Consider the following 144,179-nt stretch of genomic DNA (forward strand, 5'->3'; position numbering starts at 1 on the left):
GAGGATTGCGCTAAGCGCTTGGGAGAGGCCGAAGCAACAGCACTCAGCACACAGTCTGTGCTCAATCAACAGGAATGAATGAATGAATGAATGAATGAATGAATGAAGAATGCTTGGCACATAGTAGGCGCTTATAAAAATACCATTATTATTATATTATTATTATCAAACCATGTGCGCAGAGGATTGCGCTAAGCGCTTGGGAGAGGCCGAAACCACAGCGCTCAGCACACAGTCTGTGCTCAATCAATAGGAACGAATGACTGAATGAAGAGTGCTGGGCACATAGTAGGCGCTTATAGCAATACCATTATTATTATATTATTATTATCAGGCCAGGTGTGCAGAGGATTGTGCTAAGCGCTTGGGAGAGGCCGAAACCACAGCGCTCAGCACACAGTCTGTGCTCAATCAACAGGAATGAATGAATGAATGAATGAAGAGTGCTGGGCACATAGTAGGCGCTTATAACAATGCCATCATAATTATATTATTATCATCAGACCAGGTGTGCAGAGGATTGCGCTAAGCGCTTGGGAGAGGCCGAAACCACAGCGCTCAGCACACAGTCTGTGCTCAATCAACAGGAATGAATGAATGAATGAAGAGTGCTTGGCACACAGTAGGTGCTTATTACAATACTATTATTATTATTATTATCAAATCATGTGTGCAGAGGATTGTGCTAAGCGCTTGGGAGAGGCCGAAACCACAGCGCTCAGCACACAGTCTGTGCTCAATCTATAGGAACGAATGACTGAATGAAGAGTGCTGGGCACCTAGTAGGTGCTTAACAAATCCCATAATCATTCTTATTGATTATTACATTATTATGATTAATTATTATATGACTATCACACCATGTGTGCAGAGGATTGTGTGCTAAGCGGTTGGGAGCGGCCAATCGGACAGGGCTGAACTGACTGAATGAATGATTAACTGACTGAATGAATGAATGAGTCATTGCCCCGCCCCCCGCCCCGCCCTCCGTTACCCTTGACGACGAGCTCGTCGGTGGGCGGGGCCTTGGCCTTGGCCACCAGGGTGCGCAGGATCACGTGACGCGCCGCCGCCGCCACTGCGCCTGCGCCCGTCGCCCCCGCGTCGCCCCCGGCAACGGCGCCGATGACGTCATCCCAGCGCGCGCGCGCGTCCGGCCCGGCCTCCAGCTGGGCCCCGCTGAGGCGCCGGTTGGCCAGCTGGGGGCGCTCCAGCCACAGCTCCACCGCCGCCCAGAAGCCTCGCGGGAACTGCGAGCCGGCGGCCCGCACGGCCGCGCGGCCCGCCGGCACCAGCTCCGGGAGCAGCTCCGGGCCCTGCCCCGACATCCCCGCTCACGTCACTCTGAGGCCGCCGGCGCCCGGCGATGACGTACAGAAGGGGGACGTCGCGCCTCTGCCAGGCCGGTGACGTCACTCGAACGCTGCCGGCGCCTGGAGATGACGCACAGAACGCGACCACCGCCCCCTCATCCCCGCCCAGTGACGTCACGGGATCGCGGCCTGGGCCTGAGGATGACGTCACCTGGCGCAGGCGCAGTCCCGGTGTGGGCCGCCCCCCAGCCCGGAGGAGCTCTCCTCAGGGAGAAGCCTCATTCATTCATTCATTCATTCATTCATTCATTCATTCATTCATTCATTCATTCATTCATTCATTCATTCATTCATTCATTCATTCAGTCCTATTTATTGAGCGCCTACCGTGTGCAGAGCACTGTACTAAGCGCTTGGAAAGTCCAAGTTGGCGACATCTAGAGACGGTCCCTACCCAACAGTGGGCTCACAGTCTACAAGGGGGAGACAGAGAACAAAACCAAACCTACTAACAAAATGAAATAAATAAATAAAATAAAATAAATGAACAAATAAATAAATAAATAAAATGAATAAATAAATAAAATAAATATGTAACTACGGGCTCACAGTCTAGAAGGAGGAGACAGACAACAAAACAAAGCATGTGGACAGGTGTCAAGTCGTCAGAACAAATAGAATTTAATCAATCAATCGTATTTATTGAGCGCTTACTGTGTGCAGAGCACTGTACTAAGCGCTTGGGAAGTACAAGTTGGCAACATCTAGAGACGGTCCCTACCCAACAGCGGGCTCACAGTCTAGAAGGGGGAGACAGACAACAAAACCAAACATATTAACAAAATAATATAAACAATAGATATGTTCAAGTAATAATAATAACAATAATAATGATGGCATTTGTTAAGCGCTTACTATGTGCAAAGCGCTGTTCTAAGCGCTGGGGAGGTTACAAGGTGATCAGGTTGTCCCACGTGGGGCCCACAGTCTTCATCCCCATTTTACAGATGAGGGAACTGAGGCCCAGAGAAGTGAAGTGATTTGCCCCAAATCACACAGCTGACAAGTGGCGGAGCAGGGATTTGAACCCCTGACCTCTGACTCCAAAGCCCGGGCTCTTTCCACTGAGCCACGCTGCTTCTCAATAAATCAATAAGTAGAGTAATAAATATGTACAAACATATATACAGGTGCTGTGGGGAAGGGAAGGAGGTAAGATGCACGTCATCAACAAGAATAGAATAGTAAACATGTATAAGTAAAATAGAGTGATAAATCTGTACAAACATTTTACTTGTACATATTCTATTTATTTCATTTTGTTAATTTGTTTGGTTTTGCTGTCTGTCTCCCCCTTCTAGACTGTAAGCCCGCTGTTGGGTAGGGACCCTCTCTATATGTTGCCAACTTGTACTTCCCAAGCGCTTAGTACAGTGCTCTGCACACAGTAAGGGCTCAATAAATACAATTGATTGATTGATTGTTGGGTAGGGACCGTCTCTATAGGTTGCCAACTTGTACTTCCCAAGCGCTTAGTACAGTGCTCTGCACACAGTAAGCGCTCAATAAATACGATTGAATGAATATATCCAGGTGCTGTGGGGAGGGGAAGGAGGTAAGGTGGGGGAGATGGGGAGGAGGAGAGGAAGGAGGGGGCTCAGTCTGGGAAGAAAAACTATTTCTCCTCCCTTATTGACACCCATGCCCATCACCCCCGCCAGCTCTTCCGTACATTCAACTCCCTTCTCAGGCCCCCAGTTCCTCCCCCTCCTCCTTCCCTCACCCCCAACGATCTGGCCTCCTACTTCATTAACAAAATTAAATCCATCAGGTCCGACCTCCCCAAAGTCTCTTCCCCCCCTTTCTCCAACCCCCCGGCTCTCAACACTCTCTGCTACTCTCCCATCCTTCCCAGCGGTATCCTCAGAGGAACTCTCCTCCCTCCTCTCAAGTGCTACTCCGGCCTCCTGTGCTTCTGACCCCATTCCCTCTCATCTCATGAAATCTCTCGCTCCATCCCTTCTCCCCTCCTTAACTTCCATCTTCAACCGCTCACTCTCCACTGGTTCCTTCCCCTCTGCCTTCAAACATGCCCATGTCTCTCCCATCCTAAAAAAACCCTCTCTTGACCCCACCTCACCTTCTAGTTATCGCCCCATATCCCTCCTACCATTCCTTTCCAAACTCCTTGAACAAGTTGTCTACACGCGCTGCCTAGAATTCCTCAACAACAACTCTCTCCTCGACCCCCTCCAGTCTGGCTTCCGTCCCCTTCATTCCACGGAAAGTGCGCTCTCAAAGGTCACCAATGACCTCCTGCTTGCCAAATCCAACGGCTCATACTCGGTCCTAATCCTCCTCGACCTCTCAGCTGCCTTTGACACTGTGGACCACCCCCTTCTCCTCAACACGCTATCTGACCTTGGCTTCACAGACTCCGTCCTCTCCTGGTTCTCCTCTTATCTCTCCGGTCGTTCTTTCTCAGTCTCTTTTGCAGGCTCCTCCTCCCCCTCCCATCCTCTTACTGTGGGGGTTCCCCAAGGTTCAGTGCTTGGTCCCCTTCTGTTCTCAATCTCCACTCACTCCCTTGGTGACCTCATTAGCTCCCACGGCTTCAACTATCACCTCTACGCTGATGACACCCAGATCTCCATCTCTGCCCCTGCTCTCTCCCCCTCCCTCCAGGCTCGCATCTCCTCCTGCCTTCAGGACATCTCCATCTGGATGTCCGCCCGCCACCTAAAGCTCAACATGTCGAAGACTGAGCTCCTTGTCTTCCCTCCCAAACCTTGTCCTCTCCCTGACTTTCCCATCTCTGTTGACGGCACTACCATCCTTCCCGTCTCACAAGCCCGCAACCTTGGTGTCATCCTCGACTCCGCTCTCTCGTTCACCCCTCACATCCAAGCCGTCACCAAAACCTGCCGGTCTCAGCTCCGCAACATTGCCAAGATCCGCCCTTTCCTCTCCATCCAAACCGCTACCCTGCTAATTCAAGCTCTCATCCTATCCCGTCTGGACTACTGCACCAGCCTTCTCTCTGATCTCCCATCCTCGTGTCTCTCTCCACTTCAATCCATACTTCATGCTGCTGCCCGGATTATCTTTGTCCAGAAACGCTCTGGACATATCACTCCCCTCCTCAAAAACCTCCAATGGCTACCGATCAATCTGCGCATCAGGCAGAAACTCCTCACCCTGGGCTTCAAGGCTGTCCATCCCCTCGCCCCCTCCTACCTCCCCTCCCTTCTGTCCTTCTCCAGCCCAGCCCACACCCTCCGCTCCTCCACCGCTGATCTCCTCACCATACCTCGCTCTCGCCTGTCCCGCCGTCGACCCCCGGCCCACGTCATCCCCCGGGGCCTGGAATGCCCTCCCTCTGCCCCTCCGCCAAGCTAGCTCTCTTCCTCCCTTCAAGGCCCTGCTGAGAGCTCACCTCCTCCAGGAGGCCTTCCCAGACTGAGCCCCTTCTTTCCTCTCCCCCTCGTCCCCCTCTCCATCCCCCAGTCTTACCTCCTTCCCTTCCCCACAGCACCTGTATATATGTATATATGGTTGTACATATTTATTACTCTGTTTAGTTATTTATTTATTTATTTTACTTGTACATTTCTATCCTACTTATTTTATTTTGTTGGTATGTTTGGTTCTGTTCTCTGTCTCCCCCTTTTAGACTGTGAGCCCACTGTCGGGTAGGGACTGTCTCTATGTGATGCCAATTTGTACTTCCCAAGCGCTTAGTACAGTGCTCTGCACATAGTAAGCGCTCAATAAATACGATTGATTGATTGATTGATTGATTGGGAAGGCCTCCTGGAGGAGCTGAGCTCTCAGTTGGCAACATAAAATGAGATAAAATTTAAAAATAAATTAAATAGAATAAATGTGTAACAGCGGGCTCACAGTCTCAAACAAAGCACGTAGACAGGTGTCAAAATCGTCAGAAAAAATAGAATTAAAGCTAAATGCACATCATCGACAAAATTAATAGAAGAGTGAATAGAGTAATAAATCTGTCCAAACATATACACAGGTGCTGTGGGGAGGGGAAGGGGAAATAGGGGGGCTGGGTGTGGGGATTTGAACCCATGACATCCTCATCCCCACTTTTCAGATGAGGTCACTGAGGAGTGTCATCGACAAGTCGGGTGCAAAATAGGTTAATTCGGTGTAAATCGGCCGCAGAGTTCTTGTACCCAGGGTGGTGACGCGGATAGGAAAAATGACTCGGAGACAGGAGTTCAGATAGAGCAGCAAAGAAGGAAAGTGGCTTCCGGCCCGTTCACCTCCCAGGAGAGGGACGAGTGACAAGCAACCCCGATCCCAATATCACTGCGTCTTTTATTGAGTTACAGCAACATGGGGATGGGGCATTTGGAAATTTCAGGAATTCAATTGGGACCGGCAGGGTGTTACAAATTCTCTTTGTTCTCCCTTCCTACGGCCTTGTGCAAGATGTTGTTATTTGCCCTATGGCCTTGCATAGATAGGTCTGTAAATTCTCGTTAATAGGGAGGTAAATTCTCGTTAATAGGGAGGTAAATTCTCCTTAATAGGGAGGTAAATTCTCGTCATCTTCGGATGGGTGTTCCTTGATGGCCTTGAAGGCATCTGTTGCCGACTTGTTCTCTCAGCCTGCACAAATCAATCAATCCATCATATTTATTGAGCGCTTACTGTGTGCAGAGCACTGTACTGTTTGGGAAGTACAAGTTGGCAACATATAGAGACGGTCCCTACCCACCAGTGGGAAATGGAGGGTTACTGTCAGAATACACAAAATGGAGTCAGTCATGTCAAGTCCACTAGTAAACATTCATTCATTCATTCAATCGTATTTATTGAGCGCTTACTGTGTGCAGGGCACTGTACTAAGCGCTTGGGAAGTACAAGTTGGCAACATATAGAGAGGGCACCTACCCAACAATGGGCTCACAGTCTAGAAGAGGGAGACAGACAACAATAGGAAGGGGAAAAAAGGGGGCTGGGTGTGGGGATTTGAACCCATGACGTCCTCATCCCCACTTTTCAGATGAGGTCACTGAGGAGGCCCCGAGAAAAGCAGTGACTCGGCCAGCGTCTGCGGCGGGTAATTAGGAATGAATTGGAAGTGAATTTGCCATGTTCTCCCAGCCTAGGAACAACCGGAGGGGTGGTGATTTAATCATCGTATCTGAAATCCTACTGCCTTAAATTTCACTAACTTAGTAAACGGTAAAAGCAAATCAAATACAAAAGTCATCGTGATATATTTGAAATGATAAATGAATCTGACTGGGCAAATCTGTGCAGATAATCCCAATGAGGGCTGCCCACTAACTTTTTGGTAGAGGCTTGGAGATCCTCCAAGACCTAGACCCTTCTCTTTTGCGGACATCACGCCCGGGAGAGGGGGGAATGACGACACATCACCCTGTGAAACTGCTTGGCCTGCTCGTCACCTAACGTGTTAAATATCAGAACACGCAAAGTCCAGATTTAATTGCTGAATGTTGCAAATTATATGTATTAGAACTGGGGTCTGTTCGTCTTCGCTTGTTAAATTGGTTCAGGTGGTCTTTAATATAAAATCTCCATTTTACAGGGTTGACGATGCAAGTTCTGCATGCTGTCTCTGCTATAGCCTAGCTAAGGGGCAAAAAGCAGTTGTATGTCATTCGGTATCATAGATATGTACAGATCTGGATAATCAATCGTATTTATTGAGCGCTTACTATGTGCAGAGCACTGTACTAAGTGCTTACTTTGATGGGCAAAAAGCAGTTGTATGTTATTTGGTACATACATATATTTGGTACATTCGGTACATACTCTCCCCCTCTCCCCCTCTTCCTCCCCCTCTCCCTCCTCTCCCCCTCATCCCCCTCTCCATCCCCCCCATCTTACCTCTTTCCCTTCCCCACAGCACCTGTATATATGTATATATATATATTTGTACATATTTATTACTCTATTTATTTTTTTATTTATTTTACTTGTACATATCTATCCTATTTACTTTATTTTGTTAGTGTGTTTTGTTTTGTTCTCTGTCTCCCCCTTCTAGACTGTGAGCCCACTGTTGGGTAGGGACTGTCTCTGTATGTTGCCAATTTGTACTTCCCAAGCGCTTAGTACAGTGCTCTGCACATAGTAAGCGCTCAATAAAAACGATTGATTGATTGATTCGGTATCATACATATGTACAGATCCGGATGTCTACTTTGCCTTTGTGATTGTTTCCTTTTGAGGGACTGGAAAGGTTAAGTCATCATAGCCCAAGGATTTGGAAAGCAACGGAAGAAGAATTGGAAAATTTGTTAAAATTGTTAGTAGTTTTTAAGAATGAGTTAAGAATAATCGTTTAATGGTATTAGGAGAAAGCTAGTATTTCAAACTTTATCGATCGTATCTGGCTGTTTGATGCTCCTGGGTACTTCTCTGCCTCCCAATTCTATGGTCAGGATTGCCTGACTTCCAGACAGGCCCAGCAAAGGAATCATTACTGAACTGCCTCCCAGAGAGCCTGTCTTCAGTCTTGGCCATGGTGTGACATAATAATAATAATAATAATGATAATAATAATAATAATAATAATGGCATCTATTAAGCGCTTACTATGTGCAAAGCACTGTTCTAAGCGCTGGAAGGGAAGGGAATCATCAGGGAAGGGAACCTATTTCTACCAGGAGACCTGTTCCTGTTTCAACGTGACCGGTTCTTCTCACCCCCTCATTCCAGTGACTCCGAACAATTGGACACGATGATCTCTGGCGGTGTACCATGCAGCTAAGGAGGAGTCCACACCACCAGAGGAGTTTTGTACTGGTTCTATGGACTCTTTAGACTTGAGGAGGGAAGCTCACTATTCCAGGGGTTGCTGCTCCTGGCGATGGGCTTAGTGGGAGGATGGTGGTTACTAAATTGCCATTGCTTGGCCCTTTTCACACAGGTGCGACAGACACACAGTCGCCCCCAGCTCTTGCCTCTGTGCGCTATCTTAAGACCGTTGTGCTAGTAAGGGAAGGGGTTGTTATCTGTCCCACTGCTCTTTCTGTGGGTAGCGACCACTTCAACCATCCCTGGCCCCTTTCCTCAGTGCAGTGCCTCAAAACCATGGTGGGCCACCGACCCACCTCCGTACCTCTTACTCGCACGCCTTGAGGGCGGGGAGCCGCCTTCTGTTGCCCCCGGCCATGGGATAGGAAACGTCCTCTGCCCCAACCCGTGGATCTACTTTTCTGGTTCCCGTGGCAAGCCAGGGAGGTTATCAGCCCATGCGGTCAGGCCCGGCTTCCAGTGCAACCCCACCGCTATGCGACCTGGAGGGGATGCAGGAAGAGATGGGGTTAGGTGGGCATGGATGGCGAGGGCCAAAGGGTGGTATGTCCCGAGGTGACCCTTGGGTACCGGCCATCTCAAGGTCAAAAGCTATCTCGTGACCGCCTGAGCCAGTAGGCGGAACTCGGAAGTGAGGGTGGGATACGGCCCCCACGACCAAATCTGCTCGATTGACAGCCCAAGCTGGGAATACGGAAGGTGTCCCTCGCCCCCGTGCCAATCAAATTAGGTATGGAGGAGGGGGGAGGGCGGAGATTGGATAGACTGAGGCTGGAAGCTGGAATGGCCTAGGGCCACAGGCAATAAATAAGCACTTAGTACAGTGCTCTGCACATAGTAAGCGCTCAATAAATACGATTGATGATGATAAATACCTGTCGCCTCTGACCTTCTGGGTCAGAACAGCAGGACACGCAGCAGCAGGAGCAGCCGCCCACCTGTCTCTCCCTGCCCAGAAGGCCAGATGCCCGCTCTACAACCGGAACCAACACACTGAGGCAAGGGCCGCGGGATGGGTGAGTGTCTCGTGGGTGGGACTCAGGTACCCCGCCGCCGATGGGAGTTATGAGTGGCCCACTGTTGGGTAGGGACCGTCTCTCTATGTTGCCAACTTGTACTTCCCAAGCGCTTAGTACAGTGCTCTGCACACAGTAAGCGCTCAATAAATACGATTGATGATGATGATGATGATTCCTCCCATGTAGGGAGAGCACATTGTGAGAGCTAGCCGCCCATCATGTGCGCGGGTAATGTAATGAATTCTTCCCATGTGGGAAAGTAAGTGGATTCTTCCCGAGTGGGAAGTGCACATGGGTGAGAGTTAACCAACTCACCCACGCGCGATTAACGGATGACTGTGTTCCTCCCGTGTAGGGAAGCTCTAATATTGCTCATTGATTATATTCCTCCCGAAAGGGAAGCTCAATCCATTGCGCCTAAACAATTACATAAATTCACCTCGCGGAATAAATTTTATATAAAACTTAGGCTTTCCGTCCCCGGCCTCCTCTCTCTCTCTCGCCTCGCCGATCACTGAACGAACCCGTCCCCGGATGACAATCCCCTCGCCCCCTCCTACCTCACCTCCCTTCTCTCCTTCTCCAGCTCAGCCCGCATACTCCGCTTCTCTGCTACTAATCTCCTCACCATTAAGCCTCGTTCTCGCCTGTCCCGCCGTCGATCCCTGGCCCACGTCCTCCCCCTGGCCTGGAATGCCCTCCCTCTGCCCATCCGCCAAGCTAGCTCTCTTCCTCCATTCAAAGACTGTGAGCCCACTGTTGGGTAGGGACTGTCTCTAGATGTTGTCAATTTGTACTTCCCAAGCGCTTAGTACAGTGCTCTGCACACAGTAAAAGCTCAATAAATACGATTAATGATGATTCAAAGCCCTACTGAAAGCTCACCTCCTCCAGGAGGCCTTCCCACACTGAGCCCCCACCTTCCTCTCCCCCTCCCCATCCCCTTGCCCTACCTCCTTCCCCTCCCCACAGCACCTGTATATATGTTTGAACGTATTTAGTACTCTACTTATTTATTTATTGTATTTGTGCATATTTATTCTATTTATTTTATTTTGTTAATATGTTTTGTTTGGTTCTCTGTCTCCCCCTTGTAGACTGTGAGCCCTCTGTTGGGTAGGGCCCCTCTCTATATGTTGCCAACTTGGACTTCCCAAGCGCTTAGTACAGTACTCTGCACATAGTAGGCGCTCAATAAATACGATTGAATGAATGAATGAATGAATGAATGAACACGTGACCTGGGCCCTGGGCAATGGGCTTCACAGGCAGCAGGCGCCGGGTGATGACGTCAGGGGCGGGGAGCGCCCCCCTGCGGTGCGCGGTGGTGACGTCGCGCGGCGAGGGGCGGGCCACGGCGCGCTATGGTGACGTCGAGCGGTGAGGTGACAGTCCGCGGCGCGCGTCGGTGACGTCACGGGGCGGGGGGCGGTGCCGTCGCGCCCCCTGGCGGGCGTTGGGGGAGGCGGCAGGTTCATGGGCAGCTGGAGCAGGCCAGAGCTACCGGTAAGAGCGCGCTTACGGGTCCGCTGCTCACCTGTCAATCATCAATCAATCAATCAATCAATCGTATTTATTGAGCGCTTACCGTGTGCAGAGCACTGTACTAAGCGCTTGGGAAGTCCAAGTCGGGAACATATAGAGACGGTCCCTACCCAACAGTGGGCTCACAGTCTAGAAGGGGGAGACAGAGAACAAAACCAAACACACTAACAAAATAAATAGAATAGATATGTACAAGTAAAATAAATAGAGTAATAAATATCAGGCCTGAAATGCAGATACCACTGCCTGTTCATTTATTCATTCATTCTGTTGTATTTAGTGAGCGCTTACTGTGTGCAGAGCACTGGACTGAGCGCTTGGGAAGTCCAAGTTGGCAACATCTAGAGACAGTCCCTACCCAACAATGGGCTCACAGTCTAGAAGGGGGAGACAGAGAACAAAACCAAACACACTAACAAAATAAAATAAATAGAATAGATACGTACAAGTAAAATAAATAGAGTAATAAATATCAGGCCTGAAATGCAGATACCACTGCCTGTTCATTTATTCATTCATTCTGTTGTATTTAGTGAGCGCTTACTGTGTGCAGAGCACTGGACTGAGCGCTTGGGAAGTCCAAGTTGGCAACATGTAGACACGGTCCCTACCCAACAACCGGCTCACAGTCTAGAAGGGGGAGACAGGCAACAAAGCAAAACATACTAGAATAGTGGCTCTCTTTCCACTGAGCCACGCTGCTTTGTATCATCATCATCATCAATCGTATTTATTGAGCGCTCACTGTGTGCAGAGCACTGTACTAAGCGCTTGGGAAGTACAAGTTGGCAACATATAGAGACGGTCCCTACCCAACAGTAGGCTCACAGTCTAAAAAGTGGGCTCACAGTCTTGTATCCACCCCAGCCCACATAGTAAGCGCTTAAGAGAAGCAGCGTGGCTCAGTGGAAAGAGCCCGGGCTTCGGAGTCAGTGGTCGTGGGTTCAAATCCCGTCTCCGCCACTTGTCAGCTGTGTGACCTTGGGCAATTCACTTAACTTCTCTGGGCCTCAGTTCCCTCATCTGTAAAATGGGGATTAAGACTGTGAGCCCCCCGTGGGACAACCTGATCACCTTGTATCCCCCCAGCGCTTAGAACAGTGCTTTGCACATAGTAAGTGCTTAATAAATGCCATCATCATTATTATTATTATTAACAAATGCCATCGTTATTAATCCCAGCACCGCCACTCGTCTGCTGCGTGACCTTGGGCCAGCCACTTCGCTTCCTCTCTGCCTCAGTTCCCTCCTCTGTTTAATGGGGATTAAAACTGTGAGACCCGTGTGGGACAGGGACTGTGTCCCTCCTGATTTGCTTGTATCCACCCCAGTGTCTAATCAATCAATCAATCAATCAGTCGTATTTATTGAGCGCTTACGGTGTGCAGAGCACTGGACTAAACGCTTGGGAAGTACAAGTTGGCAACATCTAGAGACGGTCCCTACCCAACAGTGGGCTCACAGTCTAGAAGGGGGAGACAGACAACAAAACAAAACATATTGACAAAATAAAATAAATAGAATAGATATGGACAAGTAAAATAAATAAATAGAGTAATAAATACGTACCAACATATATACATATATACAGGACTTTTAGACTGTGAGCCCACTGTTGGGTAGGGACCGTCTCTATATGTTGCCAACTTGGACTTCCCAAGCGCTTAGTACAGTGCTGTGCACACAGTAAGCGCTCAATAAATACGATTGATACACAGGTGCTGTGGGGAGGGGAAGGAGGTAAGACGGGGGGATAGAGAGGGCAGCGTGGCTCAGTGGAAAGAGCCCGGGCTTTGGAGTCAGAGGTCACGGGTTCAAATCCCGGCTCCTCCACTTGTCGGCTGTGTGACTTTGGGCAAGTCACCTGACTTCTCTGGGCCTCAGTTCCCTCATCTGTAAAATGGGGATGGAGACTGTGAGCCCCCCGTGGGACAACCTGATCACCTCGTAACCTCCCCAGCGCTTCGAACAGGGCTTTGCACGTAGTAAGCGCTTAATAAATGCCACATAAGGGACGCTTAGCAAACACCAGAAAAGGAAAATAACAAAAACATGTTTTTCCCATTGGGAAATTGGAAAGGCCTGAACTTTGGCTCTTGTAACCCAGGGGTAGCAGAACTAAGGTCAGATGAAAAACTCCAGCCGGGGTTCCCCCCGCCTTACCTCCTTCCCCTCCCCACAGCGCCTGTATATATGTTTGTACGGATTTATTACTCTATTTATTCATTTATTTTGTTTGTACATGTTTATTCTATTTTATTTTGCTAATATGTCTTGTTCTGTTGTCTGTCTCCCCCTTCTAGACTGTGAGCCCGCTGGGTAGGGACCGTCTCTATCTGTTACCACCTTGTACTAACCAAGCGCTTAGTACAGTGCTCTGCACACAGTAAGCGCTCAATAAATACGACTGAATGAATGAATGAACAGATGTTGCCAACCTGGACTTCCCAAGCGCTTAGTACAGTGGTCTGCACACAGTAAGCGCGCAATAAATACGAATGAATGAATGAACAGATGTTGCCAACTTGTACTTCCCAAGCGCTTAGCACAGTGCTCTGCACACAGTAAGCGCTCCGTAAGTACGATTGAATGAATGAATGAATGAACAGATGTTGCCAACTTGTACTTCCCAAGTGCTCTGCACACAGTAAGCGCTCAATAAGTACGATTGAATGAATGAATGATTGAACAGATGTTTCCAACTTGTACTTCCCAAGCGCTTAGTACAGTGCTGTGCACACAGTAAGCGCTCAATAAATACGATTGAATGAATGAATGAATGAGCAGATGTTGCCAACTTGTACTTCCCAAGTGCTTAGTACAGTGGTCTGCACACAGTAAGCGCTCAATAAATACGAATGAATGAATGAACAGATGTTGCCAACTTGTACTTCCCAAGTGCTCTGCACAGTGCTCTGCACACAGTAAGCGCTCAATAAGTATGAATGAATGAATGAACAGATGTTGCCAACTTGTACTTCCCAAGTGCTCTGCGCAGTGCTCTGCACACAGTAAGCGCTCAATAAGTACGATTGAATGAATGAATGAATGAACAGATGTTGCCAACTTGTACTTCCCAAGTGCTCTGCACAGTGCTCTGCACACAGTAAGCGCTCAATAAGTACGATTGAATGAATGAATGATTGAACAGATGTTGCCAACTTGTACTTCCCAAGCGCTTAGTACAGTGCTGTGCACACAGTAAGCGCTCAATAAATACGATTGAATGAATGAATGAAAGAGCAGATGTTGCCAACTTGTACTTCCCAAGCGCATAGTACAGTGCTTTGTACACAGTAAGGGCTCAATAAATACGATTGAATGAATGAATGATTGAACAGATGTTGCCAACTTGTACTTCCCAAGCGCTTAGTACAGTGCTGTGCACACAGTAAGCGCTCAATAAATACGATTGAATGAATGAATGAAAGAGCAGATGTTGCCAACTTGTACTTCCCAAGCGCATAGTACAGTGCTTTGTACACAGTAAGGGCTCAATAAATACGATTGAATGAATGAATGAATGAACAGATGTTGCCTACTTGTACTTCCCAAGCGCTTAGTACAGTGCTGTGCACACAGTAAGCGCTCAATAAATACGATTGAATGAATGAATGAATGAGCAGATGTTGCCAACTTGTACTTCCCAAGCGCGTAGTACAGTGCTTTGTACACAGTAAGGGCTCAATAAATACAATTGAATGAATGAATGAATGAACAGATGTTGCCTACTTGTACTTCCCAAGCGCTTAGTACAGTGCTCTGCACACAGGAAGTGCTTAATAAATACGATCGAATGAACAGATGTTACCAACTTGTACTTCCCAAGCGCTTAGTACAGTGCTCTGCACACAGTAAGCGCTTAATAAATACGATTGAATGAATGAATGAATGAACAAATGTTGCCAGCTTGTGCTTCCCAAACTCTTAATCCAGTGCTCTGCGCACAGTAAGCGCTCAATAAATATGACTGAATGAATGAATGAATGGCTTTTCCGCCGGCTGAAACCCTGCCACGGAGCGCGTGCTTCGTGAACTTTGCCTCGTGAACTTGGGCATCGCGGTTCAACGCCTCTGCTATTTGATTTGGATTTGGCTGATTTCATTGATTTCATCAAATCGATTGTGCCCAAATCACCTTGACCGGGATTCCCACTGTTGGGTAGGGACCGTCTCTCTACGTTGCCAACCTGTACTTCCCAAGCGCTTAGTACAGTGCTCTGCACACAGTAAGCGCTCAATAAATACGATTGATTGAAAAGAAGCATGGGACGGAAGATTTAGCGGCGAGTATTGCACATATTCCAAAACCGTCTTTGAAGGAGTCCAAAGGACCGCGGTTTAGGAGATAGAAGGAAGAATTCACATTCATTCATTCATTCAGTCGTATTTATTGAGCGCTTACTGTGTGCAGAGCACTGTACTAAGCGCTTGGGAAGTACAAGTCGGCAACACATAGAGACGGTCCCTACCCAACAACGGGCTCACAGTCTAGAAGGGGGAGACGGACAACAAAACAAAACATATTGACAAAATAAAATAAATCGAATTCACATTCTTCCTCAAGGTGAGGAGGCAAGTGAACTTCAAGAGTTTTATCGTTCAAACTGATCTTTAGTGCTTAGAACAGTGCTTGGCACATAATAATAGTAATGGTGGTATTTGGTAAGCGCTTACTATGTGCGAAGCGCTGTTCTGAGTACGGGGGGGGGGCATACAAAGTGATCAGGTTGTCCCACTTGGGGCTCACAGTCTTCATCCCCGTTTTACAGATGAGGGAACTGAGGCACAGAGAAGTGAAGCGGCTTGCCCAAGGTCACACAGCCGACAAGTGGCGGAACAGGGATTGGAACCCATGATCTCCGACTCCCAAGCCTGGGCTCTTTCCACTGAGCCATGCATTATTTATGTTATTATTGTTATCATTTATATTATTGTATTATCTTATAATAATAATAATGATGGTATTTGTTAAGCGCTTACTATGTGCCAAGCCCCGTTCTAAGTGCCGAGCACTGTTTTAAGGACTTAATGTATAGAACTCGGGCCCGAGAGTCAGAGGTTGTGGGTTCTAATCCCCCTTCAGCCACTTGTCAGCTGTGTGACTTTGGGCAAGTCACTTGACTTCTCTGGGCCTATCTACATATCTATTAGACATATCTATCTACACATCTATTTACATATATATTCTATTTATTTTATTTTGTTAGTATGTTTGGTGTTGTTCTCTGTCTCCCCCTTTTAGACTGTGAGCCCACTGTTGGGTAGGGACTGTCTCTGTATGTTGCCAATTTGTATTTCCCAAGCGCTTAGTACAGTGCTCTGCACACAGTAAGCGCTCAATAAATACGATTGATGATGATGCTCTGCACACAGTAAGTGACTGTGAGTCCACCTTCTAGACTGTGAGCCCACTGTTGGGTAGGGACCGTCTCTATATGTTGCCAACAGTAAGCGCTTAACAAATGCCATCGTTAACTAACAACCTCCATTATTATTATTATTATTAGAAATGGATAACTATATGCTGCCAACCTGTACTTCCTAAGCGCTTAGTACAGTGCTCCGTGAGCCCACCTTCTAGACTGTGAGCCTGCTGTTGGGTAGGGACTGTCTCTATATGTTGCCAACAGTAAGCGCTTAACAAATGCCATCATTGACTAATTAACAACCCCCATTATTATTATTATTATTATTAGAAATGGATAACTATATGTTGCCAACCTGTACTTCCCAAGCGCTTAGTACAGTGCTCTGTGAGCCCACCTCTCTACTGTGAGCCCACTGTTGGGTAGGGACCGTCTCTATACGTTGCCAACAGTAAGCGCTTAACAAATGCTGTCATTAATTAACAACCCCCATTATTATTATTATTATTATTATTATTAGAAATGGATAACTATACGTTGCCAACCTGTACTTCCCAAGTGCTTAGTACAGTGCTGTGCACACAGTAAGTGGCTGTGAGCCCACCTCCTAGACTGTGAGCCCGCTGTTGGGTAGGGACCGTCTCTATACGTTGCCAGCAGTAAGCGCTTAACAAATGCCATTGTTAACTAATTAACAACCCGCATTATTAGAAATGGATAACTATATGTTGCCAACCTGTACTTCCCAAGCGCTTAGTACAGTGCTCTGTGAGCCCACCTTCTAGACTGTGAGCCCAGTGTTGGGTAGGGACCGTCTCTATACGTTGCCAACAGTAAGCGCTTAACAAATGCCACCATTAACTAATTAACAACCCTTATTATCATTATTATTATTATTATTATTATTATTATTATTATTATTATTATAAATGGATAACTGTATGTTGCCAAGCTGTACTTCCCAAGCGCTTAGTACAGTGCTCTGTGAGCCCACCTTCTAGACTGTGAGCCCACTGTTGGGTAGGGACCGTCTCTATATGTTGCCAATAGTAAGTGCTTAACAAATGCCATCATTAACTAATCAACAACCCCTATTATTATTATTATTATTATTATTATTATTATTATTAGAAATGGAGTACTATATGTTGCCAACCTGTACTTCCCAAGTGCTTAGTACAGTGCTCTATGAGCCCACTGTTGGGTAGGCTCGCATCTCCTCCTGCCTTCAGGACATCTCCATCTGGATGTCCGCCCGCCACCTAAAGCTCAACATGTCGAAGACTGAGCTCCTTGTCTTCCCTCCCAAACCTTGTCCTCTCCCTGACTTTCCCATCTCTGTTGACGGCGCTATCATCCTTCCCGTCTCACAAGCCCGCAACCTTGGTGTCATCCTCGACTCCGCTCTCTCATTCACCCCTCACATCCAAGCCGTCACCAAAACCTGCCGGTCGGTCTCAGCTCCGCAACATTGCCAAGATCCGCCCTTTCCTCTCCATCCAAACCGCTACCCTGCTCGTTCAAGCTCTCATCCTATCCCGTCTGGACTACTGCACCAACCTTCTCTCTGATCTCCCATCCTCCTGTCTCTCTCCACTTCAATCCATACTTCATGCTGCTGCCCGGATTATCTTTGTCCAGAAACGCTCTGGACATATTACTCCCCTCCTCAAAAACCTCCAATGGCTACCGATCAATCTGTGCATCAGGCAGAAACTCCTCACCCTGGGCTTCCAGGCTGTCCATCCCCTCGCCCCCTCCTACCTCCCCTCCCTTCTGTCCTTCTCCAGCCCAGCCCACACCCTCCGCTCCTCCACCGCTGATCTCCTCACCATACCTCGCTCTCGCCTGTCCCGCCATCGACCCCCGGCCCACGTCATCCCCCTGGCCTGGAATGCCCTCCCTCCCTCCCCACATCCACCAAGGTAGCTCTCTTCCTCCCTTCAAGGCCCTGCTGAGAGCTCACCTCCTCCAGGAGGCCTTCCCAGACTGAGCCCCTTCTTTCCTCTCCCCCTCGTCCCCCTCTCCATCCCCCCGTCTTACCTCCTTCCCTTCCCCACAGCACCTGTATATATGTATATATGGTTGTACATATTTATTACTCTATTTATTTATTTATTTATTTTACTTGTACATTTCTATCCTACTTATTTTATTTTGTTGGTATGTTTGGTTCTGTTCTCAGTCTCCCCCTTTTAGACTGTGAGCCCACTGTTGGGTAGGGACTGTCTCTATGTGATGCCAATTTGTACTTCCCAAGCGCTTAGTACAGTGCTCTGCACATAGTAAGCGCTCAATAAATACGATTGATTGATTGATTGATTGATTGACCATCTCTATACGTTGCCAACTCGGACTTCCCAAGCGCTCTGCACACAGTAAGCGCTCAGTAAATACGATTGATTGATTGCTCAATAACTATGATTGAATTTTTAGACTGCGAGCCCACTGTTGGGTAGGGACCGTCTCTATGTGTTGCCAACTTGTACTTCCCAAGCGCTTAGTCCAGTGCTCTGCACACAGTAAGCGCTCAATAAATACGATTGACGATGATGATTGAATGAATGAATGAATGAATATAGGCTGGTTTTTTTTCATTTTCTTCGGTTTTCCCGTCCCTTCTAGACGCCAGCATGGCCCCCGCGAGCCAGCCCGAGGCGGGCCGCCAAGGTCCCAGCGTGGAGGGCCCCGTGCTGTTGCTGCTGCCCGATTTCCCCCCCGGCGCCCTGGACGACTACCGGCGGCGGGCCTCCTTCCCCTGGCGAGAAATGGCCCTCTTCTTAGAAGACGACGACATCCTCCGCTTTAAGGTCAGCGTCTTCGGACCCAATTACCGCCGCATCCCTCCTTAGCAAGAATAATAATCGTAAGGGCGGCATTTGTGAAGCGCTTTACTGTGTGCCAAGCATTCATTCAGCAATCGTATTTACTGAGCACTTACCGTGTGCAGAGCACCGGACTAAGCGCTTGGGAGGTACAAGTTGGCGACATACAGAGACGGTCCCTACCCGACAGCGGGCTCACAGCCTGAGCACTGTTCTAACGATAAATCAATCAATCGTATTTATTGAGCGCTTACCGTGTGCAGAGCACTGGACTAAGCGCTTGGGAAGTCCAAGTTGGCGACATACAGAGACGGTCCCCACCCGACAGCGGGCTCACAGCCTGAGCACTGTTCTAACGATAAATCAATCAATCGTATTTATTGAGCGCTTACCGTGTGCAGAGCACTGGACTAAGCGCTTGGGAGGTACAAGTTGGCGACATACAGAGACGGTCCCTACCCGACAGCGGGCTCACAGCCTGAGCACTGTTCTAACGATAAATCAATCAGTCGTATTTATTGAGCGCTTACCGTGTGCAGAGCACTGGACTAAGCGCTTGGGAAGTACAAGTTGGCGACATACAGAGACGGTCCCCAGCTGACAGCGGGCTCACAGCCTAAGCACTGTTCTAACGATAAATCAATCAATTGTATTTATTGAGCGCTTACTGTGTGCAGAGCACTGTACTAAGCGCTTTATTATTATACATCATTATGTATATATGTTCCCTTCCCCACAGTAACTGTATATATGTATATGTGTTTGTACATATTTATTACTCTATTTATTTTACTTGTACATATCTATTCTATTTATTTTATTTTGTTAGTGTGTTTGGTTTTGTTCTCAGTCTCCCCCTTCTAGACTGTGAGCCCACTGTTGGGTAGGGACCGTCTCTAGATGTTGCCAACTTGGACTTCCCAAGCGCTTAGTACAGTGCTCTGCACACAGTAAGCACTCAATAAATATGATTGATCAATTGATATGTTAATGTGTATATATAGAGAAGCAGTGTGGCTCAGTGGAAAGAGCCCAGGCTTTGGAGTCAGATGTCACAGGTTCGAATCCCGACTCCACCAATTGTCAGCTGAGTGACTTTGGGCAAGTCACTTCACTTCTCTGGGCCTCAGTTCCCTCATCTGGAAAATGGGGATGAAGACTGGGAGCCCCCCGTGGGACAACCTGATCACTTTGTAACCTCCCCAGCACTTAGAACAGTGCTTTGCACATAGTAAGCGCTTAATAGATGCCATCGTCATTATTATTATTATATGTTTGTGCATATTCATTACTCTACTTATTTATTTTACTTGTACATGTTTGTTCTATTTATTTTATTTTGTTAATACGTTTTGTCTTGTTGTCTGTCTCCCCCTCCTAGACTGTGAGCCCGCTGTTGGGTAGGGACTGTCTCTGTATTCAGTTCAATTCAATTCAATATCAATATCAATTCAGTAGTAAGCGCTCAATAAATACGATTGATGATGATGAATATCGTATTTATTGAGCGCTTACTGTGTGCAGAGCACTGTACTAAGCGCTTGGGAAGTACAAGTTGGCAACACATAGAGACGGTCCCTCCTCAACAGTGGGCTCACAGTCTAAGCACTGTTCTAACGATAAATGCCATCGTTATGCATATATGTTTGTACATATTCATTACTCTATCTATTTTACTTGTACATATTTGTTCTATTTATTTTATTTTGTTAATATGTTTTGTTTTGTTCTCTGTCTCCCCCTCCTAGACTGTGAGCCTGCTGTTGGGTAGGGACCGTCTCTATATTCAGTTCAATTCAATTCAATATTGTATTTATTGAGCGCTTACTGTGTGCAGAGCACTGCACTAAGCGCTTGGGAAGTACAGGTCGGCAACATATTCATTCAGTCGTATTTATTGAGCGCTTACTGTGTGCAGAGCTCTGTACCAAGCGCTTGGGAAGTACAAGTTGGCAACATATAGAGACGGTCCCTACCCAACAGCGGGTTCATAGTTTAGAAGGGGGAGACAGACAACAAAACAAAACATATTAAAAAAATAAAATCAATAGATAAATATGTACAAGTGAAATAAATAGAGTAATAAATACGTACAAACACGTTGCCAACTTTTACTTCCCAAATGTTTAGTCCAGTGTTCTGCACACAGTAAGTGCTCAATAAATACGATTGAATGAATGAATGAATATTAACAAAATAAAATAAATAGAATAAATCTGTATAAATAATGTTGCCAACTTGTACTTCCCAAGTGCTTAATACAGTGCTCTGCAAACAGTAAGTGCTCGATAAATACTATTGAATGAAGGAATGAATATTAACAAAATCAAATAGAATAAATATGTATAAATAATGTTGCCAACGTGTACTTCCCAAGTGCTTAGTACAGTGCTCTGCACTCAGTAAGCGTTCAATAAATGCGATTGAATTCTAAGCACTGGGGGGGGGAATACAAGGTGATCAGGTTGTCCCACAGGTGCGCTCACAGTCTTCATCCCCAGTTTACCCATGAGGGAACTGAGGCTCAGATGATAATAATAATAATAATAATAATAATAATAATAATAATAATAATGGCATTTGTTAAGCGTTTACTATGTGCAAAGCACTGTTCTAAGCACTGGGGGGGATACACAGTGATCAGGTTGTCCCTCGGGGGGCTCACGGTCTTCATCCCCAGTTTACAGTTGAGGGAACTGAGGCCCGGAGAAGTGAAGTGACTTACCCAAAGTCACACAGCTGACAATTGGATTGCCCTCTCCCAAGCGCTGAGCACTGTACCATCATCATTATTCTTCTTCTCTGTGCCTCAGTGCCCTCATCTGTCAAATGGGGATCAAGACTGTGAGCCCCACGGGGGACAACCTGGTTACTTTGTATCCCGGACTGAGCCCCCTCCTTCCTCCCCCCTCCTCCCCCTCCCCATCCCCCCCGCCTTCCCTCCTTTCCTTCCCCACAGCACCTGGATATATGGATATATGTTTGTACGGATTTATTACTCTATTTATTGATTTTATTTTACTGGTACATATCTATTCTATTTATTTTATTTTGTTAATATGTTTTGTCTTGTCTGTCTCCCCCTTCTAGACTGTGAGCCCGTTGTTGGGTAGGGACCGTCTCTATATGTTGCCAACTTATACTTCCCAAGCGCTTAGTACAGGGCTCTGCACACAGTAAGCGCTCAATAAATACGATTGAATGAATGAATGAACCCCCCAAGCACTTAGAAGAGTGCTTTGCACATAGTAAGCACTTAACCAATACCATCATTATTATTACAGTATAACTGAGTTGGTGGGCACGTTGGGTGCCCACGAGGAGCTTCCAGTCCAGAGGGTGTGAAGCCCCTCTGCTTGAACCTTTTAGGTGTTTGACTGCTCTGCCCTCACCCTCTTCTTGCCCCCCGAGATTTTTGGTTGCCTTTCCCTGACCTTCTTCTTGCCCCCTTAGATTTTGGACTGCTTTTCCCTCGCCCTCTGCTTGCCCCCCAAAATTTTGGCTGTTTTTCCCTCTCCCTCTGCTTGCCCACCAAAATTTTTGTCTGCTTTTCCCTCCCTCTCTGTTGCTGCTTTTCCCTCACCCTCTTCTTGCCCTCTTAGATTTTTGACTGCTTTTCCCTCACCCTCTTCTTGCCACCCCCCCCCGCCCAGACTTTTGGCTGATTTCCCCTCGCTCTGCTTGACCCCCTCAATTTTTGGCGGAGCTGAGATTCGAACCCATGACCTGTGACTCCAAAGCCCGGGCTCTTTGTGCCTGACGCGTCCGTCCGTCCATCCCACGTAGCAAAGAGTCTTCGGCGCCATGGAGACGGATCCCCTCTTCGCTCGCCACCCCTCGGGGGGCGACTTGGCGTTGGAGGAGGACCGGGAGCTGACCTTCCTGCGCTGTAAGAGACTCTTCGAATACGACTTTCTGAGCGCCCCGCAGCTGCTGGCCAATCCCCTGAAGTTCCTCACCTTCATCAGTTGCCTGGGGATGTACGACTGGTCTCTGGCCACCAAGTACTTCCTCAATGCCTTCGTAAGTCTGCGGCGCCTTCTGTCATCCCTGTGGTCGTATTTATTGAGCGCTTACTGGGTGCAGAGCACCGTACTAAGCGCTTGGGGGGGGGCAAATCAGGCTGCTTAGCTTTTTTTAATAATCACAATCGTCTCTATATGTTGCCAACTTGTACTTCCCAAGCTCTTAGTACAGTGCTCTGCACACAGTAAGCGCTCAATAAATACAATTGAATGAATGAATGAATAATAATAATAATAATAATGGGAGTTGTTAAGCGCTTATTATATGCCAGGCACTGGACTAAGCGCTGGGGTGGATGCAAGCAGATGAGGTGCATTCATTCATTCAATCATATTTATTCATTCAATTCATCCAATCATATTTATTGAGCGCTTACTGGGTGCAGAGCACTGTACTAAGCACTTGGGGGGGCAAATCAGGCTGCTTAGCTTTTTTTAATAAGCATAATAATAATAATAACGGGAGTTGTTAAGTGCTTATTATGTGCCAGGCACTGGACTAAGCGGTGGGGTTGATGCAAGCAGATCAGGTTCATTCATTCATTCAATCGTATTTATTCATTCAGTTCAATCGTATTTATTGAGCGCGTACTGGGTGCAGAGCACTGTACTGAGCACTTGGGGGGCAAATCAGGCTGCTTAGCTTTTTTTAATAATCATAATAATCATAATAATAACGGGAGTTGTTAAGCGCTTATTATGTGCCAGGCACTGGACTAAGCGCTGGGGTGGATGAAAGCAGTTGAGGTTCATTCATTCATTCATTCAAGTGTATTTATTCATTCAGTTCATTCAATCGTATTTATTGAGCACTTACTGGGTGCAGAGCACTGTACGAAGCACTTGGGGGGCAAATCAGGCTCCTTAGCTTTTTAAAATAATAATAATAATAAATAATAATAATAATAATAATAATAATAACGGGAGTTGCTAAGTGCTTATTATGTGCCAGGCACTGGACTAGGCACTGGAGTGGATGCAAGCAGATCAGGTTCATTCATTCATTCAATCGTATTTATTCATTCAATTCATCCAATCATATTTATTGAGCTCTTACTGGGTGCAGAGCACTGTACTAAGCACTTTGGGGGGCAAATCAGGCTCCTTAGCCTTTTAAAATAATAATAATAATCATAATCATAATAATCATAATAGTAATAATAATGGGAGTTGTTAAGCGCTTATTATGTGCCAGGAACTGGACTAAGCGCCGGGGTGGATGCAAGCAGATCAGGTTCATTCATTCATTCAATCGTATATATTCATTCAGTTCATTCAATTGCATTTATTGAGCGCTTACTGGGTGCAGAGCACTGTACTAAGTGCTTGGGGAGCAAATCAGGCTACTTAGGGTTTTTTAAATAATAACAATAATAATGATAATAACAGGATTTGTTAAGTGCTTATCATGTGCCAGGCACTGTACTAAGCACTGGGGTGGATACAAGAAGATCAGGTTCATTCATTCATTCATTCAATTGTATTTATTGAGCGCTTACTGGGTGCAGAGCACTGTACTAAGCGCTTGGGAAGTACAAGTTGGCAACATATAGAGACAGTCCCTACCCGAGAAAAGCATGAGAAAAGCAGCGTGGCTCAGTGGAAAGAGCCCGGGCTTTGGAGTCAGAGGTCATGGGTTCAAATCCCGGCTCCGTCAGTTGTCAGCTGGGTGACTTTAGGCAAGTCACTTCACTTCTCTGGGCCTCGTTCCGTCATCTGTAAAATGGGGATTAAGACTGTGAGCCCCCCAACCTGATCACCTTGTAACCTGCCCAGCACTTTGAATGGTGCTTTGCACATAGTAAGCGCTTAATAAATGCCATCATTATGATTATTATTAAAGTGCAGTTTGGCAAAACGCTAGGGTTATCACGATTGATGAACAGTCGGCATTTCCAGAGCCACGAATATGTATATATGTTTGTACATATTTATTACTCTATTATTTATTTATTTATTTTACTTGTACATATCTATTCTATTTATTTTATTTTGTTAGTATGTTTGGTTTTGTTCTCTGTCTCCCCCTTCTAGACTGTGAGCCCACTGTTGGGTAGGGATCGTCTCTAGATGTTGCCAACTTGTACTTCCCAAGCGCTTAGTCCAGTGCTCTGCACACAGTAAGCGCTCAATAAATACGATTGATGATGACGATGATGATGGTGATTGTGGTATTCGCTCAGCACATGCCGTGTACCAAACACTACGCTCAGTGCTGGTGGAGATGGAAGAATATCGGTGATATTTGTTACGGGCTTTCTATGTGCCAAGCACTGTACTGAGTGCTGGGGTCCATGCAACACAATCAGGACGCACACGGTCCCTGTCCCACTTTGCGGTCATATTTATCGAGCGCTTACTGTGTGCGGCGCACTGTAATAATAATAATAATAATAATAATAATAATAATAATAATAATAATGGCATTTATTAAGCGCTTACTATGTGCAAAGCACTGTTGTAAGTGCTGAGGAGGTTACAGGGTGATCAGGTTGTCCCCCGAGGGGCTCACAGCCTTCATCCCCGTTTGACAGCTGAGGCAACTGAGGCCCAGAGAAGGGAAGTGCTTGCCCCAAGTCACACAGCTGGACTGGTGGAGCCGGAATAATAATAATAGTAATGATGGCATTTGTTAAGCGCTTACTATGTGCCAAGCACTGTTCTAAGCGCTGGGGGAGATACAAGGTAATCAGGTTGTCCCACGTGGGGCTCACAGGCTTCATCCCCATTTGACAAAACTGAGGCCCAGAGAAGTGAAGTGACTTGTCCAAGGTCATGCAGCTGACAGGTGGCAGAATCAATCAATCAATCAATCAATCAATCGTATTTATTGAGCGCTTACTGTGTGCAGAGCACTGTACTAAGCGCTTGGGAAGTACAAGTTGGCAACCTATAGAGACGGTCCCTACCCAGCAGCAGGCTCACAGTCTAAAAGGGGGAGACAGAACAAAACCAAACATACTAACAAAATAAATAGAATAGATATGTACAGGTAAAATAAATAGAGTAATAAATATGTACAAACATATATACATATATACAGAAGCAGGATTAGAACCCACAACCTGTGACTCCCAATCCATGGCTCTTGCCACTGAACCCCGCTGCTTCTCTAACAGAACCTGGGCTTTGGAGTCCGAGGTCGTGGGTTCAAATCCCGGCTCCACCAATGGTCAGCTGTGTGACTTTGGGCAAGCCGCTTCACTTCGCTGGGCCTCAGTTCCCTCATCTGGAAAATGGGGATGAAGACTGGGAGCCCCCCGTGGGGCAACCTGATCACCTTGTAACCTCCCCAGCGCTTAGAACAGTGCTTCGCACAAGGTAAGCGCTTAATAAATGCCATTATTATTATTATTACTGTACTAAGCGCTTGGGAGAGGACAGTACAACAATAAGCAGACACGTTCCCATCCCCTGCCCCACAACGAGCGCACAGCCACGGAGGCCCAGAGACGGCCAGTGACACGTCCAAGGTCACACAGCAGGCAAGCGGGGGAGGCGGGATTAGAACCCGGGTCCCGGGACTCCGGACTCTGTGACCAGCGGGCCGGTTTCTTCCCGCAGGTGTTTGGTTTGGCCGTGCAGAACTTTGGCTCGGAGAGGCATTTGGAGTTGATTCAGAAAATCTTAACCATGGAGGTGAGTGGAAATATTATCCGCCGTTGACTTAGCAGTGGGTTCAGTTCAGTCGTATTTATGGAGCGCTTACTCCAGCGCTTAGAACAGTGCTTTGCACATAATAAATGCTTAAAAAATGGCATCGTCATTATTATTAGACTGTTAAGCACTATTATTATTCTAGACCGTGAGCCCGCTGTTGGGTAGGGACTGTCTCTATATGTTGCCAACTTCCCAAGCGCTTAGTACAGTGCTCTGCACACAGTAAGCGCTCAATAAGTACGATTGATTGATTAGTACAGTGCTCTGCACACAGTAAGCGCTCAATAAATGTGATTGAATGAATGAATGAATATTAGTATTACTGTGTGTGGAGCAAGCAATCAATCAGTCGTATTTATTGAGCGCTTACTGTGTGCAGAGCACTGGACTAAGCTCTTGGGAAGTCCAAGTTGGCAACGTATAGAGACGGTCCCTACCCAACAGTGGGCTCACAGCCTAAAAGGGGGAGACAGAGAACAAAACCAAACATACTCACAAAATAAAATCAATAGATATGTACAAGTACAATAAATAAATAAATAAATAGAGTAATAAATATGTACAAACATATATACATATATACAGGTGCTGTGGGGAAGGGAAGGAGGTAAGATGGGGGTGTTGCCAACTTGTACTTCCCAAGCGCTTAGTACAGTGCTCTGCACACAGTAAGCGCTCAGTAAATCCGATTGATTGATTGATTAGTACAGTGCTCTGCACACAGTAAGCGCTCAATAAATGCGATTGAATGAATGAATGAATATTATTATTACTGTGTGTGGAGCAATCAGTCCATCAATCAATCGTATTGAGCGCTTACTGTGTGCAGAGCACTGTACTAAGCGCTTGGGAAGGACAAGTTGGCAACATCTAGAGACGGTCCCTACCCAACAGTGGGCTCACAGTCTAGAAGGGGGAGACAGAGAACAAAACCAAACATATTAACAAAATAAAATAATAGAATAGGTATGTACAAGTAAAATAAATAAATAAATAGAGTAATAAATATGTACTAAGCGCTCGGGAGAGTAACATAGAGGATATAATAATCATCATCATCATCATCATCATCATCAATCATATTTATTGAGCACTTACTATGTGCAGAGCACTGTACTAAGCGCTTGGGAAGTACAAGTTGGCAACATATAGAGACAGTCCCTACCCAGCAGTGGGCTCACAGTCTAGAAGGGGGAGACAGACAACAAAACCAAACATACTAACAAAATAAAATAAATAGAATAGATATGTACAAGTAAAATAAATAAATAGAGTAATAAATATGTACAAACATATATACATATATACAGGTATATAATAGAGAAGCAGCGTGGCCCAGTGGAAAGAGCCCGGGCTTGGGAGTCAGAGGGCGTGGGTTCTAATCCCGGCTCCGCCACTTGTCAGCTGGGTGACTTTGGGCAAGTCACTTCACTTCTCTGGGCCTCAGTTACCTCATCTGTAAAATGGGGATTAATAAGAACAATAATAATAGTAATAATAATAAATGGCATTTGTTAAGCACTTACTATGTGCACTGTTCTAGGCGCTGGGGAGGATACAGGGTGATCAGGTTGTCCCACAGGGGTCAGATTCTTTATCTCGATTTTACAGATGAGGGAACTGAGGCACAGAGAAGTGAAGTGACTCGCCCAAGGTCACACAGCCGACAATTGGCGGAGTTGGGATTTGAACCCATGACCTCTGACTCCAAAGCCCGGGCTGTTTCCACTGTGAGCCTCACGTGGGACAACCTGATTACCTTGTATCTACCCAAGTGCTTGGCACATCGTAAGCGCTTAACAAATGTTATTATTATGATCAGCGCTTAGAACAGTGCTTGGCACTTAGTAAGTGCTTAACCGTGGCTCAGTGGAAAGAGCTCGGGGTTGGGAGTCAGAGGTCATGGGTTCAAATCCCGGCTCCGCCAATCCATTCATTCATTCAATCGTATTTATTGAGCGCTTACTGTGTGCAGAGCACTGTACCAAGTCCTTGGGAAAGAACATCAGTTGTAGTTATTGGGCGCTTACCGTGTGCAGAGCACTGTACTAATTGTCAGCCTGTTGTCAGCTGTGTGACTTCGGGCAAGTCACTTCACTTCTCTGTACCTCAGTTCCCTCATCTGTCAAATGGGGATGAAGACTGTGAGCCCCACGTGGGACAACCTGATCAATCAATCAATCAATCGTATTTATTGAGCGCTTACTGTGTGCAGAGCACTGTACTAAGCGCTTGGGAAGTACAAGCTGGCAACATATAGAGACAGTCCCTACCCAGCAGTGGGCTCGCAGTCTAAAAGGGGGAGACAGAGAACAAAACCAAACATACTAACAAAATAAAATAAATAGAATAGATGTGTACAAGTATGATCACCTTGTATCCTCTCCAGCGCTTAGAACAGTGCTTCGCACATAGCGCTTAACAAATATCATTATTATTATTATTATTATTATTATTATTATTATTATTGTTATTATTAACAAATGCCGTTATTATTATATACATGTGTGCTGTGGGGCTGGGAGACGGGAGGGATAAAAGGAGCAAGTCAGAGCGGCGGAGAAGGGGAGAGGATGGCGTAAATCAGGGAAGGCCTCATGGAGGAGGTGATGGGCTTTCTGTCTACTAAGTCTCCTAAGAGCCCGGTTAGAGACAGGATCGTGGGATTATTCCCGGTCTCGGGCCCACACGGGGCTCCCGGTCCTCTAAGCTGGAAGCTCCTTGTGGGTTCTAGTCTACTCTCCCAACTCCTTAGCCCCCTCTCATTCATTGTCAGTCAGTCAGTCATATTTATTGAGCGCTTACTGTGTGCGAAGCACTGGACTAAGCGCTTGGGAAGTACAAATCGGCAGCAGATAGAGACGGTCCCTACCCCACAACGGGCTCCCAGTCTAGAAGGGGGAGACATCCCCCAAGCGCTTAGAACAGTGCTTTGCACATAGTAAGCGCTTAACCAATACCATCATCATTATTATTATTACAGTATAACTGAGTTGGTAGACACATCGGGTGCCCACAAGGAGCTTCCAGTCTAGAGGGTGTGAAGCCCCTCTGCTTGAACCTTATAGGTGTTTGACTGCCCTGCCCTCACCCTCTTCTTGCCCCCTGAGATTTTTGGTTGCTTTTCCCTGACCACCTTCTTGCCCCCCTAGATTTTTGACTGCTTTTCCCTCGCCCTCTGCTTGCCCACCAAAATTTTGGCTGTTTTTCCCTCGCCCTCTGCTTGCCCCCCTGAGATTATTGGCTGCTTTTCCCTCGCCCTCTGCTTGCCCCCCTGAGATTATTGGCTGCTTTTCCCTCCCCCTTTGCTTACCCCCCAAATATTTGGCTGTTTTTCTCTCACCCTCTGCATGCCCCCCCAAATTTTTGACTGGTTTTCCCTCAGCCTCTTCTTGCCCCCCTGATTTTTGGCAGCTTTTCCCTCCCCCTCTGCTTGCCCCCCAAGATTTTTGGCCGCTTTTCTCTCACCCTCTGCTTGCCCCCTCAAAATTTTTGACTGCTTTTCCCTCAGCCTCTTCTTGCCCCCCCAAAATTTTTGACTGCTTTTCCCTCAGCCTCTTCTTGCCCCCCTGATTTTTGGCTGCTTTTCCCTCCACCTCTGCTTGCCCCCCCAGATTTTTGGCTGCTTTTCTCTCCCTCTCTACTTGCCCCCTCAAATTTTTGGATGCTTTTCCCTCCCCCTCTGCTTGCCCCCCAAATTTTTGGCTGCTTTTCTCTCACCCTCTGCATGCGCCCCCCAAAGTTTTGGACTGCTTTTCCCTCCCCCTCTGCTTGCCCCCCCCGCCCCCCAAGATTTTTGGCTGCTTTTCTCTCACCCTCTGCTTGTTCTCTCAAAATTTTTGACTCTTTTTCCCTCACCCTCTTCTTGCTCCCCTGATTTTTGGCTTCTTTTCCTTCACCCTCTGCTTGCCCCCTCAAACTTTTTGACTGCTTTTCCCTCACCCTCTTCTTGCCCCCCTGATTTTTGGCTGCTTTTCCCTCCCCCTCTGCTTGCTTCACCCAATTTTTGGCAGCTTTTCCCTCCCCCTCTGCTTGCCCCCCTCCCCCCCCCCCCCGAGATTTTTGGCTGCTTTTCTCTCACCCTCTGCTTGCCCTCTCAAAATTTTTGACTCTTTTTCCCTCACCCTTTTCTTGCCCCCCTGATTTTTGGCTGCTTTTCCTTCACCCTCTGCTTGCCCCCTCAAAATTTTTGACTGCTTTTCACTCTCCCTCTTCTTGCCCCCCTGATTTTTGGCTGCTTTTCCCTCCCCCTCTGCTTGCCTCCCCCAATTTTTGGCTGCTTTTCTCTCAACTTCTGCTTGCCCCCTCCAAATTTTTGACTGCTTTTCATTCACCCTCTACTTGCCCCCCTGATTTTTGACTGCTTTTCATTCACCCTCTCCTTGCTCCCCTGATTTTTGGCTGCTTTTCCCTCCCCCTCTGCTTGCCTCCCCCTATTTTTGGCTGCGTTTCTCTCACCTTCTGCTTGCCCCCCGCCCAAATTTTTGACTGCTTTTTCCCTCACCCTCTTCTTGCCCCCCTGATTTTTGGCTGTTTTTCCCTCACCCTCTTCTTGCTCCCTTCCCCAATTTTTGGCTGCATTTCCCTCCCCCTCTGCTTGTCCCCCCAGACTTTTGGCTACTTTTCCTTCACCCTCTGCTTCCCCCCACAAAGTTTTGGCTGCTTTTCCCTCCCCTTCTTCTTGCCCCCGGAGATTTTTGACTACTTTTCCCACCCCCTCTTCTTGCCTCTCCCCAACTTTTTGTCTGCTTTTCCCTCCCCCTCTGCTTTGCCCCCTCAATTTTTATCTACTTTTCTCTCCCCCACTGCTTGTTCCTCCCAGTTTTTGACTGCTTTTCCCTGACCTAGACTGTCTAGACTAGTCTAGAAGACTAGTCTTCTAGACTGTGAGCCCACTGTTGGGTAGGGACCGTCTCTATATGGTGCCAACTTGTACTTCCCAAGCGCTTAGTCCAGTGCTCTTCACGCAGTAAGCGCTCAATAAATACGATTGATTGATTGATTGATTGATTGACCTTCCTCTTGCCCACTTAGATTTGTGACTGCTTTCCCCTCCCTCTCTGCTCATCCCCCTAGATTTTTGAGCGCTTTTCTCTCCCTCTCTGCTTACCGCCCCCCCCATAAATTTTTGGCTGCCTTTCCTTCTCCTCCTTCTTGCCCTCCTAGATTTTCGACTGATTTTCCCTCACGTTCGGGCTTGCCCTCCAGATTTTTAACTGATTTTCCCTCACCCTCTTCCTTCCCCGCTGATTTTTGGCTGCTTTTCCCTGACCTTCTGCTTGCCCCCCTAGATTTTTGGTTGCCTTTCCCTCATCTTCTTCTTGCCCTCCTAGATTTTGGACTGCTTTTCCCTCACCTTCGGGCTTGCCCCCCAGATATTTAACCGATTTTCCCTCACCCTCTTCTTGCCCCCCTGATTTTTGGCTGCTTATACCTCACCTTCTGCTTTCCCCCCACCCCGATTTTTGGCTGCCTTTTCTCGACCCTGTGTTTGCCCCCCTAGATATTTGGGTGCTTTGCCCTGACGGAGCTGAGCCACGGGAGCAACACGAAGGCCATCAGAACGACCGCCACGTATGCCCCCGACCGGCAGGTGAGTGGGCCGGGACCGCCCCCGGAGCCACCCGGCTCTAATCACTCCGCCGCCACATCTCAGCCCGTTGTGGGCGGGGAATGGGTCTGATCCCGGTTGGATTGCCCTCTCCCAAGCGCTGAGCACTCTACCATCATCATTATTCTTCTTCTCCATGCCTCAGTTCCCTCATCTGTCAAATGGGATTAAGACCGTGAGCCCCACGTGGGACAACGTGGTTACTTTGTATCCCCCAAGCGCTTAGAACAGTGCACATAGTAAGCAGTTAACCAATACCATAATTATTATTACAGTATAACAGAGTTGGTGGACACGTCCGGTGCCCACGAGGAGCTTCCAGTCCAGAGGGTCTGAAGCCCCTCTGCTTGAACCTTTTAGGTGTTTGACTGCTCTGCTGTCACCCTCCTCTTGCCCCCCAAGATTTTTGGTTGCTTTTCCCTGACCTTCTCCTTGCCCCCTTAGATTTTTGACTGCTTTTCCTTCACCCTCTGCTTGCCGACCAAAATTTTGGCTGTTTTTCCCTCGCCCTCTGTTTGCCTCCCTGAGATTTTTGGCTGCTTTTCTCTCCCCCTCTGCTTATCCCCCCAAATTTTTGTCTGCTTTTCCCTCCCTCTCTGGTTGCACCCCCCAAATTTTTGGCTGCTTTTCCCTCACCCTCTCCTTGCCCTCTTAGATTTTTGACTGCTTTTCCCTCTCCTTCTTCTTGCCCCCCCCCCTAGATTTTTGGCTGATTTCCCCTCTCCCTCTGCTTGCCCCCCCAAATTTTTGGCTTGTTTTTCCCTCCCCTGCTTCTTTCTCGCTTAGATTTTGGGCTGCTTTTCCCTCACCCTCTTCTTGCCCCCCTGATTTTTGACTGCTTTTCCCCCACCCTCTGCTTACCCCCCACCAAATTTTTGGCTGCTTTTCTCTCACCCTCTGCTTGCCCCCCCTGCAAATTAGTACAGTGCTCGGCGCCCAATAAATATGGCTGAATGAACGAATAAATCCTGGAGCGGTGAGGCCTAATTGGTAGAGCACGAGCCTGGAATCAGAAGAATAATAATAATTGTGATATTTGCTAAGCGCTTACTGTGTTCCAGGCGCTGTACTAAGCGCTGGGGTGGCTCTAAGCAAATTGGGATAGTCCCCGTCCCGTGTGGGGCTTGCAGTCTCAGTCCCCATTTTCCAGATGAGGGAACTGCGGCCCAGAGAAGTGAAGTGACTTGCCCAAGGCGACAGAGCGGACAGGTGGCAGAGCCGGGATTAGAACCCGTGACCTCCCGACTCCCAGCCCCATGCTCTGGGTCATTCCGGCTCCGCCACTTGCCCGCTGTGTGACCTTGGGCAAGTCACTTCACGGCTGTGATCAACCTGATTATCACTCTATTTATTTTACTTGTACTTACTTACTATTCTATTTTATTTTGTTAATATGTTTTGTTTTGTTGTTTGTCTTCCCCTTCTAGACTGTGAGCCCACTGTTGGGTAGGGACCGTCTCTAGATGTTGCCAACTTGTACTTCCCAAGCGCTTAGTACAGTGCTCTGCACACAGTAAGTGCTCAATACATGCGATTGAATGAATGAATGAATCTCTGTGCCTCAGTTCCCTCATCTGGAAAATGGGGATGTTTGCTGTGAGCCCCATGTGGGACAGGGACTGCGTCCAACCTCATTTACTTATAACCACCCTAGTGCTTAGTCCAGTGCTTGGCACATAGCACTTAGCAAATACCCAACGCACACAAAAAAAGTCTTAATTCCCATTTTACAGATGAAGTCATTGAGGCCCAGCAAAGCAAAATAATAATAATAATGATGATGGCGTTTATTAAGCGCTTACTATTTGCAAAGCACTGTTCTAAGCGCTGGGGAGGTTACAAAGTGATCAGGTTGTCCCACGGGGGGCTCACAGTCTTCATCCCCATTTTACAGATGAGGGAACCGAGGCACAGAGAAGTGAAGTGACTTGCCCAAAGTCATACAGCTGACAATTGGCGGAGCCAGGATTTGAACCCATGACCTCCGACTCCAAAGCCCGGGCTCTTTCCACTGAGCCACGTTGCTTCTGTTCTTTCTGTTCTGCTCCCCCTCGTCCCCCTCTCCATCCCCCCCATCTTACCTCCTTCCCTTCCCCACAGCACCTGTATATATGCATATATGTTTGTACATATTTATTACTCTATTTACTTATTTATTTATTTTACTTGTACATATCTATTCTATTCATTTTATTTTGTTAGTATGTTTTGTTTTGTTGTCTGTCTCCCCCTTTTAGACTGTGAGCCCACTGTTGGGTAGGGACCGTCTCTATATGTTGCCAACTTGGATTTCCCAAGTGCTTAGTACAGTGCTCTGCACACCGTAAGCGCTCAATAAATACGATTGATTGACTGATTGCTTTTGCTTAAGGTCACACAGCAGGCATGTGGCGGGACTGGGAATCGAACCCAAGTCCTTCTGTGTGCTCTGCACGCAGTAAGCGCTCAATAAATACGATTGAATGAATGAATGAATGAATGGCTCCTAGGCCCGGGCCCTATCCACTAGGCTACGCTGCTTCTCACCAGACAGCCCGGGAAAATATCCCTCCCTTTCAATTCCCTTTCCTGTTGTGGTGGATTCTTCGCATTTACTCTGAGCTCGTTGTGGACAGAGACCGGCGCTGGTTACTGTTGTATTGTCCTCCCCCAAGCGCTTAGTACAGTGCTCCGCACGCAGTAAGTGCTCAATCATCATCATCAATCGTATTTATTGAGCGCTTACTGTGTGCAGAGCACTGTACTAAGCGCTTGGGAAGTACAATGACCTACAGACCGGCTGCCCACAACGGCTTACAACCAGAGCACTGTGCTGAGCGCTTAGGAGACTATAATAGAACGGACACATTCCCTGCCCACAGTGAGCGTCCAGTCTACAGGGGGAGGCAGACATTAATAGAAGTAAAGAAGTTGCAGATAGGGCCATAAGTGGTGTGGGATTGGGAGGAAGGAAGAATAAAGGGAGCAATTCAAGGCGACGCCGAAGGGAGTGGAAGAAGAGGAAGCCTGGCTCAGTGGAAAGAGCCCGGGCTTGGGCATTAGAGGTCATGGGTTCGAATCCCAGCTCTGCCACCTGTCAGCTGTGTGACCTTGGGTAAATCACTTAACTTCTCTGTGCCGCAGTTCCCTCATCTGTAAAATGGGGATTAAGACCGTGAGCCCCACGTGGGACAACCTGCTCACCTTGTATCCTCCCCCAGCGCTTAGAACAGTGCTTTGCACATAGTAAGCGCTTAACAGGTATCCTCATTATTAAGGGAAGCAGGGAAGCAGGGAAGAGAAGCAGTGTGGCTCAGTGGAAAAGAGCCCGAGCTTTGGAGTCAGAGGTCATGGGTTCAAATCCCGGCTCCACCAATTGTCAGCTATGTGACTTTGGGCAAGTCACTTCACTTCTCTGGGCCTCAGTTCCCTCATCTGGAAAATGGGGATGAAGACCGTGAGCCCCCGTGGGACAACCTGATCACCCTGTAACTTCCCCAGCGCTTAGAACAGTGCTTTGCACATAGTAAGCGCTTAATAAATGCCATCATTATCATTATTATTATTATTATTATTACCCACCTCGAAGCCCTGGGTTCTAATTCCAGCTCTATCACGTATCTGCTGTGTGATGCTAATGCTTCTCTTGTATCCACCCCCGTGCTTAGTCCTCTGCCTTGCACATAGTAAACACTTAACAAATACCGTTATTATTATCATTATTGATAATGATATATATATATATATATCTATATGTTTGTACATATTTAGTACTCTATTTTACTTGTACATATCTATTCTATTTTATTTTGTTAGTATGTTTGGTTTTGTTCTCTGTCTCCCCCTTTTAAACTGTGAGCCCACTGTTGGGTAGGGTCTGTCTCTATATGTTGCCTACTTGTACTTCCCAAGCGCTTAGTACAGTGCTCTGCACACAGTAAGCGCTCAATAAATATGATTGATGATGATGATGATGATAAGCAGTGTGGGACTTTGGGGATAGATTGCAGGTCTGGGAGTCGGAAGGGTCTGGGTTCTAATCCCGGCTCCACCGCTTGTCTGCTGCGTCATCTTGGGTAAGTCACTTCACTTCTCTGGGCCTCAGTGACCTCATCTGTAAATTGGGGATTGAGATTGTGAGCCCCCCGTGAGACAGGGACTGTGTCCAACCTGATTAACTCGTATCTACTCCAGCTCTTAGAACGGTGCTTGGCACGTAGTAGGCATTTTATAAATACCAAAATTATTATTATTATTACCCCAGCAGTTAGTAAATGCCTGGGGCAAAGTAAGTACTTAGCAAATACCCCCCAAAAAAACCCAAAATCTGTTATATTGTACTCTCCCAAGCACTTATTACGGTAAGCACTCAATAAATACAATCGATGGATTGATTGATTGATTCATTGTCGTATTTATTGAGCGCTTATTTTATAAATACCAAAATTATTATTATTATTACCCCAGCAGTTAGTAAATGCCTGGGGCAAAGTAAGTACTTAGCAAATACCCCCCAAAAAAACCCAAAATCTGTTATATTGTACTCTCCCAAGCACTTATTACGGTAAGCACTCAATAAATACAATCGATGGATTGATTGATTGATTCATTGTCGTATTTATTGAGCACTTACTGTGTGCAGTCTGTTGTCATGTCCTTTCCCAAGCACTTATTACAGTGCCCTGCACAGAGTAAGCATTCAATAAACACGACTGATGGATAATTAAGTGCTTACTATGTGCCAAGCACTGTTCTAAGCGCTGGGGGAGATACAAGGTAATCAAGGTTGTCCCACGGGGGGCTCACAGTCTTCATCCCCATTTTCCAGATGAGGGAACTGAGGCCCGGAGTAGTGAAGCGACTTGCCCAAAGTCACACAGCTGACGAGTGGCGGAGTCGGGATTAGAACCCACGACCTCTGACTCCCAATCCCGGGCTCTTTCCATTGAGCCACACTGCTTGGATAGACTGATTCATTCATCCAGTGGTATTTATTGAGCACGTACCCTGTGCAGAGCACTGTACAAAGCGCCTGGGAGGATTATCAGTCGAGCTTTGTGCAGCGAGAAGGATGGGTGGATAAATAGTTCATTCATTCATTCAATCGTATGTATTGAGCGCTTCCTGTGTGCAGAGCACTGTACTAAGCGCTTGGAAAGTACAAGTCAGCAACATATAGAGATGGTCCCTACCCAACAACGGGCACACAGTCAAGAAGGGGGAGACAGACAACAAAACAAAACATGTGGACAAGTGTCAAAATCATCAGAACAAATAGAATTAAAGCTATATAATAGTAATGACAATGATGGCATTTATTAAGTACTTACTATGTGCAATGCCCTCTTCTAAGCGCTGAGGAGCTTACAAGGTGATCAGGTTGTCCCACGGGGGCTCACAGTCTTCATCCCCATTTTCCAGATGAGGTAACTGAGGCACAGAGAAGTGAAGTGACTTGCCCAAAGTCACACGGCTGAGAAGTGGAGCACCATTAACAAAATAAATAGAATAGTAAATATGTACAAGTAAAATAAATTGAGTAATAAATCTGTACACACATATATACATTGAAATATATATATACGCATATATATATGCATGTATGTGTGCATATATATGCATGTATGTGTACATATATATATATATATATGTATGTGCGTATATATATACATATATATATGTATGTGTATATATGTATGTGTGTGTATATATATGCATATACATATATATGTATTTGTATGTATATATATATACGTACACACACATATACACACATACATATATGTGTGTATACGTATATACATACAAATACATATATGTGTATATGTATATAATAATATGTATATGCATATGTGTATATATGTGTGTGTGTATATATATATACATACACATAGATACATATATATGCATGTGTTTGTATATATATATATATATATATATATATATTGTGGCTCAGTGGAAAGAGCCCGGGCTTTGGAGTCAGAGGTCATGGGTCAAATCCGGGTTCCACCAATTGTCAGCTGTGTGACTTTGGGCAAGTCACTTCACTTCTCTGTGCCTCAGTTGCCTCATCTGTAAAATGGGGATTAAGACTGAGAGCCCGCCGTGGGAACAGCCTGATCACCTTGTAACCTCCCCAGCGCTTAGAACATCCGTAAAACGGGGATTAAGACTGTGAGCCCCCCGTGGGACAACCCGATCGCCTCGTATCCCCCCAGTGCTTAGAACAGTGCTTGGCACATAGTAAGCGCTTAACAAATACCATCATCATCATTATTATTATTACTACTATTATTATTATTATTATTATTATTATCATTATATATAAAGAGTGGGTCCCTCTTCCTGAACGTTCCCTCCGTCCGTCTGTCGTTGATCTAGGAATTCATCATCAATACCCCCAGTTTTGAGGCTGCCAAGGTCTGGGTGGGCAACATGGGGAAGACGGCCACGCACGCGGTGGTGTTTGCCCAGCTGTTCACCGCCGACGGGCAGTGCCACGGGCTCCACGCTTTCGTCGTCCAGGTAGGAACGCGCTCTTCGACCTTCCTTGCCTCGCCCCGACTCGTCCACCGTTAAGGCGTCCCGCCTCGGGCCCCGAAAGCCTGCCCTCCCTCCCTCCCCTAATAATAATAATAATAATAATAGTAATAGTAATAATAATAATGTTGGTATTTTTTAAGTGCTTACTATGTGCCAAGCACTGTTCTAAGCGCTGGGGAGGTTACAAGGTGATCAGGTTGTCCCACGGGGGGCTCACAGGCTTCATCCCCGTTTTCCAGATGAGGTCACTGAGGCCCAGAGAAGGATAATAATAATGATGGCATTTATTAAGCGCTTACTATGTGCCAAGCACTGTTCTAAGCGCTGGGGAGGTTACACGGCGATCAGGTTGTCCCATGGGGGGCTCACAGTCTTCATCCCCATTTTCCAGATGAGGTCACTGAGGCCCAGAGAAGGGTAATAACAATGATGGCATTTATTAAGTGCTTACTATGTGCCAAGCACTGTTCTAAGCGCTGGGGAGGTTGCAAGGTGATCACGTTGTCCCACGGGGGGCTCACAGTCTTCATCCCCGTTTTCCAGATGAGGGAACTGAGGCCTGGAGAAGTGAAGTGACTTGCCCAGGGTCACACAGCTGACAATTGGCAGAGCCGGGATTTGAACCCATGACCACCGACTCCAAAGCCCGGGCTCTTTCCACTGAGCCACACTGCTTCCTTAATCCCCCAGACAATGATTCTCCCCCACCTTCAAAGACTGTGAGCCCACTGTTGGGTAGGGACTGTCTCTATATGTTGCCGAACTGTAATACTACTAATAATAATGATGGTACTTGTTAAGCGCTTACTATGTGCAAAGCACCGTTCAAAGCGCTAGGGAGGTCACAGGGTGATCAGGTTGTCCCTCGGGGGGCTCCCAGTCTTAATCCCCATTTTCCAGATGAGGGAACCGAGGCCCAGAGAAGTGTAGTGACTTGCCCAAGCCAGGATTAGAACCCACGACCCCTGACTCTCTTCACCGAGCCACGCTGCTCCTCACTGTATCGACACTGTTGTCAGGTCAGGGGTAGATTCAAGTCCCCGATCCCTGGCGCGTTCCCCTTCGCCTCGAACTCTCCTCCGAGGTTCCCGTTTGGGTTTTCCCGCTGCCACAGATTCGCGATCCCAAGACGCTTCTTGCCATGCCGGGCGTCATGGTCGGGGACATGGGACGGAAACTGGGCCAGAACGGTTTGGACAACGGGTGAGTCTCCGGGCCCCAAACAGCCCCCCGCTCCTCGCCGTCTCTCCCTCTCTCTGTCCCTCCGTCTCCCTCTCTCACTGAGCCCACTGTTGGGTGGGGACCGTCTCTATATGTTGCCAACTTGTACTTCCCAAGCGCTTAGTACAGTGCTCTGCACACAGTAAGCGCTCAATAAATACGATTGATTGATTGATTGCCATTCATTCAGCCGTATTTATCGAGCGCTCACTGCGTGCAGAGCACTGGACTAAGCGCTCGGGTGCATCCCGGCTCCGCCAATTGTCCGCTGTGTGACTTTGGGCAAGTCACTTAATAATAATAATGGCATTTATTAAGCGCTTACTATGTGCAAAGCACTGTTCCGAGCGCTGGGGAGGTTACAAGGTGATCAGGTTGTCCCACGGGGGGCTCACCGGCTTCCTCCCCATTTTACAGATGAGGGAACTGAGGCCCAGAGAATCAGTCAATCAATCGTATTTATTGAGCGCTTACCGTGTGCAGAGCACTGTACTAAGCACTTGGGAAGTACAAGTCGGCAGCATATACAGTCCCTACCCAACAGTGGGCTCACAGTCTAAAAGAGAAGTGAAGTGACGTGCCCAACGTCACACAGCTGACACCTGGCGGAGCGGGGATTTGAACCCATGACCTCTGACTCCAAAGCCCGGGCTCTTTCCCCTGAGCCACGCTGCTTCTCTAACTTCTCGACTTCTCTGTGCCTCAGTTCCCTCATCTGTAAAATGGGAGTTGAGACTGTGAGCCCCCCGTGGGACAACCTGATCACCTTGTAACCTCCCCAGCGCTTAGAACAGCGCTTTGCACATAGTATGCGCTTAATAAACACCATTATTATTATTATTATTATACAATGCAACCATAAAGAGACACATTCCCCACTCACAACACTTCCAAGCCATCAGGGGTGTCTGTCAAGCATCTCACCATGAAGAGCACAGGGCGAGAAGCCTTGGGTTTCATTTATTCAGTCATATTTATGGAGCGCTTACTATGTGCCGAGCACTGGACTAAGCGCTTGTGAGCGTACGATCCAACCACATGGCCAACTTGTACTTCCCAAGCGCTTAGTACAGTGCTCTGCACACAGTAAGCGCTCAATAAATACGATTCATGATGATGATGATGATGGTTTGGACATGTGCTTAATAAATGCCATCAGAAAAAGAAATTACAATTCAGCAATAAAGAGAGACAATCCCTATCCAACAACGGGCTCACAGTCTAGAAGGGGAAGACAGACAACGAAATCAATCAATCAATCAATCAATCGTATTTATTGAGCGCTTACTATGTGCAGAGCACTGTACTAAGCGCTTGGGAAGTACAAATTGGCATCACATAGAGACAGTCCCTACCCAACAGTGGGCTCACAGTCTAAAAGGGGGAGACAGAGAACAGAACCAAACATACCAACAAAATAAAATAAGTAGGATAGAAATGTACAAGTAAAATAAATAAATAAATAAATAAATAGAGTAATAAATATGTACAACCATATATACATATATACAGGTGCTGTGGGGAAGGGAAGGAGGTAAGACGGGGGGCATGGAGAGGGGGACGGAGGGGGAGAGGAAGGAAGGGGCTCAGTCTGGGAAGGCCTCCTGGAGGAGGTGAGCTCTCAGCAGGGCCTTGAAGGGAGGAAGAGAGCTAGCTTGGCGGATGGGCAGAGGGAGGGAGGGCATTCCAGGCCCGGGGGATGACGTGGGCCGGGGGTCGATGGCGGGACAGGCGAGAGCGAGGCACGGCGAGGAGATTAGTGGTGGAGGAGCGGAGGGTGCGGGCTGCGCTGGAGAAGGAGAGAAGGGAGGGGAGGTAGGAGGGGGCGAGGGGATGGACAGCCTTGAAGCCCAGGGTGAGGAGTTTCTGCCTGATGCGCAGATTGATCGGTAGCCATTGGAGGTTTTTGAGGAGGGGAGTAATATGTCCAGAGCGTTTCTGGACAGAGATAATCCGGGCAGCAGCATGAAGTATGGACTGAAGTGGAGAGAGACACGAGGATGGGAGATCAGAGAGAAGGCTGGTGCAGTAGTCCAGACGGGATAGGATGAGAGCTTGAATGAGCAGGGTAGCGGTTTGGATGGAGAGGTAAGGGCGGATCTTGGCAATGTTGCGGAGCTGAGACCGGCAGGTTTTGGTGACGGCTTGGATGTGAACAAGTAAAGAGGTGTCAATATAAATAAATAGAATAGCAATAATAATAATGATGGCATTTGTTAAGCGCTTACTATGTGCCAAGCAGTGTTCTAAGCGCTGGGGAGGGATACAAGGTAAACAGGTTGTCCCATGTGGGGCTCACAGTCTCCATCCCCATTTTACAGATGAGAGAACTGAGGCACAGAGAAGTGAAGTGACTTGCCCAAAGTCACCCAGCAGGCGAGTGGCGGAGCCGGGATTAGAACCCATGACCTCTGACTCCCAAGCCCGGGCTCTTTCCACTGAGCCACGCTGCTTCTCTATAATAGATATGTGCACATCAAAACAAGTAAATAGGCGTCAATATAAATAAGTGGAATTACAGATATGTCTATCTATCTGTCTATCTCTATAGATCTTTCTATATCAATCGTATTGAGCGCTTACTGTGTGCAGAGCACTGTACTAAGCACTTGGGAAGTACAAGCTGACAACATATAGAGACAGTCCCTACCCAACAGTGGACTCACAGTCTAGAAGATCTAGAAGATCTATCTATCTATATAGATATAGATATCTACAGCTATATAGATAGATCGATCTATATAGTTATAGACAGATATTGAGCACTTACCATCTGCAGAGCACTGGACTAAGCGCTTGGGAAGTACAAGTTGGCAACATATAGAGACGGTCCCTACCCAACAACGGGTTCACGGTCTAGAAGGGGGAGACAGACAACAAAACAAAACATGTGGGCAGGTGTCAAAACCGTTAGAATAAATAGAATTAAAGCTATGTGCACATCATCAACAAAATAGAGTAAATATGTACAAAGAAAATAGTGTAATAAATCTGTACAAATATCCACAACTACTGTGGGGGAGGGGAAGGGGGTAGAGCAGAGGGAGGGAGTCGGGGTGATGGGGCGGGGAGGAGGAGCAGAGGACAAGGGGGGGCCGTACTTCATGTCTCTGGGCCTCAGTTTCCTCATCTGTAGAATGGGGATTGTGACTGTGAGCCCCACATGGGACAGGACTACTGTGTCCAACCCAATTTGATTGTATCCACCACAGCATCTAGTACAGTGCCTGGCCCTCGTAAGCGCTTAACAAATACCATTGTCATTATTAATATGTACCCTAATTATTATTAATTATTATTATTGTTATTGAGTGTTTGGGAGAGGCCACCCAACAGAACTGGAAACACATCCCCTGCCATGAGGGGCTTCCAGTCTCGGGGGCTTAACACTGAGATTTTCTTTTCCTTATAGATATCTACATCTATATAGATGGATCTATCTGAATCTATCTAGATCTATCTATCTGTCTAGATCTATCTATATAGATCTATCTATCTATCTAGATATAGATATATACATCTATATAGACAGACAGATAGATCTACCTATCTATATAGATATAGATATCTACATCTAGATAGATAGATCTATCTATATAGATCTATCTATCTATCTAGATATAGATATATACATCTATATAGACAGACAGATCAACCTATCTATATAGATATCTACATCTATATAGATAGATCTATCTATAGATGTAGATATCTATATCTAGATAGATAGATTAGATAGATAGATAGATAGATAGATAGATAGATAGATAGATAGATAGATGCATAGGTGCTGTGGGGTGGGGAGAAGGGGGAAGAGCAAAGTTGAGGCGATGTGGAGGGGAGGGGGAGCTGAGGAAAAGAGCGACTTAGAACTTGCTATCCCAACAGCACGGCCTATTAATAATAATAATGATGATATTTATTAAGCGCTTACTATGTGCTGAGCACCGTTCAAAGCCCTGAGGTAGATACAAGGCGCTCAGGTTGTCCCACGGGGGGCTCACAGTCTTCATCCCCATTTCCCAGATGAGGTCACTGAGGCCCAGAGAAGTGAAGTGACTTGCCCAAAGTCACACAGCCAAAAAGTGGCAGAGCCAGAATTAGAACCCATGACCCCCAACTCCCAAGCCCGGGTTCTTTCCGCTGAGCCACTCTGGCCTAGGGTAGAGAGCCCGGGCCTGGGAATCATAAGGTAATAATTCTGGTAGCATTAATAATTCTTATGTCATTAACCGCTTACTGAGTGCCAGGTACTATACTTCTCTGTTGCCTCAGTTACCTCATCTGTAAAATGGGGATGAATAATAATAATAATAATGATAATGATGGCATTTATTAAGCACTTACTATGTGCAAAGCACTGTTCTAAGCGCTGGGGAGGTCACAAGGTGAACAGGTTGTCCCACGTGGGGCTCACAGTCTCAATCCCCATTTTACAGATGAGGCAACTGAGGCACAGGGAAGTTAAGTGACTTGCCCAAAGTCACACAGCTGACAATTGGTGGAGCCGGGGTTTGAACCCATGACCTCCGACTCCAAAGCCCGTGCTCTTCTCCACTGGGCCACGCTGCTTGGAGCCTCCCATGGGGCAACCTGATCACCTTGTAACCTCCCCAGCGCTTAGAACAGTGCTTTGCACATAGTAAGCGCTTAATAAATGCCATCATTATTATTATTACACTAAGCGCTGGGGCGGATCCAAACAAATCAGTTTGGGCACAGTCGCTGTCCCCCGTGGGACTCACGGGCTCAGTCCCCATTTTCCAGATGAGGGAGCTGAGGCCCAGAGAAGTGAGTTGACTTGGCCAAGGTCACACAGCAGACAAGTGGCTGAGTCGGGATTAGAACTCATGACCTTCTAAATCCCAGGCCCGGGCTCAGGCCACTATGCCCTGCTGCTTCTTCCATGTTGCCGGTTTGTACTTCCCAAGCACTTAGTGCAGTGCTCTGCACACTGTAAGCGCTCAATAAATACGATTGAATGAATGAATGTTTTTCTGTTAAGCGCTCACTATGCCTTTCTATTTATTCTGACGATTTTGACACCTGTCTCCATGTTTCGTTTTGTTGCCTGTCTCCCCCTTCTAGACTGTGAGCCCGTCATTGGGTAGGGACCGTCTCTATATGTTACCAACTTGTACTTCCCAAGCGCTTAGTACAGTGCTCTTCACACAGTAAGCGCTCAATAAATACGATTGAATGGATGAATGAATATGTGCCAAATCCTGTTCTCAGTACTGGGATAGAGATAAGCTAATCAAATTGGAAACCGGCCCTGTCCCACATGGGGCTCACAGCCTCAATCTCCATTTTGACAGATGAGGAATCAATCAATCAATCAATCAATCAATCGTATTTATTGAGTGCTTACTATGTGCAGAGCACTGTACTAAGCGCTTGGGAAGTACAAATCGGCAACATATAGAGACAGTCCCTACCCAACAGTGGGCTCACAGTCTGAAAGGGGGAGACGAGGAAACTGAGGCCCATACATTCATTTGCATTTAGTGAGCGCTCACTGGGTGGCGAGCACTGTAGTAATCTGCACACAGTAAGCGCTCAATAAATACGATTGAATGAATTAATGAATAGTAAGCGCATGGGAGAGTACGATATAACAGTAAGCAGACACATTTCCTGCACACTGTGAGCTTACGGTCTAGATGCCCAGACAAGTGAAGTGACTTTCCCAGGGTCACATGAGATTTTTCCCTGTTAAAAACAAAAAAAAATGATGGTATTTGTTAAGCGCTTACTCTGTGCCAAGCACTGTTCTAAGCGCTGGGGGAGATACAAGGTGATCAGGCTGTCCCACGGGGGGCTCACAGTCTTAATCCCCATAGTAATAATGGCATTTAATAAGCGCTTACTATGTGCAGAGCACTGTTCTAAGCGCTGGGGAGGTACAAGGTGATCAAGTTGTCCCACGTGGGGCTCACAGTCATAATCCCCATTTTACAGATGAGGTAACTGAGAAGTGAAGTGACTTGCCCAAAGTCACACAGCTGGCAATTGGTGGAGCCGGGATTTGAACCCACGACCTCTGACTCCAAAGCCCGGGCTCTTTCCACTGAGCCACTGAGCCACGCTGCTTCCCATTTTCCAGATGGGGTAACTGAGGCACAGAGAAGTGAAGGGACTTGCCCAAGTGGCAAACTGGGATTAGAACCCACGACCTCTGATTCGTTCATTCAGTCGTATTTATTGAGCGCTTACTGTGTGCAGAGCACCGTATTAAGCGCTAGAGACGTGCAGATCGGCAACATATGGAGACGGTCCCTACCGAACAACGGGCTCACAGTCTAGAAGGGGGAGACAGACAACAAAACCAAACAAGTAGACAGGTGTCAATACAATCAAAATAAATAGAATTATGGCTATATAGACCTGTCGCGATCCCTACTGAGAGCTCACCTCCTCCAGGAGGCCTTCCCAGGCTGAGCCCCCTTTTTCCTCTCCTCCCCGCCACCTCCTTCCCCTCCCCACAGCACCTGTATATATGTTTGTACAGATTTATTACTCTATTTTACTTGTACATATTTACTACTGTATTTATTTTGTTAATGCTGTGCATAGAGTTATAATTCAATTTATTCCGACGGTTTTGACACCTGTCTCCATGTTCTGTTTTGTTGTCTGTCTCCGCCTTCTAGACTGTGAGCCCGTTGTTGGGTAGGGACCGTCTCTTTATGTTGCCGACTTGTACTTCCCAAGCGCTTAGTCCAGTGCTCTGCACACAGGAAGCGCTCAATAAATACGATTGAATGAATATTTGTACATATCTATTACTCTATTGATTTTATTAATGATGCGCTTATAGCAATAATTCTAGCTATTCTGATAGTGTTGACACCTGTGTACATGTTTTGTCTTGTCGTCCGTCTCCCCCTTCTAGACTGTGAGCCCATTGTTGGGTAGGGACCGTCTCTAGAGGTTGCCGACTTGTACGTCCCAAGCGCTTAGTACAGTGCTCTGCACACAGTAAGTGCTCAATCAGCGCTTCCCCCTCCCCATCCCCCGCCCTACTTCCTTCCCCTCCCCACAGCACCTGTATATATGTATATATGTTTGTACGTATTTATTACTCTATTTTACTTGTACATATTTATTCTATTTATTTTATTTGGTTAATATATTTTGTTATGTTCTCTGTCTCCTCCTTCTAGACTGTGAGCCCGCTGTTGGGTAGGGACCATCTCTATATGTTGCCGACTTGGACTTCCCAAACGCTTAGTACAGTGCTCTGCACACAGTAAGCGCTCAGTAGAGAAGCAACGTGGCTCAGTGGAAAGAGCCCAGGCTTTGGAGTCAGAGGTCATGGATTCAAATCCCGGCTCCACCAATTGTCAGCTGTGTGACTTTGGGCAAGTCACTTCACTTCTCTGGGCCTCAGTTCCCTCATCTGTAAAATGGGGATGAAGACTGTGAGCCCCCGTGGGACAACCTGATCACCTTGTAACCTCCCCAGCGCTTAGAACAGTGCTTCGCACATAGTAAGTGCTTAATAAATGCCATTATTATTATTATTATTATTATTATTATTATTATAGAAGGGGGAGACAGACAACAAAACAAAACGTGTGGACAGGTGTCAGGTTGTCAGAACAAATGGAATTAATGGAATTATGATTATTAATAAGTATGAATGAATGAATGAATGACTGTGAGCCCGTTCTATCTGTTGCCGACTCGTTCATTCATTCATTCATTCATTCAATCATATGTATTGAGCATATGTATTGATTGTATCAATCAATCAATCGATCGTATTTATTGAGCGCTTACTGTGTGCAGAGCACTGTACTAAGCGCTTGGGAAGTCCAAGTTGGCAACATCTAGAGACGGTCCCTACCCAACAGTGGGCTCACAGTCTAAAAGGGGGAGACAGAGAACAAAACCAAACATACTAACAAAATAAAATAAATAGAATAGATATGTACAAGTAGAATAAATAAATAAATAAATAGAGTAATAAATATGCACAAACATATATACATATATACAGGTGCTGTGGGGAAGGGAAGGAGGTAAGATGGGGGGATGGAGAGGGGGACGAGGGGGAGAGTGCAGAGCACTGTACTAAGCGCTTGGGAAGTACAAGCGCTTTGGAAGACTCGTCCTTCCCATGTGCTTAGTCCAGTGCTCTGCACACAGTAAGCGCTCCATCAGTCCGATGGAATGACTCTATAGACACATCATTGGTAGAATAAATCGCGTCATAAATATGTCCAAATAGACGGGATAGACGGAAAATCCCGAGGGCGGATTTTCCCCGTGGCCGCGCTGACGTGTCGCGTGGGCCGGCTCTCTCCGGACAGGTTCGCCGTGTTTCACCGGGTCAGGATCCCGCGCTCCCAGCTGCTCAACCGAACCGGAGACGTCTCCCCCGACGGAGTCTACCGCACTCCCTTTAAGGTCCTCGCGTCGTCTTCGACAGAACCGGCAGCGCGGCGGGCGTCTCTTAGCCTTCCGGGAGGCGGAAGGTCGTGGGTTCTAATCCCGGCTCCGCCACTTGCCTGCGGGGATGTCGCTCCGTTCATTCATTCGATCAGTCGTATTTATTGAGCGCTTACTGTGTGCAGAGCGCTGGACCAAGCGCTTGGGAAGTCCAAGTTGGCAACAGATAGAGACGGTCCCTACCCAACAGTGGGCTCACAAAACAAAACATGGAGACAGGTGTGAAGCAGCGTGGCTCAGCGGAAAGAGCCCGGGCTTTGGAGTCAGAGGTCATGGGTTCGAATCCCGGCTCCCCCACATGTCTGCTGTGTGACCTTGGGCAAGTCACTTAACTTCTCTAAGCCTCATCTGTAAAATGGGGATTAAGACTGTGAGCCCCACGTGGGACAACCTGATCAACTTGTATCCCCCCCAGTGCTTAGAACAGTTCTTTGCACATAGTAAGCGCTTAACAAATGCCATTATTATTATTATTATTATTATTATTATTATTATTATTATTATTATTAAAACCATCAGAATAAGTAGAATTAAAGCTATTCATTCATTGAATCGTATTTATTGAGTACTTACCGTATGCAGAGCACTGGACTAAGCACTTGGGAAGTACAAGTTGGCAGCACATAGAGACGGTCCCTACCCAACAACGGGCTCACGGTCTAGAAGGGGGAGACCGACAACAAAACAAAACATGGAGACAGGTGTCAAAACCATCAGAATAAGTAGAATTAAAGCTATTCATTCATTCATTCAGTCGTATTTATTGAGCACTTACCGTGTGCAGAGCACTGGACTAAGCGCTCGGGAAGTGCAAGTTGGCAACCTATAGGGACGGTCCCTACCCAACAACGGGCTCACGGTCTAGAAGGGGGGAGACAGACAACAAAACAAAACGTGTGGACAGGTGTCAAAACCATTAGAATAAATAGAATTAAAGCTATGTGCACATCATCCACAAAATAGAGTAAATATGTACAAAGAAAATAGAGTAATAAATCTGTACAAATATCCACAACTACTGTGGGGAGGGGAAGGGGGTAGAGCAGAGCGAGGGAGTCGGGGTGATGGGGAGGGGAGGAGGAGGAGAGGACAAGGGGGGGGCTACACTTCACTTCTCTGGGCCTCAGTTTCCTCATCTGTAAAATGGGGATTGAGACTGTGAGCCCCACGTGGGACAGGACTACTGTGTCCAACCGAATTTGATTGTATCCACCACAGCATTTAGTACAGTGCCTGGCCCTAGTAAGCGCTTAACAAATACCATTATCATTGTTAATACGTACCCTAATTATCATTAATTATTATTATTGTTATTAAGTGTTTGGGAGAGGCCGCCCAACAGAATTGGAATCACATCCCCTGCCATGAGGGGCATCCAGTTTCGGAGGCTTAACACTCAGATTTTCTTTTCCTTCTCTCCCGGAAAGGGCAGAATTCCCACCATGGCTGGTGGCCTGGTCCCGGAGCCGGCAATGACATAATAATAATAATAATAATAATAATAATAATAATAATAATAATAATAATAATAATAATAATAATAATGTATTAATAACAACAACAATAATAATGGTATCTATTAAGTGCTTACTTAGTGTCAGGCTCTGTACTGAGCACTGGAGTAGATATGTTTGTTCATATTTATTTCTTTTGTACATATTGATTACTCTATTTTATTTGTACATATTGATTACTCTTTTATTTGTACATATTTATTAGTCTATTTTATTAACGATGTGTATATAGCTATAATTCTATTTATTCTGACAGTATTGTCACCTGTCTACTTGTTTTGTTGTCCGTCTCCGCCTTCTAGACTGTGAGCCCATTGTTGGGTAGGGACCATCCCTATACTATTCTATTTATTTTGTTGATGATGTGCACCTAGCTTTACTTCTATTTATTCTGATGACTTGACACCTATCCACATGGTTTGATTTGTTGTCCTTCTCCCCCTTCTAATAATAATAACAATAATAATAATAATAATAATTTGCATTTGTTAAGCGCTTACTATGTGCAAAGCACTGTTCTAAGCACTGGGGAGGATACAGCGTGAACAGGTTGTCCCCCATGGGGCTCACAGTCTTCACCCCCATTTTACAGATGAGGTAACTGAGGCCCAGAGAAGTGAAGTGACTTGCCCAAGATCACACAGCAGAATGTGGCGGAGTTGGGATTTGAACCCATGACCTCTGACTCCAAAGCCCAGGCTCTTTCCACTGAGCCACGCTGCTTCTCTGAAGCCATGCTGCCCGTTGTTGGATAGGGACCGTCTCTATCTGTTGCCGACTTGTCCTTCCCAAGCGCTTAGTCCAGTGCTCTGCACACAGTAAGCGCTCCATAAATACGATTGAATGAATGAATGAGAAGCAGCGTGGCTCAGTGGAAAGAGCCCGGGCTTTGGAGTCAGAGGTCATGGGTTCAAATTCTGGCCCTGCTAATTGTCAGCTGTGTGACTCTGGGCAAGTCACTTCACTTCTCTGGGCCTCAGTTCCCTCATCTGTAAAATGGGGATGAAGACTGTGAGCCCCCGTGGGACAACCTGATTACCATATATACCCCCCAGTGCTTAGAACAGTGCTTTGCACGTAGTAAGCGCTTAATAAATGCCATCATCATCATTATATGTTGCCGACGTGTACTTCCCACATGCTTAGTCCAGTGCTCTGCACACAGTAAGTGCTCAATAAATACGATTGAATGATAATAATAATAGCATTTATTAAGTGCTTACCATGTGCACAGCACTGTGCTAAGCGCTGGGGAGGTTACAAGGTGATCAGGTTGTCCCACTTGGGGATCACAGTCCTAATCTTTCCATTTTCCAGATGAGGTAACTGAGGCCCAGAGAAGCTAAGCGACGTGCCCAAAGTCACCCAGGTGACCGTCGGCGGAGCCGGGATTCGAACCCATGACCTCTGCCTCCAAAGCCGGGGCGCTTTCCTCCGAGCCAATGAACGAATGAATTATTCTTAATTGTTGTTCGTTGGGCAGGACGCGAGGCAACGTTTCGGGGCCTCTCTGGGAGCCCTGTCGGCCGCCAGGGTGGCCATCATAGGGATGTCCGTGGTCAACCTGAAGCTGGCCGTCTCGGTGGCCGTCCGCTTCTCGGCCACCCGCCGCCAATTCGGGCCCGCCGCCACCGCCGACCAGAACAAGGAGGAGGGAGAGGAGGAGGAGGAGGAGGAGGAGGAAGAAATCCCTGTGCTGGAGTATCAGTTGCAGGTAGGGGGGAATATTAGTAATAATAATAATAATATAATATAATAATAATAATGGCATTTATTAAGCGCTTACTATGTGCAAAGCACTGTCCTAAGCGCTGGGGAGATGACAAGGCAATCAGGTTGTCCCACGGGGGGCTCACAGTCTTCATCCCCATTTTGAGTCTTCATACTCATTTTTTTATTTATTCTATTTGTACATATCTATTCTACTTATTTTATTTTGTTAGTACGTTTGGTTTTGTTCTCTGTCTCCCCCTTTTAGACTGTGAGCCCACTGTTGGGTAGGGACCGTCTCTATGTGTTGCCAATTTGTACTTCCCAAGCGCTTAGTACAGTGCTCTGCACATAGTAAGCGCTCAATAAGTACGATTGATGATGATGATCCCCATTTTACAGATGAGGTAACTGAGGCCCAGAGAAGTGAAGTGACTTGCCCCAAGTCACCCAGCTGACAACCGGCAGAGCCGGGATTTGAGCCCATGAACTCTGACTCCAAAGCCCGGGCTCTTTCCAGTGAGCCAGGCTGCTAATCATAATAATAATAATAATAATAATAATAATAATGATGGCATTTATATCTAGACTGTGAGCCCGCTGTTGGGTAGGGGCCATCTCTTTATGTTGCCAACTTGTACTTCCCAAGCGATTAGTCCAGTGCTCTGCACACAGGAAGCGCTCAATAAATGCGATTGAATGAATGAATGAATGAATTAAGCGCTTACTATGTGCAAAGCACTGTTCTAAGCGCTGGGGAGGTTTCAAGGTGATCAGGTTGTCCCACGGGGGACCACAGTCTTAAACCCCTTTTTACAGATGAGGGAACTGAGGCACAGAGAAGTGAAGTGACTTGTTCAAAGTCACTCAGCTGACCGTTGGCGGAGCCGGGGTTTGAACCCGTCACCTCTGACTCCAAAGCCCGGGCTCTTAATAATAATAATGATGGTATTTATTAAGCGCTTACTATGTGCAAAGCACTGTTCTAAGCGCTGGGGAGGTTTCAAGGTGATCAGGTTGTCCCACGGGGGACCACAGTCTTAAACCCCTTTTTACAGATGAGGGAACTGAGGCACAGAGAAGTGAAGTGACTTGTTCAAAGTCACTCAGCTGACCGTTGGCGGAGCCGGGGTTTGAACCCGTCACCTCTGACTCCAAAGCCCGGGCTCTTAATAATAATAATGATGGTATTTATTAAGCGCTTACTATGTGCAAAGCACTGTTCTAAGCGCTGGGGAGGTTTCAAGGTGATCAGGTTGTCCCACGGGGGACCACAGTCTTAAACCCCTTTTTACAGATGAGGGAACTGAGGCACAGAGAAGTGAAGTGACTTGTTCAAAGTCACTCAGCTGACCGTTGGCGGAGCCGGGGGTTTGAACCCGTCACCTCTGACTCCAAAGCCCGGGCTCTTAATAATAATAATGATGGTATTTATTAAGCGTTTACTATGTGCAAAGCACTGTTCTAAGCGCTGGGGAGGTTTCAAGGTGATCAGGTTGTCCCACGGGGGACCACAGTCTTAAACCCCTTTTTACAGATGAGGGAACTGAGGCACAGAGAAGTGAAGTGACTTGTTCAAAGTCACTCAGCTGACCGTTGGCAGAGCCGGGGTTTGAACCCGTCACCTCTGACTCCAAAGCCCGGGCTCTTAATAATAATAATGATGGTATTTATTAAGCGCTTACTATGTGCAAAGCACTGTTCTAAGCGCTGGGGAGGTTTCAAGGTGATCAGGTTGTCCCACGGGGGACCACAGTCTTAAACCCCTTTTTACAGATGAGGGAACTGAGGCACAGAGAAGTGAAGTGACTTGTTCAAAGTCACTCAGCTGACCGTTGGCGGAGCCGGGGTTTGAACCCGTCACCTCTGACTCCAAAGCCTGGGCTCTTAATAATAATAATGATGGTATTTATTAAGCGCTTACTACGTGCAAAGCACTGTTCTAAGCGCTGGGGAGGTTTCAAGGTGATCAGGTTGTCCCACGGGGGGTCACAGTCTTAAACCCCTTTTTACAGATGTGGGAACTGAAGCACAGAGAAGTGAAGTGACTTGCCCAAAGTCACACAGCTGACAGTTGGCGGAGCCGGGGTTTGAACCCATGACCTCTGACTCCAAAGCCCGGCCTCTTAATAATAATTATGATGGTATTTATTAAGCGCTTACTATGTGCAAAGCACTGTTCTAAGCGCTGGGGAGGTTCCAAGACGATCAGGTTGTCCCACGGTGGGGCTCACGGTCTTCATCCCCATTTTACAGATGAGGTCACTGAGGCCCAGAGAAGCGAAGTGACTTGCCCAAAGTCACACAGCTGACAGTTGGCGGGGCCGGGATTTGAACCCATGACCTCTGACTCCAAGGCCCGGGCTCTTGCATGAAGGGAGTGAGTCAGGGTGACGCAGAAGGGAGTGAGAGAAGAGGAGAAGAGGGCGCAGTCAGGGAAGGCTTCTTGGAGGAGGAGATGGGCTTTCAGTAAGGCTTGGAAGTTGGGGGAGATGAAAAATCACTACCTTCCATTCATTCATTCATCCAATCGTATTTATTGAGCGCTTACTGTGTGCAGAGCACTGTACTAAGCGCTTGGGAAGTACAAGTCGGCAACATATAGAAATGGTCCCTACCCAACAATGTGCTCACAGTCTAGAAGGGGGAGATGGGCAACAAAACAAGTAGACAGGTGACAATACTGTCAGAATAAATAGAATTATCGCTATATATAGACAACAAAACAAGTAGACAGGTGACAGTACTGTCGGAATAAATAGAATTATAGCTATATACAGACAGCAAAACAAGTAGACAGGTGACAATACTGTTAGAATAAATAGAATTATAGCTATATATAGGCAAGAAAACAAGTAGACAGGTGACAATACTGTTAGAATAAATAGAATTATAGCTATATATAGACAAGAAAACAAGTAGACAGGTGACAATACTGTCAGAATAAATAGAATTATCGCTATATACAGACAACAAAACAAGTAGACAGGTGACAATACTGTCAGAATAAATAGAATTATAGCTATATACTGACAACAAAACAAGTAGACAGGTGACAATACTGTCAGAATAAATAGAATTATCGCTATATACAGACAACAAAACAAGTAGACAGGTGACAATACTGTCAGAATAAATAGAATTATCGCTATATACAGACAACAAAATGTAGACAGGTGACAATACTGTCAGAATAAATAGAATTATCGCTATATACAGACAACAAAACAAGTAGACAGGTGACAATACTGTCAGAATAAATAGAATTATCGCTATATACAGACAACAAAACAAGTAGACAGGTGACAATACTGTCAGAATAAATAGAATTATCGCTATATACAGACAACAAAACAAGTAGACAGGTGACAATACTGTCAGAATAAATAGAATTATCGCTATATACAGACAACAAAACAAGTAGACAGGTGGCAATACTGTTAGAATAAATAGAATTATAGCTATATACAGACAACAAAACAAGTAGACAGGTGACAGTACTGTCAGAATAAATAGAATTATAGCTATATACAGACAACAAAACAAGTAGACAGGTGACAATACTGTGAGAATAAATAGAATTATCGCTATATACAGACAACAAAACAGTAGACAGGTGACAATACTGTTAGAATAAATAGAATTATAGCTATATACAGACAACAAAACAAGTAGACAGGTGACAATACTGTTAGAATGAATAGAGTTATAGCTATATACAGGCAGCAAAACATGTAGACAGGTGGCAATACTGTCAGAATGAATAGAATTATAGCTATATACAGACAACAAAACAAGTAGACAGGTGACAATAGTTAGAATAAATAGAATTATAGCTATATACAGACAACAAAACAAGTAGACAGGTGACAATACTGTCAGAATAAATAGAATTATAGCTATATACAGGCAGCAAAACAAGTAGACAGGTGGCAATACTGTCAGAATGAATAGAATTATAGCTATATACAGACAACAAAACAAGTAGACAGGTGACAATACTGTCAGAATAAATAGAACTATAGCTATATACAGACAACAAAACAAGTAGACGGGTGACAGTACTGTCAGAATAAATAGAATTATGGCTATATACAGACAACAAAACAAGTAGACAGGTGACAATACTGTTAGAATAAATAGAATTATAGCTATATACAGACAACAAAACAAGTAGACAGGTGACAATACTGTCAGAATAAATAGAATTATAGCTATATGCACATCATTAATAAAATAGAGTAATAAATATGTACGCCCGCCTCAGAACTTGGCAGTGTCCCAGCTCTTAGGACAGTGCCTGGCACATAGAATAGTAATGGTGGTATTTGTTAAGCGCTTACTATGTGCCAAGCACTGTTCTAAGCGCTGGGGGGGATACATGGTGATCAGGGTTGTCCCACGTGGGGCTCACAGTCTTAGTCCCCATTTTATAGATGAGGGAACTGAGAGAAGTTAAGTGACTTGGCCAAGGTCACACGTGCAATAAATACCAGGCTTATTACGGTTATTTTCATCACGCTGGGCAGAGGTAAGCCGTGCGGAAGGGCGGCTCTGCATGTATATATGTTTGTACATATTTTTTACTCTATTTATTTATTTATTTTATTTGTACATATCTATTCTATTTATTTTATTTTGTTAGTATGTTTGGTTTTGTTCTCTGTCTCCCCCTTCTAGACTGTGAGCCCACTGTTGGGTAGGGACCGTCTCTATATGTTGCCAATTTGTACTTCCCAAGCACTTAGTCCAGTGCTCTGCACACAGTAAGCGCTCAATAAATACAACAGAATGAATGAATAAATGAACAGGCAGTGGTATCTGTATTTCAGGCCTGATATTTATTACTCTATTTATTTTACTTGTCCATATCTATCCTATTTATTTTATTTTGTTAGTATGTTTGGTTTTGTTCTCTGTCTCCCCCTTCTAGACTGTGAGCCCACTGTTGGGTAGGGACCGTCTCTATATGTTGCCAACTTGTACTTCCCAAGCGCTCAGTACAGTGCTCTGCACATAGTAAGCGCTCAATAAATACGATTGATAGTAAGCGTTCAGTAAGTACGACGGAAGGAACGAATGCCGTTCCCTCACCGCTCGGTCCCCGTTTGCTTTCTCCGCAGCAGTGGCGTCTGCTTCCCTACCTGGCGGCGACGTACGCTTTAGATCATTTCAGCCGAACTCTGTTCCTGGATCTAGTGAGGTTTCAGGCGGATCAGATGGTGAAGAGTCAGAAACACCACCAGGTCAGTTGGCGAGAAGCAGCGTGGCTCAGTGGGTAGAGCCCCCGGGCCTGGGGATCAGCGGTCGTGGGTTTTCTTTTTTTTTTTAATGGCATTTATTAAGCGCTTACTATGTGCAGAGCACTGTTCTAAGCGCTGGGGTGGATACAAGGCGATCAGGTTGTCCCACATGGGGCTCACAGTCTTAACCCCATTTTACAGATGAGGGAACTGAGGCTCAGAGAAGTTAAGTGACTTGCCCAAGGTCACACAGCAGACTTGTGGCGGAGCCGGGATTCGAACCTATGACCTCTGACTGCAAAGCCCGGGCTCTTTCAACTGAGCCATGCTGCCTCCCTAAGGTGATCAGGTTGTCCCACGGGGGGCTCACGGTCTTCATCCCCATTTTACAGATGAGGGAACTGAGGCCCAGAGAAGTGAAGTCTTTTAGACTGTGAGCCCACTGTTGGGTAGGGACTGTCTCTATATGTTGCCAATTTGGACTTCCCAAGCGCTTAGTACAGTGCTCTGCACATAGTGAGCGCTCAATAAATACGATTGATGATGATGAAGTGACTTGCCCAAAGTCACACAGCTGACAAGTGGCTATTACTCTGTTTATTTATTTGTTATTACTCTATTTATTTATTTATTTTACTTGCACATATCTATTCTATTTATTTTATTTTGTTAGTGTGTTTGGTTTTGTTCTCTGTCTCCCCCTTTTAGACTGTGAGCCCACTGTTGGGGTAGGGACTGTCTCTATATGTTGCCAATTTGGACTTCCCAAGCGCTTAGTACAGTGCTCTGCACATAGTAAGCGCTCAATAAATACGATTGATGATGATGATGATGAAGTGACTTGCCCAAAGTCACACAGCTGACAAGTGGCTATTACTCTATTTATTTATTATTACTCTGTTTATTTATTTATTTTACTTGTACATATCTATTCTATTTATTTTGTTTTGTTAGTATGTTTGGTTTTGTTCTCTGTCTCCCCCTTTTAGACTGTGAGCCCACTGTTGGGTAGGGACTGACTCTATATGTTGCCAACTTGTACTTCCCAAGCGCTTAGTACAGTGCTCTGCACATAGTAAGCGCTCAATAAATACGATTGATGATGATGATGATGAAGTGACTTGCCCAAAGTCACACAGCTGACAAGTGGCTATTACTCTATTTGTTATTACTGGCTATTACTCTATTTATTTATTATTACTCTATCTGTTTATTTATTTATTTTACTTGTACATATCTATTCTATTTATTTTATTTTGTTAGTGTGTTTGGTTTTGTTCTCTGTCTCCCCCTTTTAGACTGTGAGCCCACTGTTGGGGTAGGGACTGTCTCTATATGTTGCCAATTTGGACTTCCCAAGCGCTTAGTACAGTGCTCTGCACATAGTAAGCGCTCAATAAATACGATTGATGATGATGATGATGAAGTGACTTGCCCAAAGTCACACAGCTGACAAGTGGCTATTACTCTATTTATTTATTTATTATTACTCCATTTGTTTATTTATTTATTTTACTTGTACATATCTATTCTATTTATTTTATTTTGTTAGTATGTTTGGTTTTGTTCTCTGTCTCCCCCTTTCAGACTGTGAGCCCACTGTTGGGTAGGGACTGTCTCTAGATGTTGCCAATTTGTACTTCCCAAGCGCTTAGTACAGTGCTCTGCACATAGTAAGCGCTCAATAAATGATGATGAAGTGGCGGAGCTGGGATTTGAACCCACGACTTCTGACTCCAAAGCCCGGGCTCTTTTCCAGTGAGCCACGCTGCTTCTAATCCCAGCTCCGCCCCGGTCTCCTGTGTGGCTTGGGCAAATCACTTCACTTCTCTGAGCCTCAGTTCCCTCATCTGGAAAATGGGGGTGAAGACTGTGAGCCCCCCCCATGGGACCACCCGATTACCCTGTATCGTGGCTCAGTGGAAAGAGCCCGGGCTTTGGAGTCAGACGTCATGGGTTCAAATCCCACTCCACCACTTGTCAGCTGTGTGACTTTGGGCGAGTCACTTCACTTCTCTGGGCCTCAGTTCCCTCATCTGGGAAATGGGGATTAAGACCGTGAGCCCGCCGTGGGACAACCTGATCACCTTGTAGTCATTCATTCAATCGTATTGATTGAGCACTTACTGTGTGCAGAGCGCTGTACTAAGCAGTTGGGAAGTCCAAGTTGGCAACATCTAGAGACGGTCCCGACCCAACAATGGGCTCACAGTCTAGAAGGGGGAGACAGACAACAAAACAAAATATGTGGACGGGTGTCAAGTCATCAGTAAGCACTCAACAGATACGATTGAATGGATGAATGGGCGACGACGCAGAAGGGAGCAGGAGAAGAGGAAAGGAGGGGCTTAGTCAGGGAAGGCCTCTGAGATGAGTCTGAATGAATGTATTTTGCTTGTATTCATTCATTCATTCATTCAATCGTATTTATTGAGCGCTTACTGTGTGCAGAGCACCGTACTAAGCGCTTGGGAAGTCCAAGTTGGCAACATCTAGAGACGGTCCCTACCCAGCAGTGGGCTCACAGTCTAGAAGGGGGAGACAGAGAACAAACCAAAACATATTAACAGAATAAAATAAATAGAGTAAATATGTACAAATAAAATAAATCAATAAATAGAGTAATAAATCCGGACAAACATATATAGATATATACAGGTGCTGTGGGGAAGGGAAGGAGGTAACACGGTGGGGATGGAGAGGGGCAGGAGGGAGGAAGGAGCGCTATATCCATGCCAGCGCTTAGAACAGTGCATGGCACATAGTAAGCGCTGAATAAAAACCACTGATATGCCCTGAAGAGAAGCAGCGTGGCTCAGTGGAAAGAGCCCTGGCTTTGGAGTCAGGGGGCATGGGTTCAAATCCCGGCTCCGCCAACTGTCAGCCGTGTGATTTGGGGCGAGTCACTTCTCTGGGCTTCAGTTACCGCAACTGTAAAATTCATTCATTCATTCATTCATTCAGTCGTATTTGTTGAGCGCTTACTATGTGCAGAGCACTGTACTAAGCGCTTGGTAAGTACAAAGTTGGCAACGTATAGAGACGGTCCCTACCCAACAACGGGCTCACAGTCTAGAAGGGGGAGACAGACAACAAAACAAAACGTGGACAGGAATCGAGTCAGAATGAATTTTACATTTACATTGTACATTGAATTTTACATTGTACATTTTAAATGTAAAATGGGGATGAAGACTGTGAGCCCCCTGTGGGAAAACCGCAGCGTGGCTCAGTGGAAAGAGCCTGGGCTTGGGAGTCAGAGGTCATGGGTTCGAATCCCTGCTCCACCACATGTCTGCTGTGTGACCTTGGGCAAGTCATTTGACTTCTCGGAGCCTCAGTGACCTCATCTGTAAAATGGGGAGGAAGACTGTGAGCCCCCCGTGGGACAACCCTGATCACCTTGTATCCCCCCCAGTGCTTAGAACAGTGCTTTGCACACAATAAATGCTTAATAAATGCCATTATTATTATTCTTGTAACCTCCCCAGTGCTTAGAACAGTGCTCTGCACACAGTAAGTGCTCAATAAATACGATTGAATTAATGAACAGTGCTTGCACATAGTACGTGCTTAGAGAAGAAGCATGGCTCAGTGGAAAGAGCCCGGGCTTGGGAGTCAGAGGTTATGGGTTCAAATCTCCTCCCTGCCGCTTGTCAGCTTTGTGACTTTGGGCAAGTTACTTCACTTCTCTGGGCCTCAGTTCCCTCATTTGTAAAATGGGGATTAAGATTGTGAGCCCCCCGTGGGACAACCTGATCACCTTGTAATGATAATAATAATAATAATAACAATGGCATTTATTAAGCGCTTACTATGTGCAAAGCACTGTTCTAAGCGCTGGGGAGGTTACAAAGTGATCAGGTTGTCCCATGGGGGACTCACAGTCTTAATTCCCATTTTTACAGATGAGGGAACTGAGGCACAGAGAAATCAAGTGACTTGCCCAAAGTCACACAGCTGACAATCAATCAATCAATCAATCAATCGTATTTATTGAGCGCTTACTATGTGCAGAGCACTGTACTAAGCGCTTGGGAAGTACAAATTGGCAACATATAGAGACAGTCCCTACCCAACAGTGGGCTCACAGTCTAGAAGGGGGAGACAGAGAACAAAACCAAACATACTGACAAAATAAAATAAATAGAATAGATATATACAAGTAAAATAAATAAATAAATAGAGTAATAAATATGTACAAACATATATACATAGTGGCGGAGCTGGGATTTGAACCCATGACCTCTGACTCCAAAGCCCGGGCTCTTTTCCACTGAGCCACGCTGCCTCCCCAGCGCTTAAAACGGTGCTTTAAACATTGTAAGTGCTTAATAAAGGCCATTATTATGATGATGATGATGATGATGATGATGATGATGATAATGATGACGGCATTTGTTTAGTGCTTGCCAGACACTGTCCTCAGCGCTGGGGTTGATAAATGGATAAGTGGTGCTTAGTCAGGGAAGGCCTCTTGGAGGAGATGGGCTTTCAGTAAGTAGCAAGCGTTTAATAAATGCCATCATCATTATTAAAATGGGGATTAAGATTGTGAGCCTCACTTGGGACAACCTGATCACCTTGTATCCTCCCCAGCGCTTAGAACAGTGCTTGGCACATAGTAAGCGCTTAACAAATACCAAAATTATTATTAATATTAAATGCCATTATTATTATTATTATTATTATTATTATTATTATTATTATTATTATTTTGCGGCCCGCACTTCCTCCGGAATGGTTTCCGACCCCAGGCGGAGCTGGGCCGGGAGATTCACGCGTTGGCCTGTGCGGGCAAGGCCCTGGCTTCGTGGACGGCCCAGCACGCGGCTCAGGAATGCCGGGAAGCCTGCGGTGGCCACGGCTACCTGGAAGGTACGGAGCCTCCGCGGGGGCCGGGCGCTTCCCCCCTCCCATCCCATTCTCCTTCCCTCCCTCCCTTCCGTCCTTCCGTCCTACTTATTGAGCGCTTACTGTCTGCAGAGCGCCGTGCCAAAGCGCTCGGGGACGTCCAGTACGTCGGAGACTCCGTCCAGCCGCCGGTGAGCCTTCTAGACTGTGAGCCCACTGTTGGGTAGGGACCGTCTCTCTGTGTTGCCAACTTGGACTTCCCAAGCGCTTAGTACAGTGCTCTGCACACGGTAAGCGCTCAATAAATATGATTGAATGAATGAGTGACTGAAGACCAGTCATTCGTTCACTCAGTCGTACTTATTGAGCGCTTACCGTGCGCCGAGCGCCGTACTAAGCGCTGGGAAAGTACGATTAGGCATGGGGCTTGGCACATAGTAAGTGCTTAAGAGAAGCAGTGTAGCTCAGTGGAAAGAGCCCGGGCTTTGGAGTCAGAGGTCAGGGGTTCAAATCCTGGCTCCGCCAATTGTCAGCTGTGTGACTTTGGGCAAGTCACTTCACTTCTCTGGGCCTCAGTTCCCTCATCTGTAAAATGGGGATTAAGACTGTGAGCCCCACGGGGGACAACCTGATCACCTTAGAGAAGCGGTGTGGCTCAGTGGAAAGAGCACGGGCTTTGGAGTCAGAGGTCATAGGTTCGAATCCCGGCTCCGCCACATGTCTGCTGTGTGACCTTGGGCAAGTCACTTAACTTCTCTGTGCCTCAGTTCCCTCATCTGTAAAATGGGGATGAAGACTGTGAGCCCCACGGGGGACAACCTGATCACCTTAGAGAAGCGGCGTGGCTCAGTGGAAAGAGCACGGGCTTTGGAGTCAGAGGTCATAGGTTCGAATCCCGGCTCCACCACATGTCTGCTGTGTGACCTTGGGCAAGTCACTTCACTTCTCTGAGCCTCAGTTCCCTCATCTGTAAAATGGGGATGAAGACTGTGAGCCCCACGTGGGACAACCTGATCACCTTAGAGAAGCAGTGTGGCTCAGTGGAAAGAGCACGGGCTTTGGAGTCAGAGGTCATAGGTTTGAATCCCGGCTCCACCACAAGTCTGCTGTGTGACCTTGGGCAAGTCACTTAACTTCTCTGAGCCTCAGTTACCTCATCTGTAAAATGGGGTTAAGACTGTGAGCCCCATGTGGGACAACCTGATCACCTTGTATCCCCCCCCAGTGCTTAGAACAGTGCTTTGCACATAGTAAGCGCTTAACAAATGCCATTATTATTATTATTAGTAGTAGTAGTAGTAGTAGTAGTAGTAGTAGTAGTAGTAGTAATAGTAGTAGTAATGGATCAATCAATTGACCGTTTTTATTGAGCGTTTAATTAATAAGTAATAGTGGTATTAAGCGCTCACTGGGCGCCAGGCACTGTACTAAGCGCTGGGGTGAATTCAAGCATATTGGGTTGGACGCTGTCTTTGCCCTGCATACAATTCACAGTCTCAATCCCTGACAAGTGATAACGTCCAGACCAGAGGCAGGACATGGGTGAGAGGTCGGTGCGAGATATGTCGGCCACAGAGAAGCAGCGTGGCTCAGTGGAAAGATCCCGAGCTTTGGAGTCAGAAGTCATGGGTTCGAATCCCGGCTCCGCCAACCATCAGCTGTGTGACTTTGGGCAAGTCACTTCACTTCTCTGTGCCTCAGTTCCCTCATCTGTAAAATGGGGATTAGGACTGTGAGCCCCCCGTGGGACAACCTGATCACCTTGTAACCTCCCCAGCGCTAAGAACAGTGCTATAGTAAGCGCTTAACAAATACCACCATTGTTATTATTACTATTATATGCCCAACCCAGTGGCCTTGTATCCACCCCAGCACTTACTACAGTGCCTGGCACACAGTAAGCGCCTAACAAAAGCCACAATTATCATTATTGTTAATATCATTATTATGCTGTACCTCACAATGTGCAGTCCCCCCCGACGCCCAGGCCCCGGCCTTTTCCACTCATCAGTCAACCGTATTTAGTGAGCGCTTCTGTGTGCAGAGCGATCCCGGCTCTGCCAGTTGTCATTCACTCACTCAATCGTATTGATTGAGCGCTTACTGTGTGCAGAGCACTGTACTGAGCGCTTGGGAAGTACAAGTTGGCAACATATCAATCATCAATCGTATTTATTGAGCGCTTACTGTGTGCTGAGCACTGTACTAAGCGCATATAGAGACGGTCCCTCCCCAGCAGCGGGCTCACAGTCTAGAAGGGGGAGACAGAGAACCTAAACAAAACGTATTAACACAATAAAATAAATAGAATAGTCAGTATGTCCAATTAAAATAAATCAAATAATAAATCAGTACAAACATATAGACAGGTGCTGTGGGGAGGGGAAGGAGGTAGGGTGGGATGATCCCTGTCCACAGGAGAAGAGAAGCAGCGTGGCCTAGAGGATAGAGCATGGGCTTGCGAGTCTGAAGGACCTGGGTTCTAATTCTGGCTCAGCAACTTGTCATTCATTCATTCAATAGTATTTATTGAGCGCTTACTGTATGCAGAGCACTGTACTAAGCGCTTGGGAAGTCCAAGTCGGCAACATATAGAGACGGTCCCTACTCAACAGCGGGCTCACAGTCTAGAAGGGGGAGACAGACGACAAAACAAAACATGTGGATGGGTGTCAAGTCATCAGAATAAATAGAATTAAAGCTATATGCACATCATTAACAAAATAAATAGAATAGTAAATATGTACAAGTAAAATAGAGTAATAAATCTGTACAAACATATACAGGTGCTGTGGGGAGGGGAAGGAGGTAGGTGGATACAAGGTCATCAGGTTGTCCCACATGGGGCTCACAGTCTTAGTCTTTGTGACCTTGGGCAAGCCACTTAGCATCTCTGGGCCTCAGCTACCTCATCTGTAAAATGGGGATTAAGACTGTGAGCCTCATGTGGGATAGAGAAGCAGCGTGGCTCCGTGGAAAGAGCCCGGGCTCGGGAGTCAGAGGTCATGGGTTCACATCCCGGCTCCGCCACTTGTCAGCTGGGTGACTTTGGACAAGCGTCCCAAGGTGACCCTGGGGTCCCGGCCATCTTCTAGACTGTGAGCCCCCTGTTGGGTAGGGACCGTCTCTATCTGTTGCCAACTTGTACTTCCCAAGCGCTTAGTACAGTGCTCTGCACGCAGTAAGCGCTCAATAAATGCAATTGATGATGATGATGATGATATGTTGCCAACTTGTACTTCCCAAGCGCTTAGTACAGTGCTCTGCACACAGTAAGCGCTCAATAAATACGATTGATTGATTGATCTCCAGGTCAAATGCTATCTCGTGACCACCTGAGCCTGCAGGCGGAACTCGGAAGTCAGCTGTGTGACTTTGGGCAGGTCGCTTCACTTCTCTGGGCCTCTGTTCCCTCATCTGGAAAATGGGGATGAAGACTGTGAGCCCCCCGTGGGACAACCTGATTACCCTGCGTCTGCCCCAGCGCTTAGAACAGTGCTTGGCATATAGTAAGCGCTTAATAAATGCCATTATTATTATTATTATTGTTATTATTATTATTATTATTATTATTATTACTAAGCGCCGGGGGGAGGACGCTACAATAATAAATAACCCCATTCCCTAAGCTGCCGTGAGTCCCCCTGTGCCCGGACGGCAGGAGATGGGGGGCTGGGCTTCCCCGGCCCACCACAGCCGGGAGGAGGGCAAGAGCCCGGTGCGGGGGCGATGCCCACACCTCCGGGCCGTATATATGTTTGTACGTATTTATTACTCTATTTATTGATTTATTTTACTTGTACGTATCCATTCTATTTATTTTATTTTGTTAATATGTTTGGTTTTGTTCTCTGTCTCCCCCTTCTAGACTGTGAGCCCACTGTTGGGTAGGGACCGTCTCTAGATGTTGCCAACTTGGACTTCCCAAGCGCTTAGTACAGTGCTCTGCACACAGTAAGCGCTCAATAAATGCTTGATTGATTGATTGATTGATTGATCGATGCCGGCTGGATTCCTCCCTCCGCAGTGAATCGTCTGGGCACCATCAGAAACGACAACGACCCGAACTGCACGTATGAAGGAGACAACAACGTCCTGCTGCAGCAAACCAGCAATTACCTCCTCAGCTGGCTCACCTCCGGCCCGCGAGGTCAGTGGCCCCCCCAAAGCCCCCAGGACAGCGGAAAGAGCCCGGGCTTGGGAGTCCGAGGTCGTGGGTTCTAATCCCGCCTTCGCCACCTGTCAGCTGGGTGACTTTGGGCCAGCCACTTCACTTCTCTGGGCCTCAGTTACCTCATCTGTCAAATGGGGATTCATTCACTCATTCCATCGTATTTATTGAGCGCTTACTGTGTGCAGAGCACTGTACGAAGCGCTTGGGAAGTGCAAGTTGGCAACATAGAGAGATGGTCCCTACCCAACAGCGGGCTCACCGTCTAGAAGGGGGAGACAGAGAACAAAACAAAACATATTAACACAATAAAATAAATAGAATAAATATGTACAAATGAAATAGAGTAATAAATCCGTACAAACATCTATCCATATATACAGGTGCTGTGGGGAGGGGAAGGAGGTAAGGCGGGGGGGATGGAGAGAGGGAGGAGGGGGAATCGTCTGGGGAGGAGGAGGAGGGGGATTACGTCTGTGAGCCCCACATGGGACAACCTGATCACCTTGTATCCTCCCCAGTGCTTAGAACAGTGTTTTGCACATAGTAAGCATGCTGTGTGACTTTGGGCAAGTCACTTCTTTGGGCCTCAGTTCCCTCATCTGGAAAATGAGGATTAAGTCTGTGAGCCCCACATGGGACAACCTGATCACCTTATATCCTCCCCAGTGCTTAGAACAGTGCTTGGCACATAGTAAGCGCTGCTGTGTGACTTTGGGCAAGTCACTTAACTTCTCTGGGCCTCAGTTCCCTCATCTGGAAAATGGGGATTAAGTCTGTAAGCCCCACATGGGACAACCTGATCACCTTATATCTACCCTACTGAGAGCTCACCTCCTCCAGGAGGCCTTCCCAGACTGAGCCCCCCTTTTTCTCTCCTCCTCCCCATCCCCCCCGCCCTAACTCCTTCCCCTCCCCACAGCACCTGTCCATATGTTTGTACAGATTTATTACCCTATTTATTTTACTTGTACATATTTACTATTCTATTTATTTTATTTTGCTAATACGTTTTGTTTTGTTGTCTGTCTCCCCCTTCTAGACTGTGAGCCCGTTGTTGGGTAGGGACCGTCTCTAGATGTTGCCAACTTGTACTTCCCAAGCGCTTAGTACAGTGCTCTGCACACAGTAAGCGCTCAATAAATACAATTCAATGAACGAATGAATATCCCAGTGCTTAGAACAGTGCTTGGCACATTGTAAGCGCTTAACAAATACCGTCATCATTATCATCTTGGTCAGTGCCGTCTAGCGGCTAGAGCCCCGGCCCCGGGGTCCCAAGGACCTGGGTTCTAATCCCGGCTCCGTCATCTGTTGGCTGGGTCACCCTGGGCAACTCACGTCTCATAATAATAATAATAATAATAATAATAATAATAATAATAATAATAATGTTGGTATTTGTTAAGCACTGGTAGATATAAGGTCATCAGACTGTCCCTTAATGGGACTCTCAGTCTTCATCCTGCTGTACTAAGCGGTTTGGGAGAGTACAATGCAACAATAAACTGTCACATTCCCTGCCCACAACAAGTTTACAGCCTAGGAAGGGAGACTGTGAGCCCGCTGTGGGCAGCGATTGTCTCTATCTGTTGCCGATTTGTACTTCCCAGGCACTTAGTACAGTGCATCCCCATTTTACGGCCGAGGGAAAAAAAAATAATGGTGCTTGTTATTATAATAATAATAATAATGGCATTTATTAAGTGCTTACTATGTGCAAAGCACTGTTCTAAGTGCTGGGAAGGTTACAAGGTGATCAGGTTGTTCCACGGGGGGCTCACAGTCTTAATCCCCATTTTACAGATGAGGTAACTGAGACTGAGGCACAGAGAAGTTAAGTGATTTGCCCCAAGTCACCCAGCTGACAATTGGCGGAGCCGGGATTTGAACCCATGACCTATGACACCAAAGCCCGGGCTCTTTTCCACTGAGCCACGCTGCTTCTCTAAGTGTTCAGCACTTACTAGGTGCCAAGCACTGTTCTAAGCACTGGAGTCGATCCAAGCTAATCAGGTTGTCCCTCGTGGGGCTCCCAGTCTTTCTCCCCATTTTACAGATGAGGGAACTGAGGCCCCGAGAAGTGAAGTGAACCTGCCCGAGGTCACCCAGCAGACAAATGGTGGAGCCGGGATTAGAGCCTGCGCCTCTTTGGACTCCCAAGCGGCTAAGCCACCCTCTTTCCCACGAGCCTGTCGGTTCAGTCAGTCAGTCATAGTTATTGAGCGCTTACTGTGTGCAGACCACTATACTAAGTGCTTGGGAAAGTATATTATTATTATTATTATTATTATTATTATTATTATTATTATTGTTATTGTTATTATCATCATCATCATCATCATTATTATTATTATTATTATTATTATTATTATCATGGGCGGGGAACATATTGGCCAATTCTGCCAGATAGTACTCTCCTAAGCGCTTAGAACAGTGCTCTGCACGTAGTAGGTGCTCAATAAATGCCATTGATTGCTCGGTGGAATGAACCCAGGGCGCTCCCCGCCCCTCACTCCCCCCTGCTTCCTCCTCAATATTCATTCAGTCCTATTTATTCAGCGCTTACTGGATGCAGAGCACTGTACTGAGCGCTTGGGAGAGGACAAAACGGGAATAACCAGCCACATCCCCCCTCTCCATCCTCCCGCCTTACCTCCTTCCCCTCCCCACAGCACCTGTATATATGTATGTATGTTTGTACGGATTTATTACTCTATTTTATTTGCTCATATTTATTCTATTTATTTTATTTTGTTAATATGTTTGGTTTCGTTGTCTGTCCCCCCCTTCTAGACTGTGAGCCCGCTGTTGGGTAGGGACCGTCTCTAGATGTTGCCAACTTGGACTTCCCAAGCGCTTAGTACAGTGCTCTGCACACCGTAAGCGCTCAATAAATACGATTGAACGAACGAACGAACGAACAACAGGCAGACACATTCCCTGCCCACGACGAGCTGACAGTCCGGAGGGGGAGCTGGACATTAATAGAAAGAAAGAAATGCCAGATATGGACGTAATTAGACTGTGAGCCCACTGTTGGGTAGGGACTGTCTCTATATGTTGCCAATTTGTACTTCCCAAGCGCTTAGTACAGTGCTCTGCACATAGTAAGCGCTCAATAAATACGATTGATGATGATGATGAGGGAATGAAGGGAGGATTGACGCCTGTCTACTTGTTCTTGTTGTACATATCTATTCTATTTTGTACATATCTGTTCTATTTCTTTTATTTTGTTACTATGTTTGGTTTTGTTCTCTGTCTCCCCCTTTTAGACTGTGAGCCCACTGTTGGGTAGGGACCGTCTCTAGATGTTGCCAATTTGTACTTCCCAAGCGCTTAGTACAGTGCTCTGCACATAGTAAGCGCTCAATAAATACGATTGATGATGATGATGATGAGGGAATGAAGGGAGGATTGACGCCTGTCTACTTGTTCTTGTTGTACATATCTATTCTATTTTGTACATATCTATTCTATTTCTTTTATTTTGTTAGTATGTTTGGTTTTGTTCTCTGTCTCCCCCTTTCAGACTGTGAGCCCACTGTTGGGTAGGGACTGTCTCTATATGTTGCCAATTTGTACTTCCCAAGCGCTTAGTACAGTGCTCTGCACATAGTAAGTGCTCAATAAATACGATTGATGATGATGATGAGGGAATGAAGGGAGGATTGACGCCTGTCTACTTGTTCTTGTTGTACATATCTATTCTATTTTGTACATATCTATTCTATTTATTTTATTTTGTTAGTATGTTTGGTTTTGTTCTCTGTCTCCCCCTTTTAGACTGTGAGCCCACTGTTGGGTAGGGACCGTCTCTAGATGTTGCCAATTTGTACTTCCCAAGCGCTTAGTACGGTGCTCTGCACACAGTAAGCGCTCAATAAATGTGAATGAATGAATGAATGAATCAGGGTATAGCCGTGTGTGTGTGTGTGTGTATCAGTTATATTTGATAATTTAATATATCTGATAATTGATAATACCCCAAAATTACTGTTGGGGTAATCCCAGGGTGGAAAACGGGCTTCCTCAAATACCTGGAATGTCCTCTCTTTCACCCCAGTGCCTTTTTAATTTGTATTTCCCGTTTCATTTACTTGCCAGAGAAAAAGCGCATCAAAACCCCCCTGGAATCAGTCAATTTCCTGGAAGACATTGATGCTATCCTTGGCCAGAAATGCCGGGCGTCTACAGTTGAAGACTGGCTGGAGTCTTCAGGTAACCATTTCGTATTCTCTTTCCACACGGCCCGAGTTGGGTAAATTCAGTCGTATTTATTGAGCGCTTACCGTGTGCGGAGCAGTGTACTAAGCGCTTGAATCCCGGCCTCTTCCCCTACTTACCCAAAACGAACAGCGGGACCAAGTTGGTGTCACAAATTCCCGGGCCTCCGAGCCACATTTGGCCGAAACAGACAAACTCTTCCCTGCATAGAGTAGCAGTTTTGCCTAGTGGCTAGAGCCTGGGCCTGGGAGTTGGAAGGACCTGAGTTCTAATCCTGCCTTGGCCACTTGTCTGCGGTGTGACCTAGGGCAAGTCACTTCCCTTCTCTGGGCCTTAGTTCCCTCATCTGAAAAATGGGGGTAAGAGTGTGAGCCCCACATGGGACAGGGACTGTGTCCAACCCGATAACATTGTGTGTGTATATATCCTGTATATATGTATATCCTGTATATATATATATATATATATATATATATATATATATATATATATATATATATATATGTTTGTACATATTTATTACTCTATTTATTTCACTTGTACATATCTATTCTATTTATTTTATTTTGTTAGTATGCTTGGTTTTGTTCTCTGTCTCCCCCTTTTAGACTGTGAGCCCACTGTTGGGTAGGGACTGTCTCTATATGTTGCCAATTTGTACTTCCCAAGCGCTTAGTACAGTGCTCTGCACACAGTAAGTGCTCAATAAATACGATTGATGATGATGATGATGATGATGATTTATTTATTTATTTATTTTACTTGTACATATCTATTCTATTTATTTTATTTTGCTAGTATGTTTGGTTTTGTTCTCTGTCTCCCCCCTTTTAGACTGTGAGCCCACTGTTGGGTAGGGACCGTCTCTATATGTTGCCAACTTGTACTTCCCAAGTGCTTAGTACAGTGCTCTGCACACAGTAAGCGCTCAATAAATACGATTGATTGATTGATTGATTGTACCCATCCCGGCACCTAGTAATGATAGTTAAGATATTTGTTAAGTGCTTACTATGTGCCAGGCACTGTATTAAGCGCTGGGGGGGGGATACAGGCAAATCGGGTTGGACACAGTCCCTGTCCCACGTGGGGCTCACAGTCTTAATCCCCATTTACAAATGAGGGAACTGAGGCACGTAGAATTGAAGTGACTTGCCCGGGGTCACCCAGCAGACAAGTGTGGAGCCGGGATTAGAACCCATGACCTTCTGACTCTGAGGCCTGTGCTCTATCCACTACGCCATTGCCTGGCACGTAGTAAGCACTTAACAAATACCATAATGATTATTTGATTATTACTATTATTATTACTATTATTATTATTATTTGTGCCATTCATTCATTCATTCAATCAATCAATCAATCGTATTTATTGAGCACTTACTGTGTGCAGAGCACTGTACTAAGTGCTTGGGAAGTACAAGCTGGCAACATATAGAGACAGTCCCTACCCAACAGTGGGCTCACAGTCTAGAAGGGGGAGACAGACAACAAAACCAAACATACTAACAAAATAAAATAAATAGAATAGGTGGGTACAAGTGAAATAAATCATATTCATTCATTCATTCAACCTTATTTATTGAGCACTTACTGTGTGCAGAGCACTGTGCTAAGTGCTTGGGAAGTACAAGTCAGCAACATATAGAGACGGTCCTTACTCAGCAACGGGCTCACAGTCTACGGGGGGAGACAGACAACAATACAAAGCATGTAGACGGGTGTCAAAATCGTCAGAACAAGTAGAATTAAAGCTTAGTGCTCATCATTAACAAGATAAATAGAATAGTAGATGGGTACAAGTAAAATAAAGAGAGTAATAAATCTGTACAAATATATCCAAGTGCTGTGGGGAGGGGAAGGAGGTAGGGCAGAAGGGGGGGAGGGGGAGGAGGAGGTTCATTCATTCATTCATTCATTCATTCAATCGTATTTATTCATTCAGTCAGTCAGTCAGTCATATTTATTGAGCGCTTACTGTGTGCAGAGCACTGTACTAAGCACTTGGGAAGTCCAAGTTGGCAACATATAGACTGTGAGCCCACTGTTGGGTAGGGACCGTCTCTATATGTCGCCGACTTGGACTTCCCAAGCGCTTAGTACAGTGCTCTGCACACAGTAAGCGCTCAATAAATACGATTGAATCATCATCATCATCATCAATCGTATTTATTGAGTGCTTCTTGTATGCACAGCACCGTACTAAGCGCTTGGGAAGTCCAAGTTGGCAACATATAGAGACGGCCCCTACCCAACAGCGGGCTCACAGTCTAGAAGGGGGAGACAGAGAACAAAACCAAATATACTAACAAAATAAAATAAATAGAATAGCTATGTACAAGTAAAATAAATAAATAAATAGAGTAATAAATATGTACAAACATCTATACATATATACAGGTGCTGTGGGGAAGGGAAGGAGGTAAGATGGGGGGATGGAGAGGGGGACGAGGGGGAGAGGAAGGAAGGGGCTCAGTCTGATGATTGATGATCATCATCATCAATCGTATTTATTGAGCGCTTACTATGTGCAGAGCACCGTACTAAGCGCTTGGGAAGTCCAAGTTGGCAACATATAGAGACGGCCCCTACCCAACAGTGGGCTCACAGTCTAGAAGGGGGAGACAGACAAGAAAACCAAACATATTAATAAAATACGATAAATAGAGGGTTCCCCGCTCCCTCGGCCTCACGGCAGGGACAGACGAATCTGTAATTCCTGTGATGCCTCTCTCCCCCTCTGGACCGTGAGCTCCTTGTGGGCAGGGAACGTGTCTACAAACCCTGTCGTATCGGACTCTCCCTAGGGCTTGGTACGGCGCTCAATAAATACGATGGATCGATTCACTGCCGCGGGGGTGGAGAAAGAAAGAACAAAACTGTGTTTGTTAAGCGCTTACTATGTGCCAAGCACTGAACTAAGCGCTGGGACAGATAGAAGGTGATCGGGTTGTCCCGCGTGGCGCTCACAGTCTTCATCCCCAGTTTACAGATGAGGGAACTGAGGCCCAGAAAAGCGAAGCCCACTGTTGGGTAGGGACCATCTCTATATGTTGCCAACTTGTACTTCCCAAGCGCTTAGTACAGTGCTCTGCACACAGTAAGCGCTCAATAAATACGATTGATTGATTGTGCTTCCCAAGCGCTTACTACAGTGCTGTGCACACAGTAAGCGCTCAATAAATACGATTGAATAATAATAATAATAATGGCATTTGTTAAGTGCTTACTATGTGCAAAGCACTGTTCTAAGCGCTGGGGGGTTACAAGGTGATCAAGTTGCCCCACGTGGGGCTCACAGTCTTAATCCCCATTTTACAGATGAGGGAACTGAGGCTCAGAGAAATTAAGTGACTTGCCCAAGGTCACACAGCAGACATGTGGCAGAGTCGGGATTTGAACCCATGACCTGTGTTTTCAAAGCCCGTGCTCTTTCCACTGAGCCATGAATGAATGAAGTGACTTGCCTAAGATCACACAGCTGATAAGTGGTGGTGTCGGCATTAGAACTCACGACGTGTGACCTGGCCCAAGCCCGGGCTCTTGCCACTGAGCCTCGCCGCTTCTCTAATAATAATAATAATAATGATGGCATTTGTTAAGCGCTTACTATGTGCAAAGCACTGTTCTAAGCGCTGGGGAGGATACAAGGTGATCAGGTTGTCCCACGTGGGGCTCACAGTCTTCATCCCCATTTTACAGATGAGGCCCAGAGAAGTGAAGTGACTTGCCCAAAGTCACACAGCTGACAATTGGCGGAGCCGGGATTTGAACCCATGACCTGTGGCTTCAAAGCCCGTGCTCTTTCCACTGAGCCATGAATGAATGAAGTGACTTGCCTAAGGTCACACAGCTGATAAGTGATGGTGTCAGGATTAGAACTCATGACGTATGACCTGTCCCAAGCCCGGGCTCTTGCCACTGAGCCTCACCGCTTCTCTAATAATAATAATAATGGCATTTGGTAAGTGCTTACTATGTGCAAAGCACTGTTCTAAGCGCTGGGGAGGATACAAGGTGATCAGGTTGTCCCACGGGGGGCTCACAGTCTTCATCCCCATTTTCCAGATGAGGTCACTGAGGCCCAGAGAAGTGAAGTATATATCTGTATATATGTATATATGTTTGTACATATTTATTACTCTATTTATTTATTTATTTATTTTACTTGTACATATCTATTCTATTTATTTTATTTTGTTAGTATGTTTGGTTTTGTTCTCTGTCTCCCCCTTCTAGACTGTGAGCCCACTGTTGGGTAGGGACTGTCTCTATATGTTGCCAATTTGTACTTCCCGAGCGCTTAGTACAGTGCTCTGCACATAGTAAGTGCTCAATAAATACGATTGATGATGATGATGATGATGATGATGTATATATGTTTGTACATATTTAATACTCTATTTATTTATTTATTTATTTTACTTGTACATATGTATTCTATTTATTTTATTTTGTTAGTATGTTTGGTTTTGTTCTCTGTCTCCCCCTTTTAGACTGTGAGCCCACTGTTGGGTAGGGACCGTCTCTATATGTTGCCAATTTGTACTTCCCAAGCGCTTAGTGCAGCGCTCTGCACATAGTAAGCGCTCAATAAATACGATTGATGATGATGATGATGATGTACATGTGTTTGTACATATTTATTACTCTATTTATTTATTTTACTTGTACATATCTATTCTATTTATTTTATTTTGTTAGTACGTTTGGTTTTGTTCTCTGTCTCCCCCTTTTAGACTGTGAGCCCACTGTTGGGTAGGGACCGTCTCTATATGTTGCCAACTTGTACTTCCCAAGCACTTAGTACAGTGCTCTGCACACAGTAAGCGCTCAATAAATACGATTGATGATGATGATGATGAAGCGACTTGCCCAAAGTGACACAGCTGACGATTGGCAGAGCCGGGATTTGAACCCATGACCTCTGACTCCCAAGCCCGGGCTCCTTCCAATGAGCCAGGCTGCTTCTCTAGTCTACTCTCTTCTCTAATGTCGCGGGGAGGACGGTGCTCTGCACACAGTGAGCGCTCAGTAAATACAACCGAAGGAATGAGTAGACTGTGAGCCCACTGTTGGGTAGGGACTGTCTCTATGTGATGCCAATTTGTGCTTCCCAAGCGCTTAGTACAGTGCTCTGCACATAGTAAGCGCTCAATAAATACGATTGATTGATCGATTGATTGAAACGTGCCATCTTTTTTCCCGTTGGAAGCTTGTTTGGCCGCCTACAAGTGGTTGGTGTGTTACCTGCTTCGGGAGAGCCAGCAGAAACTCCGGCAGGAGAGGGAGGCTGGAAGAGACGACTTTGAGGCCAGAAACAACAGCCAGGTGAGGACGTATTAAAAATAATTATAATAATTATAATAATAAATTATGGTATTCATTAAGCACTTACTATGGGCTACAGAGAAGCAGCGTGGCTCAGTGGAAAGAGCCCGGGCTTTGGAGTCAGAGGTCATGGGTTCAAATCCCAGCTCCGCCGCATGTCTGCTGGGTGACCTTGGGCAAGTCATTTAACCCGTATATATGTATATATGTTTGTACATATTTATTACTCTATTTATTTATTTATTTATTTATTTTATTTGTACATAGCTATTCTATTTATTTTATTTTGTTAGTATGTTTGGTTTTGTTCTCTGTCTCCCCGTTTTAGACTGTGAGCCCACTGTTGGGTAGGGACTGTCTCTATATGTTGCCAATTTGTACTTCCCAAGCGCTTAGTACAGTGCTCTGCACATAGTAAGCGCTCAATAAATACGATTGATGATGATGTCTCCCCCTTTTAGACTGTGAGCCCACTGTTGGGTAGGGACTGTCTCTATGTGTTGCCAATTTGTACTTCCCAAGCGCTTAGTACGGTGCTGTGCACATAGTAAGCGCTCAATAAATACGATTGATGATGATGATGTTGATGTATATGTGTTTGTACATATTTATTACTCTATTTTACTTGTACATATCTATTCTATTTATTTTATTTTGTTAGTATGTTTGGTTTTGTTCTCTGTCTCCCCCTTTTAGACTGTGAGCCCACTGTTGGGTAGGGACTGTCTCTAGATGTTGCCAATTTGTACTTCCCAAGCGCTTAGTACGGTGCTCTGCACACAGTAAGCGCTCAATAAATACGATTGATGATGATGATGATGATTTAACTTCTCTGTGCCTCAATTACCTCAGCTGTAAAATGGGGGTTAATACTGTGAGCCCCCCGCGGGACAACCTGATCACCTTGTATCCTCCCCAGCGCTTAGAACAGTGCTTTGCACATAGTAAGCGCTTAATAAATGCCATTATTATTATTATTATTATTATTATTTAACTTCTCTGAGCCTCAGTTACCTCATCTGTAAAATGGACATTAAAACTGTGAGCCCCACGTGGGACAGCCTGATCACCTTGTATCCCCCCCAGCGCTTAGAACAGTGCTTTGCACATAGTAAGCGCTTAACAAATACCATCATTATTATTATTATGGGCCAGGCACTGTACTAAGCGTTGGGGTCGATGCAAGGTGATCAGGTTGTCCCAAATGGGGCTCACGGTCCCCATCCCCATTTTTACTGATGAGGTCACTGAGGCCCAGAGAAGTGAAGGGACGTACCCAAGGTCGCACAGCCGACATGAGAAGCAGCGTGGCTGAGCGGAAAGAGCCCGGGGTTAAGAGTCAGAGGTCGTGGGTTCGAGTCCCGGCTCCGTCGCTTGTCAGCTGGGTGACTTTGGGCAAGTCACTTCACTTCTCTGAGCCTCGGTTCCCTCATCTGGAAAACGGGGATGAAGACCGTGAGCCCCGCGGGGGCCAACCTGATCGCGTTGTACCCGCCCCAGCGCTTAGAACAGTGCTTGGCACACGGTAAGCGCTCAACAAATCCCAACCGTCATCCCGGTCCCGGCGCTGCTTGTGTCAGCCGTGTGACTTTGGGCAAGTCACTTCTCCGGGCCTCAGTTCCCTCCTCTGTAAAATGAGGATGAAGACCGTGAGCCCCCCGTGGGACAACCTGATCACCTTGTAACCTCCCCAGCGCTTAGAACAGTGCTTGGCACATAGTAAGCGCTTAACGGATGCCGTCATTATTGTTATCATTGTGTCTCCGCTGTGTCTGCAGGTGTTTCAGTGCCGGCCACTGGCGCTGGCGTTCGCAGAGCACAGCGTCCTGCAGCGCTTCGTGGAGCTGTACAGGCCGCCCCGCACCCCGGCCTCGCTCCGCCCGGTGCTCGCCCGCCTCGCCGCCCTCTACGGCCTCTGGGCGCTCACCGGCCACACCGCCCTCCTCTACCAAGGTCAGACCCCAGACTCCGGCTGCCCGCCCGCGGAGGGGATCAATCAATCAATCAATCAATCAATCAATCGTATTTATTGAGCGCTTACTATGTGCAGAGCACTGTACTAAGCGCTTGGGAAGTACAAATTGGCAACACATAGAGACAGTCCCTACCCAACAGTGGGCTCACAGTCTAAAAGGGGGAGACAGAGAACAAAACCAAACATACCAACAAAATAAAATAAATAGGATAGAAATGTACGAGTAAAATAAATAGAGTAATAAATATGTACAAACATATATCCATATATACACGTGCTGTGGGGAAGGGAAGGAGGTAAGATGGGGGGATGGAGAGGGGGACGAGGGGGAGAGGAAGGAAGAGGCTCAGTCTGGGAAGGCCTCCTGGAGGAGGTGAGCTCTCAGCAGGGCCTTGAAGGGAGGAAGAGAGCTAGCTTGGCAGATGGGCAGAGGGACTGGGGGCATTCCAGGCCCGGGGGAGGACGTGGGCCGGGGGTCGATGGCGGGACAGGCGAGACCGAGGTACAGTGATGAGATTAGCGGCCGTTAATCCATTAGAGGGATGGAGCCCAGAAGTCAATCAATCAATCAATCAATCAATCGTATTTATTGAGCGCTTACTGTGTGCAGAGCACTGGACTAAGCGGTTGGGAAGTCCAAGTTGGCAACATAGAGAGACGGTCCCTACCCAACGGTGGGCTCACAGTCTAAAAGGTGGGCTCACAGTCTAAAAGATCGTCATCATCATCATCAATCGTATTTATTGAGCGCTTACTGTGTGCAGAGCACTGGACTAAGCGCTTGGGAAGTCCAAGTTGGCAACATAGAGAGACGGTCCCTACCCAACGGTGGGCTCACAGTCTAAAAGGTGGGCTCACAGTCTAAAAGATCGTCATCATCATCATCAATCGTATTTATTGAGCGCTTACTGTGTGCAGAACACTGGACTAAGCGCTTGGGAAGTCCAAGTTGGCAACACATAGAGACGGTCCCTACCCAACAGCAGGCTCACAGTCTAAAAGATCGTGGGCTCTAATCCCAGCCCCGCCGCTTAGAATAATAATAAGAATGATGGTGTTTGTTCATGCAGTCTTTCAGTCGTATTTATTGAGTGCTTACTGTGTGCAGAGCACTGTACTAAACGCTTGGGAAGTACAAGTCGGTAACATAGACAGTCCCTACCCAATGACGGTATACATACCTATATATATGTTTGTACATATTTACTACTCTATTTATTTATTTTACTTGTACATATCTATTCTATTTATTTTATTTTGTTAATATGTTTGGTTTTGTTCTCTGTCTCCCCCCTCTAGACTGTGAGCCCACTGTTGGGTAGGGACCGTCTCTGTATGTTGCCAACTTGGACTTCCCAAGCGCTTAGTACAGTGCTCTGCACACAGTAAGTGCTCAATAAGTACGATTGATTGATTGATTGACGGGCTCACAGTCTAGGAGGGGGAGACAGACAACAAAACATGTAGGTGTGTGTCAAAATCGTCAGAACAATAAGCGCTTACTATGTGCCAAGCACTGTTCTAAGCGCTGGGGTAGATAATAATAATAATAATGATGACATTTATTAAGCGCTTACTCTGTGCAAAGCACCGTTCTCAGCCCTGGGGAGGTTACAGAGTGATCAGGTTGTCCCACAGCGGGCTCACAGTCTTCATAATAATAATAATGATGGCATTTATTAAGCACTTACTATGTGCAAAGCACTGTTCTAAGCGCTGGAGAGGGTACAAGGTGATCAGGTTGTCCCACAGGGGACTCACAGTCTTAATCCCCACTTTACAGATGAGGTAACTGAGGCCCAGAGAAGTTAAGTGACTTGCCCAAAAGTCACACAGCTGACAGATGAGGTCACTGAGGCCCAGAGAAGTGAAGTGACTTGCCCAGAGTCACAAGATACAAGGTCTTCAGGTTGTCCCGCTTGGGGCTCACAGTCTTCATCCCCCATTTCACAGATGAGGGAACTGAGGCACAGAGAAGTTAAGCGGCTCACCCAAGGTCACCCAGCAGACAAGTGGCGGAGCCGGGATTAGAACCCACATCCTCTGACTCCCAAGCCTGGGCTCTTTCCACTGAGCCACGCTGATTCTCTGCCGCGTGACTTTGGGCGGCTCACTTCCCTTCTCTGGGCCTCAGTTCCATCATCTGGGGATGGAGACTGCGAGCCCCACAGAGGAACAGGCCCGATTTGCTTGTATCCACCCCAGCGCTTAGTACAGTGGCTGGGCCCACAGTAAGCGCTTAACAAACACCACAATTATTATTATTATCATCATTATTTATTGAGCACTGACTGTGTGCAGAGCACTGGACCAAATGCTTGGGTGAGGACAGTAGAACAATAAACGGACATATTCCCTGTCTACAACGAGCTTACAGTCTAGAGCGGGGGAGACTGACTTTCATAGAAATAAATAAATGACAGATGTGGACCTGAGTGGGGTGGGGTGGGGACAGCAATATAAATGAATAAAATGAGAGATAAGCGCCATGGGGCGGGGATGGGGGGAAAGAGCAAAGGAAGGGAGTTAGGGCAACGCGGAAGGGAGGGGGAGATGAGGAAAAGGGGGGCTTAGTCAGGGAAGGCCTACAGGAGGAGATGGGACTTCAGTAATAATAATAATAATAATGATGGCATTTATTAAGCGCTTACTATGTACAAAGCACTGTTGTAAGCGCTGGAGAGGATATAGGGTGATCAGGTTGTCCCGCAGGGGACTCGCAGTCTTCATCCCCATTTTACAGATGAGGGACTGAGGCACAGAGAAGTTAAGTGACTTGCCCAGAGTCATACAGCTGACAAGTGGCAGAGCCAGGATTTGAACACATGACCTCGGACTCCAGATAATAATAATAATGATAATAATAATAATGACATTTATTAAGCGCTTACTATGTGCAAAGCACTGTTCTAAGCGCTGGGGAGGTTACAAGGTGATCAGGTTGTCCCACCGGGGGGGTTCACAGTCTTAATCCCCATATTACAGATGAGGTAACTGAGGCACAGAGAAGCGAAGTGACTTGCCCAAAGTCCCACAGCTGACAGTTGGCAGAGCCCGGGATTTGAACCCATGACCTCGGAGTCCAAAGCCCGGGCTCTTTCCATTGAGCCACGCTGCTTCTCTAAGGCTTTGAAGGTGGGTGGGGGGAGTCATCATCTGTGGGCTATGAGGAGGCCGGGGGCGAGATAGACGAGTGCTCTGCCCACAGTAAGAGCTTAATAAATACCTCCTACCTATTGAGTGACCTCCTCCCAGAAGCCTTCCCCAACTCGCCTCTCCCCTCCCCACCCTATTGACCCTCCCTTCTGAATCCCCTCTGAACTTGGGTCGGTACCTACTGAGCACTTTGCCGTTCACTCTGCCCCGGCCCCACGCCACTCTGCTCATTCATTCACTCAATCGTATTTATTGAGCGCTCACTGTGTGCAGAGCACTGGACTAAGCGCTTGGGAAGTACACGCTCCTTGGCCTTCCACTCTCTAATTCCCTTTTCTCGCCGGTTACGCCCTCCAGACGCTAGGCTCCCTGTCGGGGAGGAATGTGTCGCACAGCCTTAGTTCATGTACAGAAATAGCGTTCAGTACATAGCCTCGCCGGCTTGATTCTCGCCACCTGGCCCTTCACTTCCAGGCGGATACTTCTCGGGAGATCAAGTTGGCAAGAACGTCCAGAAGGCCATTTTGGAGCTCTGTTCAAAGGTGAGTCTCTTGCCGTTTATGACGCTACTTTCATAACTGGTGTATTTCATTCATTCATTCCATCCTATTCATTCTGTCGCATTTATTGAGCGCTCACTGTGTGCAGAGCACTGTACTAAGCGCTTGGGAAGTCCAAGTTGGCCACATATAGAGGCGGTCCCTACCCAGCAGTGGGTTCGCAGTCTAGAAGAGTGGGCTCACAGTCTGTTGAGCGCTTAGTGTGTGCAGAGCTCTGTACTAAACGCTTGGGAAGTACAAGTCGTCTACATATAGGGACGGTCCCCACCCAAAAACGGGCTCACAGTCTAGAAGGGGGAGACGGACAACAAAACGAAACGTGGAGACGGGTGAAGCGTTCGCTCTGTGCCAAATTCATTCATCCAGTCCTACTTATTGAGTACTTAAATACCACTGAATAATAAAAATAATAATGATGGCATTTATTAAGCGCTTATTATGTGCAAAGCACTGTTCTAAGCGCTGGGGAGGTTACAAGGTGATCAGGTTGTCCCACGTGGGGCTCACAGTCTTAATCCCCATTTTACAGATGACGTAACTGAGGCACAGAGAAGTTAAGCGACTTGCCCAAAGTCACACAGCTGACAGTTGGCGGAGCCGGGATTTGAATCCATGACCTGTGACTCCAAAGCCCGGGCTCTTTCCACTGAGCCACGCTGCTTCCCCTAATGAATGAATGAATGGCACCACCATCCTTCCTGTCTCCCAAGCCCATAACCCTGGCAGTTTTCTTAACTCCTCTCTCTCACGAGAAGCAGCGTGGCTCAGTGGAAAGAGCCCGGGCTTGGGTGTCAGGGGTCGTGGGTTCAAATCCCGGCTCCGCCACTTATCAGCTGTGTGACTTTGGGCGAGTCACTTATCTTCTCTGGGCCTCAGTGACCTCATCTGTCAAATGGGGCTGAAGACTGTGAGCCCCCCCGTGGGACAACCTGATCACCTTGTAACCTTCCCAGCGCTTAGAACCGTGCTTTGCACATAGTAAGCGGTTAATAAATGCCATCATCATCATCATAGAAGCGGTCCCTACCCAACAGTGGGCTCACAGTCTATATGTTGCCAACTTGTACTTCCCAAGCGCTTAGTACAGTGCTCTGCACACAGTAAGCGCTCAATAAATACAATTGATTGATTGAAATACAATTGATTATATCTCCCCAGCACTTAGAACAGTGCTTGGTTTACTATGCAGGAATACCAGAATTATTATTATCATTGCTCTTATTATCACTATTCATTCATTCATTCAGTCGTATTTATTGAGCACTTACTATGTGCAGAGCACCATACTAAGCGCTTGGGAAGTCCAAGTCGGCAACATATAGAGACGGTCCCTACCCAACAGTGGGCTCACAGTCTATATGTTGCCAACTTGTACTTCCCAAGTGCTTAGTATGGTGCTCTGCACACAGTAAGCGCTCATTAAATGCCATTGATTGATTGAAATACGATTGATTATATCTCCCCAGCACTTAGAACAGTGCTTGGTTTACTATGCACGAATACCAGAATTATTATTATCATTGCTCTTATTATCACTATTCATTCATTCATTCAGTCGTATTTATTGAGCACTTACTATGTGCAGAGCACCATACTAAGCGCTTGGGAAGTCCAAGTCGGCAACATATAGAGACGGTCCCTACCCAACAGTGGGCTCACAGTCTATATGTTGCCAACTTGTACTTCCCAAGCGCTTAGTACGGTGCTCTGCACACAGTAAGCGCTCATTAAATGCCATTGATTGATTGAAATACGATTGATTATATCTCCCCAGCGCTTAGAACAGTGCTTGGCCCATAGTAAGTGCTTAACAAATGCCATCATCATCATTATTATTATTATTATACCAAATACGATCGCATGGGCCAACCAGCTCAGTTCCATTGTACTGTCAATCAATCAATCAATCAATCAATCGTATTTATTGAGCGCTTACTGTGTGCAGAGCACCGTGCTAAGCGCTTGGGAAGGAGCACTCAGTAAATACCATCGATAGCTTGATTTCTGAATCTCCCACTTCCCAATGGACCGCCTCCCTGCAGAAAGTCTCTTTAAGGGGGTAATTCTGAGCATAAGGTGGGCGTCAGTGATGGGTGCTCAATAATGGCGGCGGAGGTGGAGAGAGAGAGAGATGTCCGCCACGTCTGGTGGCGTGTCCTGTCCCGACAGCTGAAGGAGGACGCGGTGGCTTTGGTGGACGTCATGGCCCCCCCGGACTTCATCCTGAACTCGCCCATCGGCCGGGCGGACGGCCAGGTACCCGGGGTCCCCTCGCCCGCTCCGGCCCCCCGAGGGATGACCAGGGCCGGGGGTGGGCGGGGTGGGAGGGGAGCACCGGGGGTCGGGGCCCCGGCGATTCGGCGAGGATGCTGTGAGGGACCCCTCCCGTCGTCTCCCGCCTCTGGGGATGACGTGGGAAGCGTTCTGGAATGTGCCCGGGGCCTCAGTTCCCTCATCTGGAAAATGGGGTTGAAGACTGGGAGCCCCACGTTGGACAACCTGATCACCTAGACTGGGAGCCCACTGTTGGGTTGGGACCGTCTCTATAATAATAATAATAATAATAATAATAATAATGGCATTTATTAAGCGCTTACTATGTGCATAGCACTGTTCTAAGCGCTGGGGAGGTTACAAGGTGATCAGGTTGTCCCACAGGGGGTTCACAGCCTTATCTCTAGATCATTCATGTATATATATATATATATATATTGCCAATTTGTACTTCCCAAGTGCTTAGTACAGTGCTCTGCACATAGTAAGCGCTCAATAAATACAATTGATGATGATGATGATATAGGTATGATATGTAGGTACATACAGGTATGTATATACCTGTATATACGTATATATGTTTGTACGTATTTATTACTCTATTTACTTTACTTGTACATATCTATTCTATTTATTTTATTTTGTTAGTATGTTTGGTTTTGTTCTCTGTCTCCCCCCTTTTAGACTGTGAGCCCACTGTTGGGTAGGGACTGTCTCTGTATGTTGCCAATTTGTACTTCCCAAGCGCTTAGTACAGTGCTCTGCACATAGTAAGCGCTCAGTAAATACGATTGATGATGATGATGTTGATGATGATTCAATCGTATTTATTGAGCGCTTACTGTGTGCAGAGCACTGCACTACGCGCTTGGGAAGTCCAAGTCGGCGACATATAGAGACAGTCCCTACCCAACAGTGGGCTCACAGTCTATATGTGGCCAACTTGGACTTCCCAAGTGCTTAGTGCAGTGCTCTGCACACAGTAAGCGCTCAATAAATACAATTGATGATGATGATAGAAGGGGGAGACAGAGAACAAAACAAAACATATTAACAAAATAAAATAAATAGAATAGTAAATATGTACAAGTAAAATAGAGTAATAAATATGTAGACATATATACATATATACCAGAATTATTATTATCATTGCTATTTTTATCACCATTCATTCAATCGTATTTATTGAGCACTTACTGTGTGCAGAGCACTGTACTAAGCGCTTGGGAAGTACAAGTTGGGAACATATAGAGACAGTCCCTACGCAACAGCGGCCTCACAGTCTAGAAGGGGGAGACAGATGACAAAACAAAACATATTAACAAAATAAACTAAATAGAATAGTAAATATGTCCAAGTAAAATAAATGGAGTAATAAATCTGTACAAACATATAGACAGGTGCTGTGGGGAGGGGAAGGAGGTAGGGTGGGGAGGAGGGGGCTCAGTTTGGGAAGGCCTCCTGGAGGAGGTGAGCTCCATCAGGCCCACAGTAAAATTTAATTAATCAATTAGTGATACTTACTGAGCTCTTTCTGGGTGCCGAGCATTGTTCCCAAGCGCTTAGTACAGTGCTGTGCACACAGTAAGCGCTCAATAAATGCGATTGAATGAATGAATGAATGAATGAATGAATGTCCTAAGGGCTTGGGTGAGTGTCAGCCAGGAAGAAGGGGCTGCCGACCTTCAGATGGATCCCGGACCCCCTCTGGATTCATAATAAAAATAATGATGATGGCATTTGTTAAGCGCTTACTATGTGCAAGGCACTGTTCTAATAATAATAAATATAATAATGATGGCATTTAAGTGCTTACTGTATGCAAAGCACTGTTCTAATAATAATAAAAATAATAATGGTGGCATTTGTTAAGCACTTACTTTGTGCAAAGCACTGTTCTAATAATAGTAAAAATAATCAATCAATCAGTCGTATTTATTGAGCGCTTACTGTGTGCAGAGCACTGTACTAAGTGCTTGGGAAGTACAAATTGGCAACATCTAGAGACAGTCCCTACCCAACAGTGGGCTCACAGTCTAAAAGGGGGAGACAGAGAACAAAACCATACATGCTAACAAAATAAAATAAATAGAATAGATATGTACAAGTAAAATAAATAAATAAATAGAGTAATAGATATGTACAGACATATATACATATATACAGGTGCTGTGGGGAAGGGAAGGAGGTAAGATGGGGGGGATGGAGAGGGGGACGAGGGAGAGAGGAAGGAAGGGGCTCAGTGTGGGAAGGCCTCCTGGAGGAGGTGAGCTCTCAGCAGGGCCTTGAAGGGAGGAAGAGAGCTAGCTTGGCGGATGGGCAGAGGGATTGGGGGCATTCCGGGCCCGGAGAGGATGTGGGCCGGGGGTCGATGGCGGGACAGGCGAGAAAGAGGTACGGTGAGGAGATTAGCGGCAGGGTGAGGAGATTAGCGGCAAATAATAATAATGATGGCATTCGTTAAGCACTTACTGTGTGCAAAGCACTGTTCTAAGCACTGGGGAGGATTCAAGGTGATCCGGTTGTCCCCCGGGGGGCTCATAGTCTTAATCCCCATTTCCCCATTTTACAGATGAGGTAACTGAGGCCCAGAGAAGTGAAGTGACTTGCCCAAAGTCACACAGCTGACAATTGGCAGAGCCGGGATTTGAGCCCATGACCTCTGACTCCAAAGCCCGGGCTCTTTCCTCTGAGCCACACTGCTTCTTCATCCCAATATGAAGACTGTGAGCCCCATTGTGGGACAGGGATTGTGTCCAACCCAATTTGCTTCTATCATTCATTCAATCGTATTTATTGAGCGCTTAGTGTGTGCAGAGCACTGTACTAAGCGCTTGGGAAGTCCAAGTTGGCAACATATAGAGACGGTCCCTACCCATCAGCGGGCTCACAGTCTAGAAGGGGGAGACAGACAACAAAACAAAGTCTATTAACCAAATAAAATAAATAATAGTAAATATGTCCAAGTAAAATAAATAGAGTAGTAAATCCGTACAAACATATAGACAGGTGCTGTGGGGAGGGGAAGGAGGTAGGGTGGGGGTATGGGGGGGAGATCCCCCCCACCCTGTGCTCAGTACAGTTCCTGGCACATAGTAAGCACTTATCAAATACCATAATTATTGATTCATTATTAGTTTATGTAAATACGAACTGATGGATTGATGGCACAGGTCAATTTACTTCTCTGGGCCTCAGTTTCCCATCTGTAAAACTGGAATTGAAACCGTGAGCCCCACATGGGACTGTGTCCAACCCAATTTGATTGTATCCACCGCAGCATTTAATACAGTGCCTGGCACATAGGAAGTGCTTAACAAGTACCACAGGTATTTGGCCTAGTGGAAAGAGCCCGGGCTTGGGAGTCAGAGGTCGTGGGTTCTAATCCCGGCTCCATCACTTGTCTGCCATGTGACCTTAGGCAAGCCACTTCACTTCTCTGGGCCTCAGTGACCTCATCTGGAAAATGGGGATTAATAATAATAATGATGGTGTTTATTAAGCGCTTACTATGTGCCGAGCACTGTTCTAAACGCTGGAGTAGATAACAGGTCATTAGGTTGTCCCACGTGGGGCTCACAGTCTTCATCCCCATTTGACAGCTGAGGTAAGTGAGGCCCAGAGAAGTGAAGTGACTTGCCCAAAGTCACAAGATTAAGACTGTGAGCCCCACGTGGAACGACCCGATGACCTTGTATCCACCTTGTGGCTCAGTGGAAAGAGCCCGGGCTCGGGAGTTGGAGGTCATGGGTTCAAATCCCGGCTCCGCCACTTGTCTGCTGGACGACTTTGGGCAAGTCACTTCACTTCTCTGGGCCTCTGTTCCCTCATCTGTCAAATGGGGATGAAGACTGTGAGCCCCCAGTGAGACAACCTGATCACCTTGTAACCTCCCCAGCGCTTAGAACAGTGCTTGGCACATAGTAAGTGCTTAATAAATGCCGTCATTATTATCATCATTCTCTGGGCCTCAGTTACCTCATCTGTCAAATGGGGATGAAGACTGTGAGCCCCCCGTGGGACAACCTGATCACCTTGTAACCTCCCCAGTGCTTACAACAGTGCTTGGCACATAGTAAGTGCTTAATAAATGCCATCATTATTATTATCATTCTCTGGGCCTCAGTGACCTCATCTGTAAAATGGGGGTGAAGACTGTGAGCCCCCCCGTGGGACAACCTGATCACCTTGTAACCTCCCCAGTGCTTAGAACAGTGCTTTGCACATAGTAAGCGCTTAACAAATGCCATCATTATTATCATTATTATTATTATTACCTGTATGTATGTATATATGTTTGTACATGTTACTCTATTTTACTTGTACATATCTATTCTATTTATTTTATTTTGTTAGTATACATGGTTTTGTTCTCTGTCTCCCCCTTTTAGACTGTGAGCCCACTGTTGGGTAGGGACTGTCTCTCTATGTTGCCAATTTGTACTTCCCAAGCGCTTAGTACAGTGCTCTGCACACAGTAAGCGCTCAATAAATACGATTGATGATGATTGTTATTTTGGTGATGTCCTGAGAGACTTTTCCCCCGTTGCAGCTGTACAAGAACCTGTGGGGTGCGATCCTGCAGGGGCGACACGTGCTGGACCGGCCCTCGTGGTGGGCAGAGTTGGCGGTGAAGAAGCCCACCCTGGGAAGCCTGGAGTCCAAACTGTAGGCGGGCAGGCGGGTCGGAGCCGCCCCCCGGGCCGGGCGGGCCCCGACGCCACCGCCGCCGACCCCGTAAGCTTGGGAAAGTCCAATTCGACAATAAACGGCGACATTCCCTGCCCGCAGCCAGCTTATAGTCTAATCTGTGTTATGGCTCCGGGAATTTTTCATTCCAGTGTTATCAGGCTGGCTCTCTTTTGATCTTATTTTGCTTATCTGGATTAGGACTCACTGGGTTTGAGCAGTGCAATGTTTTATCCTTTATCTTTGCTTTCCAAAGTATAAATGGTGTCAACATCCAACTAGAGTGGACACGACAGCTAATCCAAAGGGTGATTTGGAATGCTTTTGCCAGTAGAGGTGGTCTGGAAATAGAGCACGTTTTATTCTTAATAATAATAATAATAATAATAATAATAATAATAATAATGATGATGATGATATTTGTTAAGCGCTTACTATGTGCCAAGTATTGTTCTAAACACTGGGGTAGAAAGCACTTCTCTGGGCCTCAGTTTCCCATCTGTAAAACTGGAATTGAAACCGTGAGCCCCACATGGGACTGTGTCCAACCCAATTTGATTGTATCCACCACAGCATTTAATACAGTGCCTGGCACATAGGAAGTGCTTAACAAGTACCACAGGTATTTGGCCTAGTGGAAAGAGTTTTGCCCATAGTAAGCGCTTAATAAATGCCATTATTATTATTTTACAAGGTCATCAGGTTGTCCCTTGTGGGGCTCACAATCTTAATCCACGTTTTACAGTTGAGGGAACTGAGGCACAGAGAAGTGAAGTGACTCGCCCAAGGTCACACAGCTGATGAGTGATTAGAACCCACGACCTCTGAACCCGAAGTCCAGGCTCTTGCCACTAAGCCAAGCTGCCTCTCCGACATTAACGCTTCCGTTGTTAACGGTGAATTGATTCAGTAGGTTAGTTCATTCATTCATTCAATCGTATTTATTAAGTGCTTACTGTGTGCAGAGCACTGTACTAAGCGCTTGGGAAGTACAAGTTGGCAACATATAGAGACGGTCCCTACCCAACAGTGGGATCACAGTCTAGAAGGGGGAGACAGACAACAAAACAAAACATGTGGACAGGTGTCCAACTTCCTCCTGCTTACACTGTGAGCCCCATGGGGAACGGGGACTGTGTCCAACCCGATAAGCTTCTATCGACCCCAGCGTTTAGGACAGTGCTTGACACATAGTAAGCGCTTAACAAATGCCATTTCAAAAAAAACAAAACAAAAAAACAAACACAAAACCTCATTCAACAATGTTCCTAAAGAACTCCCACGTAGAGATCGCAAAGGGATGGAAAACTTCACCAGTGTTGACCAGCCTTATACATCACACTACCACTGACTATTATTATTATTATTATTATTATGTCATTTATTAAGCACTTACTAAGTGCAAAGCACTGTTCTAAGCACTGGGGAGGTTACAAGGTGTTAGTTGTTTAACACAGATGGGGATGGTCATTGGATCAGAAGCGAGTGAGACATTTGCGAGTCACTTCACTTCTCCGGTAGCTTGCCTGGACGTCCATTCTGAGGGTAAGGAGTGGGCCACCTAATATCCCTGACCTTTGCTCAGTAATTAAATGATCGGAAAACTATTCTAGACATCGACCATATGAGGCCTTTAACCAATTTTGAATGACCATTTTTAAAATGAGGGAAAATCAATCCAAATAGAACGTCTATATCTGAAAGCACTTTCTGCACACCATAAGGGCTCAATAAATACGACTGAATGAATAGGAGACAGTAGGGAAGACAGTCAGCAGACTTCTGGGATTTTTCTGTCGAACCCTTTGAGTTAAAATGGTGTTAAAATTAAAAAATAAAAACCCTGCTCATAAAATAAAGGGGTTTATGTTTTAAAATGCAGTCTTGTCTTGTACAGTCGACTCGTCTCCGATCCATAGCGATGCTGCGGACACATCTCTCCCAGAATGTCCCGCTCTCCATGTGCCATGGTTCCGGTAGTGGATCCACAGAGTTTTCTTGGGAAAAATCCGGAAGCGGTTGGCCATCGCCTCCTTCCGTGTGGTAAACTCGAGTCTCTGCCCTGGACGGGGGAGTTTTGACTTGTAGCCGATGGCCTGACACTCGCTAGACACTGCCCAAACTGGGAATGGCACGGACAGGCCTCGGCTTCACTCTCCTTCCCATTGCCCAGACTGGTAGAGGACTGGAAACTCTCCAGGTGTCACCCTGAGAGGGGAAAATGTCAGCAGCTGACCTTCAGTGCTCATTTTCATTCACCATTTTGGATAGAATATTCTTGGGAAGCTAGGGAGCATCTTACTGGCAGTGCATGTCCGTATACAATATGATCGAATGTCAGAAGAAAGATTTGTACTGATATCAAAATGTAGTGTTCTCTTGCGGCAATTTGCAAACATTTTCAGATCTGCCGGCAAATGAAAATGGGGCTCCAAAAATTAGAATTCTCAATATTTTCTATTTGGGATTATTATGACCCTAAATCTTTAATCTAACTTTTAACCATTATCCTGAATTCCACGCTTTTGGTAGTAGAGCACTCCCCCTTTCCTCTCCTCCTCTGGCCTGTCTTCCTTATTCTTTTCTTTTTCCACTTCCACTTTGTTCCTTCATCTGTCCTTGCGTCCTCCCAAAGCCATTCTCTTTTCTTCCTTTTCCAAACCCCATTCCCGAAAGCCCCGTTCTCCAAGCCTCCATGGAGACCCCCCGATGGATTGTAACTTTCAGAGAAATGATCCTCATTAGGGCTATTTAGACTGACGCTTCAGCAGATGATCCAGAACCCAGCTCTTTCCAGTTAAGACGACACTATTCTGTGGTATTGTTCTCGTCCTGTTGTTTAATCCTTAAGGTAATTAAATAATAATAATGATAATAACGATGATGGTATTTGTTAAGCGCTTACTATGTGCGAAGCACTGTTCTAATTAAGTGCTGGGGGGATACAAGGTAATCAGGTTGTCCCACATGGGGCTCACAGTCTTCATCCCCATTTTACAGATGAGGTAACTGAGGCTCAGAGAAGAGAAGTGACTAGCCCAAAGTTACACAGCTGACAAGTGGTGGAGCCAGAATTAGAACCCGTGACCATTAGAACTAATAGACCATTAGTGATCTACTCAAGATGTGAGCCTCCTATCTAGCATTATCGCAAGATGTGTGTGGTTGTAATCATAATCATCATAATGATGATGGTGTTTGTTAAGCGCTTACTAGGTGCTAAGCACTGTTCTAAGTGCTGGGGTAGATACAGGGTAATCAGGTTGTTCATTCATTCAGTAGTATTTATTGAGCTCTTTTTGTGTGCAGAGCACTGTACTAAGTGCTTGGAAAGTACAATTCAGCAACAGAGACAAGCCCTACCCAATCAATCAATCAATCGTATTTATTGAGCATTTACTGTGTGCAGAGCACTGTACTAAGCACTTGGGAAGTACAAGTTGGCAAGATATAGAGAAGGTCCCTACCCAACAGTGGGCTCACAGTCTAGAAGGGGGAGACAGAGAATAAAACCAAGCATATTAACAAAATAAAATAAATAGAATAGATATGTACAAGCAAAATAAATAGAGTAATAAATATGTACAAACATATATATGTATATACAGGTGCTGTGGTGAAGGGAAGGAGGTAAGGCGGGAGGGAAGGAGAGGGGGGTGAGGGGGAGAGGAAGGAAGGGGCTCAGTCTGGGAAGGCCTCCTGGAGGAGGTGAGCTCTCATTAGGGCCTTGAAGGGAGGAAGAGCGCTAGCTTGGCGGATGGGCAGAGGGAGGCCATTCCAGGCCCGGGGGAGGACGTGGGCCGAGGGTCGATGGTGGGACAGGCGAGAACGAGGTATGGTGAGGAGATTAGCAGCGGAGGAGCGGAGGGTGCGGGCTGGGCTGGAGAAGGACAGAAGGGAGGTGAGGTAGGAGGGGGCGAGGGGATGGACAGCCTTGAAGCCGAGAGTGAGGAGTTTCTGCCTGATGCGCAGATTGATAGGTAGCCACTGGAGATTTTTGAGGAGGGGAGTGATATGCCCAGAGCGTTTCTGGACAGAGACAATCCGGGCAGCAGCATGAAGTATGGATTGAAGTGGGGAGAGACACGAGATGGGAGATCAGAGAGGAGGCTGATGCCGTAGTCCAGACAGGATAGGATGAGAGCTTGAACGAGCAGGGTAGCGGTTTGGATGGAGAGGAAAGGGCAGATCTTGGCGATGTTGCGGAGCTGAGAACGGCAGGTTTTGGTGACGGCTTGGATGTGAGGGGTGAACGAGAGAGCGGAATCGAGGATGACACCAAGGTCGCGGGCTTGTGAGACGGGAAGGATGGTAGTGCTGTCAACAGAGATGGGAAAGTCAGGGAGAGGGCAGGGTTTGGGAGGGAAGACAAGGAGTTCAGTCTTGAACATGTTGAGTTTTAGGTGGCGGGCGGACATCCAGACGGAGATGTCCTGAAGGCAGGAGGAGATGCGAGCCTGGAGGGAGGGGGAGAGAGCAGGGGCAGAGATGGAGATCTGGGTGTCATCAGCATAGAGATGATAGTTGAAGCCGTGGGAGTGAATGAGGTCACCAAGGGAGTGAGTGGAGATCAAGAACAGAAGGGGACCAAGAAATGACCCTTGAGGAACCCCCACAGTAAGGGGATGGGAGGGGGAGGAGGAGCCTGCAAAAGAGACTGAGAATGAACAGCCGGAGAGATAAGAGGAAAACCAGGAGAGGATGGAGTCTGTGAAGCCAAGGTTTGAAAGCGGGGTGAGAAGAAGGGGGTGGTCCACAGTGTCAAAGGCAGCTGAGAGGTCGAGGAGGATTAGGATAGAGTAGGAGCCGTTGGATTTGGCAAGCAGGAGGTCATTGGTGACCTTACAAAGGGCAGTTTCCGTGGAATGTAGGGGATGGAAGCCAGACGAAGGGGTCGAGGAGAGAGTTGGTGAGGCAGCGCGTGTAGACAACTCGTTCAAGTTGTTTGGAAAGGAATGGTAGGAGGGAGATGGGGTGATAACTAAAAGGTGAGATGGGGTCAAGAGAGGGTTTTTTTAGGATGGGAGAGACATGGGCATGTTTGAAGGCAGAGGGGAAGGAACCAGTGGAGAGTGAGTGGTTGAAGATGGGAGTTAAGGAGGGGAGAAGAGACGGAGCGAGAGATTTCATGAGTTGAGAGGGAATGGGATCAGAAGCACAGGTGGCCAGAGTAGCACTTGAGAACCCAACAATGGGCTCACAGTCGACGGGGGCCAGGTGGGGCTCACACTTTTAATCCCCATTTTACAGATGAGGGAACAGAGGCCTACAGAAGTTAAGTGACTTGCCCAAGGTCACACAGCAGTCATCCAAATGTGTCTATTCGAAGAGACACGCCCACAAGGTAGACATGATCCGTCAATGTCTGTAACTGTAACTGTAATGTTACAGTTAATTCCTACCCCTCTGCTCTTTAATAATGATTAATGGGCCTGTTACTATTATTGTTATTATTGTTATCATCATTATTGTTATTATCATTATATTTGCCAAGCACCATTCTAAATGTTGGGGTAGATATAAGGTGATCAGTTTGGACACAGTGGTCTGTCCCTCCTGGGGCTCACAGTCTAAGTAGGAGGGAGAACAGGTACTGAATCCCCATTTTGCAGACTTCCCAAGCATTTAGTACAGTGCTCTGCACATGATAAGTGCTCAATAAATGATTGAATGAGTGAATAAATGAAACCCCAGATGGTTGTCAATAAGTGATTTTTATCTAGCACTCACCGTGTGCAGAGCACTGTGTTGTCTAATTCTTATTTACTCCGTGGGCTTCTCCCAACATCCCTCTGACGAAATACAGCCTTTCCATTGCTCCACTCCAAGTAATTAAGAACTACCCACCCAAGCCTAAGGATATGATTAAAAACGATTTCCAGCGGTTACTTGAAGTGACTTTTAAGCTTTTTAATTCCCTCTAAGATTGTGACTGTAAAAACACCCCCAAGGGTTCAAAATTCCTGTCAGAAGGTCTTAAACACTGCATCATGATGTTATAATAATAATAATAATAATAATAATAATAATAGTAATAATAATGATGATGGCATTTGTTAAGCGCTTACTATGTGCAAAGCACTGTTCTAAGCACTGGAGGAGGGGGGATAGAAGGTGATCAGGTTGTCCCACGAGGGCTCACAGTATTAATCCCCATTTTACAGATGAGGGAACTGAGGCTCAGAGAAGTTAAGTGACTTGCCCAAGGTCACGCAGCAGACATGTGGCCGAGTCGGGATTAGAACCCAAGGCCTCTGACTCCCAAGCCCGGGCTCTTTCCACTGAGCCACGCTGCTTCTCTGATATGATATTAAATTAAGCAACTCCTTCTACATGTTTTGTTTTGTCGTCTGTCTCCCCCTTCTAGACTGTGAGCCCGTTGTTGGGTAGGGACCGTCTCTATATGTTGCCGAATTGTACTTTCCAAGCGCTTAGTACAGTGCTCTGCACACAGTAAGTGCTCAATAAATACGATTGAATGAATGAATGATGACGAGATGGTGATTCTGAATTTTCATCCCACGTCTGCTCTGACAATAGGTTCAATTCCAGACCTGAAGCTGAATGGTGGTACTGGTTAAGCGCTTACTATGTGCCAGGCACTGTACTAAGCACCGGGGTGGACACAAGGAAATTGGGCTGGACACAATCCCAGCCCTGCCTTACAGTCTTAAATCCCATTTTACGGATGAGGGAACTGAGGCCCAGAGAAGTCAAGTGACTTGGCTAAGGTCACACAGCAGACAAGTGGCGGAGCTGGGATTAGAACCCATGACCTTCTGACTCCAAGGCCCGGCCTCTAACCACTGAGCCACACTGCTTTCTCAGGTGTTTCGCAAAGTCTTTCACCCTGTGTAAGGCTACGGCTACTTCTTTAGTGCTGACCTGGAAAACAAAAACATTTCCTTGGGCTAAAACGTTCCCTGGCAGTGCAGTGGGTCTCAAAAGTTCGGAATGGTCGCGGGCTCCACCACGAAGGGAAACAGGGAGGCAGGAAAAGCATTTTGCCAGAGAATTAGCATTCCCACACTCTTAGTTTTATGGCTTTGGGCTTTTTTTAATTCCAATTTCCAGGAGAAAAATCAATCCATTTTCTTCACTGTGGAGCTGCCTTAGAATCTGGAGAGGAAATATCATCCGGCCTGGACACCCTCAGCTGCCTCAAATCACAGGTGTTCAAATCTTTCGTTCCAAAGATAATAATAATAATAACGATGGCATTTATTAAGCGCTTACTATGTGCGAAGCGCTGTTCTAAGCACTGGGGAGGTTACAAGGTGATCAGGTTGTCCCATGTGGGGCTCACAGTCTTAATCCCCATTTTATAGATGAGGGAACTGAGGCATAGCGAAGTGAAGTGACTTGCCCAAAGTCACACAGCTGACAATTGGTGGCGCTGGGATTTGAACCCATGACCTCTGACTCCAAAGATCAGAGGGCATGCAAGGTTTGTAAAAGCAGCATGGCCTCCTGGCCAGAGCCCAGCCCTGGTTGCCGGAAGGACCTGGGTTCTAATCCTGGCTCCGCCACTTGTCAGCTGCATGACCTTGGGCAAGTCGCTTCACTTCTCTGGGCCTCAGTTCCCTCATCTGGAAAATGGGGATTGAGGCTGTGAGCCCCACGTGGGACAGGGTCCGTGTCCAACTCGATTTGCTTGTATCTACCCAAGTGCTTAGTACAGTGCCTGGCACATAATAATGATGGCATTTATTAAGTGCTTACTATGTGCAAAGCACTGTTCTAAGCACTGGGGAGGTTACAAGGTGATCAGGTTGTCCCATGGGGGGCTCACAGTCTGCATCCCCATTTTACAGATGAGGTAGCTGAGGCTCAGAGAAGTTCAGTGAGTTGCCCAAAGTCACACCGCTGACAGTAGGCAGAGCCCGGATTTGAACCCTTGACCTCTGACTCCAAAGCCCACGCTCTTTCCACTGAGCCACGCTGCTTCTCCAACCACATAGTAACCACATAGTAAGTGGTTAACAAGTCTTGTCTTATGGTGTCGAGTCGCGTCTGATCCACAGTGACTCCTTCTCTCCCAGAAGGCCCCGCTCTCCATCTGCAATCATTCCGGTAGTGGATCCACGGATTTTTCTTGGGAAAAATCTGGAAGCGGTTGACCGTTGCCTCCTTCCGCGCGGTAAAATTGAGTCTCCGCCCTGGACTCTCTCCCGGGCTGCTGCTGCCAGGCACAGGGGAGTTTTGACTTGCGGCCGATGGCCTGACACTCGCTAGCCACTGCCCAAGCTCGGAATCAATCAATCAATCGTATTTATTGAGCGCTTACTGTGTGCAGAGCACTGTACTAAGTGCTTGGGAAGTACAAGTTGGCAACATATAGAGACAGTCCCTACCCAACAGTGGGCTCACAGTCACGGACAGGCCTCTGCTTCACTCTCCCTCCCATAATCAAGACTGGTAGATGACTGGAAACTCTCCAGGTACCACCCTCAGAGGGGGCTTAACAAGTACCATCATTATTATTATTATTTTTGTTATTTGTGGAGGACCCGATTTCTTTCTTACAGCATTAGGCAATGGACAAGAAACAGGAAACCCTTTCAGATGGTATTTGTGAACTGTTTTCTAATGTGCCCCACACTGTATTAAGCACTGGGATGAATAATGCAACCTAATTCATTCATTCATTCATTCAATCGCATTTATTGAGCTCTTACTGTGTGCAGAGCACTGTACTAAGCGCTTGGGAAGTACAAGTCGGCAACATATAGGGACAGTCCCTACCAAACAGTGGGCTCACAGGCTAGAAGAGGGAGACAGACAACAAAACACTTACGAGAGCGCTCAGTAAATAGGACGATTTGACGGATTTATGAAAGCGTTCAGTAAATAGGCTGATTTTAGGGATTTACGAGACCGCTCAGTAAATGGGCTGATTTTAAAAAGTTACGAAAGTGCTCAGTCATTACGGTTTTAGGGATTTACGAGCGCTCAGTAAATAGGACGATTTGACAGATTTCTGAAAGCGGTCAGTAAACAGGAGGATCTTACAGATTTAGGCGCACTCAGTAAATAGCTGACTTTACAGATTTACGAAAGCGCTCTGGAAATAGGCTGATTTGAGGTTGGACCCAGTCCCTGTCCCACCTGGGGCTCACCGTCTTAATCTCCATTTTACAGATGAGGGAACTGAGGCCCAGAGAAGTGAAGTGACTTGCCCAAGGTCACCTAGCAGACAAGTAGTAGAGCCGGAATTAGAACCCAGGTCCTTCTGACTTCGAGGCCCGGGCTTTGGCCACTAGGTCCTGCTGCTTCTCAACCTGATTATCTCACATCTAACCCAGTGCTTAGAACAGTGCTTGGCGCATAGGACGTCCTTAATAAATGCCATTTCGGAGAATGAGGAAACCGAGCCACAGGGTAGCAAAGTGATTTGCCCCAAGTCACACAGCAGATATGAGGTGAAACCAGCTTTAGAACTCAGGTCCTCGGATTCCCAAGCCCAGGCTCTTTCCACTAGGCCAAACTCTTTCTCCACACTCCATTTCATTCATCCAGTCGTATTTATTGAGCGCTTACTGTGTGCAGAGCACTGGACTAAGCGCTTGGGAAGTACAAGTTAACAACATATAGAGACGGTCCCTATTCATCCATTCATCCATTCATTCAATTGTATTTATTGAGTGCTTACTGTGGTTAGAGCACTGCACTAAGCGCTTGGGAAGTACAAGTTGGCAACATATAGAGATGGTCCCTACCCAACAGTGGGCTCACAGTCTAGAAGGAGGAGACAGAGAACAAAACAAAACATATTAACAGAATAAAATAAATACAATAAATATGTACAAATGAAATCAATAGAGTAATAAATAAATAAATAGAGTAATCATAGAGTAATAATAAATAGAGCAATATTCAGGCTCACAGTCTAGAAATAATAATACTGATGGCATTTATTAAGCGCTCACTATGTGCAAAGCACTGTTCTAAGCGCTGGGGAGGTTACAGGGTGATCAGGTTGTCCCACGGGGGCTCGCAGTCTTAATCCCCATTTTCCAGATGAGGTAACTGAGGCCCAGAGAAGTGAAGTGACTTGCCCAAAGTCACCCAGCTGACAGTTGGCAGAGACAGGATTTGAGCCCATGACCTCTGACTCCCAAGCTCGGGCTCTTTCCACTGAGCCAAGCTGCTTCATACAATCATATTTATTGAGCGCTTACTGTGTGCAGAGCACTGTACTAAGCATTTGGGAAGTACAAATCGGCAACATCTAGAGATGGTCCCTACCCAACAGCGGACTCACAGTCTAGAAGGGGAAGACGGACAACAAAACGAAACATGTAGACAGGTGTCAAAATCCTCAGAACAAATAGGATTACGGCTATATGCACATCATCAAAAAATAAATAGAATAGTAAATATGTACTCTAATCCTGGCATAGTGGCTACTGCCTGGTCCTGGGAGTCCGAAGGTCATGGGTTCTGATCCCGGCTCCACCACTTGTCTGCTGTGTGACCTGCTGTGGGCCTCAGTTCCCTCATCTGTCAAATTCATTCATTCATTCAGTCGTATTTATTGAGCGCTTACTGTGTGCAGAGCACTGTACAGAGCTCTTGGGAAGGACAAGTCGGAAACAGAGACAATCCCTAACCAACAACGGGCTCACAGTCTAGAAGGGGGGATGATGATGGTATTTGTTAATCAATCCATCAATCAATCGTATTTATTGAGCACTTACTTTGTGCAGAGCACTGTACTAAGCGCTTGGGAAGTCCAAGTTGGCAACATATAGAGAAGGTCCCTACCCAACAGTGGGCTCACAGTCTAGAATGGGAAGACAGAGAACAAAACCAAACATATTAACAAAATAAAATAAATAGAATAGATATGTACAAGTAAAATAAATAAATAAATAGAGTAATAAATCTGTATAAACATATATACATGTATAGAGGTGCTGTGGGGAAGGGAAGGAAGTAAGACGGGGGGATGGAGAGGGGGACGAGGGGGAGAGGGATTAAGGGTCAAATTGATTAAGAGTCAAATGGGGATTAAGACAGTGAGCCCCTCATGGGTCAGGGACTGTGTCTCACCCGATTGGCTTGTATCCACCCCAGAGCTTAGTACAGTGCCTGGCACATATTATTATCCCTTCAAAGCCCTACTGAGAGATCACTTCCTCCAGGAGGCCTTCCCAGACTAACCCCCTCCTTCCTCTTCCCCTCCTCACCCTCCCCATCCCCCCCACCTTACCTCCTTCCCCTCCCCACAGCACCTGCATATATGTATATATGTTTGTACCTATTTATTACTCTATTTTACCTGTTCATATCTATTCTATTTATTTTATTTTGTTAATATGCTTTGTTGTCTGTCTCCCCCTTCTAGACTGTGAACCCACTGCTGGGTAGGGACCGTCTCTATATGTTGCCAACTTGGACTTCCCAAGCGCTTAGTACAGTGCTCTGCACACAGTAAACGCTCAATGAATACGATTGAATGAATGAATGAATGAATATTAAGCTCTTAACAAATATCACAATTATCGTTCATTCAATCGTATTTATTGAGCGCTTACTGTGTGCAGAGCACTGGACTAAGAGCTTGGGAAAATACAATAAAACATGAACAATGACGTTCCCTGCTCACAACCTGATGACCTTGTATCCACCCCAACTTTTAGAAGTGCCTGGGACATAGCAAATGCTTAACAAATACCATCATTATTATTTCTCCTCCTTAATTTTCAAGAAAGCCTGTTAAGCAAAGAAACATGTGGAAGAGATCAAATTTTCCAAGTGTTCCAGTGTGCAACAAAAGGAACAAGGTAAGTCGCCCTCCACACTTAAGCCTTCAACACGTTTTGGACGTAATATGGACTTATTTATGCCCACACACGCGTCTCCTTTGCCATTTTAGGGCAAAAGCTTCTGGAGGAGGCGATTTTGTCTCTGTTTCATGCCTCTGCCCCTCTCGTAGCACACTGTCACCCCAATAAATTCAAAATAATCAGTAATCGTCTGTTTTTGTACGCTATTTTATTGAACTCTACTCCAGAAACAAAATCAATCAAATGGGAAAGCTGACAGGGTCGCGAATCTGCCACTTTCTTCCGTGCCAAAAGCAAATTTTAATACACTAAGGATTTCAGAAGGAGGTGGTACACATTACAGGGTGAGACTTTCCAGTCTCAGAATTGCTGACTGCCTGTTTAGATCGTAAATGTCACGTGCTTAAGTGTCTTTTACTTGCTTTTCTTCCTCTAAACCAAGGAAGAAAATGGTTACACTGTTTTAGAAGGATTCCTTAAAATGAAATGAATTTTTCTGTTTCCCTGGGAGAGCCCGTTGTTGGGTAGGGACCGTCCCTATATGTTGCCAACTTGTAATAATAATAATGATGGCATTTATTAAATGCTTACTATGTGCAAAGCACTGTTCTAAGCTCTGGGGAGGTTACAAGGTGATCAGGTTGTCCCACGGAGGGCTCACAGTCTTCATCCCCATTTTATAGATGAGGGAACTGAGGCCCAGAGAAGTTAAGTGACTTGCCCAAAGTCACACAACTGACAAATGGTGGAGCTGGGATTTGAGCCCGTGACCTCTGACTCCAAAGCCCATGTTCTTTCCACTGAGCCACGCTGCTTCTCATGAACTTGTAATAATAATGATAATAATGGCATTTATTAAGCACTTACTGTATGCAAAGCACTGTTCTAAGCTCTGGGGAGGTTACAAGGTGATCAGGTTGTCCCACGGGGGGCTCACAGTCTTCATCCCCATTTTACAGATGAGGTAACTGAGGCCCAGAGAAGTTAAGTGACTTGCCCAAAGTCACACAACACAGCTGACAAATGGTGGAGCTGGGATTTGAACCCGTGACCTCTGACTCCAAAGCCCGTGTTCTTTCCACTGAGCCACGCTGCTTCTCATGAACTTGTACTTCCCAAGCGCTTAGTACAGTGCTCTGCACACAGTAAGCACTCAATAAATATGATTGAATGAATGAATGAGAGAGTTGTCTCATCCTGATTATGCAAAGTTACCTTGAAATAGTTTTTCATTCATTCAATCACATTTATTGAGTGCTTACTTTGTGCAGAGCACTGTATTCATTCATTCATTCAATCGTATTTATTGAGCACTTACTGTGTGCAGAGCACTGTACTGAGCGCTTGGGAAAATACAGCACAATATTAAACAGTGACATTCCCTGCCCACAATCTCGATGTTCTTTGCCCAACCTGATGTTGGGAAGAGTACTCTTTTTGACTCTCCAGTAATAATTATAGTATTTGTTAAGCACTTACTATGTGCCAGGCACTGTACTAAACCCTGGGGTGGATACCAGCAAATCGGGTGGGACACAGTCCCTCTTCCACGTGAGGCTCACCGTCTCCAAGTCCCTCTTCCACGTGAGGCTCACCGTCTCCATCCCCATTTTACAGATGAGGGAACTGAGGCCCAGAGGAGGGAGGTGACTTGTCCAAGGTCACACAGCAGACACGTGGCAGATTACGGATCAAATGGCACAGATCTATTCAGTTTAGATTTGTTTAGATTGCCAGCCCACTGAGGGGAGGGAATGTATGCTTTGCTTCAGTTGAACTCTCCCGATCAATCAATTAATGGTATGTACTGATAATCAATCCATGGTATAATAATAATGATGGTATTTGTTAAGCGCTTACTATGTGCCAAGCACTGTTCTAAGCAGTGGGGGGGGATACAATAATAATAATAATAATAATAATAATGGCATTTATTAAGTGCTTACTATGTGCAGAGCACTGTTCTAAGCGCTGGGGGGATACAAGGTAATCAGGTTGTCCCACGTGGGGCTCACAGTCTTAATCCCCATTTTCCAGATGAGGGAACTGAGGCACAGGGAAGTGAAGTGACTTGCCCAAAGCCACACAGCTGACAAGTGGAGAAGTCGGGATTAGAACCCACAACCTCTGACTCCCAAGCCCGGGCTCTTTCAACTAAGCCACGCTGCAGAGCACTGTTCTAGACTGTCTCTATATGTTGCCAACTTGTACTTCCCAAGCGCTTAGTACAGTGCTCTGCACACAGTAAGCGCTCAATAAATACGATTGAATGAATGAATGAATGAATGTACTAGTTGGTTGGAGAAGTCATTCATTCATTCAATCAGTCAGTCGTATTTATTGAGCGCTTACTGTGTGCAGAGCACTGTACTGAGTGCTTGGGAAGTACATCATCATTGTCATCATCCTCAACCACGGTACTTACCGAGAGCTTTCTACATAGAGGCACTGTAGTAAATGCTTGGGAGAGTACAAGAGAGTTGGTAGACACGTTCCCTGCCCGCAACGAGCTTACAGTCTACAGGGGGAGACAGATGTTGATATAAATTGATAATTGATAATATTTAATTTATAGATATGTACATAACTGCTTTGGGGTGAGGGCGGGGTGAATGCGCCGCACCCCAAGATCATAGATCCAAGTGTTTAGATGACTGTGTATATAGCTATAATTCTATTTATTCTGATAGTGTTGATGCCTTTTAGACTGTGAGCCCACTGTTGGGTAGGGACTGTCTCTATATGTTGCCAATTTGTACTTCCCAAGCACTTAGTACAGTGCTCTGCACATAGTAAGCGCTCAATAAATACAATTGATGATGATGATGATGATGCCTGTCTACATGTTTTGTTTTGTTGTCTGTCTCCCCCTTCTAGACTGTGAACCCGTTGTTGGGTAGGGACTATATCTGTTGCCGATTTGTACTTTCCAAGTGCTTAGCACAGTGCTCTGCACACAGTAAGCGCTCAGTAAATAGGATTGAATGAATGAATGGATGACTCGGGAAGGGAGAGGGAGCCAGTGAAAAGAGGACTTAATCTGGGAAGGCCTCTTGGAGGAGATGTGACCTTAGTAATGGTTTGAAAGTGGAGAGAGCCGGGCTCTGGGGGATATGGAGGGGAGGGAGTGTCAGAACAAGGGGAGGATGGGGGAATAACAATAAAATAATAATAATAATGATGGTATTTGTTAAGCTCTTACTGTGTGCCAAGCACTGTTCTAAGCGCTGGGGGAGATACAAGGCCATCAGGTTGTCCCACGTAGGGCTCACAGTCTTCATCCCCATTTTACAGATGAGGGAACTGAGGCACAGAGAAGTGAAGTGACTCGCCCAAAGTCACACAGCTGAGAAGCGGCAGAGTCGGGATTAGAACCCGTGACCTCTGACTTCCAAGCCCGGGCTCTTTCCACTAAGCCACGGGAAAGGGGTTGGTAGCGAGATGGCTACATGTTTTGTATTGTTGTGTCTCCCCCCTCTAGACTGTGAGCCCGTTGTTGGGTAGGGACTGTCTCTAGATGTTGCCGATTTGTACTTCCCCAGCGCTTAGTACAGTGCTGTGCATACAGTAAGTGCTCAGTAAATACGATTGAATGAATGAATGAATGAATGAATGAATGAATGAGATGGACTGTGACAAAGCACAGTCCAATACAATAGAGTTGTGTAGTGGATAGAGCCTTGTCTGCTGTGTAACCTTGGGCAAGTCACTTCACTTCTCTGTGCCTCAGCGACCTCATCTGTAAAATGGGGATGGAGACTGTGAGCCCCACGGCGGGACAAGGGACTGTATCTAACCCAATTTGCTTGTACGCACCCCAGCGCTTAGTACAGTACCTGGCACATAGAAAGCGAAGCAGTGTGTGGCTCAATGGAAGCAGCACGGGTTTTGGAGTCAGAGGTCATGGGTTCAAATCCAAGCTCTGCCAATTGTCAGCAGTGTGACTTTGGGCAAGTCACTTCACTTCTCTGGGCCTCAGTTCCCTCATCTTTAAAATGGGGATGAGGACTGTGAGCCCCACGTGGGATAATCTGATGACCTTGTATCCTCCCCAGCGCTTAGAACAGTGCTTTGCACATAGTAAGCGCTTAACAAATGCCATTATCATTATTATTATTATCATTATTATCATGAGCACAATCCCTGCACACAAGAAACGTACAGTCTACAGAGGGAGGTAGGCACGAAGATAAATTACAGATAGGGAAAATAGCATGTAAGGATATAATAATAATAACTGTGATATTTGTTAAATGCTTTCTAGTCATTCAGTTGTATTTATTGAGCACTTACTGTGTGCAGAGCACTGTACTAAGCGCTTGGAAAGTACAATACGGCAACAGAGACAATCCCTACCCAACAACGGGCTCACAGTCTAGAAGGGGGAAACAGACAACGAAACAAAACATATAGACAGGCGCTGTTCTAAACACTGGGGTGGATTCGAGGTCATTGTACTTCCCAAGCACTTAGTACAGTGCTCTGCACACAGTAAGTGCTCAATAGATACGATTGACTGATTGATTGATTGATTGATTGATTGATTGATCAGGTTGAACACAGTCCCTGTCCCCCGTGGGGCTCACAGTCTTCATCCCCATTTTACGGATGAGGGAACGGAGCCATAGAGAAGGGAAGTGACTCGCCTAAGATCACGCAGCAGACACATGGTGGAGTCAGGATTAGAACCCAGGTCCTTCTAACTCCCAGGCCCGGGCTCTATCCGTTAGACCACACTGCTTCTCTTGTGTGCTGTGGGGCTGGGGTGATTGAGACTGTGAGCCCCACGGGGGACAGGGACTGTGGTACCAACCCAATTTGCCTCAGCGCTCAGTATAGTGCCTGGCACATAGTAAGTGCTTAACAAATACCATAATTGTTATCATTACCAAAAAAAAACGGCATTTGTTAAGCGATTACTATGTGCAAAGCACTGTTCTAAGTGCTGGAGGGGATATAAGGTAATCAGGTGGTCCCACGTGGGGCTCACAGTCTTCATCCCCATTTTACAGATGAGACAGTTAAGGCCCAGAGAAGTTAAGTGACTTGCCCAAAGTCACACAGCTGACAACTGGCGGAGCCGGGATTTGAACCCATGACCTCTGACTCCAAAGCCCGGGCTCTTTCCGCTGAGCCACGCTGCAGAGTGATTAAGGCATGGTCAACACAGGGGGGATGTGGAGGAAGAGAAATGAGGGATTATTCAGGGAAGTTCTCTTGGAGGAGATGGGATTTGAATAAGATTTTGAAGCTAGGGAGGATGGTGGTCTGTCAGATATGAAGCGAGAGGGTGGAGGAAGAGAAATGAGGGATTTTTCAGGGAAGTTCTCTTGGAGGAGATGGGATTTGAATAAGATTTTGAAGCTGGGGAGGGTGGTGGTCTGTCAGATATGAAGCGAGAGGGACTTTAGGCCTGAGGCAGAACGTGGGCGAGGGGTCGGCGGTGAAATAGATGAGATGGACGTGCAAGAGGAAGTTGGTCATTAGAGGAGCTAAGTTTCTGCGTTGAGTTGGAGCAGGAGATCAGGAGGTGAAGTAGGAGAGGAGAGCTGATTAAATTCCCTAAAGCCGATGGTGAGGAGTTTCCATTTGATGGGCAACCACTGGAGTGGGGAAACATGGTGGCCTAAACGTTTTTGTAGAAAAATGATCCAGGCAGCAGAGTGAAATATGGACTGGAGTGGGGAGAGACAGGAGGCCGGGAGGTCAATGAGGAGGCTGAGACAGTAATCAAGGTGGGAGAGAAGAAGGGCTTGGTTGACCGTGGGATGAATGAGAGAGAGAAGTCAAGGAAACCGCCAGGAAGGATGGGGGTGCCGTCTACAGTGGTGGGAAAGATGGGGGACGGCAGGATTTGGGTGCGAAGATAAAGACGTTCTGTTTTGGACACGTTAAGTTTGAGGTGTCAGGGGGACCTCCAAGTAGAGATGTCTTGAAGGCAAGGGGAAATGCAAAACTGCTGAGAGGGAGAGCGATCAGGGCTGGAGATGGAGATCTGGGTGTCGTCTGCTTAGAAGTGGGAGTTCATTCATTCATTCATTCAGTCGTATTTATTGAGCGCTTGCTGTGTGCAGAGCGCTGGACTAAGCACTTGGGAAGTACAAGTTGGCAACATCTAGAGACAGTCCCTACCCAACAGCGGGCTCACAGTCTAGAAGGGGGAGACAGAGAACAAAACAAAACATATTTACAAAATAAAATAAAATAAAAGTTGAAGTTGAGTTGAAGCCATGGTGGGGGCGAATGAGTTCTCCGAGGGCGCAGGTGTAGATGGAGAAGAGAAGGGGACCCAGAACTGAACCTTGAGGGACCTCCAAAGTCAGGGGGTGGGAGGCAGAGGAGGAGCCCGCGAAGGAAACTGAGAATGAGCGGCCAGAAAGATAGGAGGGGAAGCGGAGAGGTCAGTGTTGGGGAAGCCAAGATTGGATCACGTTTCCCAGAGCATGGGGGGCATCGATTGTGTCGAAGACAGCTAAGTCGAGTGTTGGGATGGAGTAGATACCATTTGATTTTTTTTTTAAAAAAGAAGGTCATTGGCGACCTTAGAGAGGGCAGTTTCCATGGAAGGGAGGGGGCAGAAGCCAGAATTCAGGGTGTTGAAGGACAGACTTGAAGGAGAGGAAGCAAGGAGTTTGGAGAGGAACTGTAGGAGGGAGATGAGGTGATAACCAGGGGGTTAAGGGAGGGTTTTTTTAGGGTAGGGAGATGTGAGCGTGTTCAAAAGCACTCACCTCCTTGATTCACTTATCTCTCAAGTCACCCAAGGAGAAAGTACAGTTCCCGACAGAGCATGTAATCCAGTGTCATTCTGATAAGTCCCAGATGTTTGGATATCAGAAGCACACATCAGACTGGCTCTTGGTCCATCTAAATCACTCAGTGAAATCATCCGGGATCGGGTGGTCATCGCTCTGATTCAAAAATAAGTCAAGGACTCCAGCAAGAGGGAGGGGCTGCTTGCATTGGGCCCGGAGGTGGTGATTTTTATTATTTAATTAATTTGTTCATTCAATTGTATTTATTGAGCACTTTCTGTGTGCAGAGCACTGTACTAAATGCTTGGGAGGGTAAACTATAAAAATAAGCAGACACATTCCCTGCCCACAACAAGCTTACAGTCTATGATAATAATAATAGTAGTAATAATAATGATAATAATAATGGCATTTTTTAAGCGCTTACTATGTGCAAAGCACTGTTCTAAGCACTGGGGGGGGGATACAAGGTGATCAGGTTGTCCCACGGGGGGCTCACAGTCTTAATCCCCTTTTTACAGATGAGGGAACTGAAGCCCAGAGAAGTGAAGTGACTTGCCTATGGTCACACAGCTGACAAGTGGCGGAGCGGGATTAGAACCCATGACCTTTGACTCCAAATCCCGGGCTCTTTCATTCATTCATTCAATCGTATTTATTGAGCGCTTACTGTGTGCAGAGCACTGTACTCTTTCATTCATTCATTCAATCATATTTATTGAGTGCTTACTGTGTGCAGAGCACTGTACTAAGCGGTTGGGAAGTACAAGTTGGCAACATATAGAGACGGTCCCTACCCTACTCTTTCCACTGAGCCATGCTGCTTGTGGTATTTGTTAAGCTCTTACTATAATAACAATAATAATAATAATAATAATAATAATAATAATAATACGTGTTAAGCGTGCCAAGCATTGTTCTAAGGGCTGAGGTAGATACATGGTTATCAGGTTGGACACAGTCCTTGCCCCACATGGGACTCACTGTCATCTCGATCCCCATTTTACAGATGAGGTAGCTGAGGCCCGGAGAAGTGAAGTGACTTGGCCAAGGTCACACAGCTGACAAGTATCAGAGCCAGGATTAGAACCCAGGGCCTTCTGAATCCCGGGCCTGTGTTCTATCCACTCCGCCACGCTGCTTTGCTGGGAATTTAGAAAATGCCAGAGCCAGGCATAAGCACTTCCCCAAGAACAACCCTTTGACCAATGTTTGGCTCATTGTCAACTCCTTCAGTGACCGCTCCCGGAGCTGAATTGGCGGGAGCAAACTTTGAGCGGCCTGTTTGATTAGCGGAGCTGTTTGAGTGGTTCATTCATTCGTGTTTATTGAGCGCTTCCTATGTGCAGAGCACTGTACTAAGCGCTTGCGAGGTACAAATCGGCAACATACAGAGACGGTCCCTACCCAGCAACGGGCTCACAGTCTAGAATTGACACCCACAAATGGACTTGGGCACTGGAATTGCTTTTTAAAAAAAATCAAACGCTTATATTGCTATGGAATAACATAATATAAAAAAAAAAAACAAGAAAAGAAACAACACCTTCCCAAGATTGGCAATCAAATCCCAGAAACATCAATCCTTTTCTGTCTCTGCTGAATGGGCGGGACTAGAGAAGGGAAACCCTCGTTGCAACCGTACAGCGAGTTGAATTATAAGTATGCTCTAGAAGTATGAATCATTAATTATTACTTCTATTTCTTAAGTTCTATGGGCTTTACACTCGTGTGAAAAAACAGGTGATACAATTTTTTTTTAAGCTGGTGGCTTCAATACGTCAGATTTCATTCTGAGGGGTCCTGAGTGCACAAAGGATAAGAAGCTGGCATGGAACCCAAACTAAGGGGAATCTGCCTCTGGGAGCAGCCTCAGTGGTCCTATATGCCCCACCCTCCACCCTAGAGCCTAGCAGTCGGGGTTGGGTACTAATCCAGGCCCTGCCACTTGTCGACTTTGTGACCTTGTTCAAGTCATTTAACTTCTCGGTCTCGGTTCCCCCATCTGCTCAGTGGGGATTCAACACCCCTTCTCCCTCCTTCTTATGGGACTTGATGATCTTGCATCTACCCCAGCGCAGAGGACGGTGCTTGGGCACATAGTAAGCACCTAACAGGGAAGCAGCATGGGCCCGGGAATCAGAAGGTCATGGGTTCTAATCCCGGCCCCGCCACTTATGAGTGGCTCTCCCTCTCCACCCAACCCCAGTCTCACTGCCCGGGCATTGTTTGTGGCGGGCAGGGAAGGTTTCTACCAACTCAGTTCTATTGCAATAATGATAATAATTGTGGTCTTTGTCAAGCACTTACTGTGTGCCAGGCACTGTACTAAGTTCTGGGGTGGATATAAGCAAATTGGGTTAAACACAATCCCTGTCCCATGTGGGGCTCACGGTCTTGTTCCCCGTTTTACAGATTTTCCTAGATTGCCCAGATTTCCCCATTTTCCTTGGTTGCTGCATCAGCCTCCTTTCTGACCTCCAATCTCCTGTCTCTCCCCACTTCACTCTGCTGCCCGGATTATCTTTGTGCAGAAACGCTCTGGGCATGTTACTCCCTTCCTCAAAAATCTCCAGTGGCTACCAATCAACCTACGCATCAGGCAAAAACTTCTCACTCTTGGCATCAAGGCTGTCCATCCCCTCGCCCCCTCCTACCTCACCTCCCTTCTCTCCTTCTCCATCCCAGCCCGCACCCTCCGCTCCTCTCCCACTAACCTCCTCACTGGGCCTCCTTCTTGCCCGTCCCGCCGCCGACCCCTGGCCCGCGTCCTTCCCCTGGCCTGGAACACCCTCCCTCCTCTAATCTGATAGATAATGACTCTCTCCGCCTTCAAAGCCCTACTGAAGGGGCACCTCCTCCAAGAGGTCTTCCCAGACTTATCCCCGCTTTTCCTCAGCTTCCCCTCCCTTCTGCGTCACCACGACTCCCTCCCTTTGCTCATCCCCCCCACCCCGTACAGCACTTCTCTATATATGTATTTATCTGTAATTCTATTTTTGTACATTGATGCCTGTTTTAATAATGACAATAATAATAATGGCATTTTATAAAGTGCTTACTATGTGCAAAGCACCGTTCTAAGCGCTGGGGAGGTTACAAGGTGATCAGGTTGTCCCACGGTGGGCTCACAGTCAATCCCCATTTTACTTGTATTGATGTCTGTCTCCCCTACTTCTGGGCTGTGTGCCCATTGTGGGCAGGGACTGTCTCTCTCTTTATTGCTGCATTATACTTTCCAAGTGCTTAGTACAGTGTTCTGCCCACAGTAAGTGCTCAATAAATATGATTGAATGGATGAATGAGGTAACAGAGGCACAGAGAAGTGAAGTGACTTGCCTAAGGTCATGCCGCAGACAGTAATAATAATAATGATGGCATTTGCTAAGCGCTTACTATGTGCAAAGCACTGTTCTAATAATAATAATAATAATGATAGCATTTATTAAGCACTTACTACATGCCAAGCACTGTTCTAAGTGCTGGGGGGATACAAGGTGATCAGGTTGTCCCACGTGGGGCTCACAGTCTTCATCCCCATTTTACAGATGAGGGAACCGAGGCTCAGCGAAGTTAAGTGACTTGCCCAAGGTCACGCAGCTGACAAGTGGCGGAGCTGGAATTCGAACCCATCTCCTTCTGAATCCCAAACCCGGGCTCTATCCGCTGCACCATGCTGCTTCTCTTGTACTCTCCCAAGCGCTTAGTACAGTGTTCCTGCACACAGTTAGCGCTCAGTAAATACCACTGATTGATCTCTAGACTGTAAGCTCCTCCAGTGCAGGGAATGTGTCTACCAACTCTATTCTATTGTCCTCCCCCAAGCGCTTAGTACAGTGCTGTGCACACAGTAAGCGCTCAGTTAATATGATTGATTGACTGCTTAGTTAAAGGGAAGGGGGGCCTAGATACAGAAGAGCCCTGGGGTCCTCTCTGCAGCTATCCCAAGACCCTTTTTTTTATGGCATTTGTGAAGTGCTTATTATGTGCCAGGAACTGTACTAAGTGCTTAGACTGTAAGCTCATCATGGGCAGGGAACGTGTCTGCTAATTCTGTTGAATTTACCCTCCCAAATGTTTAGTTCAGTGCTCTGCACGTATTAAGCAGAAAATAAATCCAATGTGGCGTAATGTCTACAGCCCGGGCTTGGGAGTCAGAAGGTCATGGGTTCTAATCTTGGCTCTGCCACGTCTGCTGGGTGACCGGGAACAAGTCCGTTCACTTCTCTGGGTCTCAGTTACCTTGTCCGGAAAATGGGGATTGAGACCGTGAACCCCATGTAGGACAGGAACTATCATCAATCGTATTTATTGAGTGCTTACTGTGTGCAGAGCACTGTACTAAGCGCTTGTATGCCAATCCAATCCAACTATGCCAATCCAATCTGCTTGTATCCATCCCAGGGCTTAGAACAGCGCTTGGCACATAGTAAGTGCTTAACAAATACCATCATTATTATTATTGATCACAAAGACCCTGCAGGGGAGGGAGGGCACAAGGCTATTCATTCATCCATTCATTCATTCAATCGTATTTATTGAGCGCTTACTGTGTGCAGAGCACTGTACTAAGCGCTTGGGAAGTACAAGTTGGCAACATAAAGACGTTTTTAGTTTTAATGGTATTTTTTAATTGCTTCCTATGTTCGTTCATTCATTTGATCATATTTATTGAGCACTTACTGTGTGCAGAGCACTGGGCTAAGCACTTGGGATATTACGATATCACAATAAACAGACAAGTTCGTTGACCACAACGAGCTTACAGTCAAGAGGGGGAGATGGACATGAAGAGAAATCCATTCATTCGATTGTATTTATTGAGCGCTTACTGTGTGCAGAGCACTGTACTAAGCGCTTGGGAAGTACAGGTTGGCAACATATAGAGACGGTCCCTACCCAAAAGTGGGCTCGCAGTCTAGAAGAGAAATAAAGAAATGACAGATGTGGACATAAGTGGTGTGGGGCTAGGAGGGGGGATGAATAAAGGGAGCAAGTCAGGACGATGCAGAAGGGAGTGGGAGATGAGGAAAAGGGGGGCTTAGTCAGGGAAGGCCTCTTGGAGGAGGTGGGCCTTCAAAAAGGCTTGGAAGCGGGGGAGAGGCATTGTCTGGGGGATATGAGGAGGAAGGGCGTTCCAGGTCAGAGGCGGGATGTGGGCGAGGGGTCAGTGGCAAGAGAGATGAAGCAGAGGCCCAGTGAGAAGCTTGGCATTAGATGAGCGGAGTGCGCGGGCTGGGATGGAGAAGGAGAGAAGGGACTAGAGGTAGGAGGGGGCGAGGGGATGGACGGCTTTGAAGCCAATGGTGTTTGATGCGTAGGTAGATCAATCAATCAATCAATCAATCATATTTATTGAGCGCTTACTGTGTGCAGAGCACTGTACTAAGCACTTGGGAAGTCCAAGTTGGCAACATATGGAGACGGTCCCTACCCAACAGTGGGCTCACAGTCTAGAAGGGGGAGACAGAGAACAAAACCGAACATACTAACAAAATAAAATAAATAGAATAGATATGTACAAGTAAAATAAATGAATAAGTAGAGTAATAAATATGTACAAACATATATACAGGTGCTGTGGGGAAGGGAAGGAGGTAAGACGGGGCGGGGGGGTGGAGAAGGGGAGGAGGGGGAGACAACTACTGGAGGTTCTTGAGGATTGGGGAGACATGGACTGAATGTTTTCAGAGAAAAATGATGCGAAGTACGGATTGGAGTGGGGAGAGACAGGAGGCTGGGAGGTCAGCAAGGAGGCAGTAATCAAAGCACCATAGGATGAATGATTGTATTAACATGGTAGTAGTTTGGATGGAAAAGGCAGATTTTATTCATTCATTCAGTCAGTCAAGCTCTCTCCGCTGCTTGACCATAAGCTCCTTGAGGACAGGTATCATTCTTTCATTCAATCGTATTTATTGAGCGCTTGCTATGTGCAGAGCACTGTATTAAGCGCTTGGGAAGTACAAGTTGGCAACATATAGAGACAGTGCCTACCCTACAACTGCCTCACAATCTAGAATGGGGAGACAGACAACAAAACAAAACATATAAACCGAATAAAATAAATAGAATAAATATGTACAAGTAAAATAAATAAATAGAGTAATAAATATGTACAAACATATGTACATATGCACATATGTATATATATGTATATGCATATATGTATGTATATATGTATATATATATGTATGTATATATGTATGTGTGTGTGTATATATATACATACTAACAAAATAAAATAAATAGAATAGATATGTACAAGTAAAATAAATAAATAAGTAGAGTAATAAATATGTACAAACATATATACATATATACAGGTGCTGTGGGTGATATATATGCATGTAATTCAGGTCTAAAAAAAGGATTTTATTATAGTTAACTATCGGGTCATTTCAAGAGCAAGGGTGTTTTGGACCCAATTTATGTACTTCAAAATTTAGTAAAGGTTTAAACCTCAAATGTCTGGATTATTTGGCTGTGTGTTTGCCAGGGGAGTTTCTGCCTCACACCCAGACACATATCTACAAACGCACACCTACAGAGTGGAGTTATCCGAGGTGAAAACTTACATTTCTTTTCTGTGTTTTTTTGTGTGTGTTTCTGCTTCTCATTTTGAGCAGCCAAAGTCATTCTACTTATAGGGGGCTTTTCATTGCAATCATTTACTAATATGCAAAGGTAGCAGTTCAATTTTATTTAAGCGCTTAGTACAGTGCTCTGCACACAGTAAGCACTCAATAAATATGATTGATTGATTGACTGATCTTCCCCGTACCAAAAAAACCACACCTCACCTATTGTAATCCATTTATTGAACTTTACCAATTGCTTACTATTGTGCTTGATAATCACTAATTATGGAATCTGTTTAAGCATCTATTATGTGCCAAGCACTGTTCTAAGCACTGAGGTGGCTATAAGACAACCAGGTTGGACACAAACCCCATCCCACAAGGTGCTCAAATCAAAGTTGGAGAATGGGATTGAGTTGAAACCCCATTTATAAATAGGGAAACTGAGGCACAGGGAAGTTCAGTTGCATATGCGACGTCAAGCAGCGTGGCAATGAGAGAGTCGAGAATAGAGCCCAGCTCCTCTGACTCTTAGGCCTGCGTTCATTCCACCACAATAATAATAAATAATAATAATGGTATTTGTTAAGCACTTACTATGTGCCAAGCACTGTTCTTGACAAGGAGCATGACATAGTGGCTAAAGCCATGAGCTTGAGAGTCAGAAGGTCATGGGTTCTAATCTCAGGTCCACGACTTCTCTGCTGCGTGACCTCGGGCAAGGTCACTTTGCTTCTTTGTGCCTCAGTTACTTTATCTGTGAAAAATGGGGGTTAAGACTGTGAGCCCCATGTGGGACAGGGACTGGGTTCAATCTGATGACCTTGTATCTACCCCAGTGCTTAGAACAATGCTTGACACTTTTCATTCATTCATTCAATCGTATTTATTAAGCACTTACTGTGTGCAGAGCATTGTACTAAGCGCTTGGGAAGTACAGGTTGGCAACATATAGAGACAGTCCCTACCCAACAGTGGGCTCACAGTCTAGAAGGGGGAGACAGACAACAAAGCAAACCATGTGGAAGTCAAGCTAGCTGCACATCATTAACAAAATAAATAGAATAGTAAATATGTACAAGTAAAATAAATAGAGTAATAAATCTGTACAAAAATCTGTACTTAGTAAATGCTGAACAAGTACCGTAATTACTTTTATTATTATTATTATTATTATTATTATCATTATTATTCTTAGACCGCGTTGAATCTTAAGCACACAGTCAATTCCAGTGATAAATTGATTGACTGATGGTCTATTGGGCCAACCGTGCCGATTGTATTAGATTGCTCAATCCAAACTCTCACCCTGGACACCTTTCTCTGTGATATTTTTGAGCGCTTACTCTGTGCCAGGAACTGTACGAAACACTGGGGTGGATACAAGCAAATCAGGTTGGACACAGTCCCTGTCCCATTAAGGGCTGCGAGTCTCCATCCCCATTTTCCAGGTGAGGTCACTGAGGCCCAGAGAAGTGAAGTGACCTGATCGAGGTCACGCAGCGGACAAAAGTGGCAGAGCCAGGATTAGAACCCATGACCTTCTGAGATCCAGGCCCGGGCTGTAGCCACTGGGCCATGCTGCTTCTCAGAACAGTCTCCCCCGGGTTGAGAGTTGAAGCCCAGTGACTTAGCCCTTGTCCCGTCTCGTTCGTCACATAATAATAATAATAATTATAATGTTGGTAATTGTTAAGCGCTTACTATGTGCCAAGCACTGTTCTAAGTGCTGGGGTAGATACAAGGTAATCAGCTTGTCCCACGAGGGGCTCACAGTCTTCATCCCCATTTTATAGATGAGGGAGCTGAGGCACAGAGAAGTGAAGTGACTTGCCCAGAGTCACACAGCTGACAAGTGGTGGAGCCAGGATTTGAACCCATGCCCGGGCTCTTTCCACTGAGCCACGCAGAGCAAGCGCTTAACAAATGCAGCCGTTTCCTCTGAGCTGTTTTGTTTGACCACCTACAAACAACCTTGTTTGCATGGCCTCCTCGCCAGAGCCCAGGCCTGACGTCAGAAGGTCATGGGTTCTAATCCTGGCTCTGCCACCTGTCGGCTGGGTGACCTTGGGCAAGTCACTTCACTTCTCTGGGCCTCAGTTCCCTCATCTGTAAAATGGGGATGGAGACTGTGAGCCCCACGTGGGGGGGGGGACTGCTCCCAACCCGACTTGTGCCCTCCCCATCTGCCCCGCCTTACCTCCTTCCCCTCTCCACAGCACCTGTACATATGTATATATGTTTGGACGGATTTATTACTCTGTTTATTTATTTTACTTGTACATATTTATTCTATTTATTTTATTTTGTTAATATGTTTTGTTTTGTTGTCTGACTCCCCCTTCTAGACTGTGTGCCCGCTGTTGGGTAGGGACCGTCTCTATATGTTGCCAACTTGTAATTATAATAATAATAATGATGGTACTTGTTAAGCGCTTACTATGTGCAAACCACTGTTCTAAGCGCTGGGGGGATACAAGGTGATCAGGTTGTCCCACGTGGGGCTCACAGTCTTAATCCCCATTTTACAGATGAAGGAACTGAGGCACAGAGAAGTGAAGTGACTTGCCCAAAGTCACACAGCTGACAATTGGCCGATCTGGGATTTAAACCCATGACCTCTGACTCCAAGGCCCGTGCTCTATCCACTGTACTTCCCAAGCGCTTAGTACAGTGCTCTGCACACAGTAAGCGCTCAATAAATACCATTGAATGAATGAATGAATGAATGCTTGTATTCACCCCAGAGCTTAGTACAGTGCCCGGCTCATAGTAAGCGCTCAACAAATACAATAATCACCATTATTATAACATCAGACAGACCACCACTCTCCCCACCTTCAAAACCCTCCTAAAATCACATTCATTCACTCATTGTCATATTTACTGAGCACTCTGTGCGGAGCACTGTATTAAGCACTGGGGAGAGGACAATATAACAATAGACACATGCCCTATCCACAATGAGCTTACAAGAAGCAGCGTGGCTCAGTGGAAAGAGCCCGGGCTTTGGAGTCAGAGGTCAGGGGTTCAAATCCCAGCTCTGCCCGTTGTCAGCTGTATGACTTTGAGTAAGTCACTTCACTTCTCTGTGCCTCAGTTACCTCATCTGTAAAATGGGGATGGAGACTGTGAGCCCCACGTGAGACTGGGACTGCGCCCAACCCGATTTGCTTTTATCCACCCCAGAGCTTAGTACAGTGTCCGGCACATAGTAAGTGCTCAACAAATACAATAATCACCATTATTATTGCATCAGACAGACCACCACTCTCCCCACCTTCAAAACCCTCTTAAAATCACATTCAAAGTACAGTGCTCTGCACATAGTAAGCACTCAATAAATACGATTGATTGATTGATTGATTGATTGAGCACTCTACGCGGAGCACTGTATTAAGCATTGGGGAGAGGACAATATAACAAGAGACACATGCCATGTCCACAAAGAGCTTACAAGAAGCAGAGTGACTCCGAGGAAAGAGCCTGGGCTTTGGAGTCAGAGGTCATGGGTTCAAATCCCAGCTCTGCCAATTGTCACTTGTGGGACTTTGGGCAAGTCACTTGGGCAGTTACTTCATCTGTAAAATGGGGGATTAAGACTGTGAGCCCCCCCATGGGACAACTTGATCACCTTGTAACCTCCCCAGCACTTAGAACAGTGCGTTGCACATAGTAAGCGCTTAATATGCCATTATTATTATTATTATTATTACAATCTAGAGGGGGAGCAGACATTCATAGAAATAAATAAATGAGAGTTGTAGACATAAGGGCAGTGTGGTTCAGTGGAAAGAGCCCGGGCTTTGGAGTCAGAGGTCGTGGGTTTAAATCCCAGCTCTACTAATTGTCAGCTGTGTGACTTTGGGCAAGTCACTTCTCTGTGCCTCAGTTTTCTCATCTGTAAAATGGGGATTAATCAATCAATCAGTCATATTTATAGAGCGCTTACTGTGTGCAGAGCACTGTACTAAGCGCTTGGGAAGTACAGGTTGGCAACATATAGAGACAGTCCCTACCCAACAGTGGGCTCATGTGAGCCCCATGCGGGACAGCCTTGATTACCTTGTATCCCCCCAGCGCTTAGCACAGTGCTTGGTACATAGTAAGCGCTTAACAAATCATCATCAATCGTATTTGTTGAGCGCTTACTGTGTGCAGAGCACTGTACTAAGCGCTTAACAAATACCAACAACAACAACAACAACAAAAAAAGGAGGGAGCAAAGCAGGGTAACGCAGAAGGGAGTGGGAGAAGAGGAAAGGAGGGCTTAGACTGGGAAGGCTTCTTGGAGGAGATGGGCCTTCGGTAAGGTTTTGAAGCGGGGGATAGTCATCATCTGGGGGATTTGAGGAGGGAGGGCGTTCCGGGCCAGAGGCGGGACGGGGGCGAGTGGTCAGCGGCCAGATAAGAGGAGATGGAGGTACGGTGTGAAGACGATTTGATAAGAGTTGAAATGGACAGTTAAGAAGAATGCACTAAATGGATTCCGGCCTAATGGAAATCGCCCCGTCTTGGGAGCCACAGGAGCTAGGTTCAAACGTCGGCTCTGCCACTTGCCTACTGTACCATCTTGGGCAAAACACTTCCCTTCTCTCTGATGAGGCCTCAGTTTCCTCATCTCCACAATGGGGATTCACTGCCCGTATTCGCCCTTCTCTCTGATGAGGCCTCAGTTTCCTCATCTCCACAATGGGGATTCACTGCCCGTATTCGCCCTTCTCTCTGATGAGGCCTCAGTTTCCTCATCTCCAAAATGGGGATTCAGTGCCCGTATTCGCCCCAACTTGGACCGTGAGCCCCACGTGGGACAAGGATTGTTGTCCGAGTAACACTTAGTACAGTGCTTGGCATATAATAAGTGCTTAAGAACTACCGTGGTCGTTCTGACCTGTTGGGGTGATATGTTAAATCCCATGTCTAAGACAAGGCTCCATCCCACCACCTTCCAGAAGCTTCTTGCTGTTAAGGCCACAGGCGGCTCGAAGATCCACTCATCATCATCATCAATCGTATTTATTGAGCGCTTACTGTGTGCAGAGCACTGTACTAAGCGCTTGAGAAGTACAAATTGGCAACATATAGAGATAGTCCCTACCCAACAGTGGGCTGACAGTCTAAAAGGGGGAGACAAAGCCAAACATGCTAACAAAATAAAATAAATAGAATAGATATGTACAAGTAAAATGAATAAATAGAGTAATAAATATGTACAAACATATATACAGGTGCTGTGGGGAAGGGAAGGAGGTAAGATGGGGGGGATGGAGAGGGGGACGAGGGGGAGAGGAAGGAAGGGGCTCAGTGTGGGAAGGCCTCCTGGAGGAGGTGAGCTCTCAGTAGGGCCTTGAAGGGAGGAAGAGAGCTCAATTCTCCCAGTTCTCACTGAACATTTGGGGAACTGAAAAATGTCTGTCTGACCGTGTGTCTCTGGCTATGAAGCAGCACGGGCTAGTAGTAAGAAGCAGCATGGCTCAGTGGAAAGAGCCCGGGCTTTGGAGTCAGTGGTCATGGGTTCAAATCCCATCTCCACCAATTAGCTGTGTGACTTTGGGCAAGTCACTTCACTTCTCGGGGCCTCAGTTACCTCATCTGTAAAATGGGGGTGAAGACTGTGAGCCCCCTCCATGGGACAACCTGATCACCTTCTATCTCCCCCAGTGCTTGGAACAGTGCTTTGCATATAGTAAGCGCTTAATAAAAGCCATCATTAATAATATTAATCATGGTATTTGTTACTATGTTCCAGGCACTGTAATAATAATAATAATAATGATAACATTTATTAAGCACTTACTATGTGCAAAGCACTGTTCTAATCTCTCAGGTGAATCTAATGAAATCGGGTCGGACACTGTCCCTATAATAATAATAATAATAATGATAATAATAATAATAATAATAATAATAATGGCATTTGTTAAGTGCTTACTATGCGCAAAGCACTGTTCTAAGGTGATCAGGTTATCCCACGTGGGGCTCACAGTCTTAATCCCCATTTTACAGATGAGATAACTGAGGCTCAGAGAAGTTAACTGACTTACCCAAGGTTTGTACATATTTATTCTATTTATTTTATTTTGTTAATATGTTTTGTTTTGTTGTCTGTCTCCCCCTTCTAGACTGTGAGCCCACTGTTGGGTAGGGACCATCTCTATATGTTGCCAACTTGTACTTCCCAAGCGCTTAGTTCAGTGCTCTGCACACGGTAAGCACTCAATAAATACGAATGAATGAATGAATGTGGCGGAACGGGATTCGAACCCATGACCTCTGACTCCAAAGCCCGTGCTCTTTCCACTGAGCCACGCTTCTTCTCTAAGGGCTTTCCACTGAGCCCTATCCTGCTTGGGGCTCCCAGTCTCCATCCCCATTTTACAGCCGAGGTAACTGAGGCACATAGTGAAGTGACTTGCCCAAGGTCACCCAGCAGGTAAGTGGCGGAGCTGGGATTAGAACCCAGAGAGCCACGGGGCTGGGAGTCAGAAGGACCTGGGTTCGAATGGTGGCTCTGCCGCTCATCTGCTGGGTGACCTTGGGCAAGTTACTTACCTACTCTGGGCCTCCGTTCCCTCAGCTGTAAAATGGGGATGAAGACTGTGAGCCCCATGTGGGATATGTTGCCGACTTGTACTTCCCAAGCGCTTAGTACAGTGCTCTGCACACAGTAAGTGCTCAATAAATACAATGGAATGAATAATAATAATAACAATAATAATAATAATGGCATTTATTAAGCACTTACTATGTGCAAAGCACCGTTCTAAGAATGAAATGAATGAATATGGAATATATCCAGTGGGATTAGTTTGTAGAGAAGCAGCGTGGCTCCGTGGAAAGAGCATGAGCTTTGGAGTCAGAGGTCATGGGTTCCAATCCCGGCTCCGCCACTTGTCAGCTGTGTGACTGTGGGCAAGTCACTTAACTTCTCTGGGCCTCAGTTACCTCATCTGTAAAATGGAGATTAAGACTGTGAGCCCACCGTGGGACAACCTGATCACCTTGTATCTCCCCAGCGCTTAGAACAGTGCTTTGCACATAGTAAGTGCTTAACAAATGCCATTATTATTATTGTTATTATTGTTGTTATTATTATTATTGTTGTTATTATTATTATTATTATCATTATTATTATTATCTACCCCAGTGCTTAGCACAGTGCCTGGATTACAATAACTACTACACAAGGGGAAGCAGCAGGGCCTAGTGGCTAGAGCCCTGGTCTGGAATTCAGAAGGATCTGGGTTCTAATCGCGACTCTGCCACTCGTCTGCTGTGTGACCTTGGGCAAGTGACTTACCTTCTCTGGTCCTCAGTTCCCTCATCTGTAAAATGGGAATGAAAACGATGAGCCCCCGGTGGGTCAGGGACTGTGTCCGACCCACCCGATTATCTTGTATTCACTCACTCGCTCAATCGTATTTACTGAACACTTACTGTGTGCAGAGCACTGTACTAAGCGCTTGGGAAGTACAAGTCGGCAACATATAGAGACGGTCATTCATTCTTTCATTCAGTCATATTTATTGAGCGCTTACTGTGTGCAGAACACTGTACTAAGCGCTTGGGAAGTACAAGCTGGCAACATCTAGAGACGGTCCCTACCCAACAACAGGCTCACAGTCTAGAAGGGGGAGACAGACAACAAAGAATATTAACAAAATAAAATAACATATTAAAGACATCCTCGACAGAAAGGCCACCCCCCTCCCCAATGCAGCCCAATTTGTTCATTAAAAACTGTATTTACTGAGCGCTTACAGTGTGTGCGGTCCCTGGGTAGGGACTGTCTCTATATGTTGCCAACTTGTACTTCCCAAGCGCTTAGTACAGTGCTCTGCACACAGTAAGCGCTCAATAAATACGATTGATTGATTGATTGATTGTGCACAGCACCGAACCAGGAGCTCGGGGGAGTACGACACAACAAGAAACAGTCACGATTCCTGCCCACGTGGAGCTTCTGGTCCGGAGCCCAACTCTCCCCCAGCGCTTAGTACAGTGCCTGGCACATAGTAAGCGCCTAACACACGGGACAATTATTCTTATGAGGGCTGGAAAGTATTAAAATAGCGTGGCCCTGGATTTCTCTGAGGGTGAACTATGACATTACCAGTTGGCGGAAGCTGGAAGAACAGATCCATTGTCGATCTGTTGTTAGTCATGGGGTAACTATGGCAACGGGAGGGGGCTGCCAATTTTTGGAGCTCTGCTTCCAAATAGTTGCAAAATGAAAACGTGGTTGCCTAGTAGTCACTCCCACCTCGCCCTTCACCGCTCTGAACCCGACAATCGGCGGGGCCCAGGAGGAGGAGGGAAGACATTTAGTTTTGTCGTCCGTCTCCCCCTTCTAGACCGTGAGCCCGTTGTCAGGTAGGGACCGTCTCTAGATGTTGCCGACTTGTACTTCCCAAGTGCTTAGTAATAATAATAATAATAATGGCATTTATTAAGCGCTTACTATATGCAAAGTACAGTTCTAAGTGCTGGGAAGCTTACAAGGTGATCAGGTTGTCCCACAGGGGGCTCACAGTCTTCACCCCCATTTTACAGATGAGATAACTGAGGCCCAGAGAAGTGCAGTGACTTGCCCAAAGTCACCCAGCTAATTGGCGGAGCAGGGATTTGAACCCACCACCTCTGGCTCCAAAGCCCGGGCTCTTTCCACTGAGCCACACTGCTCCTATAGTACAGTGCTCTGCACACAGTAAGCATTCCAAAGGTAAGCACTCAAAAAATACAATTGAATGAATAATAATAATAATAATAATAATAATGGCATTTATTAAGCGCTTACTATATGCAAAGTACTGTTCTAAGCACTGGGGAGGTTACAAGGTCATCAGGTTGTCCCCCATGGGGCTCACAGTCTTAATCCCCATTTTCCAGATGAGGGAACTGAGGCCCAGAGATGTTAAGTGACTTGCCCAAAGGCACACAGCTGACAATTGGCGGAGCCGGGATTTGAACCCATGACCTCTGACTCAATCAATCAATCAATCGTATTTATTGAGCATTTACTTTGTGCAGAGCACTGTACTAAGCGCTTGGGAAGTCCAAGTTGGCAACATATAGAGAAAGTCCCTACCCAACAGTGGGCTCACAGTCTAAAAGGGGGAGACAGAGAACAAAACCAAACATACTAACAAAATAAAATAAATAGAATAGTTATGTACAAGTAAAATAACTAACTAAATAAATAGAGTAATTAATATGTACAAACATATATGCATATATACAGGTGCTGTGGGGAAGGGAAGGAGGTAAGATGGGGGGGATGGAGAGGGGGACGAGGGGGAGAGGAAGGAAGGGGCTCAGTGTGGGAAGGCCTCCTGGAGGAGGTGAGCTCTCAGCAGGGACTTGAAGGGAGGAAGAGAGCCAGCTTGGCGGATGGGCAGAGGGATTGGGGGCATTCCAGGCCCGGGGAAGGACGTGGGCCGGGGGTCGATGGCGGGACAGGCGAGAACGAGGCCCAAAGGCCGGGCTCTTTCCACTGAGCAACACTGCTTCTAAGACGAGCTCATCTGTTTCACCTCCGACCCCTGGCCCCCGTCCTGCCACTAGCCTGGAAAGCTCTCCCTCCTCACATCCCCCAGGCAATGACTCTCCCCCACCCTTCAGAGCCTTACTGAAGGCCCACCTCCTCCCAGAAGCCTTCCCTGACTAAGCCCCACTTTTCCTCATCTCCCACTCCCTTCTGCATCACCCTGACTTGCTCCCTTCATTTATCACCACCCCCCCCCACCCCCCCGCATTAGAGAAGCAGCGTGGCTCAGTGGAAAGAACCCGGGCTTGGGAGTCAGAGGTCATGGGTTCAAATCCCGGATCCGCCACTTGTCAGCTGTGTGACTTTGGGCAAGTCACTTCACTTCTCTGGGCTTCAGTAACCTCCTCTGTAAAATGGGGACGAAGACTGTGAGCCCCACGGGGGACAACCTGATCACCTTGTAATCTCCCCAGCGCTTAGAACAGTGCTTTGCACATAGCAAGCACTTAATAAATGCCATTATTATCATTATTATTAGTCCAGCTCCACACTGCTTATGTCCACATCTGTCATTTCTTTATTTCTATTCCTATCTGTTACCCCCCCTCTAGACTGTAAGCTCGTTGTGGGCAGGGAATGTCACTGTTTATTGTTACATTGTACTCTCCCAAGCACTCTGCACATGGTAAGCACTCAATAAATACGATTGAATGAATGAATGAAAGACATAAAAACCATTTTATCTTTGTTTGTGGTCTTATCATTCCCCCCTTCTATAATAATATAATAATGATGACATTTATTAAGAACTTACTATGTGCAAAGCACTGTTCTAAGCACTGGGGAGATACGAGGTGATCAGGTTGTCCCACTGGGGGCTCACAGTCTTTATCCCCATTTTACAGATGAGGGAACTGAGGCACAGAGAAGTGACGTGACTTGCCCGAAGTCACACAGCTGACAATTGGCAGAGCCGGCATTTGAACCCATGGCATCCGACTCCAAAGCCCGGGCTCTTTCCAATGAGCCAGGCTGCTTCTCCTAGACTGTGAGCCCGTTGTCAGCAGGGATTATCTCTCTTTGTTGCCAAATTGTGCTTCCCAAGCGCTTAGTACAGTGCTCTGCACACAGTAAGTGCTCAATAAATACGATTGAATGACTATCATTCACACACACACAAACCCAAAATATGCACTCACTGCTTTTTTAACGGTATTTGGTAAGTGCTTACTATGTATCAAGCATTGTTCTAAGCACTGGGGTGGATACAAGCAGAGTGGCTCAGTGGAAAGAGCCCGGCCTTGGGAGTCAGAGGTCGTGGGTTCCAATCCTGGCTCCGCCACTTGTCAGTTGTGTGACTTTGGGCAAGTCATCATCATCATCATCATCAATTGTAGTTATTGAGCGCTTACTATGTGCAGAGCACTGTACTAAGCGCTTGGGAAGTACAAATTGGCAACATATAGAGACAGTCCCTACCCAACAGTGGGCTCACAGTCTAAAAATGAAGTCACTTCACTTCTCTGTGCCTCAGTTACCTCATCTATAAAATGGGGATGAAGACTGTGAGCCCCGCGTGGGACAACCTGATTAACTTGTATCTGATGATAGCCCAGTGCTTAGAACAGTGCCTGGCACATAGTAAGCACTTAACAAATACCATCATTATTATTATTATACAAGTTAATCAGATTGGATGCAGTCCCTGTCTCACAAGGGGTTCACAGTCTAAGATTAAGACTGTGAGCCCTCCGTGGGACAACCTGATCACCTTGTAACCTCCCCAGTGCTTAGAACAGTGCTTTGCACATAGTAAAAGCTTAATAAATGCCATCAAAAGAAAGTAGGAAGGAGAACAGACATTTAATCTCCATTTTACAGCTAAGAAAGCTGAGGCCCAGAGAAGTGAAGTGATTTGCCCAAGGTCACACAGCAGACAAACTCGATATAGGCAGGGAATGTGTCTGTTTATTGTTCTGTTGTACTCTCCAGAAAGCTTAGTGCAGTGCTCTGTACCCAGTAAGCGCTCAATAAATACAACTGACTGGATGGCTGCTATTTCTACTACTGCCACTGTTGTCATTCCCACGCTATTTGTTAAGCACTTACTAGGTGCCAGCCCAGCCCGAGCTTGGGTGTCAGAGGTCATGGGTTCTAATCCCGGCTCTGCCACTTATCGGCTGTGTGACTTTGGGTAAATCACTTAACTTCTCTGTGCCTCAGTTACCTCATCTGGGAAAAGGGGATTAATAATGATAATGGCATTCATTCATCATCATCAATCGTATTTATTGAGCGCTTACTATGTGCAGAGCACTGTACTAAGCGCTTGGGAAGTACATCCATTCAATCGCATTCATCGATCCTAAATCTGTGATCTTTCCACTGTCCCATGTGGGGCTCACAATTTCAATGCCCATTTTACAGATGAGGGAACTGAGGCCCAGAGAAGGGAAGTGACTTGCCCAAGGTCACACAGCTGACAAGTGGCGGAGCTTGGGATTAGAACCTACGACCTTCTGACCCCCTGGACCAAGCTCTATCCATTACTACCACTACTACTACTACTACTACTAATAATAATAATAAGGATGATCGCATTTGTTAAACACTTACTATGTGCCAAGGCACTGTTCTAAGCACTGGGGTGGATACAAGGTGATCAGGTTGTCCCACATGGGGCTTACAGTCTTCATCCCCATTATACAGATGAGGTAACTGAGGCCCAGAGAAGGGAAGTGACTGCCCAAGGTCACATAGTAGACAAGTGACGGAGCTTGGGATTAGAACCCATGACCTTCTGACCCCCTGGACCAAGCTCTATCCATTACTACCACTACTAGTGCTAATAATAATGATGATCGCATTTATTAAGCAGTTACCATGTGCACAGAACTGTTCTAAGCACTGAGCGCCGCCATAGACGCCCGGGACTCCGTTCCCGAGAGGGCCACCCGCCATCACACCGCGAGGCCTTGCTGCTCCCGGAAGGCTCCTCTCCTCAGAGCGCCGCCATAGACGCCCGGGACTCAGTTCCCGAGAGGCCCGCCCGCCCGCCATCACACCGCGAGGCCTTGCTGCTCCCGGAAGGATCCTCTCCTCAGAGCGCCGCCATAGACGCCCGGGACTCCGTTCCCGAGAGGCCCGCCTGCCCGCCCGCCCGCCATCACACCGCGAGACGCCCGGGACTCCGTTCCCGAGAGGCCCGCCCGCCATCACACCGCGAGGCCTTGCTGCTCCCGGAAGGATCCTCTCCTCAGAGCGCCGCCATAGACGCCCGGGACTCCGTTCCCGGGAGGCCCGCCCGCCATCACACCGCGAGGCCTTGCTGCTCCCGGAAGGATCCTCTCCTCAGAGCGCCGCCATAGACGCCCGGGACTCTGTTCCCGAGAGGCCCGCCCGCCCCGCCCGCCCGCCATCACACCGCGAGACGCCCGGGACTCCGTTCCCGAGAGGCCCGCCCGCCATCACACCGCGAGGCCTTGCTGCTCCCGGAAGGATCCTCTCCTCAGAGCACCGCCATAGACGCCCGGGACTCCGTTCCCGGGAGGCCCGCCCGCCATCACACCGCGAGGCCTTGCTGCTCCCGGTAGGATCCTCTCCTCAGAGCGCCGCCATAGACGCCCGGGACTCTGTTCCCGAGAGGCCCGCCATCACACCGCGAGACGCCCGGGACTCCGTTCCCGAGAGGCCCGCCCGCCATCACACCGCGAGGCCTTGCTGCTCCCGGAAGGATCCTCTCCTCAGAGCGCGCCGCCATAGACGCCCGGGACTCCGTTCCCGAGAGGCCCGCCCGCCATCACACCGCGCGGCCTTGCTGCTCCCGGAAGGATCCTCTCCTCAGAGCGCCGCCATAGACGCCCGGGACTCTGTTCCCGAGAGGCCCGCCATCATACCGCGAGACGCCCGGGACTCCGTTCCCGAGAGGCCCGCCCGCCATCACACCGCGAGGCCTTGCTGCTCCCGGAAGGATTCTCTCCTCAGAGCGCGCCGCCATAGATGCCCGGGACTCCGTTCCCGAGAGGCCCGCCCGCCATCACACCGCGAGGCCTTGCTGCTCCCGGAAGGATCCTCTCCTCAGAGCGCCGCCATAGACGCCCGGGACTCTGTTCCCGAGAGGCCCGCCATCACACCGCGAGACGCCCGGGACTCCGTTCCCGAGAGGCCCGCCCGCCATCACACCGCGAGGCCTTGCTGCTCCCGGAAGGATCCTCTCCTCAGAGCGCCGCCATAGACGCCCGGGATTCCGTTCCCGAGAGGCCCGCCTGCCCGCCCGCCCGCCATCACACCGCGAGACGCCTGGGACTCCGTTCCCGAGAGGCCCGCCCGCCATCACACCGCGAGGCCTTGCTGCTCCCGGAAGGATCCTCTCCTCGGAGCGCGCCGCCATAGACGCCCGGGACTCCGTTCCCGAGAGGCCCTCCTGCCCGCCCCCATCACACTGCGCGGCCTTGCCGCTCCCGGAAGGCTCCTCTCCTCAGAGCGCCGCCATTGACGCCCGGGACTCTGTTCCCGAGAGGCCCGGCCGCCCACCCTCCCGCCATCTCAGCGCCCCCACGGACGCCCCCCCTGCTTCCACCCCCCCCACTTCGGAGGCCTTCCGTAAAGTGCCCCTCATCCCCCCACCACCTTCCCGGTCCGGTCCTGACTGACTCTCCCCCCGCCCGCCCCCAGGTAAAAAGCCCTTGTTAGCACCTTGTTAGCACCATGTTAGCACCATGTTACATGTTACATTAACGACAACCTCATTCCCACCTCCTCAGCCCTCCCATGCTAGTTGACTGTTGGCTCCCCTCCCCAGGTATCTCTGCTCCCTGACCCCCCTTAACTGGCCCACCCTACTCCAGCTCTTAATAGTTTGTATCTGCTCTCTGTGGCATCATTGTCTGCCAATTCTATTATTGCCATAGCATATTGATTGCTCAACTACACCCTGTGATGCCATCGCCTACTTTTATCATTGCTACTGTTTTATTGCTTCTGCATCTCAATTGTTAACCCCCCGCGGTACTGTCACTCGCCCTGCTGACCTCACCATGAACTTTCAGTTCCCTTGCTCCCAACTGCCATTCCCATTCCTCACCTTCCCCTTCCCCTCTCCCACCCAGCTGTTTCCCTCCCTCTCACCCACCAAGACCGCTCCCCCTCAACGCCTACCAAGGATTCCTCTGTACCAGCGCAGGTCCTCCGCTTCTCCCTCCCGGCCCCCCTCCTCCCCTTCTCCCCGTCCCCCACCCCATCCCAGTTCTCCTTTCCCATCGCCACCCCCCCTTCCCACTCTCCCCGCCCAGGCCCCCGCCAACTCATCCCAATCCAAACCCTCCCCACCCCTCGCACCCTTCCCCCTCCCTCCCCACCCTCGACAGCTGATGCCAAGTGTGGCCTCTGGAACCCCTGCTCCGTTTTAAGTAAGATCCCTTTCATCTTGGACCTTTTCCTTTCCAGTTCTCTACTCCTCCTCGCCCTAACTGAAACATGGCTGTCGCCGGACGACACGGTCTCTTCTGCTGCTCTCTGCAGTGCAGGCCTCTTCTTCTCCCACTCCCCCAGACTCACCGGAAAAGGAGGAGGTGTCGGTTTCCTTCTCGCCCCCCAATGTCGCTTTCGCACTATCCCTCCTCCCCCTTCCCTTTCCTTCCCTTCCTTTGAAGCCCACATTATTCGCCTCTACCACCCCCTCCAGATTCCTGTAGCCGTCATCTACCGCCCTCCGGGCCCCACTTCCAACTTCTTTAACGACTTTGACCCCTTCCTCACATTCCTTCTCTCCTTCTCCATGCCCACTCTGATCCTCGGAGACTTCAATATCCACATGGATATCCCTAACGACTCCTCTGCCGCCCGCCTTCTATCTCTCCTTGACGCTGCCAACCTCTTCCTCCACCCCACCTCACCCACTCACCAACTTGGTCATACCCTCGACCTCATCATCTCCTACCGCTGCACTGTGTCCACCCTCACCAACTCTGTGATCCCTCTCTCTGATCATAATCTTCTCACCTGCCTCCTCACTCACACTCCTTTCCCCTGTAAATCCGTATTACTCCCTCACAGAGATCTCGGCTCTCTGGACCCCACCCATCTTTCGGAGCGCCTCACACCCCACCTCGCCGCCCTCTCCTCTCTACCCAGTCTTGATGATCAGATTACTGCTCTCAACTCTACCCTTTCTACTCAGCTAGACTCGCTCGCTCCCCTTTCCCTTCGCCGCTCTCGCACCACTAACCCACAGCCCTGGATCACTGCCACTGTCCGCCTCCTTCGCTCTTATGCTCGAGCTGCTGAACGCTGCTGGCGAAAGTCTAAACACCATGCCAACCTCGTTCACTTCAAGTTTATCCTTTCCTGCCTTAACTCAGCCCTCTCTTCTGCCAGACAAAACTATTTCTCCTCCCTTATTGACACCCATGCCCATCACCCCCGCCAGCTCTTCCGTACATTCAACTCCCTTCTCAGGCCCCCGGTTCCTCCCCCTCCTCCTTCCCTCACCCCCAACGATCTGGCCTCCTACTTCATTAACAAAATTAAATCCATCAGGTCCGACCTCCCCAAAGTCTCTTCCCCCCTTTCTCCAACCTCCCGGCTCTCAACACTCTCTGCTACTCTCCCATCCTTCCCAGCGGTATCCTCAGAGGAACTCTCCTCCCTCCTCTCAAGTGCTACTCCGGCCACCTGTGCTTCTGACCCCATTCCCTCTCATCTTATGAAATCTCTCGCTCCATCCCTTCTCCCCTCCTTAACTTCCATCTTCAACCGCTCACTCTCCACTGGTTCCTTCCCCTCTGCCTTCAAACATGCCCATGTCTCTCCCATCCTAAAAAAACCCTCTCTTGACCCCACCTCACCTTCTAGTTATCGTCCCATATCCCTCCTACCATTCCTTTCCAAACTCCTTGAACGAGTTGTCTACACGCGCTGCCTAGAATTCCTCAACAACAACTCTCTCCTCGACCCCCTCCAGTCTGGCTTCCGTCCCCTCCATTCCACGGAAACTGCCCTCTCAAAGGTCACCAATGACCTCCTGCTTGCCAAATCCAACGGCTCATACTCTGTCCTAATCCTCCTCGACCTCTCAGCTGCCTTTGACACTGTGGACCACCCCCTTCTCCTCAACACGCTATCTGACCTTGGCTTCACAGACTCCGTCCTCTCCTGGTTCTCCTCTTATCTCTCCGGTCGTTCTTTCTCAGTCTCTTTTTCAGGCTCCTCCTCCCCCTCCCATCCTCTTACTGTGGGGGTTCCCCAAGGTTCAGTGCTTGGTCCCCTTCTGTTCTCAATCTACACTCACTCCCTTGGTGACCTCATTCGCTCCCACGGCTTCTACTATCATCTCTACGCTGATGACACCCAGATCTACATCTCTGCCCCTGCTCTCTCCCCCTCCCTCCAGGCTCGCATCTCCTCCTGCCTTCAGGACATCTCCATCTGGATGTCCGCCCGCCACCTAAAGCTCAACATGTCGAAGACTGAGCTCCTTGTCTTCCCTCCCAAACCTTGTCCTCTCCCTGACTTTCCCATCTCTGTTGACGGCACTACCATCCTTCCCGTCTCACAAGCCCGCAACCTTGGTGTCATCCTCGACTCCGCTCTCTCACTCACCCCTCACATCCAAGCCGTCACCAAAACCTGCCGGTCTCAGCTCCGCAACATTGCCAAGATCCGCCCTTTCCTCTCCATCCAAACCGCTACCCTGCTAATTCAAGCTCTCATCCTATCCCGTCTGGACTACTGCACTAGCCTTCTCTCTGATCTCCCATCCTCGTGTCTCTCTCCACTTCAATCCATACTTCATGCTGCTGCCCGGATTATCTTTGTCCAGAAACGCTCTGGACATATTACTCCCCTCCTCAAAAACCTCCAATGGCTACCGATCAATCTGCGCATCAAGCAGAAACTCCTCACCCTGGGCTTCAAGGCTCTCCATCCCCTCGCCCCCTCCTACCTCACCTCCCTTCTCTCCTTCTACTGCCCAGCCCGCACCCTCCGCTCCTCCACCGCTGATCTCCTCACCGTACCTCGCTCTCGCCTGTCCCGCCATCGACCCCCGGCCCACGTCATCCCCCGGGCCTGGAATGCCCTCCCTCCCTCTGCCCATCCGCCAAGCTAGCTCTCTTCCTCCCTTCAAGGCCCTGCTGAGAGCTCACCTCCTCCAGGAGGCCTTCCCAGACTGAGCCCCTTCTTTCCTCTCCCCCTCGTCCCCCTCTCCATCCCCCCGTCTTACCTCCTTCCCTTCCCCACAGCACCTGTATATATGTATATATGGTTGTACATATTTATTACTCTATTTATTTATTGATTTATTTATTTTACTTGTACATTTCTATCCTACTTATTTTATTTTGTTGGTATGTTTGGTTCAGTTCTCTGTCTCCCCCTTTTAGACTGTGAGCCCACTGTTGGGTAGGGACTGTCTCTATGTGATGCCAATTTGTACTTCCCAAGCGCTTAGTACAGTGCTCTGCACATAGTAAGCGCTCAATAAATACGATTGATTGATTGATTGATTGGGGTGGATACAAGGTGATGAGGTTGTCCCACGTGGGGCTCACAGTCTTCATCCCCATCATACAGATGAGGTAACTGAGGCCCAAAGGAGTTAAGTGACTTGCCCAAAGTCTCACAGAAGACAAGGGGCGGAGCCGGGATTCGAACCCATGACCTCTGACTCCCAAGACTGGGCTCTTTCCACTGAGCCACGCTGCTTCTGCTGCTACTACTACTAATTCCAGATTTGTATCGACTCACTTAGCTCTAAATCATAGTCCGCTCTGTAAATGCTCTTCTCAGATAATGCATTTTCCATGTTCGGATTGACCTAGAAGAAGCACAAGTTTGGGAAGATTTATGAGTGAATTAGGCTGAAGAATTTCAGACGTTCGAATGGAAGTGTTAACAGCTTGTCATAAGCATTCCGAACTTGCCCAAATTCCCCAGAAAATGAGGTTAAGAGCAGAAGGACCATTATGGATGTTAAGCTCTAACAGGCGAAGTAGGCCAAAGGAACAGAAATAGAGAGGCAATTTTGATTTCTAAATCGCCCTTCCCCCCGTTAGAAAGTGCAAAAACAGAGTTCTTTTTTAATAACTGATTTCTAATTAGGTTTGTAGAGTTCTTTTTTAATAACTGATTTTTAATTAGGTTTGTAGAGTTCTTTTTTAATAACTGATTTTTAATTAGGTTTGTAACGTATCTGTGGTGAACATTTTAAGATAAAATAAGCAGAAGTAAGTCCCTAGTCTTTAAATACGGTGAATAGTCTTGAGAAGTAGCGTGGCTCGGTGGAAAGAGCCCGAGCTTGGGAGTCAGAGGTCATGGGTTCTAATCCTGACTCCGCCACTTATCGGCTGTGTGACTTTGGGCAAATCACTTAACTTCTCTGTGCCTCAGTTACCTCATCTGTGCAAAGGGGATTAATAATGATAATGACATTTATTAAGCACTTATTATGTGCTAAGCACTGTTCTAAGCGCTGGGGAGGTTACAAGGTGATCAGGTTGTCCCAAGGGGGGCTCACAGTCTTCAACCCCATTTTACAGATGAGGGAACTGAGGCCCAGAGAAGTGAAGTGACTTGCCCAAAGTCACACAGCTGACAATTGGTGGAGCCGGGACTTGAACCCATGACTTCTGACTCCAAAGCCCGGGCTCTTTCCACTGAACCACGTGATTAAGATTGTGAGCCCTAGGTGGGACAACCTGATCACCTTGTATCCCCCCCAGCGCTTAGAACAGTGCTTTGCACATAGTAAGCGCTTAACAAATGCCATCATTATTATTATCTGGGCCTCAGTTCCCTCATCTGTAAAATCGGGGTTAAGACTGTGATCCCCACGTGGGACGGGAACTGTGTCCAACCCAATCATCTCTTATCTGCCCCTCGCTTAAAACAGTGCCTGGCACATAGTAGGGGGAAGAACAGGTATTGAGCCCCCATTTCACAGATGAGGAAACTGAGGCCCAGAGAGACGAAATGGCTTGCCCAAGGTCACACAGCAGACAAGCAGGACTGGAACCTGTGTACCATGGCCTAGTGGATAAGGGCCCAAGCCTGAGAGTCAGAAAGACCTGGGTTCTAATCCCAGCTCTGCCACTTGTCTGCTGTGTGACCTTGGGCAAGTCGCTTCACGTCTCTGGGACTCAGTTATTTTATCTGGAAAATGGGGATTAAGACTGTGAGCCCCCCGTGGAACAGGGACTGTGTCCGACCTGATGATCTTATATCTATCTCAGTGTTTAGAACAGTGGCAGAGAATGTGCCTGTTTATTGCTGTACGCCACCAAGCACTTAGTAATAATAATTGTGGTATCTGTTAAGCGCTTAACTATGTGCCAAGCACCACAATAACAACAATAATAATTTTGGTATTTGTTAAGCGCTTAGTATGTGCTGAGCACTGTTCTAAGTGCTGGGGAGGTTACAAGGTGATCAGGTTGTCCCACATAGGGCTCACAGTCTTAATCCCCATTTTCCACATGAGGGAACTGAGGCTCAGAAAAGTTGAGTGACTTGCCCAAAGTCACACAGCCGATCGGTGGCAGAGCCGGGATTAGAGCCGATGATCTCTGACTCTCAAGCCCGCGCTCTTTCCACTGAGCCACGCTGCTTTGGGGTGGATACAAGCAGATTAGTACAGTGCTCGGCACACAGAAAGCGCTCAATAAATATGAATGAATGAACTAAATAATAATAATAACAATAATAATAATGGCATTTATTAAGCACTTACTATGTGCAAAGCACTGTTCTAAGCGCTGGGGAGGTTACAAGGTGAGCAGGTTGTCCCACGTGGGGCTCACAGTCTTCATCCCCATTTGACAGATGAGGCCCAGAGAAGTGAAGTGACTTGCCCAAAGTCACCCAGCTGACAATTGGCGGAGCCGGGATTTGAACCCATGACCTCCGACTCCAAAGCCCACGCTCTTCCCACTGAGCCACGCTGAAATGAACAGCGCTCGGCGCATAGTAAGCGCTTCACAGACGCAGCGTGGCTCAGTGGAAAGAGCAGGGGCTTTGGAGTCAGAGGTCATGGGTTCAAATCCCGACTCCGCCACATGTCTGCTGTGTGACCTTGGGCAAGTCACTTAACTTCTCGGGGCCTCAGTTCCCTCATCTGTAAAATGGGGATTAAGACTGTGAACCCCACATGGGACAACCTGATCACTTTGTATCCCCCCCCAGCGCTTAGAACAGTGCTTTGCACCTAGTAAGCGCTTAACAAATGCCAACATTATTATTATTATTATATTCTGAGTCTTTCCGCTAGGCAACACTGCCAAGGTGTGCCGCCCCTTAGGAGACAAGGAGATGAATTCCGGCATTAATTAAGGGCTTTCCAAGGATGAGGAGGCCGCCCGGAGAATTTCCGGGTTGGAGATTTGTTTTAGGAGGGGCAAGATCCCAGATCACCCAAACCATTCCAAACCTGGACCAAATCCCACCCCAAACTGGCTCGGACTCGTGCGACTTCCAATCACCTCTTGTTTTGCCAAACGAGATGATTGAGGGAAGCCGATTTGGCCTCCGTGGGCTTTCCCTGGTTTCCATTAAGCCCGTCAACCACGGCCGTCTCTTGTCCAAAGACACCTCGCTCTTGTTCCGTCGTCAGGAGCCCCGTCTTCTGCACACAGTAAGCGCTCAGTAAATACGACTGAATGAATAAATACTCCAAAGTTCTCCGAGCGGGAGGGATTTTCAGATTTATTTTATTTGGTTAGTATGTTTGGTTTTGTTCTCTGTCTCCCCCTTTTATTCATTCAATCGTATTTATTGAACGCTTACTGTGTGCAGAGCACTGTACTAAGCACTTGGGAAGTCCAAGTCGGCAACATATAGAGACGGTCCCTACCCAACAGCGGGCTCACAGTCTAGAAGGGGGAGACAGACAACAAAACAAAACATTTTAGACTGTGAGCCCACTGTTGGGTAGGAACTGTCTCTCTATGTTGCCAACTTGTACATCCCAAGCGCTTAGTACAGTGCTCTGCACACAGTAAGCGCTTAATAAATACGATTGATTGATTGATTGATTGATTGATTTCCACTCCAGTCTTGGGACACACATTCCCAGCTCACGCTTTCCACCGGAGGTCACCCGCACAGCTGGCCTTCTCTGCGCGACTCCGCTCTTCTGCCCCATCAATCAATCAATCAATCGTATTTATTGAGCGCTTACTATGTGCAGAGCACTGTACTAAGCGCTTGGGAAGTCCAAGTTGGCAACATATAGAGACAGTCCTTACCCAACAGTGGGCTCACAGTCTAGAAGAGGGAGACAGACAACAAAACAAAACATGTGGACAGGTGTCAAGTCATCAGAATCTATTATGTCTACATGTTTTGTTTTGTTGTCTGTCTCCCCCCTTCTAGACTGTGAGCCCATTGTTGGGTAGGGACCGTCTCTATATGTTGCCGACTTGTACTTCCCAAGCGCTTAGTACAGTAAGTGCTCAATAAGTACGATTGAATGAATGAATAATAATGATAATAATAATGATGGCATTTGTTAAACGCTTACTATGTGCCAAGCACTGTATGCTAAATACCCTCATCAATTGATGGTATTTATTGAGCCCCTACTGTTTGCAGAGTGATGATGATGAGGATGGTATTTGTTAAGCACTTACTATGTGCCAAACACTCTTCTAAATGCTGGAGTAGATATAAGGTTCTCGGGTTGTCCCACGTAGGGCTTACAGTCTTAAGCCCATTTTCCAGATGAGATAACTGAGGCCCAGAGAAGTGAAGTGACTTGCCCAAAGTCACAGAGCTGATAAGCCCCCTGTTGGGTAGGGATTGTCTCTGTTACCAAATTGTACTTTCCAAGCGCTTAGTACAATGCTCTGCACACAGTAAGTGCTCAGTAAATACAATTGAATGAATGAACATAGGTTCTAATCCCGGCTCCGCCACTTGTCTGCTGTGTGACCTTGGGCAAGTCATTTCACTTCTCTGGGGCTCAGTTTCCTCATCTGTAAAATGGGGATTAAGACTGTGAGCCCCACATGGGACAACCTGATCACCTTGTATCCCCCTACAGTGCTTAAAACAGTGCTTCACACATAGTAAGTGCTTAACAAATGCCATTATTATTATTATTATTATTATTATTATTCATAATAATAATATCAGGTTGTGGGACAACCTGATCACCTTATATCCCCCCAGTGCTTAGAACAATGCTTTGCACATAGTAAGTGCTTAACAAATGCCATCATTATTATTAATGGAATAATGACCCTTCACAAAAATATATACGTACGTTGCTAGAAATAATATTTTGTACATCACTTATCTATATCAATGTCTGCCTCCCCTTCTAGACTGTAAGCTTGTTGTGGGCAGGGAATAGGTCTACCCGCTGGCTTAGTGGAAAGAGCCAGGGCTTGGGAGTCAGAGGATGTGGGTTCTAATCCCGGCTCCGCCACTTGTCCGCCGTGTGACCTTGGGCAAGTCACTTCACCTCTCTGGGCCTCAGTGACCTCATCTGTAAAATGAGGATTAAGACTGTGAACCCCATGTGGGACAACCTGATTACCTTGTATCTTCTCCGGGGCTTAGAACGGTGCTTCAGACAGGGTAAGCACTTAATCAGTCAATCAATCAATCATATTTATTGAGCGCTTACTGTGTGCAGAGCACTGTACTAAGCGCTTGGGAAGTACAAGTTGGCAACATATAGAGACAGTCCCTACCCAACAGTGGGCTCACAGTCTAAAAGACTTAACAAATACCATCATCATCATCATCATCACTCTGCAAACAGTAGGGGCTCAGTAAATACCGTCGATCGATGACGGTATTTAGTATACTGTGCTAAGCATTGGGGACGCTGCGGCATAATCAGATCCGACACAGTCCTTGTCCCCCATGGGGCTCATAGTCTAAGAGGAGCAATGCGGCCTAGTGGAAAGTCATTTTAGACGGTGAGCCCACTGTTGGGCAGGGACTGTCTCTATATGTTGCCAATTTGTACTTCCCAAGCGCTTAGTACAGTGCTCTGCACACAGTAAGCGCTCAATAAATACGATTGATAATGATGGAAAGAGCGTGGGGCTGGGAATTAGAGGGTCTGAGTTCGATTTCTGGCTCTGCCGACGTTTGCTGCGTGACCTTGGGCAGATCGCTTAACTTCTCTGTTCCTCAGTTCTCCCGTTCTCCTTCCCACTTTGACTGTGAGCCCCATGCGGGACAGGGGCTGGGTGACACCTAAGTCACTTACAGCATCTGACACATGGTAAACGCTTATCAAGTACCGTGAAAAAATACACAAATGAAAGGATTTCATTCCCATTTTGCAGATGAGGAAACTGAGACGAAGTGAGGGGAAGGGACTTGTCTAAGGCGAGCCAGCAGGCCGGAGTCCGCGCCTGACTCATGGTCTCGGGCCTGGGTCCTGTCCACATGTTTTGTTTTGTTGTCTGTCTTCCCCTTCTAGACTGTGAGCCTGCTGTTGGGTAGGGACCGCCTCTATACGTTACCAACTTGTACTTCCCAAGCGCTTAGTACAGTGCTCTGCACACAGTAAGCGCTCAATAAATGCGATTGAATGAATGAATGAAAATCCACTGGACTACTCTCGGATCTTGGCCCTCTCCCAGGACCCTGTAGCCAGATTGCCCACCTGGGTTTGGGGGCCCTGAGGCACAGTTGTTTGTTTTGTGGTACTTGCTAAGCACTTAACTATGTGTTAAACACTCTTCTAAGTGCTGAGGTTGGTACAAGTTACTTAGGTGCTGGCACTCACAGTCTAAGTCTGAGGGAGTTGTGGACAGGGAATGCATCTGTTTATTGTTCTATTGTACTCTCCTGAGCGCTTAGTACAGTACTCTGCACATAGTACTCTCTCCCTCCTCCCCATCCCCCCCGCCTTACCTCCTTCCCCTCCCCACAGCACCTGTTTATATGTATATATGTTTATATGTATTTATTACTCTATTTTACTTGTACATATTTATTCTATTTTATTTTGTTAATATGTTTTGTCTTGTTGTCTGTCTCCCCCTTCTAGACTGTGAGCCCGCTGTTGGGTAGGGACCGTCCCTCTATGTTGCCAACTTGTACTTCCCAAGCGCTTAGTCCAGTGCTCTGCACACAGTAAGTGCTCAATAAATACGATTGAATGAATGAAGGAATGATGAATAGTAAACGCTCAATAAATCCTATTGAATGAATGCATTCTTTTAGACTGTGAGCCCTTTTAGGCTGTGAGCCCACTGTTGGGTAGGGACTGTCTCTATATGTTGCCAATTTGTACTTCCCAAGCGCTTAGTACAGTGCTCTGCACATAGTAAGCGCTCAATAAATACGATTGATGATGATGATGATGATGAATGCATGAGAACGGATATAGAATTCTCATTATGTCTTGCGTTATGCTGTGGAGTCATTTCCGACCCAGAACTACTCCATGGACACATCTCTTCCAGAACACCCTGCTCTCCATCTGCCGTCATTCCCGTAGGGGATCCACAGAGTTTTCTTGGGAAAAATCCAGAAACGGTGAACTATTGCCTACTTCCAGACAGTCAATTCTAGTCTCCACCCTCGATTCTTTCCTGTGTCGCTGCTGCCCGGCACCGGGGAGTTTGGACTTGTAGCAGATGATGATGATGATGGCATTTGTTAAGCGCTTACTACGTGCAAAGCACTGTTCTAAGCGCTGGGGAGGACACAAGGCGATCAGGCCGTCCCACGTGGGGCTCACAGTCTTAATCCCCATTTTGCAGATGAGGTAACTGAAGCACAGAGAAGTTAAGTGACTGGCCCAAAATCACACAGCTGACAAGTGGCGGAGGCGGGATTAGAACCCATGACCTCTGACTCCCAAGCCTGGGCTCTTTCCACTGAGCCACGCTTCTTCTCTGATGATGGCATTTGTTGGGGGCTTACTATGTGCGAGACACTGTTCCAAGCGCTGGGGAGGTTACAAGGCGGTCAGGCTGTCCCACGTGGGGCCCACAGTCATAATCCCCACTTTGCAGATGAGGTAACTGAGGCACAGAGAAGTTAAGTGACTGGCCCAAAATCACACAGCTGACAAGTGGCGGAGGCGAGATTAGAACCCATGACCTCTGGAGCAGATGGCCTGACACTCGCTAGCCACTGCCCAAGCTAGGAAAAATAATAATAATGATGGCATTTGTTAAATGCTTACTATGTGCTAAGCACTGTTCTAAGCGCTGGGGGGGATACAAGGTGATCAGGTTGTCCCACATGGGGCTCGCAGTCTTCATCTCCATTTTACAGATGAGATAACTGAGGCTCAGAGAAGTGAAGTGACCTGCCCATGGTCACACAGCAGACATGTGGCGGAGCCGGGATTAGAACCCAAGCCCGGGCTCTTTCCACTGAGCCATGCTGATTCTCAATTCGTTCATTCAATCGTATTTATTGAGTGCTTACTGTGTGCAGAGCACTGTACTAAGCGCTTGGGAAGTACAAGTTGGCAACATCTAAAGACGGTCCCTACCCAACAACGGGCTCACAGTCTAGAAGGGGGAGACAGACAACGAAACAATCAATCAATCAATCAATCAATCGTATTTATTGAGTGCTTACTATGTGCAGAGCACTGTACTAAGCGCGTGGGAAGTACAAATTGGCATCACACAGAGACAGTCCCTACCCAACAGTGGGCTCACAGTCTAAAAGGGGGAGACAGAGAACAGAACCAAACATACCAACAAAATAAAATAAGTAGGATAGAAATGTACAAGTAAAATAAATAAATAAATAAATAAATAGAGTAATAAATATGTACAACCATATATACATATATACAGGTGCTGTGGGGAAGGGAAGGAGGTAAGATGGGGGGGATGGAGAGGGGGACGAGGGGGAGAGGAAGGAAGGGGCTCAGTCTGGGAAGGCCTCCTGGAGGAGGTGAGCTCTCAGCAGGGCCTTGAAGGGAGGAAGAGAGCTAGCTTGGCGGATGGGCAGAGGGAGGGAGGGCATTCCAGGCCCGGGGGATGACGTGGGCCGGGGGTCGATGGCGGGACAGGCGAGAGCGAGGTACCGTGAGGAGATTAGCGGCGGAGGAGCAGAGGGTGCGGGCTGGGATGGAGAAGGAGAGAAGGGAGGTGAGGTAGGAGGGGGCGAGGGGATGGACAGCCTTGAAGCCCAGGGTGAGGAGTTTCTGCCTGATGCACAGATTTATCGGTAGCCATTGGAGGTTTTTGAGGAGGGGAGTAATATGTCCAGAACGTTTCTGGACAAAGATAATCCGGGCAGCAGCATGAAGTATGGATTGAAGTGGAGAGAGACACGAGGATGGGAGATCAGAGAGAAGGCTAGTGCAGTAGTCCAGACGGAATAGGATGAGAGCTTGAATGAGCAGGGTAGCGGTTTGGATGGAGAGGAAAGGGCGGATCTTGGCAATGTTGCGGAGCTGAGACCGGCAGGTTTTGGTGACGGCTTGGATGTGAGGGGTGAGTGAGAGAGCGGAGTCGAGGATGACACCAAGGTTGCGGGCTTGTGAGACGGGAAGGATGGTAGTGCCGTCAACAGAGATGGGAAAGTCAGGGAGAGGACAAGGTTTGGGAGGGAAGACAAGGAGCTCAGTCTTCGACATGTTGAGCTTTAGGTGGCGGGCGGACATCCAGATGGAGATGTCCTGAAGGCAGGAGGAGATGCGAGCCTGGAGGGAGGGGGAGAGAGCAGGGGCAGAGATGGAGATCTGGGTGTCATCAGCATAGAGATGATAGTTGAAGCCGTGGGAGCGAATGAGGTCACCGAGGGAGTGAGTGTAGATTGAGAACAGAAGGGGACCAAGAACTGACCCTTGAGGAACCCCTACAGTAAGAGGATGGGAGGGGGAGGAGGAGCCTGCAAAAGAGACTGAGAAAGAACGACCGGAGAGATAAGAGGAGAACCAGGAGAGGACGGAGTCTGTGAAGCCAAGGTCAGATAACGTGTTGAGGAGAAGGGGGTGGTCCACAGTGTCAAAGGCAACTGAGAGGTCGAGGAGGATTAGGACAGAGTATGAGCCGTTGGATTTGGCAAGCAGGAGGTCATTGGTGACCTTTGAGAGCGCAGTTTCCGTGGAATGAAGGGGACGGAAGCCAGACTGGAGGGGGTCGAGGAGAGAGATGTTGTTGAGGAATTCTAGGCAGCGCGTGTAGACAACTCGTTCAAGGAGTTTGGAAAGGAATGGTAGGAGGGATATGGGACGATAACTAGAAGGTGAGGTGGGGTCAAGAGAGGGTTTTTTTAGGATGGGAGAGACATGGGCATGTTTGAAACAAAACATATTAACGACAAGGAATGACATGGATGGGCCTCTGCTTCAATCATCATCATCAGTCGTATTTATTGAGCGCTTACTGTGTGCAGAGCACTGTACTAAGCGCTTGGGAAGTACAAGTTGGCAACATATAGAGACAGTCCCTACCCAATAGTGGGCTCACAGTCTAATCTTCAATCTCCCTCCTATAGCCGAGACTGGTAGATGACTGGAAACTCTCCAGGTGCCATCTTGAGAGGGAAATCCCCATTTTACAGTTATATTTATTATTCTGGTATTTGTTAAATGCTTACTATGTGCCAGGCACCGTACTAAGCGCTGGAGTGGAGCCAAACAAATCGGGCTGTACACAGGCCCTGTCCCGCACTGGGCTCACAGCCTCAGTCCCCATTTTCCAGATGAGGGAACTGAGGCCCAAAGAAGTGCAGTGACTGACCCAAGGTCACACAGCAGACATGTGGCGGAGCTGAGATTAGAACCCATGACCTCCTGGCCCCTAGCCCCGGGCTCTTTGCATTAAGCCATGCTGCTTCTAGGGTCATCATCATCATCATCATCATCAATCGTATTTATTGAACGCTTACTATGTTCACAGCACTGTACTAAGCGCTTGGGAAGTACAAATTGGCAACATATGGAAACAGTCCCTACCCAACAGTGGGCTCACAGTCTAAAAGGGGGAGACAGAGAACAAAACCAAACATACTAACAAAATAAAATAAATAGAATAGATAGGTACAAGTAAAATAAATGAATAAATAAATAGAGTAATAGTCAGTGGCCAGTAGGCTCAGCCCACAGCCCTCAGGGAGGAGGAGGAGGAGGAGGACAGAAAACAGGGCAAGCCTAAAATGAATACCTTCCCGAGAGACTAAAAACGCCCAGAGCAGCATTTCTGCGAAAAACATTTCTTATCTCCTAGGGTTGGATTTTAATCCTGTATGACAAGAGGCAGTTTAGATTCAACTCTCCCTTTGAACCCCTCAAGCCGGAGGAGGAGGAGGAGGAGGAGGAGGAGAAGGCGAGGCCAGTGGAGGTCACGTACTGAACATGGCCGGGTTCTCCTCCCACCGCCACCTGCCCACACAATTGCCAGCTGTGTGACTTTGGGCAAGTCACTTAATTTCTCTGTGCCTCAGTTACCTTATCTGTAAAATGGGGATGAAGACGGTGAGCCCCCTGTGGGACAACCTGATCACCTTGTAATAATGATAGCATTTATTTATTAAGCACTTACTATGTGCAAAGCACTGTTCTAAGCGCTGGGGAGGTTACAAGATGATCAGGTTGTCCCACGTGGGGCTCACAGTCTTCATCCCCATTTTACAGATGAGGTAACTGAGGCCCAGAGAAGTTAAGTGACTTGCCCAAAGTCACACAGCTGTCAATTGGCAGAGCCGGGATTTGAACCCATGACCTCTGACTCCAAAGCCTGGGCTCTTTCCACTGAGCTACGCTGCTCCTCTACCTCCCCAGCACTTAGAACAGTGCTTTGCACATAGTAAGCATTTAATAAATGCCATAATTAGTATTATTAAACCTACACTCCCACCTTCTCCTCCTCTTCCTCCTTCTTCTCCTTCTTCTCTTTCTCCTCCTCCTCCTCTCCCTTTTCCTCCCTCCTCCTTCTCCTTCCCCGTCTTCTCCCCCTTCCTCCTCTCCTCCTCCTTTTTCTTTTCCTCTTCCTCTCCTCCTCCTCCTCCTCCTCCTCCTCCTTTATCTTCTCTTCCTCTTCTCCCCCTTCCTCCCCCCTCCTCCTCCTCCTCCTTTTCCTCCTCTTCCCCTTCTCTCCCTTGCTCCTCCTCTTCCTCCTTTATCTTCTCCTCCTCCTCTTCTCAACTTTCCTTCTCCTTTCCTCCTTCTCCTTCATTTTTTCCTCTTCCTCTTCTCCCCTTCCTCCTCCTCCTTTATCTCCTCCTCCTCTTCCTCCTCTTCTCCCCTTCCTTCTCTCCTCCTCCTCCTTTTTCTCCTCCTCCTCTTCTCCCACTTCCTCCTCCTTTTTCTCCTCCTCCTCCTCCTCCTCTTTCCCCCTTCCTCTTTTCCCCTTTCCTCCTCTCCTCCTCCTCCTGTTCTTCCCTCTTCTTCCTCCTCCTTCTCCTTTTCCTTCTCCTCCTCTTCCTCTTCTCCCCCTTCCTCCTCCTCCCCTCCTCCTCCCACCTTTCCTCCCCTTGGTCCCCTCCTTCCCCTTCCTTCCTCTCCTCCTCCTCCTCTTCCTTCTTCTCTTCTCCCTCCCCTCATCCTTGAACACAGTGACTTCATATATGTATTATATTATGTGCGTACAAATACATGTGTAAGTCTTTCTAAATTCATTCATTCATTCAATCATATTTATTGAGCGCTTACTGTGTGCAGAGCACTGTACTAAGCGCTTGGGTAGTCCAAGTTGGCAACATCTAGGGATGGTCCCGATCCAACAGCGGGCTCACAGTCTAGAAGGGGGAGACGACGGACAACAAAACAAAACATATTAACAAAATAAAATAAATAGAATAAATATGTACACATAAAATAAACAAATAAATAGAGTAATAAATACAAACATATATACATACATATATGTCCCCCCCAGTGCTTAGAACAGTGCTTGGCACATATTCATTCATTCATATTTATTGAGCAATTACTGTGTGCAGAGCACCGTACTAAGCGCTTGGGAAGTACAAGTTGGCAACATCTAGAGACGGCCCCTACCCAACAGCGGGCTCACAGTCTAGAAGGGGGAGACGGGCAGCAAAACAAAACATATTAACAAAATAAAATAAATAGAATATGTACACATAAAACAAAGTAATAAATACAAATATATATATATATATATATATATATATATATATATCCCACCAGCACTTAGAACAGTGCTGGGCACATAATCATTCATTCAATCGTATTTATTGAGCGCTTACTGTGTGCAGAGCACTGTACTAAGCGCTTGGGAAGTACAAGTCAGCAGCATATAGAGACAGTCCCTACTCAACAGCAGGCTCACAGTCTAGAAGGGGGAGACAGACAATAAAACAAAACATATTAACAAAATAAAATAAATAGAATATGTACACATAAAATAGAGTAATAAATACAAACATATATACATATATATATCCCACCAACGCTTAGAACAGTGCTTGGCACGTACTCACTCATTGATTCGTATTTATTGAGTGCTTACCGTGTGCAGAGCACTGTACTAAGCGCTTGGGAAGTACAAGTTGGCAACGTATAGAGACGGT

The 144,179-nt window shown here is 46.9% G+C and overlaps 2 protein-coding genes across 3 annotated transcripts in view; one reads left to right on the top strand and one right to left on the bottom strand.

The window, feature by feature from the left end:
- TRMT44 (tRNA methyltransferase 44 homolog) overlaps nucleotides 1-1,328 on the bottom strand; it is a 36,886-nt gene extending 35,558 nt beyond the window's left edge. Inside the window, exon 1 of the mRNA XM_038744848.1 lies at nucleotides 995-1,328. Within this exon, the coding sequence (XP_038600776.1) occupies nucleotides 995-1,328 (334 nt within the window). The remainder of the gene's footprint in view (nucleotides 1-994) is intronic.
- A 9,248-nt stretch (nucleotides 1,329-10,576) lies between these two features.
- On the top strand, nucleotides 10,577-88,484 carry ACOX3 (acyl-CoA oxidase 3, pristanoyl). Of its 2 annotated transcripts, XM_038745808.1 has the most exons (18): nucleotides 10,577-10,657; nucleotides 18,691-18,875; nucleotides 22,677-22,913; nucleotides 26,480-26,554; nucleotides 32,079-32,168; nucleotides 38,547-38,690; nucleotides 39,823-39,911; nucleotides 48,248-48,344; nucleotides 51,384-51,614; nucleotides 56,734-56,856; nucleotides 61,611-61,731; nucleotides 65,735-65,857; nucleotides 69,989-70,102; nucleotides 75,324-75,439; nucleotides 77,218-77,392; nucleotides 81,045-81,112; nucleotides 83,300-83,386; nucleotides 87,957-88,484. In XM_038745808.1, exons 2-18 carry the CDS (start codon nucleotides 18,699-18,701, stop codon nucleotides 88,074-88,076), a joined length of 2,187 nt encoding a protein of 728 aa, XP_038601736.1. In that variant the 5' UTR covers nucleotides 10,577-10,657; nucleotides 18,691-18,698; the 3' UTR covers nucleotides 88,077-88,484. The 2 variants fall into 2 exon arrangements, with proteins under 2 accessions (XP_038601736.1, XP_038601737.1); XM_038745809.1 differs by lacking the exon at nucleotides 83,300-83,386.
- The last annotated feature ends 55,695 nt before the right edge of the window (nucleotides 88,485-144,179 follow it).

This window comes from Tachyglossus aculeatus, chromosome 4, assembly GCF_015852505.1.
Source record: "Tachyglossus aculeatus isolate mTacAcu1 chromosome 4, mTacAcu1.pri, whole genome shotgun sequence".
Classification (NCBI taxonomy): domain Eukaryota; kingdom Metazoa; phylum Chordata; class Mammalia; order Monotremata; family Tachyglossidae; genus Tachyglossus; species Tachyglossus aculeatus.

What these genes read in the sequence shown, in the direction of transcription:
- ACOX3 (XM_038745808.1), top strand. Translation starts at nt 18,699, where the DNA reads ATGGCCCCCGCGAGCCAGCCCGAGGCGGGCCGCCAAGGTCCCAGCGTG. An exon ending in AGTACTTCCTCAATGCCTTC is followed by an intron (nt 22,914 to 26,479) that starts GTAAGTCTGCGG and finishes TTCTTCCCGCAG; the next exon opens with GTGTTTGGTTTGGCCGTGCA. An exon ending in CACCGCCCTCCTCTACCAAG is followed by an intron (nt 77,393 to 81,044) that starts GTCAGACCCCAG and finishes CTTCACTTCCAG; the next exon opens with GCGGATACTTCTCGGGAGAT.